This window comes from Diadema antillarum, unplaced genomic scaffold (genome assembly GCF_040938485.1).
Source record: "Diadema antillarum isolate AM-2024a unplaced genomic scaffold, OU_Dant_1.0 seq00001292_RagTag, whole genome shotgun sequence".
Taxonomy (NCBI): domain Eukaryota; kingdom Metazoa; phylum Echinodermata; class Echinoidea; order Diadematoida; family Diadematidae; genus Diadema; species Diadema antillarum.
Window position 1 is genome coordinate 301665 of NW_027272071.1, and position 144179 is coordinate 445843.

The following is a 144179-nucleotide window of genomic DNA, read 5'->3' on the forward strand; positions in this document are numbered from 1 at the left end:
TTTAAATGAAGGGACTGATGCATTACAGGGAGTTTGGGCTTATTGCCAGGGTTGGCTCAACTTTGAATGTATTTGCGAATTGATTCCTGTAACACTTTGGAAAATACTTACACAGCAGACTTTATTGCAAGAGGCCCAATTCAGAGAAGATTATTGAGCAGTTTACAGACTCTTTGTGGCCAACTTCCTCGTGTACGCCCAGGATTCATACTGTATAAACTTCCATGTGTGCATATTTACTGATAGGCAATTCTATTCTAGCAGGCCTGCTTTAGGCATTGTTTTCAAATGTACAGCCATGGGTGTAGCAAATGGAGACTGATTCAATCAAAGAACCACAACATCTGCTGAGTGGCTCCCTTTAAAGAAAGAGGAAAGTTTAATGAGACTACAGGAGAGTGCTATATTGTATAAATGTACCAAGATAACAATGCAACCTAAGCTATGTTGTGTGCAGCCTTATGATTTATCATTACCAGCATATCATACTGAGTCATTCTGGGTCTCACAAGATGTTGTACTTCATGGAAAATATCAGAGTTATAGTTTGCTAGCAGCATTAATATGAATATCATGAGGATTGTTACTCTCACGCAACAATCATGAGACTCATGCAATTCACCCACTTCTATCTGTCATTCTTACAAGGAACCCCAAAGATAGCAAGTAAATAAGAAACCACATACAGTGACACACAACAATAAATGTTTTCAATACCACTAATACTCTGAGCATTTGATATTCCCGAGCACCCACTGTATGTGTTGCAGCAGATTTCAGTCAGATGTTGAGATGATTTGGATGAAAATCATTTTAATGATCTTTGCTCAAAGGGTAACTTTCCAAGTCTTTAAATGTTATTTCTTGTTCACATATATGAATATTGAAATTATATTTCAAATTCATTTAAATTGTACTTACTCCATTTCATTGTATATGGCCATTATGACACATTACAGGCTATGTTTATGTTCTTCTCTCACTATAATGAAAAATGATGAATAAATCATGATATTTTTCCCATTCAACTCTAAAATTATGTGGTCAAAAAGTTAATGCAAAGAGACTTGGCAAATCTCTATCTCTATGGGAAGTGCTTCTAAGAGAAAAGTATATACATGCTTGGCACAGAGAATAAGGAGGGAAATCAAACATTTCCTGGGAATGAATTCTAAACTGTTCCCACCAACTCTATCATCACACACAAAACATGAACAGAAAGACCCTTGGGATATCATCATAGCTTGCCAGGAAAGAGTGATCAGATTTTTTTTTTTTTAAATCTCAAAACAGACAAAAATACTCAACATATCAGAGGGTAAGCTTGAAAAGAAGTTATAGGAGGAAAGAGAAAAAAAAACAAGAAAAAAAGAGAATTTTTAAACTGATATGTGCAGAAATTGTCATACATGTTTCTGTGCATACAGTGCAGAGAAGTAGGGAAGAAAGTGAAGGACTACAAGCACATTGTACAAAAACTAAGACACAGGCTAGAACAATGAGAAAAAGGCTAAATTGAAGAGAGAACAGCAAACAATAGGCAGAATTTGAGGAGTCTTAATAATCATATATCAGTTTTATATTTGCCAGATCAAGAGTATGCATGGAAGATGGGAATTTAAAGAGAAATGAATTTAAAAGATCACAGGAGATGAGATACTAGTAACGATGATCCTTCAGAAAAGAGAAGAAAAGGCTGGAATGTGTTAAGAGGATTTATCTGTTTCATATTTGTGTGTAATACCCAGCAGCCCATCACAACTTCCCTTTCACCTTGGCTGCTGAAATACCAAGGCAAACTTGTAAATCCTCCCCACATGCCTCAAATCTCATCTGCTAACATGTGATGTGATGATCCACTAGCTCTAGTCCCAATCCTTTTCTTATGTCTTTGCTGCATCCTGAGTTTTTCCTTTCATTCTTCAGTCTCACCCTCAGCATACAATGTAGTTGTCTAATCAGACTCTGATGATGATCACAAGACAGCTCTCTGTCAGAAGCAGGGGGTCTGGTATTCAAGGAAAAAAGCTTAATAGCTATATGCTGACTTAATGAGTAAATGAGCAAACACTAATATCTGGTAGAAAAATGGTGCGAGTCACTTCTTTCACATCAGAGAAAGTAGGCAATTCAACACACATTATACTGAGAGAAGTGAAGATAAATGACTTATAATACATGTAGCAACAATAATATTATATTTTTTGTTCCTTCAGAGTGAGCTATAGTTGATATTGTTGCAGAAAAAAAAAATCAGATTAATGCTCTGTAAATGCAACACATTATGAACTGCTAGCAGTCAATGTGGAAGAAAGATGAATATCATAGATATTAAATACATATTACTAAATCAGGAATATTAATGCTAGAGAATGTGACATGAGCAGGGAGAATGGGAGAACAGCAGTAACAAAAGACAAGAGAATGTCACACATGTTGCAGAACAGATATCTGTGTTTTAGAACAGATAGGCCTATATTATTCTACAACCAATATATGACATGAATTTAAGAAATGCCCAGATTAACTTTGAATGATAGGATAGTAACAATATCCAGGTTGTATCTAGTCTAGTCTTTATTTCATTCTATATTCACTCTATATGTGACCATGCATCACAAAACCAACAAAAACGCACACTCACTGATCTTGTGTGGCCTAGACTTGACTGAAACTTGTCAACCTATTCAATCTATAGTTTTTTTATAGTCTCTGAAAGAGCAATACTTCTATATTATTGTAAAATTTGGCATCATAAAGTGAATGGAAAAATGTATTTTTAGCAGGTTTTCTAGAGCACTTTTTTTTTTGAAGAATAGTGTGATTAAGTTTGTCTGAAAGTCCTCTTTTCATTTCTTAAAAAGTCTTTATACACTCTTCACTTTCAACTCTAATAATTTGTCAAAGGATGATACTACTGTTTTGAAAGTTTATATTAGTCATGGAGAAAAAAGTGTCAATAGACCATGATCAATTCCACCTTAATCTAATGATTCCTTCATTGATGTTGTTGATGTAAAGTTTTACATCGAGTTTTTGTCACATTCATCGCACGGAGCACAGCTCCCCAGAAGATTAAGCGCTTGAATAGACCCTTGCACTTCGAAAGCCCCTTTTCTTAGTTCCTGTACACACTTTTCCAACATGTGTGCTTTCTTTCTAATAGTTAGATAGGTTAGGAGAGTCCATTTGAATTGAGTTATGTATCATCTTAAAGCTTAAAGGGTGTGTACAGTTCTGGTTGAGGTGAGGATTTAGCTTTTAAAGCTTTGCAAGATATTCAGAAACCACTCTATGAGAAATGTCAAAGAGCTTGCAATTCTGAGGGGCATCAAAAGTTTATTTGATGAAAATCGGTTTGGAAATGGCTGAGATATCCAAAAACAAGGTGAAACAAAGAGATCCTAGTAAAAAGCGTGGCCTGTCGCCTTTTATTATTATCACTTTTTTGGATATCTCAGCCATTTAAAAACCAATTTTCATTAAATAAACGTTGAATCCTTCTTAAGATTACATGCTCTTTCATATTTCATAAGAGGTTTCTCATTATCTCACTTAGGAATTTTCAAAACATGAATCTCCACCTCAACCAGTACTGTACAGTCCCTTTAAAGTCTGCTCTTTCAGAATCTGCTCTTAACTAAAAATCCATGTTTGGCGACTTTGTTGGTTTTGTGATGCAGGCCGGGTCACATTATTATTATGTATTTACGAGTCTATAACATGGCTCAGATTTCCGTCATTTTTGTCTGAGTATTTCTTTACATATCAACATGCTAATATCATAAAAACCTTTCAGACAAGAATTTTATTTGTCTCTCTGTTCCCAAATATCAAGGAAATAATAGATGCAATTGCATTCAATATTAAGAGGAAACCACATATGATTATCTGCAACTGTTGTGTCGTGTATATAGGTACAAATATGTATGTAAACTGTGCAGTTATTACAAATTGGATTTTTAAGAACCAAACTTGAAAATTCTAAACACCTACTACATGATCCATTTTCATACTTTGATACATCTTTAACAATAACTATACCTTTTTTTGCAGTATATCAAATAGAAGGAAAAAAAAAACTTTGCAAGGAAAACTGATATTGCCTACTTCTTAGAGTGGCAAGTTAAGTAATATTGAGGGTAATTCATAGTTTTCGTGGCTAGTGACTCTCTTACAAGTTTTGGAAGGAGAGTGAAATGTTAGAATAAAGGTGAGATCAAAGTACAATTGAGAAGAAGGGAGGAGAGGAGGAGGAGGAGAGAGCATGATGGGAAGGGAGACACATGTGGTAGGCAGGTGGAGCTTTGTCTGAGCAGGGAGGATCAGGTATAGCTCTGGAGTCTCAACATAGGAGACCCTCTGGTGTCTTATTCCTGCATAAATAGGACAGGTGACACCACACAGACACAGACACACTATGACCTCATGTAAGGCACATGACCTGGTTGCCATGGTAGCTCAGATAACCTGACCCATGCCATAGTCTAGTTGCAAAGCAGTAGTTCATGCTGGAAGAGCTGCGTGCACTCAAAGAAAACATCGTTGAACAGACATGGTGCCAACAAGGGTGTGTAATGATATTTTACAGGTGAAGTTTAATCGGCATGGCAGATCCACACAAGAGTGACAAAAATAACAAAGAAAATGTTGCATTGAAATGATATATACACATGTAACATGTAACAAATATACATTAAAACTAAGATTGAAGTATCCCACTCTCCTATAGAGCTTTATCAAAATGTTAAGTAAAGTCAAGCTAAATGTTGTTCATTTCAACTTCACTTGATCAAGTAAAGAATCCCAAAATTGATGGAATGTCTTCCCAGTTGCACTTAGATGGAAAAAATAAGGAACCTTTCACTTTAATTCTGGAGTATGTAGGGTGTAAAAACCATTTTAATTTCTCAGCTAATAATTGATTGGTGATTTTATCCTTCTTGCGACTGCACTAAAAGACAGTCAGTCTGGAATACTTCAAGATGTCCTCTACAGGTCTGTCAGACAAATCTTACTTTAAGTAGGATAAATCAGGGCAGTCAGGGAGTACATATTTTTTGCTCGGAAATATATCATTTGAAAATGAATAAGAGGTAGATTGTGCGAGATAGTGAAGTGAGGAAGGGGGATGGGGAGAAATGTGTCCCCCCTCCCCCATAGTGTGAAGCTTTCTGTCTGTTGTTGTTGTTGTTTTTTATATGAAATTATGTGAATTTGTATCTCAATAGATAAGAGTAAAGTCACCCATGGCATGTCAAGGGGCTTTGATGGAATTTTCTGTATGTTGCTTCTTTAATCATATTATTCTGACAGTCCGAAGAACAAAGAGTACAGGAATTCTGGGGGGCATTTCATGAAGCATTTTGTCCGACAAAGTTGTCAGACAAATTTGCTCTCAGCCAATCAGATAATAGGATTTCAGTAGCTTGTAACAATTTGTCAGAAAAATATCAGACCAAAATGCTTCATGAAATTCCCCCCCCCCCCATTGTACAAGCTTCAATTGCTCACTGATCAGAAAAAGGAAAAAAGTGCAAATGTCATTTCCTTGTCCATCCAAATCTTTTTTTCCTCACTGCATTTTGAAATGAAATAATTTGATGGTATATTTTTTCCCCAACCACTCTATCCACCAGACAACTGAACACATATTATTATCTGAAGGGAGTTATTGATTTTTCTGCTTTCCTCATTCCTTTTTTATTGCACAGTAAGAACATAACAAAAGATGAAAGGAAGCACCAAAGACAGGAAAGGAAGCAACAAAGACAGTAAAAAGATGGAATACAGTGAGAGAGACACTAGAACTCATGATCAATAAAGTGAGATGTTTGAACCCTTTGTGTCACTATTAGAGTATTCATTAGATATTCTAGATTCCTTCAGGCATTAACTGAGCACTTTCACCCAGCCCAGACTGAATAGAAGTGATCACTGCTAATCCCTGGGTAAGCTTCCTGGTGAAGAAAAAGGAATGACATGTAACCCCTTGTTGCCAACTCTGGCTTTATGTTGGCATCAAATTATAGACAGCTTCTAATAAAGCCAGCCAACTCTACCTATAAGTCTGTGGAATTGTTAGAAATAAAAGATCTGGATCTCATTCTTCATGGTAAGCAGTAGACCAGGAATGATAGTTTCCTTTTACTCATCATTTGCAATTCAAATACAATGAAGGCCTTGCTTAAAGGGGAGAAAACTCACCATCATGTAATATTTCCTCGTATGATTTGGAAAATATTCCAGATTGTATGATATGCTGAAATTGCTTGAATGACACAGTTTGTACACGCTGGACAGGTTTTAAACCAAGGATCTCTTCTTTTAAAATCCAATAGACTTACTGAAACTGCTTCCATGTTTAATCAGTCACAACTATCAAAATTAATTTGCTTGTTTGCACACATAATCATTGATTTCTTAGTCTTAATTACTACTCTAATTCAAAGTTGCCTACTCTGAGGAAACACATTCATTACAACTATCATGTCCAAGAGTATGAGATGTAAGTGAAATAAAATAATAATAATGTTATCAAAACCAAATGACAATTTCTCAATTGTACATCAATATGAATATGAAAAATAGTTCTTAATTCTGACCACAATGTACAATGATTTGAATACGCAAATTGTTATAACAGGAATATGAACAATGTTAGAGAGAGAGAGAGAGAAACACCAAATAGATGACTTTATTTGTACCAGAAAAAAAAAAATACATGGCCTTTTGATCAAAAGAAGGGAATATATTGTTGAAAATATCAACACTGCATTAAAAATATGTTGCACAAAGCAAAACAGCACCGGAGCAATGTAGGCTAAAGAAAATGGTCATTAATGATGCAAAAAAAATAAAAAATAAAAAATTGTGACACTTTTTGGTTCAGAACATATTCTTGCTAAATAGAATGCACTCTATATGATGTGGCTTGGAAAGAAAAAGGATAATGGAATGAAATGCGATGCCAAAGGAATGAATCTCAAGATGCACTATCATAATTAGTAGTGACAAAGAGCGATATGGAGGTATTTATTCTAAAACAGCATGTCCCCCACCCCCCCCGCCTTTTTTTTTTTCTTTTTTGCTGAACTTTTGTAAACTTGTTCTGTGACAATACCTAAATGAATCTACCGCCTTTATAGTGTCACTCTCAAAGTATGGAAAACTGGCAAAGGATTGAATTTTCAAACTTGTTTATGTCTAAATATATGTTGGGTCCCTCTTGTGGGGGTCATATGGCCAAAGAAAAGCAAAGGGGAACTTACACACAAAAGGAACAGATGAACAAAACAATGGAACAGACACACAAAAGGGCTTTTTACACTTGTGTTTCTTAACCCCGGACTTTCTCTGACCCAGGACTATCGTTAGTCCCGTACCAATTTTTTCAGCTTTTTACACTCGCCAATTAGTCCCGTACTATCTCTTGTCCGGGGCTAAGGAGAAAACTGACCTTTTTACACTCGTATTTCTTAGCCCCGGACTTTCCAAACCACATGAATATTCATAATTACGCTGTGTACTGTACACGTACACGCACGCACCGGCAGCACTTGATTACCTCGTTTCTGATTGGTCAGTGAGGGTCGGACTTCGTCTCCGTCGCTTAGCCCAGGATTATTTTTTCGTTCTGTTTACACTCACTTGCTTGGCACCGCAATTGCGGTGCTAACCCCTGCTATTTTGCAGGGCCAGATAGTACCGTACTATCGGTGGGGCTAGCCCACTTTGGCAAAAACGAGTGTAAACAGAAAGTGGGCTAAGGATAGTCCCGTACCAACGGTGGGGCTAAGGCCCCCCCCCCCCCCCCCCCCCCTTAGCCCCACCGTTGGTCCGGGGCTAAGCAAAATTTTACAAGTGTAAAAAGCCCTATAGTTTGTTCAAACTTCCTTTCATCAGAGAGGTGAGACTACTCTCACCTCGATCCTGCTTTCATTTGATTTGCCTTCATCTCCCCATTCTTTCTGCCCCTTCTCTCCATCCCTCTCCCCTCCCTCTCTCCCGCTCTCCTTCCCTCTCATTTTCTTCTCTTTCTTTTGCTTTTTATTTCATGAAGTTTAACACACGAGAAGGCAATAAATCAGTTGTATATTTTTTTCTCACTCTGACCTACTGACACGCCACTGTGAAGTCAGTGGGTTTTCTTCTCTTTTACTTAAATATCTCACAAAAAAGGGATACCCTTTTCAATATTTCATGCATTTATCACTGATAGTTTATTTATCTGTTTTTCATTCTCGGGGCTGAAAGAAAGAAAAAAACCTGACCTACAAAGTGATGAGTTATTAGAAGGTTTTCAAACTACACAAACCAAAGGGAAGCCATGTGACTGCAGAGACCCAGAGGTGAGTTATGAACCCAAGAGCTGAGAACAAACAGGTTTTACATGACCAAGGGGAATTGATAGTGCCCTTAGGAGGCCTATGGAACTTCATAGCTTTATATCAGATTCTTTGAAGAAAAAAAAGCTGTGGTGAACATCCTGTAAATAACAACAAGAAAGACATGGAGCAACATCTTGATAATATAATGGTTGCAATGATTTTCAGGTTCATGAGTTGATATGGAAGATGTATACACAAAAGAGTGACAAGTTTAAAGAATGAAAGAGAGAGGCATTGTAGTTGAAAAGAAGCAAAAGATATACAAGTACAGGTAGAGGTGAAAGAGTCATATATATGTAATCATATTTGTATATGTACATTAGAATAAGATCTGACTTCATAAAGCATGCATTAATCATTGCATGTTGCAGGCTATTGTAAGAGCAAAAACAAGTTCATATATATTTTACAGTATCAATTCAATTGTTTCCAGAATACACAAATATTTGTATATGTTTCTCTGAGCTTTGCTCTCTGTCACATCCCGAAGTCAGTCTGTCAGGATTTCCACCTCAATCTTCCCACAGGGACTTCCTGCAGGCAATTGCAAATGGAAGGTCAGAGCAGGATGTGTTTTCCACTAAGCTGTCTTTATTTCTTGAGAGGGTGCTAGCAGCTTCCTGTGAATCTCCATCCCATCAGTCAAGCCCTTCAGCCACTGAGCTGTTTGTCTTCTGTTAGTAGCCTAGTCTTTTGTGATTAGCTCATCCCTTTGGCATTCTGGTCTTTTCTTACATGCAGGGTGTACTAGCTCTCCAACCTCACAGATTACTCAGCTAATAGGATATCCCTTTATAACCTCACAGATTTGACCACGGTGAAGAAGAAAAATGGTCTGCAGTTTGTAAGTTTCACCTTGGATTATAAACTTTTACTTGAGACTTCAGGAATTTTACCAATAAAATGACTCACATGAGTCAGTAAAAAACAAGCAAAAAAATAAGAGAGAAGAGAATAGGGCTTAAAAAACATAGCAAATAAAATCTGAAAGAACATATAAGTACAAACATAAAACCTGAATGAACATAAAGTGTAATAGTGTACTGAGTCCACCCCCCCCCCAAAAAAAAAAGAATGCCATATTACAGTGAAAGGCAGTGAACAACTGTGGTTTAAATCGGCCATCCCTGAAATAAATAACACACAACCACATTATGTTATCAGTATATCTTGTGAAGTTTGCTGTTGTGTAGGCTGTAATAGGGTATGAAGAAAATTTATGTATGTATGCAATTGTGAAATGTTGCTAACATTTGCAAGCAATTCTCAACAGTTGATATAGAATATGCAAATGAGTGAGCTGATGATGTCACCACCTCACAATTTTCCATTAACTGTGTAAAAAAAAAGGAACTGATAAAAAAGTAATTTTGATAAAGTGTAAAACATAATAAAATTCCTGGCTGAACAACTTCAAAATAGTTATTAGTTAAATATGTTTGGATTTGAGACTGTGGCATAAATGCATTTTAACAATAAAGAATGGGCATTTCAACATTTGTGTGCAAACTAAATATCACATTGTAAAGGGATGACATCACCAACTCACTCACTTACATATTCAAAAACAACTGTTTGAGTACTGTTTTGTGAAAACTGCTCAACTTTACAATTTCATAACTTCCTTAATATGATCTATTTTATTGCTGTGCTCATAAAAGTTTACTCTTTCAGTAGCAAATTAACTTTGATCCCATAACTGCATGGCCCAAAATTCCCCTTTAACCTGTGTTCTGAACCTTTTTCCTTCCTCACTTTATTCTGAAGATCTACCTTATGATGTACAGTCTGCAAACCATGGTGTGCAATAACTTTAATGATTTTTTTCAGAGGATGAATGATATATGTGTGTGACAGACTTGAGAAAGTGAAAAAATTCAAGTAAGTGAACATATCCATTTGTACCAACAGTTGTAGTAAATTGTAAGTGATGTGTATCATTTCAATAAGGACTACAGTCAACTCATACTCTTTATTAAATCATAGAGACAGTAACGGCAAACAGCATACCAGCATGTTTGGTCTGACATGTTACATGTACATCATATGAGCTTACAGATATGCTAGAGATCATGAGACTTTTTTACAGGCACATATCTACATGTGTATCATTTACTGTCATTCTGTAGTGATATTCTATTGATATATACTCTAGACAAGGAATGGAAACTAAAATGGCACACCCCGTTATAGACTGCTAATCAATCCAATCTCAGGTGGCTATAAATCAGTTCTAAATTTAGCTAAAATTCTCGTTAACAGGTTTCTATTCAATTTCCCTGAAGATACTGGGATAATTAATTGATGTCAAACTAAAAATGAGTGATGCGTAATGACTGGGAGGGAACAAGGAACCAGAGAGTTTACTGCTTCTGTAAGTTTAAACAAGTATGAATTAATTGCTAGAATGATGTGGGCAGTCACTTGTAGATGAACAGGAAGAATGCTGCTGCAGTCATGATTATGATTGATTGGTCAGTATTATACAACACCTATTTAGAATGTAGCTATCCGATTGGTCGATTGCCCATCACATGACATTTAGGGAAACGTTCTATTGCACGCTCTGGCTGTCTCAGCCGTGCAATTTTGGTTCGACCAAAATGTTCTATTGCACGCGCTCTGATATCACAATAAACAAACATGTGCTGCGCGCACTCAACAATTACAAGCACGCTTACAAGCGCATACTTTTGTCACTCATTTTTGTAAACAACTTCGTTTCGCATGTACGTACGTACGTACACATGTAGTGTTATACAGTGACTGCGACCGTGAGGCTACTCATTCGTCTTTCACAGAAAATGGTTGCCATTTTTGTGCTAAATTCAAGAATCTGTGAGTACCAAATCTGTTGACGTCCGATGTGTTGTATAAAACAAATAGTGTATGGTCTTTACTCGTGCAATGGAACCAGATTTCGCACTTGATGAAAGATGAGGCGCATTATTCAACTCGGCTTCGCCTCGTTGCATAGAGCGCCTCTATCTTTCACCTCGTGCGAAATCTTGTACCATTGCACTCGTGACCATTCACTATTTGTATACTAATTAATCCTGCAACTATTTCTATCTATCTATATATATATATATATATATATATATATATATATATATATATATACATATTGATATATATATTGATATATGTATCATTATGAATGACGCTTTGACACTTGTTTCCTTCAGAAATATCTTAAACTCTTCAGAACTCAATACTTTTCTGTAAATTTCACAAGTTCGTTTTGTAGTACCTCAGGTAATTTCGACTCTTAAAAAAGTAGTAAAATATCAATGGTTGAAGCCTCTGATGTGACATTATGGTGTATTTTAGGTACCCAGTGACATACTTTATTATACTATCAGTACCAATATTGGATATGTCATCTGATTACATGATTTCAAGATATTAGTGAAACTCTCATCATTTGTCAACCTTTCAGTATGCATTTAAATGTTCTGATATATTTTGTTTCTATGTAGAGCATCTTAAAGGACAAGTTCACCTTCATAGACATATTGGTTTTGTGAATGCAGCAATGTTAGTAGAACGGATCAGTGAGAGTTTGAGGTAAATCGGACAATCCGTTCAAAAGTTATGAATTTTTGAAGTTTCTGCTCAGTCAAGACTGAATGAGAAGACTACTATAGCTTGTAATGTCACATGTGTACAACGACATAAAGAAAGAAAAAAAAAATCAACATATTTTCACTTTTCTCGCATAACAAAAGAACACTCGACTTCTCTCTTTCAGAAGGCATGGGGAATAATGTTACCCTTTAAAGGGATCATATAGTTTTGGTTGAGACCTAATTTCAGGTTTCTAACATTTTTGGGTGAGATAATGAGAAACCTTTTATGAAATGTGAAAGAGCATGTAATTCCATGAGGAATTCAACGTTTGTTTGATGAATATTGGTTTTGAAATGGCTGAGATATCCAAAACAGAGTGATTCTAATAAGTGTGGGACCCACACTTTATCATGATCGCTTTGTTTTACTTTGTTTTTGGATGTTTCAGTCATTCCAAACCCGATTTTCATCAAATAAACTTTGAATTCCTCTTAAAATGGTATGCTCTGAACTATTTCATAAGTGTTTTCTTGGTATCTCACAAAAAGTTAAAAGTCCAATTCTCATATCCACCAATACTGTACTATCCCTTTAACATATGTCAGTAACAAGTCAAAGAAATGTGAACTTTACTTAAATAGTAAAGTTTTGTGAAATTCTCTTTTTATTTTGCTCATATCGTTGTACGCATGTGAGTGACATCATACACTGTGGTAGTCTTCTCATCAAGCAGTGACTGTGCAGATACTTTAAAAATTCATAACTTTTAAACGGACTGTCCGATTTTCCCCAAACTTGCACTGATGTGTTCTACTAGTATTGTTGCTTTCACTCAATCTACATGTCTATGAAGGTGGACTTGCCCTTTAAATTTCACTATGCCGCTGATGTTGATGATGATGAGAGTGATAGTGATAAAAGTAATAATAATACCAATGGTGATTAATCAAAATGATGTCAATAATAATGATAATCAAATAGCCTCCATTTTTCATGTTCTCTTTTGCTTGAAAATTCAATGCTCTAAAAAAAAAAAAAAAAAAAAATATGTTTATGAGTGTCTTCACCCTGCAGGACCTCCCTCTTACTTTGAACTCTCCAAGTTTACTAAAAAAAAAAAGAAAAACAAAAAAGGAAGAACAAGTGTCTGAAGAGTGGTCATTACTAGTAGTCACATTAATGATATCTAAGAAAGCTATTGGAATCTGTTTTAATCACTCTGTAGCTTTTCATTTTTAATCACTTCTGCAGTATTTTTGCAGCCCTGTGGATAACATAAACATATAGCACATGTTGACACCTGATATTGAGCCTTGAGTCATGTTGTCTTGATTAGGATTTTCCATCCATGGTGCAGAAGAAATATAATGTGCTATAGCAATTCTGCTAACAGATGTTGTTCGAATATTTAATGTCCTTACTTCTTTCCATAGAGGGCAAGGCACATTTTCTTAGTGAGCTGTGAATACAGTATTTCTTACATTTTTTCAGAGACATTCAGACTCTGTTGTAGATGGTCAATGACCTCCCCCAGTGGTGGACAGACTATTGTCCTACATCAAGGCTCTGATGGTCACCGCTAGATCACCAATTCATTCCCATCTTGTCAGGCAAGGTGACAAAGGATTAGCCTTTCACTACGAACCTCTCTTTTGTCATTTAGAATTCAAATCTTGCTGGACAGCTATGAATGCATGTACAAATAACATCCATTCTTGTGGTAACTATATTCTCAGATTATTGCATACAAGCAACAAGGATTTAAGAATTAGTCATGTAAGATACATGGATATAATAAAAAAGCATGTCTGATCCTCTGTAAGACAGACCAAACTTTGCATTCACCAACAAGAGTTAGATTTTGAAGTACCCTTTTCCTGTGCATTGTTCTGTGTCTCTGCACATTTGAAAACAAGTTGGAGATTAGTGTTTAATGAAGAAGAAAGGATTACCTGAATCACAGGATGTCTCTCAGCTGGGGATGACATCATCTTGTTTTTCCTCTTTCTTAATGAGGAGTGTTTTGATAAAAGTGAAAGTGCTTCGAAGTTGTTGTTTTTTTTTCTTTTGTATGTGTGTTTTTTAAGGAGAATTCAACAAGCCGGCCATAGATAACTCAGATTGATTCTTTATTAGTATTGGAAACTACAACCCAATATGTGTCTTTCTCTCATAAAAGTGTAGTGTCATCAGCATCTGACTAATACATCTGCCCCTGTTCGGACTAACTGGCTTTTGGTATCAGATTCTAATAAAACATGCTTGCAAGGCTCTATAAACTCTTATCATGTGTTTCTCACTCGTGCAACACACATGACACTGCAAAAGAACTGAAAATAATATGAAATATACAAATACATAAAACCCATAGAAATTATCATCTGGTTATTTCTGTAGTGTATATTCCAACACTCAGCTACTCTACTAAGTAGTTACCATCCCTATTTTCTCAATGTTTTCCTTATTCTTGGATATGTCTGTTACATTCGAATGCAATTGTATTCCCGTGCCTCTCAAAACAAACAAACAGACAGATTAACACTATCCATCCTGGGACTACAGTGAAATTTACCCTTTTAGCATCAATTTTCAACATCCAAGTTTTATTTCTCGTTGTTAGTGTTGTTTGTTTCGTTTTGCCATATATGTAACTTGATAAAAAAGGATTAATTCAAGGAAGTGCATCTTTCTCTTTTATGAATGTCATTTAAGGCTGCATATTTCATGACTTAGCAGGAGACTTAACTTAAAGATGTGGCTGTAGTACAAAGATTAAAGGCAAATAATTTGTAGACACAAAGGTATATGATATATCGTATGTTGTGTAGTATGAATGGTTGTTGGGCATACTTACAAGGATGAATACAGCTTGTTGAGGGAGACTTGAGAGCCCAGAGAACAATGTGTGGTCATGTGATGTATAGCTGTGTGGTCATGTGATGTATAGCCAGTAATGCATACATCCATCACAGTATGCACCTTGTCACTCTATCACACCTCTTCAGTCATGATGGATTTACAATCCTTTCTCCTGGGTTTATACGTTCTTTGATACATTATTAGGAATAGCCACAAAGGGAGGAAAGGAGTGAGGCTTTGATTAATCATATTAATCTTACTCCTTCCTGTCATTTGCATAACTGTGACTATCAGTATTTACAGTTCGCTTAGACTGGCAAGTAGACATACTTGACACAGAGTAAGGGATGGATTTATATCCTAACTTCTATTCATGCGAATCCTCTTCTTGTCTTCTCTGAGTTTATTCTCTGGATATTTTTTTTTTTTTGTCTTCTTGCTATTCTCTTCCTCAGTCTCTTTCCTTTCTTTTTTTGTTTATTGTAGTTTCTTTATTCTATTATTTTTGTCTTATCATAGTCTGTGGTCAATATTTTTCTTTTACAGTTGTAAGAATACCATTGTTTTTGTTTTAAAAAATTGATAAAAATCTCTCATTTCAATCAAATTAGACTCATTTATTTGCCTGTTTTGTAAATAGTGAACCTATATTGAATACAGGTTGTGGGTATTTTTTTCTCTTGAGTATTCTTGATCATTTGATTGGTTACCTCGCTTGCTTGAATGTTTCATGTCATTTATTGTTGATATCATAATTATACCTAGTAATGACTATATCCCTGCCATATGTGAGATGAAGAAAATAAGGACAATACCAAGGAATGATGTGATCATTGTTGAGACAGCAGGAGATAGAATCCATAGTAGTCAATATAGGGCCATTCACATGAACAGTGAAAAAAAAATAAAGTTAAAACTTAGCAGGCAACTGTCTTAAAAGACATTCAAAACAAAGACAGGAAAATCACACATCACTGTGACATTGTGTTATCATGATTCAAAGTATGAATGCAATCCACAGAAATGTATATTATTTTTGTTACATGACTGCCCCTAGGCCACTCTCAATAGGTAAAACTTGCCAGCTAGACTTCCTATTCTTATGTTATAGCTGTAATAGGCACAAAGTGCAAAGCCAAAAAGCCAAAAACAAGCATTTTATCAAAACACCTCCATTTTATGATGCAGTGTGCATGGAAATGTCAAACATTACAAATCTTAAGGTCATATTTCCCCCATCCCTGATCAGCATGAAAGCCAAAGATTGTTAGCTTTTCCACCCATTGGGAATGCTTGGAAAAGAAATCTTTCTGCAACACAGCTGGTGTTGAAACAGATCAATTATTTCTTACTTGTTATGTACCAAAGTGATTGTGGTAACTTCCTGATTTGTAGGAATTCTTTTCAGTGGTAAGTCTGATTGTTATGAGTGGCAGCTATCATAGCAAAGCACAGAGAGTACAGATAGGGTGGAAGTGAGAGATGCCTTGTATCTATTCATTCAAAACCAAGCACTGCAACAAGGAAGAAGCAAGGACGCATAGAAATAGGAAAATAGCTCATGGCGCCAAAAAAAAAAAGTTTTGTTTGTAGTTTTTTGTCACAGAGTATAGTAATAACCTTATGAATACAAGTGTGTTCTTTTAGTTATTGATTTAGGCTGATAAAAAAAATCACAAACCTACAGTTTGCTGTCTTCAAATGAATGAGAAAGATCCACAAATATCAAGAGGTTCAAAGGTCACATCTTTCCAGTGACCCCCATAATCAAGTCATAATTATGCTCATCCACATCAACCCTTTGAGGAGGAGTTGATTTTGCTATAACACACGTTTCCCATAGACACCTGACCGAGTATACTCAGAACTAGTCTTCAACAGGTTAAGCCTTTCCCGACTGAACAAAGTATTGAGCTTTAGCTTATCTAGTTGAGTTCAACAATCACCCTAGTGTACAGTACAAATCTATTTTGGTTACCTACATTTTTAGGGTTTACCCATGTGAATAGGCAACAGATGATATTTGAAACAGATTTTCTTTTTCTGTGTGATGTTGCGATACCTCTTAGTAGATATTGGCTCTTTATACAATACTGACTATAATATGTTTGATATTGTAATACTTTTTTTTTTTAATCAAGTGAAGAAATAAAACTTACGGAAACTGAAACTGAAAGACTGTAAAATCAGCCTTTATGCATTCATCTCTGAATCAACTAAAGTTGTAATAGTAGGCTGTACATATGATAATGTATACATGTTTCTAACTTTTCACACAAGACTGTTCTCATGATTAATGTGTTCTCATGAATATGGCCTATTTTGAGACTTTCAGTTTTGCAGACATATTGTAATACTGTTCATGTATTCAGTCTCATATCTTCAGCTGTCCATTCATGTAGCCTACATGATAAACAGCTGAAACATAGCACTTTTATGTTTTAAACACTTATCCATTCAACTGTGGCATATGTCATCGAATCCCTATGAAATCCCATTTCCTTTGCTCAATTTTCCACTAATATTGGGACATTGATACATTCAGTGATGCATACGTAAGAGTACACACTCCAATATCATGCCATATTTTTGTTATTAGATGTTTGTGAGTTTATGTAGCCTTTGTTCCAATTATGTATACTGCAGTATCAACTTCATTGTTTTTGGAAAGCAGCGTGAATTGTCAGTGCAACCTTTCTTTCAGATGTTCAAACGCTATATCATACTCAGAGTTTTATACATTGCAGACTCTTATATCTTGACATGCTTGTGTTTTCAGATACTCACACAATGAACAAGCGAATTCATATGTCCTCAACCAGAGATAACAAATAGACACCATATCCAGTGGCTTGCTAGCAATAGGGACAGAAATGAATATAAATCAAGGACAATCAAAGGCCTGATTCTAGCAGGTAAAAATCTGTTCCACTAATGGGTGTGCTATGATTCACTGCATGTGGGCACACTTCAACCACATCAGCCAATCAGAATAGCTGCTATCTTTGTTAGCAAACTACTGATATGTAAAGAAGCACTATTCTTTGAATTGTTTGTGACTGCAAGAGACTAAACATGCTAGTCTTGTCTACTTACCCAATGATTTGTATGGAGGAGAAATAAAATAATGCTGGTATTAACCAAATAAACCAAGGACTTCAGTTGTCCAGACACAGACTAGAACTTGTTTGTAATGAAAGCCTGTCTATTTATTGAGATGCTATGTGATTGTCATTGTACATTTCAGAAGAAACTCAGATTACATAAAACAAGCATACCTCCAGTCTTCTCTGTATCACTGAAATCAGAGACAGAGACAACCTTGCTGTGTGAACACCAGGCTAATGCTATGATGTAGCTATTCTATTATGCCTCTAAGATCCATGGAACAAGTTTTGAGTATAAAGCCACTGAAAGAGTGACATCTATCATTATGAGTTTGAAAAGTAGAGAAATGAAAAGAGTTACATGTGTAACACTATTTCAGAATCCTTTTAGAGTTAGCTTGATCCATGAAATGGGACTTCCAAGTGAACGAGTATGGGAGGAGAGACTACTATTGCCACGAGTACTGAGCTAGGTGCACGCACACGGCACGCTGACTGTCGTGTGAGGAGAACAAAAGACTTGTGGGAGTCGCCATGCCCCACACACCCTCACACTGTTCTCTTTATGACTGAAGTTGACTTTGGCACTCCCCAAACAATAAGCTTTTCAAAGCTTTCTTGTTTTTCTGGAATAGATCTGTACTGGACTGATCAGCCTATACCTTGTACTGACATACAAGCTACATGACCTCACTGTCATTTATTCTATTTCATACCCTTTTTACTTGTCGTAAAAGTGAATCATACCTAACACAATATATCACTTGGCATCACTTACATGCCATTTTGATGAACCTAGTACATGGTTACATATTTAAAATACCATCAGGGAATGGTGAAAACTGGCTGCATTTGACTGTTGACATTTGATATGATAGCAACCTTCCTTATGTAAGATCTTTCATTGTTTGATGCAAATGAGCATCTGAATTGCATTACAAGTTTTATCACCTCCCCTCCCTCACTAATTAGCAATTGGAAGAACCATTTCCTATTTCCTTCTGCTTTTTTGTGACTACTTTGAACATCTTACAGATATCATGCCATAATTAGCTTTCCTGAACTATTGATATACACTAGATTATATATGAGGTGAATGGAGTGAGCATTATTATGTTTCATTCAGTGATTTGTTCAGAATTTTCATTGAGAGAATAATGACCATAGAAGAGTTTGTACTCTTGATGTAATGCCACATATTTTTCTCTGAGATGTCAGTAAAGATGACCACTTCTGTATCATAACATACACCAGAACGGTTTTCAAAACGTCATAAACTCCCGACCTAGTTTCCTACATGTATTTATTGTTCTCTTGTTGTCAGCATAATACTGCTCATAACAGACGTTTCACAATATTTTTTTCCAACTGTCAGTGAGATGATTGTCCATTAGTTCTGTTTGGCAATATACGTTCAGTTATAATATTCATCTAACTTCAGTTATACACATTTTTATACTCAGTTGATTTCACAGACAAACATGGCCTGTTACTGTTGATAAGTCTAGTCCTTTATATTTCATCATCATTCCTTTTCCTAGATTTCAGCAAACTCATGGAATCAATTGTTTTCACCCCAGTGCATGTCAGTAAAAAGAAATGAAGTGGACCATGTCAGTTCAGATGTTTGTTGCGTTCCACGTGGATCGGCGATTCTGATTGTATCCTTCATTTTATGTATACACACCAGGAAGATGACAATATTTCAATATGGTGAACATTATTTGATGACTGCATACATTCTGTACAGTAATTTGCTAAGTCTATAGAATTATGGGTGGTGCTCATTATTCTGATGGTTTGGTAATCCGAAAATCAAATAAGGCTCATTATTCCTCTATGGTTTGTTATTCTCAATCACACAAATTCCCTATACCTCCATGTTTGTTATATAATCTGAGTATTGGTAGTGTTATTCTGAAGGTTCTTACATCAAAAAAGAAAAATAGAATAAGGTTTGTTATTCAAAAAGTTTGTTAATCTGAAAGTGAAGTTAGGTTTTTCATTCCTAAGGTTTGTTCATCCAAAAGTGAAATAAGATTTGTTTATTGGAAAATGGACAGAAGGTGAGTACAAACAAACCTTTGTTATTACGAACCCTATTTCATTTTTGGATCAACAAATCTTCAGAATCGCACACCTTATCTTAATTTTTATTCATAACCTTCAGAATAGAGAACATTTCGAAAAAGCAAACAATATTTCATCTTTATTTTTTATTTTTGGGATTAATGAACCTTTGGCAAAACAAATCTTTGGAATAACAAACTGTAACCAGAGATACACATTGGACAGATTGATACATTCACACTTCCAATTATTCTTCTTCTCTTCAGTACTTTTTTCTTGCCTTAATTGTCTTGTTTTTGAAACTATGTGCCAGACTGTGGGATATAAGGTCATATACTGTAATTACTGTTAGATAACAGTTCATCTTTTAAAACATACCATACATATTAGATACATAATTGATAGACACAATTCATTGATACATAATTTCTATGTGTATGCCCCTTTATGAAAGAGCACTAAGTTTATTGGCAGAAGAGAATAAAAGATGAAGCTCCACAAATTTGTTATTGAAACCAAACTATTCATTACAGATAACTCATGATCTAAAAAATAAGAAGTCATTTTCTAAACAGGATTCTACCTTGCTTTCAGAGGCATGATAAATGTGTCATTCACAGTTAAACTCGTTTATGAACACATCTTTTTATCATCTGGAAAGCCTCACATCATATGCCTCATTATTGTCAGCTTTTCCACATCAACTAGCCCTGATGAAAAGGGGATGAAAAGGGGAAACATCCATATGGCAAGAAAATGAAGCTGTCAATCAAAATTGATAGATTACCAAAAGGTATTCTATCTAGTACATCAGTCTTCAGTCATTTCTCACCTGTACAATCTCTCTCAGTAAGCATCTGATACAAAGACAACAACATTCGGATAAAGAAGAAGGAGAAGGGAATACCCTCTCCCCCAATTTCTAAAGGGGTGACTTAACAACAAAAATGCAATCAATACAAGGATGTGAATAATGTTAGCATTATATTTAGAGTTACATCACAGACTCTATAAACTTATATGGAATTCTCTTGTACCCTTGATTGGAAATTGCTCTCACTAAACAATCTTGAACAAAACAGTATCTGAACATCTCTCATGAAACATTAGGCAGTTCATTAAAAACTATTTTGCCGAGTATCAGTAGTTAGAATTCATTTATGATGCCCATCAGACAGTGATGTTTAGAAGTAGCCCATATACTACACACTGCATGCTTCTTGTCTCTTATCATACACCATGAAACAAATAATGATAGTCACATTTCATGCTGTGCCTTCGTTTGTGGGATATCAAGGGAGATATTAAGGACTCGCATACAGTATGAAATGATGCACTATCCTATCCACTCAAAAAGTCACATAAATAAGAACTCCTCTTGCATTGTAATTATCTTCAGTGTAAGCCTAGTTTAAAAATAACACATTCATTATTCCATGGTAGAGAGTGCAAGACTGGATGTGACTTTTTCCACAGGGGCATACAACACACAATACATGAAACTTGTTAAGTGCTAGAAAGCATTTTCCTTCCTCTCTAACCATTGACATCTCCATGTAATTTCCCATCATGGAGATGAAGGCTGATGTTCACTGGTAGGTGAGATTATTTTTAGCAGCTCACACTGAATTTCTGCCAAGTTATGCGATTTCTGCCAAGTTATGCGATATTGGTCACTCCATGAGAACACTGGCAACAGTTCTGTACAAGCATGGAGAAAGAACTGTTTGGGGGATTTTTTTTGTTTAATGTTTAGAATGATTTGTAACCTATATATGATGATATGGCTCTTTTTTTTTTTTTTTTGTCAAGCAAACATGATATCATAGATGGGGCATGATGGAAAAGGAATGCTATGTCCAAAGTATAATCCTATATACATAACTTTTCTAGTATGGATCAATAAATCTTTAAAAACACTTTTTATTTCCTAATCTTGAATGAAATGTGTGATTGCTGTAACCTATGATATAAAAAAAAAATGAAAGAGACCTCCATCCCAAGTAATCTCATGATGTTGATGGAGACCTCATTAGCACAATGAGATACTGTATTAGCATTTAGAAACAGCTTAGGAGAGAGAGAGAGAGAGAGAGAGAGAGGGAGAATATGAGAGCTGTGTATGTCAGTATGTGTGTGTGTAACATCTACCTAGTTTGTGTGTCTGCACATGTGCAATGTCTGTACCAGTGTCTACTTTGTACAGTGGACTCCTGTTATAATGAAGTGCTTGGGACGGTCGCTTTCTTTCGCTATATCGAAATTCGGTTAACCGTGTTTGTTATAACAGGAGTGCACTGTACATGCATACAAATGTGCAAGTTACCTTTTGTGTGTGTGTGTGTGTGTGCTTGTGCGTGTTTGTAATGTAAGACTCAATGAGTGTTTATGATGACTGTGTATTATACATTCTTGTTACTATGCTTGATTGATAGATTGATTTATGTTGCTGTTTATGCAGGGTGACTGAATAAAACACACACACACACGCACACACACACACACACACACACACAAAATCCCCTAAAACAGAATTTAAATGATGTCATGCAATATGGGAAAACAGTGAAGGAGAATATTTTGTTCACAACAAAAGACAAAAACCATAGAGATAATGTGATACTAAGAAGGAACTAATGTTACAAAAACATCAGTCACAGTGTTTTGTTTATCTGTGTATTGTGTAAACACTATCAAGGACTTGTAGTGCAATATCTTTTGGTGCCATAGATTGTTATTTGACATGATTTGTTTGTCTTTCTCTTATAACACTGTAAAACATAATGATATGTTAGCTGTGTGTTATTGACAGTTTCTTGCCGTGTGCGGGTGAAACAGGAAACACAGAATCTGATGTTGATCTGACTGATGGTAGACCAAATTATTTGACTGCATGCTAACTTGATATCAGATGACAATGATATGATACACTCAGCAAAAAACAAAAGCAAAAAAAAAAAAGACACCAGAGAGTGAACACTTTTTTCCAGTTTATATTTTTCATAGAAGATTTTCATGAAAATAATTGTGCAATATACCAATTTAAAGGTTATTTAATTGGCCATCAGCCTGGCAAGTTTATACGAAGGGGAACTTTATGCATGAGTGAACACATTCATTTTTGTCCTCCAAGGCACAAAAGTAAAAATTGCAGAAATTGACATAATGAAATTAATATGTAAATGCCCTTCAAGATAACAATGATAACAAAAGTTCAATTTAACGCAATGAGAGACATGAATGAAACAGCAGAAATATGTTTTCGTTCCCTTTTTCTCTTTATATTCTCAAATAAAGCATAGTGGGGAAACTGAAGGGGGAACATGGGAATTTTTTGTCAACTCAAAGTTTAAAGGACATAGGGAGTAAGCCACAAAGGTAATAAAATGGACGGAGTTTCTTTATTTCCTTTTTTAATCAAGGAGTTTAAGAATTCATGGGACAAGTTCAAAAACCAAATATTATTTCAGATTTTCTTAATTTGGAATAACTTTCAAATTTCTGCCATCTTTGTTACCATGATTGTTTCTTCTCTCTTTATTGACCTACTAGGTTGATAGCCAAATAAATTACCTTTAACACTGTATATAAAACATTAACATTAGCCAAATAATCTACGAGAAAGATGAAGTTGAAAAAGTGTTTACTTTCTGTTTTTGCTGAGTGTAGATTTATACCCAACATGAATATATGACTGTCTGAGTCCTTTCCACCCATATTATTGTTTTATCTTTTCAAATGTTGTGTTCTATAGCTGCTTTCACTCTGAATCCACATTGATTTTGGGGTTTGGCTTCCTTTAACAGACCAGGCAAAATAACACAGAATGAGGAGTGCTTTCGAACAGCATATGACTCTTTTGTCTTCTGCCTGGAAATATACGAGACAAACGCACGCAAATCCCAGCTTTGACCACTAGTGTTCCTGTGCATTAAACATGCTGTATTTTTGGTTAATAAAGATACATTGCACTGATGATATTTGTCATTTTTTTATCATGGAAAGAGACCTTTCCTACACACTCCACTCACATCTATTACTCTGACCAAGATGTCAATGGTGTTGTAAGCATCAGCCCTTCTTGTTTCTACCTGTACCAGTACGGTATTCTCATGTTTCATCATTATTTCATTTTATCAAAGGCTGATTTGAATGACACCAAAACATGTTAATGCAGTAACAAGTTGTTGTGACAGTAGGTGTGTATTAATGATTTATAAGGATGTATCTTTCCTGGAATATCCCCATATCCACTGAAAAAAAAGGTGAGGTCTGACTGTTCAAATAGTAGAGGACAGTGTGGATAGCACTCATGCTCAAGGTAAAGTGCATTGTTATAATATCATTGAATAGCCAATCTTCTCACCGAGTAGTAAGTGAGTTTGTTGCATGCAAACCCTAAAGTATGAGTCACAATAACTCATATTTCAAGGTGGGTGGTTTTCACACAATTGCTGGATATGCAAATATGGCTTCCTACTCATACTAAACTGATTAAATGACCATAGTTCTTTTCAGTTCTCTGCTTGACATATTTTTTTTTCTTTTTTAGTCCAAGTATAGTCATTATCAACTCTTGGGATACCCATATGAGATTGCCTTTGTTCATTCTCTAGCCTAGAGTACAAAGGAGAAGTTCCAATGAGCAATCATGTAGAAATGAAATGTAAAATGAGCAGCAGTGGTATCCAATCATATATGAAAGATGTGTCAGGAGGGGACAGTTTACATATGAAAATGAATCACTGGCTCAAATTTGCTGTGAGCTGTCTGCATGCTTGAATGCCTTTTTCTTGTTTCTGCTGTCCATCATTTTTATTCTTAACCCGTTAAGGACGGACTGAATTTGCTACAACACAGATTTCCCATAGACACTTGTCCGAGTATACTCGGGACTCATCCTCAACGGGTTAAACTTCTTTTCATATACAAATTGCAGTTAGCCTTTATTTAGCACAGACTCCATCCACAAGAGATTCACATTCTCGTATCCAAAAGAAATACAATAGGATTATCTCAGTATTAAGTGTTTTGATGAACCATTTCCACTTCTCATTCAATCTCAGGATTGACCTTTGTACTTTTCCTCACAGAAGACAATACTTTCTTATTCATTTATAGTTTTTACTATTTAATACCACTGGACATCTCTAGTAGAAATATTACACTTTTAAAAAGAAAAGGGTAAATCAGTGTTTTAAAAGGGGTGAGGAGTGACAGGGTTTTAAAAATGTTGTATTCACCCCTTTTCTTGCTGTATCTAGCATATCTAACTGTTGGATTCAGCTGGATAAAATGGTGAATACAACATTTTAAAAGTGCTGTCACTCCTCGCCCCTTTTAAATGTTGATATACCCTTTTCTTTTTAAAGGACAAGTTCACCTTCATTAACATAAGGATTGAAAGAATGCAGCAATATTAGTAGAACACATCAGTGAAAGTTTGATTAAAATTGGACAATCGATGCAAAAGTTATGAATTTTTAAAACTTTTGTGTTGGAACCGCTGGATGAGGAGACTACTAAGGCTCGTGATGTCATATGAGTACAACAGTATAAAGAAAATGTAAAGAAAATTCAACATATTTTCACTTTTTTCGCATAATGATAGAGCACCTGACTTGCCTCTTTCTAAAGGCAATGGCAATAATATTACCCATAACATATGTCAGTAATGAGTCAAGGGAATATGTACTTTTTTCAAAAGATGAAATTTTGTGAAATTCTCTTTATATTTTCCTTGTATTGTTGTACGCATGTGACATCATACACTGCAGTAGTCTTCTCATCCAGCGGTGACTGCACAAAAACTTCAAAAATTCATAACTTTTGAACGGATTGTCCGATTTTCCTCAAACTTTCAATGATGTGTTCTACTAATAATGCTACATTCTCTCAATCCTTATGTTAATGAAGGTGAACTTGTCCTTTAAGAATGTATAGTGGGCAGAAAATTACATTTTGGATACATATCAGTCACGATTGTGACCTTGATCTTTGAACTTTCATCCTTGTTATTTTAGGCAGCATATCGATCATTCATTTTTTTTTTTGTTCCTTTGGCTAGATGATACCAATACTGGACATTTCCAGCTGAAGGTATCACACATACACACACAAAACATGGGCCAGCATCAAACTACATTTCTTTGCTGTGCTGTTGAAATGCTTCCTTTTTTTTGGAAGTATTCTCATATCCATTGCCACTTGATCTAAGCATGGATGCTTCACATTCTAATCATACTATCTTTTCTTCTACATGAAATTACTGAGATACTCTATATTTTACATAATCCACAGAGCATCACCATAGTAGCACATAAAACAGAACATAACAAAAACACAGGCATGAGACCTTTGCAGGCAGGGGTGCAACGGGTCAGGTGATAGGCCTTTTGTTTGTTCTTTTTCTCCTCGTGTGGGGGGCCTGTATATTATAAGGCAGGGTAGCATGATATTAAAATTTCAGTCATATTGCTAGATCACAGAACATGCGATAATAGTGCAGTCAGCATCTTGATCATGTAACCAGTTAATCACAACTGTGAAATCTGGTCTAATGTCCCATACAATTAGACAATAATCATGCCTGACCCTAGGCAAGTTTTTATGTGCATAACAGGGGCCAAAAACATTCTAATCTTCATTTCAGCTATGATGCTATATTGAGTTATGCTTCATGGTAATATCAAGCATATCATCTGAGAAAAGTATATATCCATTTTAATTATAACAAACTATCAAAAGAAATAAAATAATTTCTAATTTCTGTGTTGTCTTTTTGTGGTACATGTTCTCTTTGTTTTCGTTCAAAATGACTCATGTTGTGGAAGAATGGAAATGAGGAGAAAATGTCCATATTTTGACACAACCACAACTAATTGTTACAACCATCAAGCAGGCTGGAGTTTATAACATCCACGTGATGACCGATCAAACATGAGACCCAAATGATCTCACAACCAGCATCTTACTTTGTCTGTATATCTCTCTTGACACAGTGCCATTTTCACTGCGTATGGATAGCATTCAAATCAAAACACATGTAAAAGGAGAAAGACCAATGAAGGATTTGTGAAGGTGAATTGTTATTGTGGCCTACTGTAAGCAGGGGGGAGGGGGGGGGGGGAGGGTTTGGTGCTTGGATGACCGTCTTTCCATCATTTCATGAAACTTCAGAGGCAACAACACAGGTTTGTTTATGTGGCTTTCAGAGCCTCTGTTAATGAAGCAATTATTGCCTGTGAAAGAATGCAGTGAATTGAGGTAAGAGGTGAGGAGTTGGTGAAGCTTTTGTTCTGATGGAACACCTGGAGAGGTGTTCAGGCTGACTGGTTAACCCCATACCTGCGCCTCCTTATTTAGCAGACACTGATTTGTTTGAGACTGAGCCAGGGGGAGTCAGGAGGGCTAACATTGCCCAGCATGGCTTCTCATTCTGTCATTGGGATACACCTGGCAGGGGTCAACTTTTCTCTCTTCTCATTTCAACTGTTTGACTCACAGACTGTGGGAAACAGCGAGCAAGTGCAATGGACTCAGGGTCTGCAAACATATCACTGAATATTAACAAGAACATTAGCTTGGAAAATCAGAATGTACAGCATTAAGAAAAAGGCACCAAAAAGTCTTGCAAAATATAGCAATTATGTTTTAGATCACTATTATCTAGAGCTGAGTTGGACAGTTTTCAACTAGGCATACACTGTGTCTGCATGATCATAGGTATTCTGCCTCACTGACATTATTTCTCCATTGTCCTTTGTGAAATTATCAGGCCTAAATATTGAAAATTAGGTTTCTTTTTGTTTACCCTCCTTGAGACACTTGATCAAATATTCATATAAAGTTACTGATTTTCTTTTTCCGTTTCGATGAAAAATATAACAATGAACAAAATGAATAATCTATCAACTTTTCATCTCCTTTACTTTGTTTGGATTTGTTTTAACAATATGGCTAGTGGTAGTAAACAAGATTATAGAGTATTTATGAGCAAATTCCCAGTACTATGGGAATGACAAGTGATAAGTGTGAAGGAGTAGAAAATGAGGATAAAGAGCATTACAGTACCTGAAGGGCACAACTGCAGATACCAAAAGACTTGAACCAGAAACTTAGCAATTCAGAGTATTTGGCTTTTTCCACTGAGCAATTCATCATGATCACACATTAATTCAAAAACTTTGTAATAATTGCATTTATCCATTGCAGACATTCGTCATAATATTAGACCATGATTTTAATTCATTCAAAATTAACAAGGTAGTCATTAAAAAAAAGGATATGTCTTGATTTGTAAGGCCATATCGCCATGATGAAATGCTATTCTAACCATTGTTTTGCATCAAAATTTTAAGTAACTGACTTGGGAAATAAGAGGATACTATGAAATGGTAGAAAACTTAAAATTAGTTTTATTCATTAGTTTTACTAAGTGAAGAAATTACACCATTGTGGCATCATTAAAGTGTTGTTCATTTAAAAACATCAACTTTTGAAAATGAGACTCTTGTGACAACAAAGTTTGGTTATGAGCCAGAGCCCTGTTGCATAAAAAGATACAAAAAGCAGTCAGATAATCAAACACAGTTCAGGTATCAGCCATTCAGAGTTGATTATTCAGAGACTTATGTTTGATGTTTGAGTTATGTTTGATGTTTTGACTCCAACTTTCAAGCAACAGGGCCCAGTCTAATGAACAGGCAAGCTCAAACTATGAACGGGAGACTAAGTAGAAGCAGGGCGATGAGACCGAGAGGAATGGCAGAGGCAAGGATTGTAAACAAAAATATGTTTGCAGAAATGGAAGTAGGCCTCATGGAACACAAAAATTCTCTATCACTACAAGTCGGCCATGTGGCACCAAACATCAGTGCTGTCTATGAAAATGGCAAAAAAAAAAATGTGATGTCATGTACTACTGAATACATACAATACACTATCAAAACCTACTACTTATACTTACCTGTCTCGTGAACTGAAGACCAGTCAGCCTGTTGAAACTGTACACACATGATGTATACCTACACAAGATAAAAGCTCTTTTATAATAACATATAGGTATTACTTTTGAAAATTTAAATGGATATGGATTACAGAGTTAATAATTTCAAAATGTGTACTGACTCCAACATCTCTCTTTGCACGTTTCACTCGCTCTCCTATTTTTTTTTCTTTTTCTTTTTTTTTTCTGTAAGATTTCTTTTGTATGATTTCCTTTTTTATGTGTGTGTTTTCTTCCATATTTGTTCACGTTGAGGATGGTAGATGTGTTGTTTGTGTTATGATTCTTGAATCGGTATATAACGTAAAGTGTATCAATACTATGTTTTTTCAGTTTATTGCCAGAACAACAATGCTGTCGTATGTTTATTTCCGCTCATTAGAGATATACCAACTCAATCTTGTGCGACATGAATAATCCATTCACTAGCATCGATCCTGATTTTCACTTGTTTAATACCCACAGTTCATTTAATTGTTTTACCTCTGATGAATTTAATGTGCATTGCAAATATATCTCAGAACTTAGTATGATTCATTTTAATGCCCGTAGTCTCCCGAAGAATTTTGAAGATATATCCATATTTTTGTCCTCACTGAAGCACTCTTTTAGTATAATTGCGATATCAGAAACATGGATATGCAAAGACCCTGTGATTCCATTTAATTTACCCGGTTATACTTTCATTCATTCAGATAGAGTTTTTGGTCGTGGAGGAGGTGTTGGTCTCTTTATAAAGAATGATATTTTTTTTCAAATTCGATCGGATATTTTGCTTTCAAGTGAAATTGATAAAGGTATTTGTGAGTATTTGTTTATTGATTTTGTACATGATAACTCCAAGTACACTGTTGGTGTCATTTATAGAAAACCGGACTCAAATGTTGACGATTTCATAGAATTTTATTCTGAAGCCCTCTGTACTGTAACGAAGGAACATAGAAATATATTTATAACAGGTGATTTTAACGTAGACCTCCTTAAGTATATAGAAAATCAAGATGCTTATAAGTTCTTAATTGCTAATTTTTCATTTGGGTTTGAACCTCTTATAAAGAGTGCAACTCGCGTTACTTTAAACAGTGCAACTCTTTTGGATAATTTTTTCACAAATGTTATGAATTGTCAATTATGTTTTGGTACATTTAGTAATGATATTACAGACCATTTACCTATATTTCTAATGTTGAATAAGATAAGGAAAAATAAAAACATTAATCAGAATTATTCCCGTAAAATAACAGATGAAGGAATTTGTTTATTGAATGAGAAACTGATTAGTGCAGATTGGTCAGCAGTATATGATACTTTCAATGCATCTGCAGCATATGATATATTCATTGCGAAATTGAATCTTTTATATGATGATATATTTCCCTTAATGAAAGTAAAAAAGAAAAAGATTCGCAAACCGTGGATAACTCCTTTTCATCTTCGGTGTATAAATAAGAAGCATAAATTGTATAAGAAATTTGTATGTGATAGATCTTTAACAAATGAAAAGAAATATAAAGATTATAGGAATAAAGTTAATAATATATTATGACACGCCAAGAAAAAATTTTATTGTAGTAAATTAAATGAAAATAGAAATAATGTGAATAAAACTTGGTCTGTTATAAATTCACTGCTTAATAAATCATCAAATGAAATGCCTACATTTTTTATAAAAAATGAAGAAAAAATAACAGGTTCTCAACTGATTGCAAACAATTTTAATTCATATTTCACAAATATTTGTAATGAAACATTATCATCTTTATCAAAACCTAGTTCTGATATGCATTTTAAAGATTATCTCCAAAGTGATTTTTTCCGTTCTTTATTTTTTAACCCTACCACAGAGAGTGAACTCTTGGAAATTTGTAATGCTTTAAAAACAAAGTATTCTTGTGGTTTTGATAATCTAAGTTGTAATATTTTGAAACAAATAATATTTTCCATTGTTAAACCTCTTGTTTATATATTTAATTTGTCTTTAAGTTCTGGTGATGTCCCAACAAAATTGAAAATTGCAAAAATTATTCCAATGTACAAGAAAGATGACCCGCATTTATTACAAAACTATAGACCTATATCAGTTCTCCCTGTCATATCAAAACTACTTGAAAAGTGTATATATAACCGTCTGAATTCTTTTCTAATAAAATTTGATATACTTTCTAATTGTCAATATGGCTTCAGACGAAATCATTCAACCACTCATGCTGTTATAGATTTACAAGATAAGATTATTTCTGCTCTAACCCTTAATAAATATGCTATTGGAATATTTATGGATTTGTCAAAAGCTTTTGATGTTGTTGATCATACTATTCTTTTATATAAGTTAGAACATTATGGGGTACGTGGGACACCTTTACTCTGGTTTAAAAATTATCTGTCTGATAGATTTCAATATACATCATTTAAGAATTGTTCCTCAAATTATTCATTAATAACCCGTGGTGTTCCGCAAGGTTCTATTTTAGGTCCTTTATTGTTTTTGATTTATATTAATGATATTGTTCAAAGTTCTACTATGTTCAAGTATGTGATGTATGCTGATGATACTACTTTGTTTTATACTCATCCAAGTTTGATTGATATTGAGATTAAAGTTAATCAGGAGTTGGATAAAGTTAGTAATTGGTTTAAAGTAAATAAATTAATTGTTAATTCTGTTAAGACAAATTATGTTATATTTCACCGTAATTTTTGTGATGATAAATATATTTTTGATGATGTGTTATATTCTATTGATTCTGTTCCTCTAAAGAAAGTTGATTCGGTAAATTTTCTTGGTGTTTATATTCAGAGTAATATGCATTGGGATGTACATATAACGAATGTAGCAAATAAGGTATCTAAATGTGTAGGTATATTATATAGATTGAAAAATATTCTTCCAGAGTTTGCACTTTTTTTGCTGTATAATACATTTATGCTTCCGTATCTTAATTATTGTGTATCTGTATGGGGCAAATATAATAAAACCAAGATAGAAGCTTTACATAAATTGCAGAAAAAAGCATTACGAATATGCTCTGGTAGTCATTATCTTGCTCATTCGGCTCCTCTTTTTCGTAAATTTAATACTTTGAATATATATGATTTGTATACTTATAATACCGCTGTTTTGGGATTTTATTATCTAAAAGATATGTTACCTCATAATATTTCATGTATGTTTTCAACTAATAATGAAATTCATAAATACAATACACGAAATTGCAATAGATTTCATATGTGGGTAGCAAAAACAAATCTGGTTTCAAACTCCGTACGTCACCAATTTCCGTTAATCTGGTATTCGATTCCTAGAGATATTTGTTCACGCAATAGCCTGTCCTCTTTTAAGAAATTTTTGAAAATATACCTTCTAGCAAATCACACATAGTCATAGTCAGTTTATCATATCATTTGTCTTATGTTTTTGTTTTGTTTTGTGTTGTTATGTTTTGTTGTATTTGTTGGTTTTCTGTCCATGTCTACACTTTGACTTTGTACCTTAAAAATCAATTATGTTGTGCATAATCGTAAGGGAACTTACTTCACAAGGCCTTTTTGGCTTTTCTCAAGTTCTCTTTTTTCATTTTCACTGTTATATGTAAATGATTGATTATCATTTTGTGTATTGTAAAATCCAATACTGTTGTATTGTTTTATCCGAAAATGAGATGAATAAACTACCATATCCGTGTCTGCATCTGAGACTAGTAGGAGTCTCCCCCCCCCCCCCCTCATGTGTTTTCCACTCTAGTGACCTCTCCGCCGAGCAGCACAAATAAAACGCACTGTTCACACACGCAGAGCACACACGCTCAGGGTACACACAGTTATCGGTTGCCCCCTGTGGGTGGAGAGTAGAGCAGAGACGCTACATTTTTTCAGGAGGGGATTTCAAACCTGAAACATTCTGTTTCTGAAATGAAGCAATACTCATCTACAGTATAATGAAAAATTTTCAATAAAAAATTTTGCTATTTACAATTACAGACTAACTGCTGGTCCATGAAAACTCCTTACTGAAAGGACGAGTAGATTCAGAGTGTTTCAGCAACTTGATATGTATCACCCCTCTATCAAAATGAACCAGCCCAGAACTTAATGGTTAAGAAACTGCTAGGTAGCAATGGGAAGAGAGGGGAGGGGAACGTAAGGCTTGGAATACAGAAGTGCTGTGGATACTGCTATGCATCGAAGGGCCTGGACAGGGTGAAATATTGTTCCAGATGATACTCAATGATTGCTGCCTGTAATTTCTGGTTTTGCAGATACTTCAGTGGACATCTGCATCATTACACTATGGATATCTATTGATCATTGAAGTCAGCTAACATCTGAAGGTAAGGAAACCAATGGCGGATTTGTTTCACTTTTCTATCATTTGTTGTTGGGCACGATAGTGAGAAGGCGATGAAGCCCTACCAGACTTACGGCTGCCGTGTTGGGTAGTAGCTCCCACCAGACGCTAGTCCCCCTATGTCAACAAACGCGCACATAGGTGTAAGAGCTCGCATTGGCCCCTCCCAGCTCGTACCAGGTTACTGGGATCCACGTCCCCCTGCCCCAGGCCAGGGTAAGTAGCTTGCTTGGGGCGAGAGATGGGTTTGAAGAGATGGTGTTATCTGGTTGAAATGGAAAACTGGTCTGGATTGTTTTAGCTCTGTAATATATGTAGGTCATGAATTGATAAGCAAGTAAGATTCAACAAATGACTATGTAATATAGTATCTGACACTCGAGCAGAGTCCAGTAGGAGTAGCATTATTTGAAAACTGAGATATGTACATGTATATTCTTGCATGGGCTGTGTGCATTGCAGCTGTGTGAAGTAATTAGCATCCATTAGAGAAAGTTGTGTTATCTATCACTCTGTTACATAATGATTTTACTTCTCATTACCACACCACTAACAAGCTGATTACAGTCACATTTTAAGATATGGAGAAAGGGAAGAATAGAGAGAAAGCTGGGACAAGGAAAATTCAGCGAGAAGATTTTTTCTTCTTCTCCATCAAGAGATACTGCAATTTAAATCTTAAAGATGCAAGTGAAATTAGCATTTGTAACCTTTCATATTGATCCCCACTGCTACTGGCTAGCCTATTTACTATGTGTTGATGTGTCTTTGGTTTTTTTTTTCATGTTAGCTTCTTAAATTGGTTAAAATGTAGACAGACGTCTGACAACATGTGGACAGAATGACTGATATCGACACCAGTATATATATAAGTGTTCTTCTTTTACTTCTTCCAACTTGGTACACAACGTTACCGATTCATTGTAATGTTACATTTCCATCTCTCTGTTGATCCTCAGACATCATAATCAATCTACAATATCAATCTACCTCTCCCCTTTTGATAGCCCGATCCTGTATTGATACTGTCAATGATGATTGTAAATGCCTTGTGTTAAATGTTTTTATTGTATTGCAATCCACTGTCAAAGCTACATAGATAGTATGTCCTCTGTCATATGACATATTTTTATAGTTGTCATAAGATCATAATCATGGGATGTTGCCATGGAAATTGTCATATTCCGAGTCATTATTTTGTGGATGGAACACTTGACTAAACTGAGTTATAATACAGTGATAATGATATGATTGATGTGCCGTAGTTTTGGCAGAGTAGTGGTTTTAATGGTGTCACTACTCGTGCTTAACTTTAAACAAGATGAAATGTACGTATTGTTTGGCAGAGCTCTACAAAACAGCCATCTTTCCATTAGCTAAACTAACTTCAATAAAATTCATACATGTATTTGAGTATTAATACCTTGCATTTAACGTGACCAACAGGGAGTGTTGGTTATTCATGCATTGAGGCGTATTTGTTTGTAACATCCTAACCAGAGCAGTTTATGAAATAATCATGAATCTCTGAATCGGAGACAGACACCTTGGCTGGTAGCAAACCATATTCAATACTACACTCATTCCTACTGAGCACTCTTAACGTTCCACATCCATTTCCCGTCAAGCCAAGTGAGGTAGGTCCAGAGGTAACCCCAGAGGACTACTGATGTCTGAGAGATAGCAATGAGGTGACTTCCCCTTGCCTTGCCTAACCACCTCATCCTTTTACTGGCTTCATAGTTTCTTTCTTCACAAGACAACACTCGTCAGTACTGTGTGAGTGTTTCTCCAGTGCCCTGTGTTGATACCTCCTGTGAAGTGTCTCTTCCCCTATGCTGTGGCAGGATGGTTTTTATAGTCTCCCTCTCTCTAGTTGTACAGCTCATCATACTTTCAGTGTAATTCTCAAAATATAATGTGCTTTGATAACTCTGATGTAAAGTATGAAGATGATAGACTGCAATGAATCACTGACATTGAGGGAGGTCTATAGGCTTTGCAGCAAATAGTATCTTATTCTTGACTCTTCACAACAAAACTGGTTCCTCTCAATTTCCTTCTGTGCAGATTTCAGGGCTCTACATAACCTTGTCTGGAATTCAGCAATTATATTTCAGTGTCTGTATTTCTCTTGACCCAAACCAAACATTTGGTAATGAGGGAACTAAAACATTTGTACCTGAATCAGTATTGGTGTGTTCATGTGTAGAGGGGCATAGTACAATATGAGTTAAAAAACATGCCATGATGTGTTTTCCCAAAGTTTTGAATTCCCTGAACAATAATTTTAAAATACCTCACCACCTTTTCTCAAGCAAACTGCCTTGTCTGTCTTCTGATTTACTTATGATGTTTACACTCGGGGAATAACCAGCTAATGAATATCACTAAACCATAATGAATTTCCTTGTGCCTCTAGGTATGAAATATTTAAGAAAACAAACTTTGTGTGGAACCATTCATGCAAATTAAACAATGAGGGCTTAGATCATGAATGACTGGAAGCCTTGCGTGTTAACTTAGAGAGCTTTTTTATTTTTAATGAGAAATGCAGACTACCTTAGAATTTAGGAATAAAGCAGCTTTTTGACCAAGAGGTGTAGACAAAGTAACAATCTATTCACATGATGTGAAGACTCCCTTGTGTGTGCAAATGAAAGGCTGACTGTTTTTGGTTTGAGATAGAAAGTGACAGGACATAGAGTGTCTTTCTCGTTACTCACAGCCATCGTATATGGCATCTACCTCTGCATAATTACTCATCGGCAACGAAGACCTAACTTTAGTGACGTATCGGCACGTCTAACTCATGATAATGCATTCTCCACACCCAGGCCTCATAAGAGCCACTGCACTTTGAGTTTAGCAGCAGAGGAACAACAGTCTACATGACTTCCAGTGAGTAGCAGGTTTGGTAGTTTAGAGAAGGTGTATCACTTTTAACATTTGAAGTCCTAGAAGTGGAAAAGAAAGGTAACCAATGCAGATCAATCTGAATAATTTTGTTGTTGCCAAATCTGAGCTGCCATCTCCACAAACTACCCCTTCTCAATGTTCAGATTTATAAAATGAAGTCAGAAGGTTGATGAGGAAAAATAAACTTACATCTGATAAATTGCTGGCTGTGTTATCTGACTAAGTAATGTCTTCATACCAAGACATGATCATTAAGTTTGTTTGGTTTGGATGGGAGGATGGAAGAGAGAGAGAGAGAGAGAGAGAGAGAGAGAGAGAGAGAGAAAGATAGAGAGATGGTCATTATTAGATTACTTCAATAACAAAATTCATCTCTACTGCTTATTAGAAGTACTGATGGACTCATAGCAAACCCACTGGTAACATTGTCTCCTCTGTTACCACTGATGTATGCAAATAAACACTGTGTCCAGGAAATGCCAAACATTTGTTTGTTTTTTTTCTCTTTCTCTCTTTTCTCTGCACAAAGTAAACAAGATGTATTTTCTGACTTATTGTTATTGGCTATGACTTTTATTTGCACTGATATCTTATTTGTTTGTGAAGCCCTGCTTTGCCTTGAGACTGTGTTAGAGGTTAGGATTGCTTCACATATTATATGGTGTGAAGGTTAATGTGGTATTTGTTTTGTTTATATCAAATGGAACAATACAGTTTTTATACAGCATACCTCTATTTGAAGGAAGTCTACATGATGTATGTTAAGCTGGTTAATTTTCTGTTTTAAATGCAGCATAGACAGACAGAGTATGGAAAATTCTCTGTAAAGTAATAATAAATGAAAAGACTTTAACAGGAACATCAAAATAATATACATGTATAGGCCCTTGGCCTACCACAATAGAACACAATGGGATATCTTCATCCATCTTGAACTTTGGCCCTTTGAAAGTTGACATACATGTTGTAGGCCCAATATGTAGTTACAGTAGCTTGTTTGAATGACATGCTGGAAGATCAAAATTATGTAATGTGCCTAGACAAATGTAAGCAACAAGTGAGTGTTGAGTGAACAAATAATGATAGGCTATGAGATGATCTTTCCTTCCTAGTAGATTTAAGGCAATTCAAGATCTGTTTATTGTTAGCCAATTCATTTATACCTCTGCATTTTTTTTTTTTTTTTGCTTCTCAACGAGTCAAATGTTTTGAGGAACTTAGAATCCAGTTTTTTTTTGTTTCTTTGAACTTGGAAATTGGCTACAACTTGGATCAGTGCAGATGTGCCTGTGACATCCCAGAATGCATGAAACTATTGAAGCATTTAGCCCTGTTCCCTACAGCTAATCCTTAGAAGTTTTCATTTGAAGTAGACAACCAAGATTTAAGGTTACCTGGATTATAGCAGCAATAAGATGCTGAATTGGCAGAGCTCCAAGCTCTAGTGACAACAAACCCAAAGTCTCTTTTTACCCTGTGCAGCCAGAAGACCATGAATTGGTTACCATAGAGATTTCTGGCCTCTAGGTCCCTTTGGGGCACTCATTAGGGTTGAGATGAGGGTATGATGTGACCCCTCCACCATAGCAGTAGTGAGGCTGAGAATGGGTTTGTTTGTGGGCCTCCTGCTGGTAAACCTCCTGCTGGTAAGTAGTGGAGGACCAATCAACGAGGGGGAGCTTTCTCCCCATTCACCTCCCTGATTCAACTGACCTTCTTGCTTCATAGAGTGGCCCAACATAGGCAGGACCAATGACTTTCACACAGCTTGTTCAAAGTGAGACCTAAAGGCACATCTTCAGTAGCTTATAGAGGATGATGACATGGGATTGATTTGAAAAAAAAAAATCAAATTGGTGTACAGTATTTTGTGTGAATGTATTTTGGTAATATAAATAACTCTCCCTATAGACTATGAACTTTTTTAAAAGGGGGAAGGAGAAGTCCGACTGAGTAACGTCCAAAGATTTTAGTTTTAAGCGTGTCAAACAAAATATTCTGAATCTAGCTTCATCACCCCATCAGTTTGTCAGACTTTGAAGCAGTTTTACTATAGGCCTACTCAATCTTGGGCAACAAAACGTACATGTGTAGAGAAGGCTAGTAACTCACAAATTTGTATTATGGTAGACAACAGTTGAGGCATTTCAGGAGCCAGATAGGCCTACTAGTAAGTGATCCAGCTATTCCCATACCATGAAATGCCCCAGTATGTTTTGGTAGCCCCCCTGCATCATGGGACTTGAAGCACCAGCTGACATATGACCCTCTAGGCTGAGGTCATGACCCCTGATCATTCCCTGGCCATCTGAGAGACTGGTCTGATTGATGTCTGGTTCAGGTTGAGGTCAAATGCAAACCACAAGCCCCTGATTGGAAGAACCATAACTTTTTTTTTCCTTCCCTCTTTCTCTCTCTGTCTAGTTTGAAAGAAAATGAGATTTTTTCTTCTTCTTCTTTTTGAGGGGGGGGGGGGGGTCGGTGGGATAGTCATTCTTGAGAAGGAGTACAGGATATTTCAATGTGGGACCCTGGATTGTAGGGGATCATAGACAAAAAATATTAGTTTGGCACACTGCTTTATCTTTTTTTCTTTCTTTTTTTGTCATTTTTTCTTTCTTTTTTCCCCCATTGCTGCCAAAGATTGCGAGTCAGACTTTGTTTTTAATCACACACTTGGCCAACTTGTCTGGGTTCTGCTTTGTGGTTTCACCAAATTGTCTGTTTTTTGCTCCAAAATGGCAAATTCTAACTTATTCTGCAATTTTAGCAGTTCAGTGATCCAGGTAGTGATTGTTTGATGAGCTTTGTGCCAAGTCGGAGTGTTCTACAACAATGTTCCTGCTTTCAATTGCTGTCCTATTGTGATGTTGGTTGCATGCTGAATACAATCAATGTGGGTTATATTCTTTGCCTCTTAAATCCATGGACCAATGAATCATATCAAGTAATTGTGCCAAGATAGAGTCTGCTTCATGCTGTATGCTCTTTCCCAATAGGTGCACTTTATGTGTGCACGCGAGAGGAGTACAAAGTGTGCCGGGTTGTTTGTTACCCGCGTCCTGGCTGGGGCCCAGGGTAGTTTGGCTTGGTTTATAGCTGAGAAATAGTAACATGGTTATTCTCTTCTGAACTGACGGCTTCTTCTCAACACCATATCTTGACTAACAAGTAACAAGTCAATCTATTAACAAGAGTATCACAGTAGGCATGTAACATGTAGAAGACTGACATCTAAAACAGGAAAATATAGTGGCAGAGAACTTGTGAGGAACAGCTTTGTCATCTGAGCGATTGGGGATGAATGATTGAAGGTGGGAAATTTACACAACTTGCCTATAAGAGATTTACATAATTAAACCATCAAATCAAGCTTGTCAAGAAGGTATAGGCCTAGTTGTTTGTGGTTTTAACAAATGGATTGAACAAAATTGCAGGATAAGATACACCACAGAATGGGTGAATGACTACGTTTTGTAACAATGAAGAAAGTACAAGGAGCTTTAAGGATTAAAGATCTGTCCAAGGGGATAAGGATTTGTCATTCGTAGAAATGCAATGAAACTTTTTGAGAATTAACACAAGAGTTTTTTTGTACATGCCATACAATCTATCTGTGAGAAAATGAGAAAAGCTGTTTTGTCATTCAATTACACTGACATGTTAATAATATTAACAAGTCATAGTGAGTAATACAACACGTGACAGGTTCTCCATAAGTTAGATTGTGTGTGCTACAACTTCACTGCTTTTCAGTAATTTTTGTAGAGTTACTTAGTTTAGGATATTAAGCGGATGCCTCCCCCTATACATTTCAGGCATTATCAATATTGTGTTGGAAATGTTACAGTAGTGGCAAATATTTCTATCATAATGATGCAGTCAAACAACCAAATGTTTGTATTTTTGTGTAGGCCTGTGTGTGTGTTGTGTAGGCCTGTGTGTGTGTTGAATTGGCAACAGTTTTTTGTCATTTGCCATGCTGACCACAGAGTTACAAATGCTATTCCCTGTTCAGCAGCCCTCAGTTTCATTTAACCCGTTGAGGGCGGTTTGATTTTCTCCAACACGCATATCCTATAGACGCTTGCTCGAGTATACTCAGGACTCGTCCTCAGTGGGTTAAGCATGGTTGCATTATCACATTTTCTGTTCAGTCATGGTGTAATGCTTCTCGACTCAGAAATGATGTATCAGAGCAATTTGCAATTTTCTAGCTGACTTAAGCTTTCGAGGAAATTTGTCTTCCTACATTGTAGTTTCTCAGCAAAAGAGAAGAATTGTGTGTGTGTGTTGTGAGGCGAGCAATGAATGTAAAATATCAAAATTTTGCTCACAATAAATCAAAATAAAGCTGAAAGTGACTGATTAAGTAATGTTATTTTTTTTCCACTTGTTTACTATATGCCAGCCAGTATTATTAGCAAGGGAATTGAACTAAGATAAGTAAGAAGAAAATCTAGCTGAAACCAAAAATCTCTCCAGATTCAATCTGTAATGAGTGCGTAGAGGATTCTCCTTTGTCAGTGGCTAAGAGTTTGTAAAACCATAGCTAAGGCATAGGAAGGTTCTATCCATGGGCTCAGAAAGAGCTTAAAGTGATAATAACCAGTGACCATAAAAGAAGTAGTTAATGGCTCCCTCCTCTATCTACTGAGTAATACCCTCAGCCCCCTTCCTCTCTACGGCACCCATTGAACTGGAGAATCTCCTTCCTTGTAAACAGCTAGACACAATAGGCCATTGTGGAGGTAATCTTTTCTGAAACTTCCTCCCTCCAAGAACTTCTTACCTGATTCATTTCAGTATTATCTGTGTGTATAGAAGGAGTGTGGGCAAGGTGCTCTGACTTGAGATCACAATCCCATGACAAAGCAAAGCCTGCTCTTTCTTCATAGTCAGTTTAAGGGCAATGTTATCAACACTGTGTGGACTGAACTTTAGATATCATTTCTCACATACACTTGAGTTCTGCATGAACTCTTCCTCATCGAGATGTATGAGCCAACAAGTCATTGTTCCAGAATGTGCTTCACTGCAACAGGTATGATTTCTAGGAAACTTTGTCTGAAGAAATTTAGAGTGACACCAGAATTAATTAATGACATCATTATCCTATGTATGACTTGTTAACACGTTTAAAATGCATCCCTTCTGAAGTGAAGTGAAAGAATGCTTCCTATGGGAAACATGACTTTTATATGTCCTTTTTTTTTTTTGGAAGGGGGGGGGGGTTACAGGAGAGTGCTTACAACTGTACATCACATTTCTGTATGAGATATTGAGTGAAACAAGTAGGGCCTACTGCATACGCTGTATATTTAGGGAGTTTGATTTTTCACGAATTGGAACTTCCTGACAATTTCATGAGTGGTCAAATTTGCATTTGTGGAGTTCAGTACTGAAGGGAGAAATGCATGCATGCATGTCACATTTATGTCGGGATCAGAGAATATTTTTGCATGTTTTTAAATTCATGAAAAGCACTCAACTTGTAAATTGGCGAAAATAAAAGCCTTGCAAAATATTCGGCATACAGAGTAGATGAAATTGAAATTTACATTTGTGCAGATTGTTCTTTTTCTTCCTCTTTTAGTTCTCTTTTTTCAATTCATCCTGCTTTACCAATTCTTCTTGCGCATACAGGTAGTTCTTCAAATGCCAAGAACCTTCTAATGAAGTGGTTTGTGTAATCGTTCTTAAAGTGCAGACTTGTTCTAGTATTTCTCTTCAAAAAAATCCTGCTTTTGTAAGCTCCTTCAGTGTGTACCTCTTTCCTACTGACACCCAGAAGAGGTTCCTATTGTGTTGGGATTGACTAGTTTGTATGTTAGGGTTAGCAGAGCTACAGTGTAGATGGCTAGTTAAGCTGCTTTTCAGAATCATGTAAAGCTGTAGAAGATATTAAGGCCATATAACCGCAACTGAGATTTGTACAACTTTGTGTATCATAGTAGAAAATGTCTTCCCCGAAGTGTTTTGTTTTGTCTTGTAACCGTCCAACATGACTCCATTATCAAACATAATACTGCAGCCAGAGAATATTGTGCTTTTTCCAACTCAACAGAGCTCCGCTAGTAAAGTACTACAGTTGAACCTCTATTATCCGGCCTCCCTTTTTCCGGATCTCTCTATTATACGGACGCAATCTCGCCGTGATTTTTTTTTTCTAAATAATTACGGGAGGAAAGGGGGATTCCCAACTCCTTGAGAACTCCTACACAAACACACATGAATTACATATTACTTCCAACATGATTAACATACATTACATCAAATTACCTTCCATATTGCTTACCTTCAGACATTTTAACATCCCCAAACATCCCCAAAAGTAACAATGAAAAGGTTGCAGTATACACATTACTACATGTGGTACTACAATGGGCTACATCAGTACATGTGTATGTATATGTACATGTATAAAGCATTGAGTCTCCCATATCCGGCCAAATCCCTTATCCGGATGAGCCCCGGTCCCGACTTGTCCGGATACGAGAGGTTCAACTGTAATATAGCCTTTCAAAATTTGGAAATGCACCTTTCACTCTGCTTCTTTTCAGATTTTTTCTTTGTCTGTGATATGTAGGACGACATTATTGAGAACAATCAAGGTATGAATTCAAAGTTTTAGTTTGTCATGGGAGGTATTTGTGATGTTATTAGTCATTATTTTATTATTCTTTATTTTATGCATTTTTTATTTAGTGGCAATATTTACCCCATGTATCTACTAGTATTATTTAGAGTGAATCTTCATAGGGAACCTAGTATGAGCACAATGTTGATTCATAGAATAGAGAAACCAAGTAATTCTAAAGTTACAGTGTTGAAGAATTGCTGAGTTAGCCTTACATGAGTTCATCATGTAAGTTTGAAATGAAGCAAACATGAGCGATTATGATGATCCATAGTGTGAGGAAGCTTGTATGAAGCTTGTTTGAAGCCAGTTAGGGGTGTACATAGTAAAACTAATTAGCCTGAATTCATAAAGGCAGTTAAAATGTAGTCCATGGATTATGGTTATGCACATTCGAGATTGCGTACACCAAACATGTGTAAAAAAAAAAAGAAATGAGTCGCAGAACACTGCCCCCCTGCACGGAGAAGCCTTTTTTTCTTCTTTTTTTCCTTTTGCTTGTCAGCTGATTAAACCCGGAAGTGGTCTACTTTTTTTCTAATTCTGAACCCTCCCATAAAAATCCTAGTTACTGGCCTGATACAGGAAGATGACATTAGGTGCTTGTTCATATTTGTTGTAAATCCAATATGGTTATACTCTGCGAATGTAAACCCATTGGCCAAAATTCACAAAGGTATAGGCTCTAGGCCCTATAGTTAAAAAATCAAAACTACTTCAATTTAGTCTGTGGACTAAAATAAGCACAAAATAGGCATGCTTTTCACAACTTACAGGCCAAGCAGTGCTAAACAGTGGAATACAGTCTTTACTTTGCACGTAGGCCTACATGTAAGGTGTAGATGTTGAACATTTCAGGTGATGCAGTTTTATATTTGTATTAACCAAATAAGTTTTATGCTAATGAATAAGAACAGGTGTTGGCAGATAATGATTCATGGATGTACAAGTAGTGTCTCTAGATTTGTCCCTTTAAGTCTGTGCAGAGAGAAAGGGAGATAGCAAGCCTCTCATCCTTGCTCAGCTGTGGATCTAATCATGCGGTCTGACGCTTGGAGGAGAGGTCTACAAATATGAGCGAGCTAGCTAGCTAGCTGCCTACGGATGGGAGTGAGCCCCTTGCTCCTGATGTCCTCCAGAAATTGCATCAATACAGGATGAGGGAGATGATGCACAGGGGACAGTGTGCCAATATTCATTCATTTTACCTTCTCCGTGTGGATAAGGAGGCCTTACGTAGCACTGCCCTCCACATCATAAGCTGGCAAGTGGCAATTACTAGGCACTGATCTTATGACTCTTTTCATCTCCTTTGAAGCCTGCCTGCACAGTGCAAACTATCAGTCCCCCATTCATTGGTTGCTTTTTGAAAGTCATTGGTTTTGGTAATGACTTCACACAAACCATGAGAGTGACTTTGACTAGTATCTGGGTGTGTGGTACTGGGTGTTGAGAGAGCCACATGAAACATGTCTTTACTGTGCTTCATTCTGATTTCATTACTTGAACTCACGCAAATAGTATTATACTTGATTTCACGAAGAAGAAAAAAATGTCTCAGATGGTGTCCATAGGCCTGGGGAAACATACTGTAATGACATCATAGTGAAGTTTTTGTAGAAAGATGAGTTGTGGAGTTGCATATTGTACATGACATTTGTACCAACTGTCTCTCACCAGTCTCATTTCTAGAATCATTTTAAAGAAAATGAAATATTTGTGTACTTCTATGTTTTGGCATTACTCATTATGAGGCATGATTTCCTCAAAGGGAATGGTGATTAGAGTGTTGTACCATGATGAGAAAAACTGGCTGGAAGGCTATGTTACATATTTCATGCAGAATTCCTTCAATGATCATTTGATAGCCTTGAAGTTGAGCTATGACCATGATATAATACCAGTGACAGGTCTAGAACAAATAACTGCCTCCCAGCCAGCCCATCTCATATCAGTCATATTTCATACCAGCGATTAGCTTGCCATCCAATCAGACAAGCACTGTGGGGGCCCAACTCCTATCTCAGTGAGTGTGTGTGTGTGTGTGTGTGTGTGTGTGTGTGTGTGCTCATGGGAGTCAAGTTTCAAGTCTTCTTTCCCTTTCTCTCCCCTCTCTCTCCATCTATCACTATCTAGCTACAATGTATCTCTCTCTCTCTCTCTCTCTCTCTCTCTCTTATTCTTGTTGATAATATGTATATTTCTGTGATGGTTCAATGATATCTCACAGAATTGTTGGAAACACATTTTGTCAGCATCAAGATGGGATAAATGTAGGCCCTATATAGGTCTTTTTAATTTGGGTGTGGGAAGGAATGATGCTTTTAACGCTGATTAACTACTTTAGTTTAAAAGAATAGCTTAGTTATACATCAGTTAACTACACAAAAATGAAAATTGCACTTAGTTACCTTGTTTCAATAGAATACAGAATATGCATCAAAGAGGGACCTAAATTTCTGTGGAGGTTAATAGTGATGTCTGTACATAATGTTCGTAGCATTCCCACAACAAGAGACGACAGAGAGAGTGAGAGGCCGTCAATACTTCTGAGAAAATATGATTTCTCACAGAGGAAGGAGAGGGTGCTTGTAGGTGAGGGAAAATTGCTCTTCTCTGCCAGATTGTTTTCATGGCAATCGTCTTTACAAAAATATCACTTGATTGGACAATTTGGAGGAGACTGTGGAGGGTAGGAGTCCTGACATGTTTATTAACAGTTGAATTGTGTGTTGAAGAACTTGAGTATGTTTCATTTTTTGCAGGCTATGTAATCTCCTATAGTCCTATGTTGTAGTTGATCTACTTTTGGGTGGATTTTGATCAGTGTATAGCCAGTGCTATCCTCATAGCTTTATTTAAAAAGAAAAAGACATTGCCATGTCACATGGGCAATGTCTTATTGATTGAGTAGAAGACTCTTTGTCACTTCTCTTACTTAAAACTAAAATTTCAAAGTTTGTCAGTTAATTGATAACATATTAGAAGTGTATTTTCTTGAGGCCTTGTCACTATGACTATTATGTTGCTGCATTGTATCATTAAATTAGTAGGGAGTATAAGTGATAAAAACATATTTTCAATATGATATAGAAAAAAAATGCTAGGGTGGAGCTGTGGTGACATGATGTCCGTAAAGTTATGAAGTATTTGACTTACAGAAATTTAAGTGAAATTTGTGACATATAGTACACATCTCAGGAGTAGAATTCCTCTAGCAATGTCACAGTAATATTAATTGCTGAAAGAAGTGCTTTCAAAACAAAAATGATTGAATACTGCTACACCACTGTGGATGTGTCTTTATTAGTTTTTTACTTCATGAAAATAAAAACAGTGCAAAATATACTGCATATAAAGATATGCAGTAGATGGATGGGTGTGGTTAAAGTGTTGCTGGTTTGTAGGATGTTTGCAGTCATCAACCAACCTCCTGAGGCTCCTGGAATCATTTATGGCCCCATTAAACCCCAAACTCTTCACATTCAAATGAGTTACTAACAAAGGACTAATCACTGCAAAGTGACCAGACGGCGAGGGAGATTGACAACTAAACTGAAGAAGAACGAACTATTGATTGGTAGCAGCAGCTTATTACATGCCTCAAGGGCTGCATTGATGTATACTCAAACTCTCCCTTTCTTTCTCCCTTCCCACCCCTCCCCCTCTCCCTCTCTCTCTTCCCTTCTGACACAACCCTTTGTTATCACTATCTGTCTTCAGAAGGGATGTCATTTTAATTAACGTCATATCCAGGGCTTGGTGTAATTAGTGTCTGGCAAACCTAGCAATTAATTAATTAATTGGCTGTTGCAACCTGTAGCATCAGGTGCATTTGGACATGTGCCACTAGTTAAATCTTGTATTATCTTGGGAGTCACCTGCTCTTTATGTCAATGTACTATGGTGATAGATTTTCCAATCTAACCAAATTATGATATGCATAGTAATTCATGCACCAGAATGCTCTCATGAGAATGACATGGTTCCTGTATTAAGTGTTAAGATGTAGGGCCTATACGTAAACCCTGAATATACATGAGAGCTTTAGTACATTTATTTTCTCTATAATCTTCTTGCAGATATATATATATATATATATATATATATATATATATATATATTCATTTATTTATTTATCCATAGCACAGATACTGTGTCATAATGGCTTAAATATACCAGATTAAAAAAAAAGTCCATCAATCAATTAGGGTAGTTTTCTCTTTTGACCAAGAAAATTCAGTCTTTACAAACTGCAAAACTAGAAATTGAACATATCATCTCTTTACTTTACTTGACACTGAGGAGATAATACAGAGCCAGCATGTTTGTATTAAACACATTTGTACAACAACATGTATATCCACTCATTAGGATATTTTACAAATAATTCTGTCTTATGATACTAATTACTCTCAATTGATAGGCAGGTGACAAAAATTGCTCTGTGAACAAAGTGACATCAAGTCCTAAAACATTGAAAACTTGCTCATTCTGTATCTTGATGTCTGATTTGTGCAGTAAACCTCAATTGCATGACATGCCAAACTCCTGCCATACCGGTACTCACTGGAAAAAAAAAATCCTGTGGATGAAGTAGTGAGACAAGATAACTGATAGATGTAAGTTGACTAGTCTGTCTAATTGATTGGTAAACTCATTGTCTGTGAAGCTTGGCACCCATTTCTACACTAAAAGACATTGAAAAGCACTCTGTTTTAATAAGGGTAAAAACAAAGATAAACTGAGCCAAATGATAGCTTGCAATGTTGGTCATGAGTTGGAATGCTCATATTGAGCTGATGAAAATCACTTCAGCACATAAACAGTCTGAGATTTGGTGTCTGAAAGAGCACTGTTTGAAGTCTGCAGAGTTCTTGAATGTATTTGTTAATAAATGCTAATTAGGCCTACACCAAGTGTAAAAAGTAGTGAGATAATGGAGTTTATTTGTGTTGCATCAGACCTAGTTCAGCCAAACTAGGGAAGCCAACACATTCTCAGCTTGTAATAGTCCAGTGTTCTGTCTGAACATAAGGCGTGTCTTCATCAGCCCGAAGTTTCAAAATAGCGCGCTATCTTGCGGTTACCAAACTAGTCCGATGTCAAAATAGCGCGCTATCTGTGTAGTGAAGACGCAGATAGCGCGCTATTTGATCGGGAAAATTTCCCCCAAAATCTTGGTCTAGTTCGTCAACTAGAGCGCTAATTCGTGAAATAGCGCGCTATCTTGGGTGCGTCTCCATCAGCCCGAAATTTTCTCGATCCCTCCACGCTTCTGGTTAGCCAGCTGGCAATGGAAAGCGCATGTACAAGCAGCTAGTGATTGTGTGTAGTACATTACATGCACGGTGTATTCAAGGATCACATGTGTGTACTATAGGCCTACTGTTGTTGTCATCTGAACCAGGGAGGTGATTTCTCTCACCTCCCTATTAAAACAGAGCCGTGCATGCTGGTTGTTCTTTTGTAAACTTCTTCTTCTGGTCCACTCTACCTTAGCTGAAGATTCTTGCAGATTGTGTGCATTTTGGATTTGTTTAAACATTTCAATTCGTTAATTTCATACACGTGTATAAGATGCCTCACTGGACAGAAGAAAGAGCAGCGTTATTAATATCCCTTTGGAGAGAATTTGCTGTACTGCTCACCTCCCTGGTTGTAGAATCGTACATACGGTGATATGGGAGATTTTGAGCGGGGAAATCCACTTTCGAACCGCGAGCCAGACAGAGTAATATTGCAAAGTGCGCATGCGTCAATTTTCGGACTAATTTCCCGAAGCAGGCTGTTCGAGCTGATGAAGACGCACATTCGCTGTATCGGGCTATTTTCTAAGACCGCAAAATGTCCCGCTAGTTTGAACTTCGGGCTGATGAAGACACGCCTATAATGTCAGGCCTGTTCACACACACCCATGACATAACATTTTTTGAGATTGATTTTTTTTTTCCAGTCTCATGAAAAAAAAACTGTTTGTAAATAAAGAATTTGTTAACCATTGTGATACGAATGTAATATCATTGTAAAAACAATGGCAAGCAAAGTTGATATTTACATGGTGATACAAAATGTGACAACTCATTTGTGTGAATGCTGCTATCATTATAGCTGTGACAAAAGTGTCAGTTTGAATCATACTGGCTGCTATCCCCTACCCCAGCCTGCTATCCCCTACCCCAGCCTGCTATCCCCTACCCCAGCCTGCTGATACTAGCCGCATTTACACTTACTAACATCACGATTTTTAAAATCGCGATATTTTGGTCCCACCGTTTACACTTGCGCAAAAGCATGCGAAGTTTGAGCTTCACGAAACATCACAATTTTTTGGTCGGTAGTGCGCATGCGTACTTTACCTCTTTTCAACATAACACGGTAGCTGAGTGGAAGCGCGCGCTATTCTGTTCGTTTTCACTGCTGAGCAGTATATTTTGATCACAGCTAGCTGGTTGGAACGTTGAGCCAGGGCTTTTTATCAGTACAATGCACACATAAATTTGTGTTTCTCGAGACTGTTTACTTACAGTAAAACTATAGCTTGCTACATGTATATTAGATCACATACGTAGTAGATGTGTAGTGTACTTCATCTAAGTATGGCAAATTTGATGACAGCAGCATTCAGGAGGATCGTTAAATTCCACCGATATGACGAAAGTGAGAAGTAGGACTTGGAAGTTAGGACTGGTATTTTATTAGGCGACAGCAAGAACTCACACTTGTTTACGTATTCCTGTATTCCACAAACAACGTATATCGAGAGCAGTATGGGCACTCCCACGATCAACGTATTTCTGGGAGAACATTATTTTGTCAAGTCGTCATGGGGTGATGATTCGTGGTTGGAGAACTTCAGGTTTGCTACTGGTAGTAGTCTTCACGTACTTGTTTCATCAGGGAGAGGGAGGTGAGAGACCACGAGCTGATCGAGGATCGGCCGTTTTGACCTGTACACTGCACCATGTACTGGTACTCTGGCCAATGACCGACGTACTCTCTACACGTACACGTTCCAAAGAGGGATCGGGAGCGCGCGTAAACTCGCGGTGCAATCTGACACCGAAAATCATGTGATGAAAAACGCGATATTTCTGCAGCTTGGGTTTACACTCGCTAACTTCGCCTCAAACTTCGCGATGTTTCAAAAAATTGCACTCCGGCTGGCGATTTTTCTGGCGATGTTTCGAGGGCGTTTGGGTGTAGTTGCTTAGCAACTTGCACCCAAATGTCGCAATTTTAGAAAATCGCGATTTTTCCAAGCAAGTGTAAATGGGCCTACTGTCAAGCCTCTTTCTGGGCTGGCCAGTTAGAGGTTAGGTCATATCAAACTCAGCTGTTTCAACACACTGTGATAGACACTCAACCAATGCATATTTTTGTGGTTGCTAGTATTCCCGGTAAGCCTTCGATAGAAATAAATTGTCGACTAAAGTTCTTTTTGCGTAGAAGTAGAAAAAAAAACCAAGAATGGTCAGTATATGTTCCTTTTGTGTATGTTTTGTAAATGTATGTCTGTTTATTTTGTCTGGTCTTTTTGTAGACATCTGAAGCTGACAGACTTTATCCACTTTTCTACTGAGTTCGAAGCTGTGGGTCAGGATGATCATCAGGATGGAGCTAAGGAGCTGGATTTCTTCATCTTCACTCATCTTCATCATTCATCTAGCTACCCTTACACAGGTGGATGGTGTCTGGAAAGATGCAGAACCAAAACTCATCTCCAAAGATGGCTTCTCAAGTGAGTTTTGTTTAACTTCACTGTCCAGTTAAATGTAGGACTATAAAGAAGATTGATTGTAGACACTGAAATGACTTGGTATTAGTCCAGATGCACAAGAAGGAAGACATACAACGTATGTGAAGAAATTTACCTGAGAGGTATAAAGAACATTGTAGGTATATTAGCCAACAGTATTTATCTGGTATGCAGAGAGAAAGCACAAAGTGGTACATGTGCCTTGGAGTCTGTCATTTACAGAGGTGACTGCGTAGCCATTGATAAGGCCAATGGCCAATACCTAAATTATAATCAGCTAATAAGAAATGTCAATGAGCCCCCTCTTATATAAAATTCAGCAGCAGCGCAGGACTAAAATTACTAAATTTGCACTGCAGTCTGTAAAAGAATACCTGTGTAAGGAGAGGAGATTTTAGATGAGTTTGCAGAAAAAATGAGATCCAGCAGCAAAGCAAACATGCACCTGTCTCTAGACTCCTGGCAGGGTAAATAGTACACCTGCCTTGCCCTCACGCACACACACACCTGGTACTATGTAGGAGGAAAATGAGGAGGAAATGAGTCGAGAGTGGAGTAGTGTGAAAGAGGAAATCATCAATTCATGGATAGCTGCAGATAGTCTCAAACATCTACAAAGTGCATTTTGGACTTAGGGTCAGTAGTTTAGATTTTATTGTTTAAATTTGAAGATTTTGATGTGTATTCCTAGGTCTGGCTTTCCCCCTTAGGATACAGGGACTTTTTTTTAATATGTAATCAGCATCCCTTTTGTAATCTTATGATCCGCTATACACAAGCAGCATGAAAAGGAAAGTATTTCAATCTACTTTTTAATTGTCTATAAATTGATTGGTAAGGATTTCAATAGCGTATTATGTCTATAGACAACAATTGGATTTGGTTTATGCTGCTTTTTTACCACAATTCTTGTCACTTTGACTCTTAATGGACAGCATGTAATGTACTGTTATGCAAGCAATCTTCATGAGAGTTAGATAGCTAGGTCTATTAACATTATTTAATTTTCATTTTATAGTATTTTGAACTTTTAAGTTTTCTTTTTAAGGTTTTTGCCCCATTGTAGTTGAATCATGCTGCATCAATGTAAACCTTCATTGCAACATGCTTTGAAACAAAAAGAAATGTGTCTGCCATGTGTAAACACTCTTTTATAGGCTTATGCCTGATACATTAGGGCATCAAACCTTTAGTTTTGAATAAGTACCAAAAATGTGTTTTTCTGAAGCCAGATAACTTTCTTAATTACTCTCTTAGGGCTCTATCACACGTGACTTTATCAGGTGAATGTCTGGACAGATCATACATACAGTAAAACATAAATGTTTATGTGCTAGAATCTGATTTATCAAGCAACTTTCTTGCAGGAGAAGCTTCATTTTTTTAAACAATGTATGCAACTTCTCAGCATAAAATCTGACTAGAGGAACTGTCTACATGGGTGCTGTTATACATGTTTTTTTTGTTTGTTTGTTTGTTTGTTTGTTTTTTATCCCAGTAAAGGATTGTAACGTAAGTCTAAGTTGACAGGAATGGCTTGCTGGGAGCCATCCTTACTGAATTAGTGAAATTTTGAAGTGTGTCACTTAAATTAAATGATACTTTGTAATAGGAATAGCAGCCCTGCACTTGCAAAGCTATCTGTCTCAATACTGAGGTCCATTTCCTTCTAGCTTAGATAATGATATCTCCTAATGTAGGGAAATAGCCTCCGAGGACTCATTGTGCTGCCTTTCTAGGCATAGATAGACCCATTACTGGACCTAACAATTCCTCTGTCCTCATTCCCAAAGGGCTCAGCAGCACCACAAATAGGAATCCCAAACAACTCAAATGAACCTTATTGTTGAGCCATTTGAATGGAAGGACTACAGCTAACTACTTTTGAACCTTTTTCTGTTCAAATGCACTTTATTCAGTGTCCCTCTATATTTAAATGCCAAACAGTCTGGCCTCGTGTTTTGTACCAACATGCCAAATCATGGAAGTATTAAAGCAACCTATTCTTATGAGCTACATAAGATTTTGTGTTTCTGAAAATATATTATGAGATAATATACTTTATTGTTAGTGTATTATTAATGAAAGGAACAAGCTGGGAAATAAATTCATCCTGCAAAATGGCAAAATGCTGCAAGAAGCATATATATGTACTTCAATAGCAAAATAGCTGCAAATGTACTTTTTTGATAGGATGAATACACTGTCTCAACTGTGTATCAAAGATTATCATAGCAGCAGTTCCATGAACAGTATTTCTTCCCTGAAAGTGAAATGTGTTCATGAAATAGATTAGGCCTAATTCTCTTGCATTCTGTTGTAGATTCCAATGCACCCGCTTTACCATGGTTTTCACTCATATAAAGGGCATTTGTATTTCAGAAATATAGGGCCTACTGTTTTTCAGTTTTACCAATTAGGGCCTACATATTTTGCGAGAAAAACCAGAAACTTTACAGAGTTTTGGCACATGTGGGAGAAAACTGGAATGCTCTGATTTGTAGATAAAATAGTGCATGTCAATTTGCTGCTGTAAGTGTGTGCAGTTGGGCAGGATTCCTATCTGAACAAAAGCCACAAGTAAAATTGGCAAGCTTGGGAGATTAGCATTTACACTGTCAAAACAGAATAAAGGTACAGGGTTTCAAGGGACTCCACTTTTAGAAAATGTTTTTTTTTCTTTCCAGTTCCTATATTTTCCTCACATATGAGTTTTTGTCTAGCAACATCTGACAGAAAAACTGGTATGTGCCAAAAACTCTTGTTTTTTAGTGGCAGTATAAATGCCCCTATAATAGTGGAAGTGAAGCAGCACCAGTCACTCTGTTCTCTGTGGCACCTGTTACACAGGGTTTGTTACCTGCTGAGTAGAGCTGTTTGTTTGTGGGCTAAGACCCTGCTGGTGTTTGAGGTCACCTCTTGTTTTTCTTCTTCTCATTATTTCAGGCTCCTCTCTGGCCCCTCCCCTCCCCCCCCCCCCCCCGCTCCCCCCCTCCCCTCTCCCCCCCCCCCCCCCCCCCCATATCTTCATCACCTCAAGCCATAGACTGACCTCAGACTCAGTCATAGGGTCTGTGGTTGTGACCTAAACCAGCTGGAATCTCTTTTCTGATTCTGATGTCAGTCTCTGCAGTGAAGAATGGTCCAGCACTCTAGCTCCAGTTCTTCATACACTATACATCATTCCCAGACCTGTACTTGACACATAATTACACCTAAGTAAATGATTATTTAAGAGAACTCTCAAAGATTATTGAGCTGCAAACATCATCTTAGAATTAACCATGAATGATGTCACAGGGATTCTGAATGTGATAAGCTGTTTAGTATCCAGGTACGTAGACCAGAATATAGGCCTGTATTTTTGTTTTTCATTCTGTTTGTTTCATTTCATTAGATTGATTTATAAACAACCCAAACAAGTCTGGGAATAGGGAAATTCTAGGTACCTGTAGGCCTACTTGTCAAGAGGCTTTCTTCCTTCTGCCATTTAAACACATAGGACAAGTCAGATGGTGACGAGTGAGGAGAAGCGTGAATTGAGTGAGTTGTACACATTAGGCCTACTTACTATGAGAAAATGTGAAGCAGTAAGAGTACAAGCTAAGAGCAATGCAGAGGGCTGGTCTGTGTAACTAGGGAGGTGAGAGATTGTCTCCCACATCCCTGGTGTGACAAAAGCTGTGACTGGCCCATGGGTGACAGTGACAGACACTTGTGAAAAAAGAGACTTGACTGAAGTGGCTGTGATTGTCTGCTTGATGCAAGATGGTGACTCCAAACACATCAAGATGAGACGAGAGCAGAAAACAAACAAGAGTGAGGAGGCACAGCAAGTGATAAGTATTGCTATAAATACAGAGAAGGCTAGGGACAGTGGAAAGACTGAGCTTTCTCTGCTAATATGAGTGTTTTCTTTGTTGAAGTGAAGGCATGAGTGAATATCACAACACACAGTTTACATGGAGATGCTTTATAGATAGGTCTACATGAAGAGTAGAATTTCTAGTATCAGAATAAAAGTGCAACTTCACCATAGCTTGAAAATGGTGTGTGGAACAAAGATAATTTGCAAGATACCGTAGAGTATCATATAAAATGTAATTCTGTCTCTGTCTTGTTCTACTTTTTTTCAGTACCACCAGTGCCTATTTTTTTTCAGCAAGAACTGAAGCAATAGTCTTTAGAAGGACAATTGCCATTAATGTAGGTAAACATCTCTCTCTCTCTCTCTTTCTCTCTCTCTCTCTGATAAGATTGTGAAGTGTTTTGTTTTGTGATATCTTTTCTTACTGCACAGAATATCAAAACAAAGCCCTCATCTATATTTGCACACAATAGTGAAGACAATACACAAGGCAGTTACTGATGCAACACTTGTTTACCTGAGTTTGCAAGGATGTAAAAAGGACACTCATTTTAGAGAGATATGTGATCAAGAGAATTCATGGAAACAAAAACAAAAGTTAACAAAGTAAGGTGCAACTTGTTGCTTTTATTAGGGAAAATAAGATAAGAATTTTGTCAAAGTGAAATGTCTTATTTTTGTTCAACTTAGAAAGAAGTGTATCAAAATGAAAGAACTATATTCCTGGCAAACATTATTATGGACCTATTGTTCTCTTTGCTGTCTCAGATTTGTGTGTGCTAACCAAGAAACTGAATAGACCAGTCCTGGTCTCAAGGTTCATGTTTATTCAAAGGCAATCGGTGTTAAACAAACACATTGGGTTCCTTTTCTGACATCAAACTGGCTCCATGGGGCAGACCCTCAGTGTGGTGTTCTTGTAATCTTTGATGTTCTGGAGGGAGGGGAGCACTGTTTTCTTGTCTCTCCTCAGAAAATATACTTTTTGTACAGTCAAACAAACACTATTTCATGATACAAACTGAGGATATAAATGCAAGGACTACTCATATTTGTTGTTCCGTGAAATGTACTTTAAACTTGTTAAAGGAGGGAAAATATTTGATTGTCATCAATAAGAAAATTGAATGTTCATATTTATGACAGAAAGGGCATACACCTCTGAAATTGTCATTTACTCCTGGAAAATAAACCCTCTTACTGATGCTTCATGTGAAGAGATGCAGTCTTCTGCCTTTTGGTTTTAGTTTAGTGTTTAGTAGTGTAGATCTAGCAGGCTTTACTTCAGTGTTAAATGCCAAGATATCTGGCTAAGGGTTGGAAAGCAATCATCCAAAGCTAGGTAAGTATTGATCTTGGTTACGCCTGAAGACCAGAATGATCGACCGATCAGCTCTTTAACCAAAGTGTGTTTGGCAAGGGCAGAGTGGGCCTTGAAGAGAAGAACGGAGACAATTGAGATGTGCTTAGTAGGAAGGAACCTGAGAAGTGGAAATAAAAACTTGGCAGGTTCTGTTGTCTCTTTGCAGCTTGGCAATCAATAATTGATTGGTAATAGAAAAAAGGAGGCCCATGGGTTGTGTAATGGTAGAATAAAGTGGGATAAAAGCTGTTCAGTGGTTTAATGATTCAACACCTCCTTCTCAGCCAAGCATGACATTTATTTTGGATGAAGTCAAGAACATCACGTTTAAGTACACAAGAAACTTATCAATCAATGCAAATAGGCAAAAGACCAAGTTCTTTGCAAATTTGAAAGGTCCAGAATATTTGACTTTACTAGAGTGCCCCTTCCAAATAGACCCTATAGAGTGGAATCCAACTAACAAGTCAAAAATTTTGAATAGAAGTATTGATGTATGTTCATCATTGTAGTGGAGGTCAGTAATAATCAGTCTAATCAGTTTTATCAGAGTTTGTTTTAGAAATCTGAAGCAGATGACAGTGTAGAATATCAAACTGCTTTCTAAAGCCTAATAGTCATGATCAGAACATGTACTGATTGAATCAGATTATAGATGAAATACTCTATTTACAAGTCATGAACTTTGAACTCCTGCAGCAGTACAAGACATATTGAATGTGTCTGTGACATCATTCCAATCACACACAGTGTTGTAGAGGGTGGAAGAAAGTATTCTCCCCCTCATACAATATATCAAGGAGGTGGTCATACTTGGAGGGAGGGAGAAAGAAATGAAAGTGAAAGAAGTTTGTTACGGTTTCTGTTCCTCTTTTTCGGTTCTCAAAGTGCACAAACTCTCAAGCTCACTGCTGACAGGCCAGCTACCAGTCATGACCATATTTGGTAAGGTGCCAGTCAAAGGTCATTCTGTGGCAGTTCAATTCAACTCAAGTTACCACTGTTTTTTGGGTAAAACTGTGTCACATAACTGGTTTCTGGAAAGAGAAAAGGGACGTTTTTCTCTTGTATGTTTCTGAGACAAAGCTCACATTTGACACCAAATCTTAGAAGTGATCAGACTTTCCAGAGGGGCTGACACATTCTGTGTTCATCGTCTGAATCATGTGAGTGATAAGACCATCTGTTCTATTCTGCTGGGTTTCTTGGATAGATGACTTGGCTTGGCAATAAAAGAGTTCTAGATATTAAAAAAAAAACAACCTTCTGGAAGCCTGTGAGGTTAAATGATGATGCTGTAATGCCAACACCCTCATGTATAGTCTGCTCTGATATGGCTGTGGAATCATTCTTGTAGTCCTCTATTTGATAGTACATAAACACTTCCAGAATCAGCACCACATTACTCATATTTTTAATGGGAAATGACAATGGTGCAAATGCACTTTTGATTGAATACTTCCTAAGAATTATGTCTGTGGTAGTTTTACCATTAAAATATTCTTCTATCACATGGAAATTTGATTTTACATGTTTGAACTGGTGACATAGGCCGACAACAACAACAACAACATTAGCTGTACCCTCTTTACAAGAATATATGATTAGCTGAAGCTGAAAAAACAGCACTGGAAAAGGAAGTTGGGAGAAAGGAACAGGCTTGAGATAATAACCAATGCAGGCAACAACACAGTTGTGACGCAATTTATGCTAAATCTAAGCCTGTTTATTGTGGGCAGGATCCACATTATAGCATCAGTGAGTTTTTGTAAGGCTGCTTTATTTTTCATTCAAAGCAAACTCCTACAAATCCTGTTTGTCACAAACAAGTCGTTGAATCCATGCCATCAATAGGAGTTTCTCTACTAGTCTTGATGGCTAGGCACTGCAAAATTCTGCAATGGAAAAGCGTGAACCACAAGTCTTATTTTTTCCAGTTGTGTAGTAATCCAACATTCTGTCTTCTACTAGAATCTCTTCCACTGACAGACACTGACAAGATTTTCAGCAGAGCATTACAGTGTACATATCACTTTTATTCCTTACCCAGCATGTAAAGAGCATGACATACTAAACGTAGCATTGCTCATAAGCTTTCTTAAAGCAGGTTACTGGTAGGCCTACTTGAAAGGAGAGGAGATTGGTGAGTGGCAAAATGAGCTTTCATTGCAAAACTTAATCACTGCCAGTGTCTCTCATTCACATGAATTCTCTGAGGCACTGTGTGGGTCGGCAGATTGCATTGTGTGTGCCATGAGTAACTCTAGAGGGCTGCCAGCAAGCAATACAAGTACGTCCCTAGCAACCACAACAGATTTCAAGAGACTTAAGGTTATTTTGACAGTTCTGGTAACCTATGGTCGCGAGAGAAGCCGCAGGCATGCTTAACTTCCTGGAACTGAAAGTGGAAGCAAACTCTGGGGTTAAGCTTGCACCTGTTGAAAGACTTGGAACAGAGAGACTGGAGCTATTATGATCAACCACATTATTCTTATGTGCTTATATTCTTATGTCTTCATATTTGTTTGTCTGCGTTTCTGCAAGATTTTTATCTCACAGATGTGTGGATGTTTGTTATGTATAGGCACAACTGATGCAACAATATCACAGGCATTATTAAGTAAAATAGATTGTGAATATGATATATTCTGCAGTGTTAAAACTATCCATTTCAATAACACACCTACTGTGCACTTTTATTAATTTTGTAGGCTGACATGTTATTACGGTACTGGTTTTATGAATATTTTTTTAGTTTCTAAGTTGTTTCTGCATGTAACAATCCTGTGATTAAATTAAATGTAGCACAATCCATGGAGTAGTTGTTAGAATTATAGTTATTTATACTTGCTACAGGCTTACTGTTCTGTGCATTGTAAGTAGCGTAGCTTGAAGCTTGTAATTACCTGATATGGTGTACTTCCATAACTGATTACAGGACACGATGTCACAAGGGAGGGGCTTGGAGCACTCAATTATCGCCAACGATTTGTCATAGATAACCTGCTTGTAAAAGCATCACAGATTTCTAATGATCTCTGATTAAATTAGAGGACAGCATGATGGATGATGTGCCTTCCCAGCTTCTCCTCAAGGCTTGCTTCCTAGGCACCAGACAACCTGGTGTTTGTCAATCCAAAATTAAGATACTGAGATAAATGTTTTGCCACACCTCTTTGCTGAAAAGCCCTTCAATGTATTAAAGGAGAGACTGAGAAGTACAAAGGTAATGTGTATCCCTGTAACATCATTTTGAGTTGCAGAGTCTTAATTCATCTGGTCATCCGAAATTCCAGTCTCTTTACCAAATGTGACCTGCCACAACAAAAGGATCGTAAAGTTGCTGCAGGCTGAGTCAAGAATATCGCGTTTGAAGTCAGATGATCAAAATCGGTCAAAACCATTGAATTTCTGGTTTTGGCATAATTTTGTAGTCTAATGTTTCTTCTATCATCTGCCGAAATTTCGAAGCTAAATGACCAAAGCCAAGGCAAGAAATTAGCTTTGTTCTTGGTCATGATTTTCCAACTTTTGATGGAACAGAAATGTGTCCAAAGATTTGGATTTAGCGTCGCAGTTAAGACTCCACCTCTGGTAATGAGGGAATGATCTTATTGGTCAGTGCGTGGCATCCTGCTTACTGATTGGTCATGCGTAGACCCCTGCCACTAAGCTTGAATGAACATTGCAGAGGTTGCTAGGAGCGTACCTTCTGTTGTCAAGAGGTGGAAACTGTCTTACCTCACCTTGATCATGATTAGGAAAACTTAAAAATCAGTTTTCTTGAAATGCTGATTCCTTAGACCATTCAACATAATCTCATAAAATCATTGATATTTCTGCAACCAAGTACTTTTATGAGTCATATCATAATTAAAGCAGAAGAGTGAGGGAATGATGTCATGTCACTTTTAGAAAATCAACCTCTCTGCGACGTTAAGATACTTTCGGATCCTTTTGTTGCACCAGGTCACAAATGTTTATTGGTAGTCTTAGAACAAAGGCATGCTTTCATCATTATTGTGCTGGCATGGAGTGCAAATCTAATAGAAAATTTTACATGAACAAGGCAGGGATAGACCACAAGTATTCATTTTGTAATGAAATTATTCCTATACTTAGCTTTATTAATTTTTTGTGATAAACAGTTTAAGCCCTATAATCATTCCATTTTAGGAAACTGCATTTGTAATCAAGTTTGTGTGTAGCCATGAACCTGGCACAGGCTGAAGCCTCCTGGGCTCAAGTCTGTCTGGTCTAGTTTGTCCTCCTATAGTCAGTGAGTCTAGGACAAGGCTTTGGGTCATAAATCTTATCATGTTCACTGCCTGCAGAAATGAGTAGGACTCAAGAACTCAGACTGTATTTGCTTCCCTTCTACAAAAACAATCAATGTCTCCCACACTCACCAATCAAATACCGCAGTATGGCTGAGGGGCATGATGAATGCCACAATGAACTGGTCTCGTCATATCTATTATATCAATGGGACTACTGGGACAAATGCAGATTTCATTTTTCATGTCATTCTGTATGTGGCATCTCATTTTTTGGAGAGCTATTTCCATTCTTGTTCGTGAAATTTGTGTTTGTCAGGAGATGTGAAGGAGGAAGTGAAAAACATCTAATGGCCTAATCTTTGAAGCTCAAGTAAATGATATAGATTTCTACGCTCAAAAGTATCATTTTGTTTCCTCCATGGAGCTTTGTGATGTCTTGACTTTGCCTGCATTTTTTTTTTATTTTTTAGATCAATTCTTGTCTGTCTGTCTGTTTTTTTTTTTTCCATGCATCTCACTGTGTGTGACCATGGTGTGACATGATCTGCATCCCAATGTGGCATCATATTACTCGAATATATCACCCACTTTATACCCATCCTTACTTGCAATCAGTCATATAATTTTGTAGTTTTGCGAACAGCTCAGTGCATATGGATCTGAAAGTAAAGAAACTCTTCAGAGAAATAACTGAATTTTCAAGTCAGAAAATCACCTAATTTGACATGTAGGTCACATGACTGTACTATCTGTCCTGTGACATTTTTTAAGCTAGTGATAACTACATCAACCTGCTTGTATTCATGTAATAGCCTACATTTTGAGATGAGTGGTGATGAGAGTGTTGATATGAATGTTATAAAATCTCACTATATCTCAATTGTAATCTCAGTTAAAACAGATGACATTCTCAATGACTGCAAACTCACAAGACATCCGGAAGCAAGCAATGTCACTATCAAAAGACCTACATGTACAAGTTTGTATAGCAGTCACTCCAGAGTGCACATAGGCTGCTGTGTTGTGGCATTTCAATATGTGCCATCATCAAAGCTAAAACAGAAACAGCAACAAATGACTGATGCTCTTTGGTATGAGGTGTTTCCCCACAAAGAGCTCATGTGTCAGTAAAGTAAATTTAACATCATGATGCATGGTAGGCCTAAATGTTGCTTGACTCACTTTTTTACGCACTTGGTTTTCTGAATTGTGGGAGAATTACTTAGCGAATAGGATTTATTGTGAAGAATAAGTAAAGTTCCAGTCAAAATATCTGGTAAACCATAATCCACACACAGACAGCATAACATGTTAATACTCATGTCTTACAAGCTTAAGCTGATAAAGAGTTTCAAGATTAATAGCAAAGCATTTTGCATCTTGTACTAGGGGTAGACTTCTACCAATTGTTACTATGAGTTCAATGCAGAAAACTGTCTGCTCTGGAGGCTAATCTGTAGTCAGAAGAAGCCATGCAATGTCACTGCTTGTCCCTTGGTTTTATTGTGGCCTACAGTAGGAGTCTGACCAGTCATGGAACGATGCCCTAGTAAATCTTGTCTGTCTCCATCCTCCATAGGTTCACTGTCCATGTTTTCTCTAAGGATATGATGTTTGTTCCCCACGTACTCACCAGTCACAAGGGTGATACAGTGAAAGACATTTTGAAAACACAGGGATTAATACCTGTCTAGTCAGAGGTGTGGTGTAATCTACAAGGCTTAATTGATACTTTTCATGGTGGCTAGTGTAATCCTCTCAAGTACTTTTGTCTAAGGTAATCATAGATGGAGCCACTTGTGTCATAATGAGGTTGGTGTGTGCAGACTTCTTGGCTGGTTCTTTTTACAATGTAACCGCACAGCTAGACTGACATGATAAGAGTTTTTTTTTTTTTTTGGGGGGGGGGGGGGTTGGGGGGAGGGGGATGATGGCTGATAGTCCACAAATTTGTGGACAAAAATGGTCTTTTGTGGAAATAAAGGACTATTTATCAGACCATCTCTCTTTAGTCAGGTGCTGAAGGTCTTTAGGTTGCCAGGACCTTTTGCTGTTTTCTCATATTTATTTGGTTATAAATTTCTCAAATCAAGTTATTGGCTTGACATATGGTGATCAATCAAGCAAACTATTGCTGTAAACATCAGGCTTGGAGTGGAGCAGCAAGGTGCTGTATTGTTTGTGACTGCAATTCCCACTCCCGACACTGATTGTATTTATCCCCAAGTAAGGACAGGTTTTGAGATTGTATCTCCCTCCCAGGGCCTTTGCTTTAGTCAAACATGTTCATAAATATGCCACATTGTATTCTGGCATAATCAAGTTAAAACCCATTTTATTTGGTTTGCATGATTTTTCATGCAAATGCTCCACTTTTTGGCTTCAAGGCAAGGCAAGAATGAATAAGCAGAAACCACTCGTTAGCTTCTGTTGAGACTGTGTGAATTGGTTACCCCCTTTGGTAGCCTCCTCACTTCCATAGAATAGTGTGTTAGTTCTAGTATTGAGAGGCACTCAGACAGAAACACAGCGAGGAGGTACAGAGGGCAGAGTAAACCCTCTATTGTCATTGCTTCTCTCTGTTTACGCCCCTATTCTTGGGCTCCGCTACCCCTCCGAGATTGAAAATTTGTGTAAAGACAGAAAAAAACACAATGATAGATGACTAGCCTGTAGGCAAGCCTAAACACTAATGGGGGAAAAAACCAAACAATAAGAAACACCAGGAACAAAAGTTTTTCCCTTCTCTGCTCTGCAAGGATCATTGTACCAGATTTCTTTTGTCACTACAGGTTCTGTAGTTTAGTTTGTTGACATAAGAACAGGTTTTATTTGGGAAACTCTGCACCAATGAAGTTTGAAACCTAAGTTGTTTGAATGGACGGATCATTCTTCGCTACATATGTGAAAGTGTAAAGCTGCCCTTCTCACCATGCAGATGAACTTTGCATTTTAAGCAACAAGATTGGTCTTGTACTTTGTGAGTGCAGATATATGTCAGTCAACAAGGTTTATGTGTCTCACAGTGTCTATTCCATCTAGGCTTCAGACATAGCCTAGCACATTGGCTATCTCTCCCTTGTCTGACCCTTCATTTACTGTGACATATCAACAAATGATCATTCAGAATCAAAGCTAATGAATCCATATGGAGGAGCGTTGAGTTTAAAGTAACCAAGCTTTCTTTACTGATGAAGAGATACTTACTCAATTTTATAGAACCATATTCAGGTTTGTCTGAATTCTGTCTTTGCTCATCACACATTTGCCAGAGATACACCAAAGATTCAAAAATAGTAATACTTCATAACAAGTTGAGAGTTTACTTTAGATGTTTCCTGCAGAGATATATATTCATAGTTCCTCTACAATGCTTAATCACCAATGTTAATTATTGATCCATTACTTGTGTTTGTGTATTGCTACAGTACAATTAACTTTTTTTCCATATGTGTCATGGCAGACTTTTTAAGATAAATGTTAGTATTGAGCATTCCATTGTGTTATCTTATCATCACATTTTAACTCACAACCACTTCATTACTCTCAAGATCAAGCTTGGCACAGAAGTATCAATATACAATGTCTTTAAAAACATCAGATGTTATTGTCAATATTCTAAAAATGTATATTTCTCAGAGCAGCCTTATGTTCTGTGAATTTGTTAAATTTCTTATAGAAAAAGAGATTCTATATGCCTGTAGACGTTTTATGTACATCATCACAACAATAGTATGACTGTAATCTTCTTGATAACATGATACTGTAGGCCTATACGCCAAATATTTTGGGAGGTTTTTATTTTTGCAAATTTCGCGAGTCAGGTGCTATTCGCAAATTGAAAAACACTAAAAAAGACATTGACTCAATATGACTGTGACATAATATGATCCCAATTTGAATGTGACCTGCACGTATAGGCCTACACTTCCCTGTTCAGTACTGTACGCAAGATGGCGAATCTAACCGCTCATGAAATTGTCAGAGAGTTCAGATTTGCTAAATATATGGCAATAAACAGACTACTATTACCCAGTATTCTCTGTCTCTCTCTGATTTTGCTGGGGATCAGCCCTTGTGATGCAGTATTCTCAAAGATATTATTCTAGTCAAATCCATTGTCAGTGCTCATGGACAGCTGCTCAATGATTTGCTATTTCTAGCACTCTGATTCCATGTGACATGAAATTTCTCAGAACTCTTGAGGCCAGGGAAGAGTTTGAAACCATCATATTCCTTGGACCAGATTGCGTGGTGGGGGAATATGATACAATTTGTAGATCTTTGATTTGTTTTTCCTTGTACACTTCCTCCTTCCTGTACAGAACTTGCTAAGAAAGTATGACTGGCAAACTTTGACTCTGATGGGAATTAATTGATTTTGTGATTGCTGGTAGATTGTTCTCAGCATCCTAAGAAAGCATACACCATGTCTTCATGTCAAGTTGCTGCGCTGTCAAGAACAAGGGGATTGCACAGGATTATGTGCTCTAGTGCCCCTAAATTGAACAGTTTTTCAATGCACCAACTCCATGTTTTTATAGCATAAGATTGAAAAAGTAGGACCAAACATTATTATTTTTATAATCTGGATGTTTACTAATAAAATGAGCCTCCCAACATGAACTTCTTGAGGGAAAGGCTGATGCAAACATACGGGGAGAACCAGAATCACATTGACTCTATCAAACTGTTTCTCAGTTTATGGTTTAGCCCCCTCAAGGAACAGGTGGAGGGGGTAAGATTTACCCCCTTAGTTCTCCATTATGACAGACTTCAAGGTTCCAAGGGCCTGCTTTGAAGGAAACATCAACACAGTCAGATTGTTTGCATCACAAATTATACCAAATTTGATGGCAAGGTTTTAAGAGAAGGTTTAAGTGCAGAATAGATAAAGAATATTTGGATGTTCAATTTATATGAGACTTGAGATTTCCATCAGGTTGTCTACTATAAAGAAAAAGAAATACTGTAAAACATGATATATTCGCGGCATGAATTTTTCGCGAATTGGAACCAACAGCCTTTTTCGTGGCATGAAATTTTCGCGAAGTGCCACTGGCGTTCAATGCATATAGTGTAAACAAGGACTTTCGCGTGCATTTTAATTTCGCGAATCTTGGCGCTCGCGAAATTCGCGAAATTAAAGTGCACGCGAAAATTCCTCGTTTTACAGTAAATCAATGTAGGAATTGTCAATATCATGAGACAATACTGTTCAGGATAGCATTTGCATCTTAGGAAAATAGCACCATTTCATTGCATACTGTAATTATACATATTAGGGAGAATCATAGTGAAGGAGACTATCTCCATAGCTTTATTTGGATGGGGCCCATCATACATGTACATTGCATTCACTTTAAATTTTATTACCACAGTTTTACAGTGCATGAATTCCCAAGGGAATTGCAATGGATTTTGGGGTGATGATTTTGCGTGCATTGAATGTGTGGATAGGTTTTGGGCTGTGTGCTTTAGCTGAAGTTGTCAGTTGTTGGTTTTTTTTTTTTTATCCCCTCAATTTATTGATATCAGATTTGCCTGAGGAAGGCAGAAATCAATGTTTAATATTGATTGAGAAGACTGACATTTTCTCATCTGGATCTAGAAAGCACGTAGTGTGCAATGCCTGGACTGTTGTTATTTTCTTGTACAGACAGTAGGCCTAAATGGACAGGGGAAAAAATGGGAAATTGATTTTTAACATAGTTAGTAGAATATGTCTGGGAAAGAGATATGGCCTGCGTGATTCACTCCTGTTATCTGTTTTCACCATCAAATGTCTTTCATAAGCTCCCCTTCATTTCTCTGAGCTTTAGAGCTTTTTCCTTCATTCTTCCTGGACCTAAAATGGAGTTCTCAATACAAAATATGCAGTACATACTAGTAACTGAGGTGTATGTCCAGAGGTGTCTATAGCATATAAATCACATTCCTGCATCTTGTTTTTATCTCCTCATGCTTACTAGTTCTTGTTTTTGTTGAGAAACATGTAGGTACTAATTCAATAGGTATTGCTAGATATATGTGTAGTCAATTTAGTACCAAGAGCTTTATTTTAGTATAAATGATTACTCTCTAAATTTGGTAGATGATGGTTGAACTATCCAGTACATGTAGGCCTAGGTTGTCACTGTGCCTTCGAGAAGCACAGACACACTATTAACTATGTTTTGTCTCTATTAATACACTGTCTGCTATATGCATGCAGGGGAAAATGTAAGATACCATGCTTCTGCCTCATATCACACACTGATTGTGATTTCTCAATCTACCATATTTTCTGATGTTTTATTTGAGTGTCAATATACCGGAAATACGATGCATTATTCATCCGGAATGAGCAGAGTGAGTGTCCAGCGGATGCAAAACTCCAGTCTGTATTGATTGTTACAGAGCTTTCTCCATCACACATGCATCCAACAATTGATCTGTTTTGGCAAGAAATCTATAAAGGTCTAAAAGGACTCTGGTCACTGAATGAAAGTACAGCCATAGAGCAGGCCTGAGAAGTCATTATCCACAATTCATGTTGAAGATGAGCTGAGAGGTGTGAGACTACCAGTCTTCATGGAGAGAGGGAAGAGTTAATACTGTGTGTTGTATACAGCAGGGTGTGGATTGCTAGACTTTCACTGCCAAGCAGTGGGAGGAGGCTGGATGGAGAGGGAAGGAGATTGATTAATGGTATCGTAGATGGCAAGGATGACTCACCCATACAGCCAATATGTGTACATTTGTACGCTAGGAGAGATAGGAAAATGAGGCTGAACACACGTAGTAGAAGCAGGTTTATGGCAGGATGAAGCTTTCACATTTGGTTGCATTCATTAGCAATCAGTATACACTCCACTACCTCCTCTCGTAAGCACCATTATCATAATCTCCTTCCAGAAGGGCATATTTATTTGCAGTCCACAGCACGCATATCATATTTATTTCATACAGTTATTGCTTTGTCAATGAACATTTTGTGGAAAGAGTAATTATTCTTGAATGGCTTATGCGTTTTCTCTCAATTTAGCACCCTGTGAATACAAATGACATAGTTGCCTTTCCGCAGTAGACTCAGGTTGAGTGAATGGAGCAGGAGAGGGGAGGGTATCATGAATATTTGATGAATGAAGCCAACTGAGTGCAGTGTATTGAAAAGGCAATGCAAACATTGAGTATTCATGAACAGACCACCAAAACATTGAGCATAGTCTTCCTACAGACTGCCCCTTTTTACGCATTATGTTCTAAAGATCATAGATTTTAGCATATTCCTTGATGGAATGTAATAGTATCATTGCTAACTTCTTGAAAACTTCTGTCTGAAAGTGGGGCAGAGTTTTATGTCTTGTGGAATTTAATATCCATACATTTCAACTCAGTTCAATTCAATATATATCACTAACAATAGGGAATATCAAACCCATTGTGAGCAATTACACAAAATTAACATATTTTCATTTTTTTTTAAATAAAAGACCAGCAAAATAAAGGCTATACAGTGTACAAAATGACATTAGATAGGGCCTACACATTAAAAAGAAAAGACTACGGAAGAAAGAACAGGAAGGGGATAAAAGAAAATGGTGAATGTAAGCTACATAGATGTAGATAAGCACATGGGTTGTTATGTATAGCTGACTGTAACTTTTACATTGAGACACATACCACGCACAATCATTTTTGAATGTACTGCAATGTATTCTGTTGTGCTGTGGTTGAGTGCATTCATTCCTCAAATTACTAATCATAGTCTGTCACTAAAATGTTTCCATCATTTTGCAAGCAGTATATTCCTGGTGTCAGTTTTGTATAACTGACAAAAAAAAATAATAGCTGATGATGTTAAACCATGAATGAAAGTGACCAAGATATCAAGGAGTAATTTTTCCCGTTTACTTTCAGATCTTCGATCATTTTCCGGCAGTCACCTTGGATCAATGACTCTTAGTAGGGACCAGAGGTTGCTCATGGTTGGTGCCCAGAATTTATTCTATATCATGGACCTTAATCAACCAATAGGAGCACAGCAGGTAAGCCACATGATGGGACTCTTTTGAAGACTTAAACAGGAATTCCAGACCAGTTAATAGTTAATATGATAAGTGAGAGTAAAATTGTATCAACACAACAGTGATGATTTGAGAAATATTTGATAAATATCAAAGAAATCATGAATTGTGAAGTATTACTATCAACATGCTGTCAATTTGTTGTTTCACATAGAAACCACCATTCTGCAAGTTGCAAATGTAAATCTAGTGGCTGGACATGATGTCATATTTAATAAAAACTGAGTTAATCTTGCCCAAATTTCATAAAAGCACAATATGTGTTGTATCATATGTCAAGAATTTTACCTGTGTTCCAAGTATGAAAAACTGGTGTTTATATAAGCATTGAACAGGTCTATGTGTGGATGAGACAGATATTTTGCAAACAGTCTCCCATCATGATTTCTGTCCTATAGGGAATTCAAAACTACACATGGTACTCAGATGACACCACTATTCAGAACTGCCTGATGAAAGGAATTGAAGAGTGGGAGTGTCAGAATTTCATTCAAGTCTTACAACCAAACGCTGCTGATTCCAACAAGCTCTTTGTATGTGGCACCAATGCACAAGACCCAAGATGCAGATACTTCTCAGTAAGTGATCACATGGTTCAGTGAAGTCACAATGTCACTGCCAAATATTGAAAGCAGTGGCAGTTGGTAGAATGTTAGAAATAGGCAAATATTATATCCCTGCAATCCATTGCTGGAAATAGCTTTCTTGCTCATAAATTGTCCATTTTGTCTGCATATGTGTGGCATGTGATAGTGACATGATATGAGCTAGTATTTATGGCTAGCCTGCATGCTGCCTGCAATATATGTGCAGCTTACTGCTGCGATCAAACTCCTGATGGGGTTTGATCCCAAGCTTGGCCAGGAATGCCTTTTCACCACTCTCTTCCTGCTCACAGCAGACAGCCTGCCCCCACAAAACGGGCTGCAGAGAGAAAGAGAGGTAGGGGGAGAAGGAGGACATATTATCCCATGTCAAATGTTGAGTCATGGATGGATCTCTGCTACATCATGCCTAATGGAAACAAGGTTTCACTTCTTTCCTAATGAGGAGTGTCAGAGAGAGTAGGTCTGTCTTCTCTAGACGAACTGGAGAAATCCAGCACAGACTCTAACTGTTGATTTCAATACATTCAGTCCTGTCTTTTATTTCTAATCAGCTTTGACTTTTCATAGATATTGTTACAATATTTTCTTCCTTCCTCTGCATGTAAAACATTGTCCATGGATAAATGGATGAGTAAAAAAAAATAGCTGTGTGTTGTGTCACAATGCTGTTTTGTATCAATGCTCAAGTTGATGAAATCAGTACCTCTTTTACCTTAAAAAAAAAACAACAAAGGTGAAGAAAGGAAAACGTGTTGACGTTACTGCATTTAGGCTGAGAATAATACTGTGAAGGTATTGCAAGCTTGTTAAACATGGTTCATAAGTGAAATACTGCATGCAACTATTTTGTTAATGAGTTTAGGGTGGAGTAGATTTTGTCCACTTGAAGTTAGAAATTTGTATTTATTAGAATACATGAATTTCACCATTACATTTACATCATAGTTTTTCATATTTTTGTATTGTAGTAGCAATGTATTTTTTCTTGTAAACAAAGTAATTGAGATGATAATGTTGTATAAAAGGATATTATTCCTGGGCATGGTGTCCAAAAATTATCTATTTCTCATGCTTTAGTTCTGTGTTTGTTTGTTTGTTTGTTTGTGTTTTTTTTTTGTAACTTAAAGTTATTTCAGAATATGTGACAGTAATGTAGCACTACTGATAATATGAGCCCTATTCGTTATCTAGCGCGTTCTATGGCCAGGTAATATGAGTGAGTGGGGTGCATGTTATTGCCCCTTTTAGTCACAGATATGAATCAGGCAGGCAGGGAGTAACTATCAGCTGAACTGGGTCTTGGCTGGAGATTACTCCACGCACTCTGAAGACATGTCTCCTCAGTTGCACGTGACAGCAAGATAAGCCTGACTTGGTGGAGGAATTTAGGATGTAGCCTCCCCAATCATGAAACATTTAAGGGAAATTCTTCACCCTGATGGCAGAAATCTAGACTGTCATACTCAGAATTACATTAAATGCAACATACGATACCCCTGATTAGAAATGATTTATGCATGCCGTATTCAGCAGAACATTTTTAACCCTGATGCCTCTGTAGTAAATACAAAATGGTAATAAAAATTTAGGAATGTAAAAAAAGAAGATAATTTATTTGCTGAAGGGAGCCCATAGATCATGTCAGAGAATTGATCACTACACTCCACTGAATCAGTATCTAGGCATCTCAAGTCAAAGAACCGTTGCTTGATTCCACGGCTCTGAAGTTAAATAGCTTTCAATGAATGATCTTAGTTTGGAACAATGATGATATTTTCATTGCTTCCTCCATGTCTGCAATAAGGAGTGAACTGATTTTGGCTGATCCTATAGATGTTCTGTCAGCGTCAGAATTACAAGCTGGTCAGGAAAGATGTGTAGACAGCTGGAATTTTCTTTTATCTCCCTATTGATCTGTGTCAAACTATAATGGCAAAAACATGCCCTCTGCTACACATCTTTCAATTCATGACTAATTGTGGAAGGATTCTTAATGCAAATAGAAAGGTTTTGAAAAGTCTGACGTGATACACATAACTCCTTCTGGATCCTACTTCATTTATTTTGGGTTATAGGATAACTAATGGTCCTTTAAACAGCACAGACCATGTGTATAAGCTACTGTCTGTGTAGGCATGTAAAGCAAGGCTTGGAATCCTCTTTCCTTGGGGAAAGGTTCTAGACTAACGATCTTCCTGTCTTCTAGTTTGCCAACTTGCAGTCTATGCCAAGAAATGCAATGGTGAGGAAAATGAACTTAGCACTAGTAGGTTTCCATGGCGACATGAGTTTGGGATTTTCCTCTTTGGTGGTGACGTCATCAGATTTACCCTGTTGATTGATTGGATGTGACTGATTGAGGAAACTGAATGATGCCAAAGTGTCATAGAGTCTCTATGTCAACCATCAGATCCAGGCACTTTCTATCATGTACGTAGGTTCCATGCCATAGACCGAAAGAAACAGAACTGGTCATTAATTTCCTCCTTTAATGGTTGCCATGGTTCAGTGAAGTAGTCTGTTCAAAGAAAATTGATGAATGTGTATTAATTCAACTTACATGTTTGCTCCTACATTTAGAATGCCAGCCTCACTCACTATGTGGAGTCATATGGAACCTTCATTTCACCATTTAACCCAAAGCAAGAAGGCACAGCTCTCTTTGCAGGTAAACAAAGCTTCAAAGTTCATCACCTTTGCCTTGAGTTTGTCCATCAGATTCTTATAATGGTGAACTGTTACGAAGGGAAGAAAGTATAAGAAAGTTAGGTACACATACAACACTTTGCATAATGTGCATTGTAAACTGATAAGCTCGTGCTAGTTATAATGTAAAATTTGTTAAAAGCTTTGCATATTTCTCACAATATAAGCAGACTATTTGGATGCATGGAAATAATGAAAAAATTTTATGTAAACTACATTTTGGGGCATTTTGTCGTATATGTTAGGGAGTAGTTCTTTGTCCTGTTTGTGAAATAAACTTAGTCAACAGGAATGAATGTAATGCAACACACATTTGGAGTATGGAATGTAGACAAGCTTATTGCATGCTACTACTATATTCATACAATGTATCATATATCATAGCAGTGCCTTCCAGTCAATGTGTGTATGTATGTGTAAACTGGACATGTATTGATATTCTATTTGCATTCATTAAACTATTCATTATTATTATTATTTTTTTTTGCACAGTAAATCAGTTAACCATGGTTTTAGATTTAAATCTTCTTTTGTAAAGATATGCCTACAAAACAACTGACATGCAACTCATCTCTTTTTACTTGCCAGATGGTAATCTGTATACAGGAGCAGCCCGGGATTATACTGTTCGAGATTCTGTCATATTTAGAAGTCAAGGACCCAGTACAGTTCTGACATCTAAAGCTATGGACTCCAAATGGCTAAAAAGTAATCAAAACATCTCCTAGACATACAATATTTGTGCAGTTAGTCATTATTACATTGTACATTGCTATGTGATAGGATTGTTGTACACATAATGCCCATTTGCTGTACACTGACAAGAAATGGAACCGCTCTTTGTTTCTCACATTTTACTTCTACTCTTTTCCAGGGTGTTATGGGTAATAACGCAGCAAATTGCTGCCAATTTCTGTGCACAGCTAATGGAGTGTGAAGGTGACAAAACCAAACATCCTGTTCATTCGGTTTGTCAGACATGCTCAGAATATACACAGACTTCCTACTTTGGCTCTGTCAAGCGGGAAAATAGAGTGGGAAGTGATAAAAGACTGTATGCCAAGTCTACTCTGCTAGCTTCAAGCGAAGGAGAGAATTTCTCCGTCACTCTCACATTCACATTCTTCCATTAATGAGAAACATCTCATTAAAATTATTGAAAATGTCATGCATATATGTGGTATTTATGTACAAGTTGTGCAGGTTTTTGTTTGTGTATTTGTTATTTTAATATAAGATAAGAACTTTCCCGACCAACTGGGTGGATAAATCAAAATGAGTTTATGTCATTTAAATGTGATTTTGTGCTTTATTGTGTTTCTGTGGTGCAAATTGATATCTGTTTAGCAATATAAGATTATAAGTTGTTCATTGTGTTGCACTGGTCCAGTAACTGGTCCAGTGACCAAACCTAATTCTTATGATTGGATTTGTAACATTGAGATTAAAAGATTAAACCAGATTAAAAGATTAAACCAGACAGTAGATTATGACCCCCATGTGAACTCTCCCCTTCTTTGTCCACAGTACCTGCCTTTATTAACTCCTTTGATGTCGGAGACTGGGTTATGTTTTTCTTCAGAGAGTTAGCTGTGGAGTACACTTCTGGAGATGTAAGATTCAAACTATTATGTAACATGCCATTGAATATCATACAAGGAATGGCACATGATTGTTGCTATAACAATTAATATCAATTCTACATTTGTGCCTTCACAGAAGTGCTTTTATCCAGGTCTTTAGTAAAGTGATTGTATTGTAGTCATATTCTGACTTCAAGCAGTCCACTCATTTAAGCATCTCATGAACACATGTGATATTTGCTGTAAGACTGAGGCTGCCATTGTCATGTTGGTTTTCTAAAGCTTATGTTATCACATATGGGAAGGGGTATTTCACACACGAGTCCAAGCAAGAGTGTAACACAAAGACCAACCTATACCACAAAACTGATATGATGCATTTTTTGAAATCCAGACTAAAGGGGAATATCAGAAAGGTTATTATCATAAATTAAATTTCTTCCCAAAATTGGGTAATTGATATTCCAGGCATATGAGGAAATATTTTGAAACATAATGCAGAGCAGGATGACAGATAGTGGATATGATACACTAAAGTACTTTGACATCCACACAACAGTAACTCAATTTATTAGTAGGGAATTCTGGGTGCTCGTGGTATGTGCAGATTCAGATTTCTATAAACAAGGATCCTTTTAGGTGTAATAAACAACAAACAGCCGTGGACAGAGTGTTATACCAAGGCTGCATCAGTAGCCATGCTATGGTCTAACTCTCATTCCAGCACTGAGTGAAGAGACAGAAGGTGCTCAGTGTATGAATCATATTCTTGTTAAAGTTGGTGTGAGTTGAGTATATAACCAAGAAACTCGCAGGCAAAATTTTTTTTTTAATGTGATAGTACATATATTTCAAAGACAGCAAATGTGGATTATTCATTACATGACTACAATTAGTCTAACAGAGATGACATATCTTTTTTATTACAACTTTGACAAAAACAATGAAGGTAATGATCTTTGGGATTGTGCACAAATAGGTGATGTGATAACAACCAGGAAATTTGTCTTTTTTTTTTTGCGCATTGTGTATTTGTGCAATGATTGTTCAGTTGCTAATTCTATTTAAATTGCGCAAAACAGAAGCACTATATGAAAGAAAATATTGGCTGTCAAGAAAATCTTGGGTTTTAAATGATCCACTTGTAATTCATGTCATTCTAACCCTTTAGGCTGTGTACTCCCGTGTGGGCAAGGTTTGTAAGAGTGATGAAGGAGGCAGTGGCTGGCTTTCTGCGGGAGAGTGGACAACCTTTCAGAAAATCCGCCTGAACTGTTCATTCCCAGGAGCTTTTCCATTCTACTTCAATTTTCTCCGTAAGTCTAAGTCTCTTCCCTTCACCTCAGCCAACATTGCTGAAAGCTGTCAAGTACCGGCTCTCTGCAATTCAGCTAGCCGACTTCCTGTTCCATCAATGTCTACCGCTAGCAAACTTGAGCAGCTGACCTTATCCTACATCAGATTTTCTCTAATTTATGATGTCATTCTCATGGAGGTAGTTAATATATCTTTGAAGCTCATAATTACAAACTTGTATGTCTGTACCTCTGATTACCAGAAAATCATCAGTGTAATGAAGCTAATTTCCCAAGCTATCTGTCATCACATTAGAGCACCTCGTATCACGGATTTCTGCCTGCTGAAGTCGTTATATGCATTGGCATGGCAGGGAATAACTGAGTTCATTCCAATTCCAGTCCTGCTAAATCCCTCGTGGTTTAATCAATCTTGTGCTCGCTCTCTGCAGTGCCTGAGAACCATGTAGAAGTCTGTTCTGCTCACATATGCTATCACATGTGTGTTGTGGCTTAGGAAGCGAGTAATGAGTTTCTCAGAGTTCCATCAATCATCATGCATTAACAAGTGCTCCTTAATAGTAGTAATGAAATCTTGACGATACAACTTTGATACTAGAATGATTGTATCCACATAGGTGATTTCACTTTTACACCATTGCATAAAAGAATGGATGTTGATCTTTTTAACTAGTTGAAGCTAAGGATTAATTGCATATTACTGTGTGTGTTTGTTTACAGAGGATACTTACATGATACCAGCAGAGAATGATACAATGTTCTATGCAGTCTTCACCACTGGCCCGTAAGTTCATATAAATCATGCAGGTTTATCTCTTGTATAGCGTTATTCTCTTCATGTATTTATCAAAGAAAAGCCTTTTTCAGACATCACAAGCACACAATATTGTTTAATACTCTCTTGCATAAAATATGGAGAATGCATTGAGATTAATATATTGTTATCAATTCTTGAAAGGAAAGAGTAATTTGGCAAATGACAGATCATTTTTGCTTGATGTATTGAGTGCATTCTACTTAATGGTGATATTTTTCTCTCCTAGTTTAGGAGAGTTTACATTTTAAGAGTATTACATTATAAACAGGCAAGGCAAGACAAGTTTCATTTTGTGATTTCTTCATCACAAACTAGAATCATGTTGGGTGTGATTGATGTTCATAAGATAAATTTCAAACTTATATGTTGGCTTGCTTCAGATACAAATGTGTGCATTGAAAATCAAGTAGTATACCACTATTTGGTTATCTAAAATCAAGTATGTCGTGTTTCTTCTTTCAGACATGAGATTCCAGGCTCAGCCGTTTGTGTTTTTAGTCTGAAAACAATCCAAACCATCATGAATGAAGGAGAGTTCAAAGAACAGCAGGGCGGGGCGTGGTACCCAGCCTCCCCTCCAGTGTCTGACACTGTTCCCAGACCAGGAAATGTAAGTTTATAGTATATTAAAGATAGCAGGCAAAAAGGAAGTCTACTCCCATCCTTATGATTGCTTGAAGAAAGTTAACACCAGTCTGATGTTTTACTCTTTTATTTCCTAATGGTTCCTCTTGCTATTTATACATTATGCCTGTTTTTTCCACATCCTCTGACCATAAACTGAACTTTTAGTCTGAACAGATTGCAGGCAGTTTGATACTTAGTGAAGGTGTTCACTTAGGCCACGTGGAAAATCTACTGAAAACCAAACTGAGGACATAATATGCAGTTCTAAGCATTTTGTATGTTACAGACAAAAACAGTTTCCAGGAACAGGAGTAGACAAACCCTGTATTTTTTTCCCCTTAGAATGCAAGATCCTTTATCAGATATTTCATTGCATAGAAAAGGAATTATCAAATTTAGTTTGGTAGATAAGATGTCAAGTGTTATTGGGGGTTGATAATTTTTTTAACATGGTTGTCCTGCTTTGTTAATATATCTCTTGGCAAGACATGACTTTTTACTTTGATGAAATATTTCTATAAAATAATGCATATTTTTGTGTGTGTGATAAGAATTGGAATCAACTTTGAGTAGCTCTAATATCTCTGAAAACTAAAAATGCTTGGACTCCAATGACAATTTGTGTATTCATGAAAATATGATATACATATATATTGCTAGAGTAGTTTCTGCTCAGCCCTAACTTGATATGTTAGTTGTGATAAATCAAATCTTCATCATATCTACTGCCTTATTGCTGCTGGTTTGTCTTACAGTGTGACTTGGACTCAAAAGCACTTCCTGTTACCAGCATACGATGGATAAGTGCTCATCCTCTGATGCATGAATCTGTGCCGAACCATAACAACCCACTGCCTATCTTTGACCTAACGAGGGCAGACTTCAGGCTGACACAGTTAGTGGTTCATAACCAGCGAGGGGTTGACAGAGACTACAAAGTTCTCTTCTTGGGCACAGGTAGGAGTGATAACAACCTGTGCATATAGACAATAGTTCACATATGTTTTACAAACTTTTAGTCCTATCATTGACTTCAAAAATGTTGTACTGTATGGTAGTAATCTAGGCCATCACAATTTGATTCCAGTAAGGTTGAACAGTTGAACTGCACATGACATTGTAATTGAAAAAAAAAAAAGCTCCTGCAAGCAGTACACATAATGTATGCAGACTGTATCTTATAATGAATTTTGTGAAGGGAGATAATGCAATATGTTTCCAGTGGAGGTATTAAGCTTTATACATGATTTGGTTCGGATCAGTGTATCTTAAATGTAAAAGTACCAACTTTCTAGCCTTGAAAGTTGATACATGTATCTTTTCCTTATACAGATGACAGCCGCATCCTAAAAGTTGTCCTGGTCCCAACAGAAGGGGGCAGTGTTCAGTCCAATCTTCTGGAGGAGATATCTGTACGCCCTCAGCAGGGTCCAGAGAAAGTGATTAATATGGAGATAGTCCCAAATCATGAAGGAAAAGAAGTTCTCATTGTTCACACTGTCAGCTCTATTGTAGAAGTCCCACTACAGAGATGTAGCAACTACACCAGCAGATGGTAAGTGATGATAAGGATCTTCATTGTCCTGAAGTCTGAGATTTTAGAATCATGTTGTTCTTTCTTATCAATAGTTAAATATTAATTTCTTGATTACTCATTTTGTAAGAAAATATCTGATTATAAGTGCTGTCATGTGAACCCCCATGGTAAGTGATACGGCTGAGTGCTCGCAAAGTGATTTTTTTTGTGTGTGTGTGTTTGTTAATTTTTTCTGTTGAAGTCACAGTTCAGCTATGTGTATGCTAGAGCAGAGAAAATAATTGTGACAGGCATGATATTCTGTAGATTTAAATCTGATATCAGATTTTTTTTTTTCTCAAGTCTATACACATTTTGCTTTTTTCATGTATCAAAATTACTTGAAAATTTTGATTTTCAATTTTTTTCAACAAACCTCAATATCATCCCTGTTGTGAAGAGACAAGTGTGTTTGATATTCAGTATGAGGAAGACGTGATTTGACAACAGACTCCAGTCCAAAATACAGGCATATCTTGTACGAATGTTTGTTGTTGTTGTTGTTGTTGTTGTTGTTGTTGTTGTTGTTGTTGTTGTTGTTGTTGTTGTTGTCATTGTTTTTAAGATTTGACCAACTTTCATCCTTCTTGACTTTCAGTGGCTGTGTACAGGATCCATACTGTGTGTGGAACAACTTCAGTAATGAATGTTATGACTTCACTGGAGATAACTCTTTGTAAGTACTCATTATGTGTCAATAGATTGCATACGTGTTGCCAAACTATGCATTTAAGATTTTAGTTCCATTGTTTTTGTGTTGTTGGGTTTTTTCTTTCACCACAATATGCACATTTCCTTGCTGATGTTGTTAAAGCTGTCTTGCAAAGATATGTAATGTATGGAAAAGATATTGGAAGCAATGAAATTCTTTCAAATAGCATGTGCATATTGCGTACATTTATTGTAGTAATCAAGATTCTGATTTACAGAGTCTGTGAAATGAAGCAGATTGTTTGTGGTCAGAATTTTGTTGGTCTTTTAAAAGGAAATACTGGAGGGCTTGTTAGAGTGTTCAAAACATTTCTGACAATTAACTTTGTAGTATATCAACAAATGAAAAACGGAGTAGTGTAACTGTGGTTATACCAGTTATTATGCCAATCTATTGAATGCTTGACAATGTCTTTATGTCATGTGAAGAATTGAAGAACATCTGTGTTTTTATCTTCTAGTGATGATCAAGATGTTTCTGCTATCCAGGAGTGTCCAGGTAAGTCAACTACAGTATGTCACTAGTAGTCTTTAGCTGTGAGAACATCAGGTTTATGTTGACTCAACTCTTTGTCATTCACTGGCCTGTGTTTCAGCAAGCTACAGTTTGTGTGGTGTTTATTTGTTTGTTTTGATTTTTCAAAAGAGCTTACATGTGATTCATTCTTGTTTGTCTGAATATCAAGTATGGAATGTTAGGTTAATGTGACCAGATTCTATTACAGAGGACATTTAATCAAGAATATAATGTGACGTAATGATTACTTCAGGGTTCATTGCACATTTGTTAATGAGTTGCTTCTTTTCACTTTCTCTCAACTGATGTCTGGTCTGCATTCTACATCATGTGATCTTGTGGTCATGTGATATGTCACATGACATTCTACCATCTTCTCCTGTCTGCTCCATGGCCATTCATCAGATGGTGAGTGCTACAATGTGTTCGCAAGGATTCTTTTTTTATCAACAAATTATGTTCAATGTCTGTTCTCAGTGAGAGAGAGGTTTTTTTTTCTGAATTATTGATATACATCTTTTTTTTCCCGAGATGTATTGGTGTCAATGTTCACCATAAGTCATTTTTCATGGAAATTCCATATTTCTATCTGAAGGAAATTATGCATTATATGTTTGTCTGCATTTTGCTTTAGTTTGATTACCACTACCTTCTTTGATACCAGAATGCCGATTGCATCACAATATATCAATGAATGTATGTTCTTGTTTTGTGATTTTAGAGATTTAAACAAGCTTAGACCATGTTCTGTAGTTTTCTGAGGCAGAATGTAGCATTCATTAATCTAACAGTGCAGTTGGAGACATTGGATTATGTTACCCTTTCCTCATTCATTATTGCTCTAAATCCTGCCTACCAAATCTCTTGGTTGTCATTTACAATCAGGTAATCCACAGCTAAATCTGTAATGCTATCAGCTCATAGCTTCAAATAAAAATGAAAAAAAAAAAAGTTGCCTAGAAAGTTAACATGTCTGCTCTTTGCACATGCATCAAAAACTGTCCACATCCTCACATGAATCTTTCACTGCTCATACTGACACATAAACTACACAGTGTATATATCATTCAGCATTGCATGGGTACACTTTTGACTGTCGGAGCATTGTGTGTATTTCCTTCTCAGCTGGCATGTTTTCAATGTTTTCTTTCACATGCCATGTAGCTGTATCCCACTCATATCTATAATGCAAGTTCTACTCTTATGATGCTCACTGATATTTTATTGACTAACCGACCATGAAAAGCAATCATTCTTAATCTTAATTCTGCATCCCTGATGCATGATCAAGGAAGATGCTGAAGGCCTTTATTGCAAAGACTGTCATCTACTTTACTGCCTGGGATAATTGCTTGGAAACTAAACATGAAACTTGCATGGCAAGTGAAAAGATTTATGTCATGTCATTTGTTTTATGATATTGATATGATTTATGTGGTGCAGATGGAATCATTAACCAACTAATTTGGTCAGAGGGGCTCAAACCATGTCATCTTACATTTTGTTTCTTCATGTTATTGTTGCTTTTTACGACATGCCATGCTTATTTGAGTTGATTTGTCTCACATGAAATATAGCACAGGCTGATGCTCAATCCTAGGAGGGTTTGCATCAGTTTGGAGCCAATGCATTTTATTTCACTGTTCAAGAATATGTCACATTTATGATTACTGATCTTGATGATTCAGAAAAAGCAATCATAGTTCATTTTCTGTATTTCATGCAATATGTTCTGTTGACTTATGGAATATCATGCAGTTTTAATTTTCATGCACCAGAGAAATAACTTGTGAGTTCAAATGATGAAGTTCTTGTCTATCTCAAGAACATTGTGCCTTGTAATTCATTTCTAACTGGCATAATAATAAATCTTGTATTGCTGTATCATTTCTGTGTTCTAACCATACTAACCTGACTTGCTTGTATTCCATGCTTGGAAGTGCTTTTCTCTGACTCAGCTAACCACCAGGTATGAGGAAGTTAATACATCATGTACTGACATACACAACATTTAAGGTTATTAAAAACTTTCTATGCAATATTTAGATTTAAATGCAACATGTTTAAGGGTACAGCCTACCTTTGAAGTAAGAATTCCCTCATCATTTTTTTTTTTTTACTTTATAAAGTTGTGCTTTTCATAATTAGAAGAGAAATATACCATGTGAGCAATGAAGGGCATGGCCTTATCTTGTTGCCCTGGAAGTTGAGTTTACCCAAAGCTAGGCTGTACTCTATGTTTGGCTGAAGTCCTTTCTTTCATTGTGCTCTATTAATCATATTTGCTTGGTATATGTATGAATTCATTTCAATATTTTTCTTTGCTTTTCAAGCTCTCAACAATGTTGATTCATTCTTTCTCTTTATGTCTGTTTCCAATCTCTTCTGTATACTCCGTACTCCTAGTTCTTCCTATTCAAATTCCAACTACTTCTGCTTTTCAAACATCTGAGTCTACATCTGAGCCAGGCTCCTCTCTTGACAGTCAAATAGAGTTGGGTTGTGAAGGTATCTCTACTTCCTCCATGTCAGTGTGTGGTGTTGCTACAGAAACCTACCAGTGATAGAATTAGTTTGGATTGGTATCATGATACGTGTTTATAGCACATGTGATTTACTACACTACTCTGTTCAGAGTGCACTCGTGTGACTAATAAATGACGCTCTCTGTAGTGAATAGGTCTCACTGAGTTTTCCACGTGGTGATGTATGATAACTTTCACACTGCATTATTCGTAATAATTCCCCAAAATTAAACAGATGTCAACTCCAAAATGGCAATTCACTGATGATATAAGATAATTGAGCAATCTTCCTTTCCCGAATTACAGCTAATTAGAGTTATTTATTACTGATTTATTCTAACTTCCCTGTGGTGTTCAAGTGTATTAGGCACTGACAGGCAGTGAATTTTGTCAGCTACTGTGAAAAGTTTGCAATCACAGGTACACTATGGAATAACAAAATTTTATAAACTCAAAGATGAGGGAGTAAATTATACAATTCTTACACTTGTATATTATGGCAATTCTTTTCCACAGGGATCTTATGATGACTTAAAGTGCAGGAATTTCTTAGCAGAATGAAAGCTGTTGGTACACTGTTGTACAGTTGACCAATTGAATGAAAGAAATTTATTGGAAGATTTATAAAAAGAGCGATGGAATGACTACTACCTGGTACACAAAAAATGAATTTACTTTTGTGTGCCTCTCAACCTGGAACCCTGTAACACTGCCATGATATGAATGAAATACTCACTCTCACCTCATAGCCTCTCACCTCATAGCCTCTCACCCTGTATACCTCATGTCTTCATTTGCTGCTTTTCATATTACTATTGATAACATTGAAGTCTTGTCAAAGACATGCTTCACTATCCATCTTCCCTTTTCCCTCTGCCTCTTAAAGTTATCAGAAGCCGTTTATTTTTATTTGTAGTGCTCATAATTTCATGTTAATGTTTGTACATTTAGTTTGTTATGTTATAGTGAGGTTACATGTGTGTTTATACACAGTAATTTGCACTTGGATTGTTATTTATATTTTAATTTGCACAAGTGTGTACATGTTTCTTTTGTTTGTTGTTTTGATTTGAGTTTTGATTTGCTGTGCCCCACTTTAATTTGCCCCTTACCTGACACCCTTCACTCCCTCATGTGCATGGTACAGAACCACCACCACCCACCACCCCTCCTCCTGAGTGTATCTGTGACACCTCGGCGCCTTCGGCAGGATCCTCTCTCAAATACACCACTACCATGGTTACCACATCACCATCTACTGCCCCGCCCACCACCACAACTGGTCAGTTGCTTCTCTCTGGTCTCTTAAAGTCCTTTGGTACCAAGAGTCTTGGAGGAATCACATTGTTTTATACTCATGAAATGAATGAATGTATGATAGTGACATGGTATGAATGTTGTGGTGCTGAGTTTAACTTGAGGACTGACACAGAGAATTATCTGGAAATTATTAACAACTTTGATTTTTCTGTAACCTGATGATCTGAAATATGGCACTACATCAGAGTTTCAGACACGATGTCTGTCATCTCTAATGAGAAAAGATAACACCATAGTGATGGAATCCACCTAGCTTTCCCTGAGGCCTTGATATTAGTATCACTTGTCAACTGTCAGTCTTTCCTGAGCAGAGTGCTTTGTAAACATTATTGTAAGCATTACAAAAACAAGTGTGCTTCTTGGGTTTTTTTTCTCTCTCCTAGGACAAAATATAGCTTGAGATTTCCTTCTCCCTCAAATAAAATTAGCCATCTGGTAGGGAAAAAAGTGTTGTTTGACAGTCCAAAGAAAAATCTTTTTGATATCAAGTCTTGCGATGTCATCTGTATCATTTTCTCTTTCTTTTTCCTTCCTGACTACATTGAATGACCAAATGTTTCAGGTCAAGATTGTAAGATGTCCATAGATATTATTCATAATTCAAGACTGCAACATTTAAGTGAGTTCTTTCACTTATTTGAATATGTCACTTTGATGTGGTTTCCCCAAGAGCATGTTGTGTGAGGTAATGACTCAGAGATCATAAATCTGATCTTGCTGTAACCCTGACTGTTTACTCAACCAATTAGCATATTAAGAAATTTGTAGATGTGGAGGCCCTTGTACAACTGTAGAAGAGATCAATATAAGTTGCTGTTTGCTTGTTGTTTTATTGTTTGTTAGTTTGTGTGTTTATGTGTCAGAAGTCACATTAAGTGCTGGCTCTTACTGTGTAGCAGAAACACTGACTAGAGGGAATTGTGCTCTTCATAGTATTTTTTGTGAAGTTATTCATTTTTTCTAGAATCATGTGTTGTCTGTTCTCTGCATTTTAGTGTGTGTTTGTGGTGTTCTCTTTGGCCTGTTTGATGTTGATGCCTGTGATTTGTTTTGTGTATGATATGGTCCATTTCAAATCATAATTAGGACTTGATGAATACAAATATTTTTTCCTTGTGTATGCAGAAAGTGTGACTGTCTTTATAGAATTTAAAGATTTAAAGTACAATGAATATGAGTGGCCTCCTTTTTTTCTTCAATATTTAAAGAAGATGACATAAAAAAGTCATTTCAATTAGGAGTAAATCAGCCAGTACACCCTTTGTTTCGAGAAAATGTATTAGAAGACTCTCTCATTATGGAACCTTTGGTGTCTTTTCTGTACATAATTATTATAGAGTTTAGAAACACAGTATCAGTGCTGTACATGCTAACCTTGGTCTAGTGGTGAAGCTAATTGAAGCCATTGCCATCATTTCTATCATGTTATTTTTTCTTATCTCATCATCTCATTTATATCTGAAGAAATTGCATTTGGTATCGTGCATGAGTGCATATTGAATGGTATCACACTATCTTGCTGCTGGTTAGTGCCTTCATACAATTTATTGTACACCTCCGTCAACTCACTGAAATGATGTTCGTTGTTACCGAGATTATTTCAATTTGTCATATGACGTTGAGGCGGAAAAAAGAAGGAAAATATGAAATATGATGACAGAAGATATGTAGGTGTTGTCATCTTACATTCGGACACCATATATAAACAATACATCTCCAGGCATTAACAAGTATATGTGCATTTGGTGATAGTGGCATGCTGATAGCATCTTGCTCTTTTGTTTCTGTTTTTTGGTTTGGTTTTTGTTTTTAGTTTGGCTGCATATTGTTTTATTTTTCTTTTGATAATTTGTGTTATGTAGCAGCTGTTTCCACAACAACAAACAGCATTGTCTCCACAACACTCCCTGAATGGACGACATCTCTTACCTCCTCACCAGTCCCTACAGGTACATCCCGCCCTATGTTCCCCTTTTCTTGTCTGGCTGGATCTGTTTGTGTGCCTCCTTTTTGTCTATTTCATTGGACCTATGTATACCAACATGTGTTGCATTTCAATCCCCTCCGTCTGTACCCATCTTCATACCTGCGTTGTATTCTTGTGATGGTCCGAAAAGGAGACGAAGGAATATGAACTTCTGACCTGTTTTCATTCAGAGTAAACTTCATATTAGGTAAAAAAATCCCCACAAAACAAACTATGGTATGATAATTTCTGTTTTAAAGCCCCCCCCCCCCCCCCATCCCACCATTCCCCATAAATAAAACAAAACAAAAGCATGCAAAGTAAAACATCAATACATAAACATCATCATATGAAGATATGAAGCTTGAAAGGTTGACCAACTTTTGGAGCAGTTTCCTAAATCAAACCCTTCCTCTTTTAGACTTTCTTAATGTTTGATCATTCCACAATGTCTTGTAGTAATCTATCCTTACGTAGAATCATATACTGTAAACGTCAATATTTTCGCGCGATTAATTTTTCGCGCTGAGCGGCTCGAAAACGTATTCGCGGGTTCTTAAATTCGCGCTCCGCAGCAGGTTACTTTACTGTAGTACACATTCACTGCTTTCATCCAAAGCCTCTGCTACATAGCTTGCTATGCCAGCGTACGACAAGCGACGTAGCGAGCGGCTCGACTGCGAGTACAAGCACTCAAATACGTAGTACAGCTGTGACTCTAGTACCGTAGTCATGGGGGACTGTAGCATCGATGCGTGCGGTGCACACATGCATGCTACAGTACACAGCAATCTAAGGTATCGTCTCTTCGCACAGTACTAGTAGCGTAAACATGCCTGTACATTGTACTACGTAGCAGTATCATCGATGAAGCGCACACAATTCATCCCGTTCAAAATGTGCGTAGAAAATTGTGAAGATATATTCGCGCGTTTTTGAATTCGCGCTAGCCGAGCGTAGCGCGAAATCCGCGAAAATTAATGTACCGCGAAAATTTCCACGTTTACAGTATTGTACACATTGTGGCAAATGACCATAGAATACCAAACTATAGACACACCTTGTTCCATAGCCAGTTCCAGTTATATTTCCCTCCCTCATCTTTTGTCTTTCCTTACCCTGTCGCCAACCCCCCACAGATAGTGTTGATGTTATTTATGTCATTGTTTGTTTTGTATCAGAGACCCCCCCCCCTCCATAGACTTTGTGCTTCTCATCCCTCCATTATAATATATGTTATTTCCCCTTCTCTCTGTGTATTCTAAACATGACATTATTATGCCTAGTACTAACTGTGTACCTACATGTACTACTAAAAGTCCTCATGAAGGTGCTACAAAAAAAAAAGGGAGACAGTATTATCCTAAGACTGAAATTTCCTCCTCATTTTTCGTTAGTAATTAGGCACAATTGATAGTCACTTGCAAAGTATAAATCATTTGAAAATCATAACAAGTGGAAATGTTGTAATCCCCACACCCAATCTAGATAGGGAGCTATTAAATTCAATGAAAGATGTGTAAAGTTAGTCAATTAGAATCTCCATCAAGTCCATCAAGTAAATATTTTGGATTGCGCATCCAAACCACTGTTGGTTTCATATTCTCATTAGCTTAGATTCAGTCAATATGTTCAGTGTTATGATTGCACAGACAAGATAAGCTGACACATAGGTATGATTTTTCCTGATTAGGAATAATCAAGTAATGTATCTTTGATAAAGGTTCTTGCATTAACCAGTTATGTCTTTTTGATAGAGTTCTTTTACTTTGGGTTAGGGAGAAATATCATTCTTTAAAGAGTACAGAAAAATGTGAGAATAGAGTTTAAATATTGCATTTCTGCCTTTGGTCATACTCTGAAGTTTAATCTTCTCTAGGTTCACTAGTAAGCAATGTTCCTGTTTAAAATATTGCTCTGTTTGTTTTCCCTTTCCCTCCCATTTCATGTGACTGAATTACTGTGAGATCCCAGTCAGTCTGCTTGTCCACCTTCCTATTCATAGTTCCACTTTAATGTGGTTGTTGTTGTTTTCATCTCTTGTTTTGCCCTTTCATGCTTGGCAAGGATAGAAATCCATATTTGGACTGAAGTAAGGTTTGGATTGATTGTCCATGTTGCAGTCTGTTTGACATTATTTGCTGTGACTTATTCCTTTAAAAATGCAGTCTATTCCATGTCTTTCATGGTGATCACCATTTAAGATTAACTACTTCATGAATATGATTGAATTTTTTTTTTTCTCTCTCTTGTTCCTTACAATTCTGTCAGTGAATGTGCTTTAAGTTTAATGTAAGAAGGAATATTTATCACTTCTTGGATTATACCCCCCTGTTTCCCTCCACATGCTTCAGGAGATGTACAGATGTATGATACAGTTATATCAAGCACAGGGTTGGGATTTGTGTTGCTTTTATGGAAGGTATTCCAATTTTTTCCACATGCTCTCAAGGATATTGCAAGTGAGGTTGGGTAACTTAGATATACGAGTGTTGATTTGTATATCAATTTGACTGATTTTAACATATCTTGAACCTTTTTCTTCCTGTACTACCTTCACATGCTCTGTCCATCGGTTGAAAAAAAAAAATGCCTTCATTTGAACATACAAACAATCATACACACACACACACACGCACATTCTTAAATTTTTGTACAAAAAAATATATATATCATGTGGCAAACAGCCAAGAACACAGATCTGATATCAGACATTAGAAACCAAGCAATCAAAGCAATAGAGTCGGTCTGTTTTACACTATGAGCTGATAGCATTCTGTTCTTTCTGTTGGACTGTAGGTCTATCAAAATGGTTGATTCATTGTTTTTCACTATAGTGGTATTCTCCAGAAATACACATTATCTGCACCAATGTTCAGTTTCCTCCAAATTCATTCTGGTTGTGTTCAAAAGATGGTTTAGGGTTGTCTGTCATGTTTTAGTCGAAGTGAACATGGCAGGTAGTGCTCCCTCTGTAGGTGAGGTTAGGTAGAAGGATGGTGTTGTGTCTGTCTTCAGGAATCACTGATGATTTGATTCAGTACTCTACTCTAGCCTCACATGTTGAATGACACCTTTTCTACCTACCAGGAGATGGTGATGTCCAAGGGAAGTCCACTGATGACAGTCCAAATGCCTCTGGCTTGGACAACAACTTATCAGAAGGCAAGCTTACCCCATCTTTGCCCCCTTCCACCACCTTTAGCAACAATATCGGCCCCCTTGGTAAGATCTCTCAGTTGGTTCTTCACCTCATTCCATGTAGCCATGACATCTCATGAGCTAACACCAGCCATCTTTTAGCTCTCCTGCCTGTAAGGTGCTGCTGCCCTCATTTATGTGTCCATAATCCTGTCTAGTGGTAAACATTAACCCACAGTCATTATTAACATTGCAGGGGAGATGGTATGCAAACCATTTCTTTTCTTATCAGCCCAAGGCTAGATTACTAAAACACAAAAATTTCAAATGTTTCTGCGAAAGCTAGAAATTTAGAAGCAGTCTTCAGCTTGTTTTCTGAGATGTGCTTTAGGGCATATTCACTTTTGCTTAAAAAAGGAAAGAAAGAAAGATGAATAATTAAAAGGCAATGTAATGGTCATTGTTTCACATCAGACATCAGATGAATTTACTCCCAGGTATAACCTTTCCAGTCATGTTGCAATCACATTTTATAGTCAAAATTTCAAACCTATGCATCCAAGGAATATATATATATATATATTCATGGGCCAACCAGGTAGAATCTGTTATAAGATGAAAAAGCCACAATCTTAGCAGTAAATAGAATTTAAAAAATAAATAAATACAGGAAAGTTTGCTTATGGTTTATGAAAAGCTTCATTGTGGAAAATTTGTCATGCATGCCATGCCTGCTTGTCTAAATGGTAAAAAAAAAATGCTTGTAAACTTGCAGAATAAGCTACTAAACTTCTGTCCTTCAACTATAATGCATTTAATGATTAACTTCCATGATATACTTAATGATTAATCCCTCCATCTCATGAAAATTATATATTGTATCCATGTGTCTGCTTGCCTATCTTCTTCTTTCATAACTATGAGTCTTTGTCAATGCCTGAAAATCTCAGAATGATGAAATTTGGCTGATTAAGGATCCAAAAATATATCATTTCTTTCACGGGGTCGTTGCCTGATCCTTCCTATACAAATATTATGTAAGAGTGAAGACAGACAAACGTAGGAAGAGGAATCCTTGTGCATCCTGAGTTTGTGTATGCTATGCGGAAGAGAGACTGTGATGATGGACTCGTTTTGACTTGGTCAACTCATTTACTTGGCCAATTTTATTCTAGTAAACTTCCAGTATATTCTTTCATGATATATTACAGTCTTCCTCATCCCTGTCAATTTATAACTTTCCCTTGTTCTCCTGTTCTGGAATGTTAATTATGCCCTAGTGATCTCTGATGTGGACATACTTGAGGTTGCCACGGCAACCCCCAATGAAGTAGATGGTATCCATGGTGATAGACATGTAGTCAGACCTGATGTTTTTGAGTGTGAGTAGCTGATATGGGATGTAGGACAGTATAGCATCTGGTGTAGATTTCTGTTAGTCTATGAATGCACTCTGTATGGTTTGTGCATGTGAAGTGTTTTTGTCAGCTGGGTAGCCTACATGTGTTGATCATAGCATGTCACACACAGTCCACATCTCATCAGCAAGCTATTTCTTGTCCCATATTTATTTTGTTCATCAACACAAAAGAGCATTTGATTTCTAAAAATCTGTAAAACTTTGCTTGATCATTTGTCCCTCTCTCTGTTGTGCTGGTATGATTTCTCTTGCACAGAAAAAAAAAGTTGTTCTGTTTCAGGAAGATTTATTTTGTTGAGGATGTGCTTGTTTGTGAAGGTAGTGTAGTTGGAGTGTTTAGGTAGTGCATGATGTCAAGTGATTCCACAGAGCATGTGATGGCTGGTGAGTGAGTTATCATGGAATGAGAGGAAGAGCTATGATGTGATTCATCCAACCAAGTTATGGTACATGGCAAGAGCTATGATGTGATTCATCCAACCAAGTTATGGTACATGACAAGAGCTATGATGTGATTCATCAAACCAAGTTATGGTACATGACACGATCACTGACAGAATCATTACAGCTTCTGCCATACTTGATTGATGACATCCTCTTAGCATCTGACATTCTCCTGTAACATTGACATATTACTTGGTAATTCTGAAATCTTTTTGTTGACAGGCAAAAGGAAAGTTTATCATCAATATCTCTTTTTTTGTCTCGTCTATATTTTCATTCCATCTGCTTCGTGCTTCTACTAGAGGGTGGATGTAGAGGTTTTGGTGACTTTGAATCTTTCTTCATCAACTCAATTCTAACATGTCAAAAAGTGAAGAATTTTAACAATGATTATGTTATAATGTTGATACCTTTGTTATGTACCTGTGTTATGTGCTTTATGTCTTCTCTAGTCATATAAATGAATGAAGTCTTTTGCAGGGGGAAAGAATAAGTCTCCGTAATATTTTGTCTTGATTAATCATGATTAACATAATTATGTTTAACATCAATTTTCAGAATGAAACAGGAAGTACTATGCACTATATAATACAAAAATGATGGTGGATAACAATATATATTTTTTTTCTCCTTCATTTTGCTGCTAACATTTTTTATATTGAATCATTCTATAGTGCCAAGAATATTTACCATCTGTTGAGTATATAAATGTTTGATGTGCATAGTGAGCAAATCAGGGCCTTAACTTGGCCTCTGATGATAAACTGAGTAAAAACCACCTGTCATGCATGACCACTCACATAGAAATATAGCTATGATGCTGCATGAAGACCTGCATGTGTCAAGATATGTTCAAATTATCACACATTTACTGAGGATTGACTGCTTAATCTACAAATGGAATAATGAAATTCTTCTTAAGCTACCTTTTAGGGAATGGAATGATGAAGCTATTATTCATCTACGTATGCAAGGAATGGAGAGGTTACATTCTATAAGGCAGTCTAAGCAGTCCAAGTTCTAAAATCACCTCCTTTTGCATGCTGTTACCCCACGTATTCCCTCTTACATTATAAGACAGTCCCATCCTGCCTGTGATTTCTTTGCATTTGGATGGTTCATTTAAATGCACAGCTTTTCAAAGATTCCAGCTAGCTGAAATCTAATCAGTTTGGTTTCACATTCTCCCAAGTGTTTTGATATTTTGTTATGACGCTGAATTAAGATATTTCTATATATAGAAATAAGATTGTGGGAATTAGTGACACACAAATTACTATCATACTTTCATGTCAATGCAGTATTGCTATTACATTAAAGAACAGATATTACTGTGGTGACATTTTTATACACAATTCATTGTACTTGAAGTGCACTGAAAGCATTTTGCCCACTAAAATGTCATAATCGAGCAAAGTTCCCCATTTTCTTATAAAGCCATTGTGATATTAAAGTGTGTCCTCAAGATGAACGAGGACAAGAGAGCTTTGTAGTGATATTGGTAGACTGCCCTTTCTGGAAATAGAACACTGATTTTATGAAGGGAATCTTGAGTCTTCACCTTAAACCTTGTGATGCCTTGTATCAGAATGTTGAAAATGCCTCTCAATATGCATATGATGCACAATGCATGCTAGTGCTATAGCAACACTACCCTTGTATGTTTAGCATTATGATATTGATGTAGTATTGTAAATACCTCATGTTAAAATTCCTGTGGCATTGACTTCAATGGATGTAAATATATTCATATTTGTGTCAGTATGTCTATATTTCTATATATACTGTTATGTACTTTCAAACATGGTTCGTTACTGGAATTTGAAGAAAGCATCGCAATCAATGAAAATAGAGAAATGTCGGTTTGTGTGCATGGGGTCAGTGGTACATGCAGTACAGTATCTTGATAGGAGTCCTGAGAGATGTTATGAAAAATATGTAGTGTGAACAAAACAGGTTCTCACTAATGTCTGTATGCATGTTGTATTTTAAACAGTAAATGCTACTAACAAATTCAGGGATTGTTCTTGCACAGTCCATTAAGTTCCATTTTTGTTCCCTAGTCAAGAAGTTACCAATATTTCCTCTCATTGCCCTGACTTTGTTATCCCCTCAGATCCTCAAAAGAATTACAGCCTGCTGGACCAAGGCAATGTGCTAGTCCTGGTCTTCCTGATTCTGGGCTGGATCCTCTTCACCTTCTGTGGATTGGTGGTCCTGTACCAGTGCTACAGTCGACATCATAAGGGTATCTATCAACCTACTGGTACAGATGAAAGCATCTTGAGTGCAAGTAAGGTTTCTCTGATCTTAGTAATCTCCCAGCATGCTGTGACTGACTGCTGTGTGTCTAAAAGACCCTGGCACAGCTCTCCCTCCTCCGATCCCAATTCAAGTCATGCTTGCTTCTGATTGGACCTCCCTAAGACTTCTCTTCACTGAAATCACAAAGTGATATTCCAAGTGGGATATTCAGTTTCTTCTTTCTGTCAAACTCTACGTGACTAAAATAAGTAGTGGACAGTTTTATGATTAAAATGTAAATTATTTAATTACTTGCACTCATAGACACTTCAAGTTTCTTGAATTCTGTAAGAATGGGACAGCCAAGGTAGATCTTGTTTTTTTTTTTAACACTTTTTGCAGTTAGGCTTTTTATTTCACTTTTTTATAAAGACTACGGAGTGGCAAGGGAATTAAAAGTTATAATTTGATAGATGTAGGGCCTATCTTATCCCAATTTGAAGACTATCAGGTTATAAACAAGATATGGTTATAATACACTAAATAGTACACTTTGTCCTTACCTCCTACAAGGTTTGTTAGAATATTTGTTTCATAGAGAATTAATCTGCAGGTAAATTGTCTTTGAATGTCCACTAGTCAGAGGAATAACAAGAAGAGCTCTTGCTATTTTTCAATAAAAGAAGAGTGATTTTAATAATTTCAGATTGGCTAATTTGAAAAGATGGTTAGGGACTGTGTTAAGTTAGAGGGCAAAATAAAAGTAACAAATCCCATGCTACTCATTGAGTATATTAAAGACTGCCAGTATAAAGGGTTTTAGTATCTTCAGGTGGAGGTCGCAATTAACCCAATTAAATTTCTGTTTTTCACGTGTCACATCAGCATGCATCAACAGTATTTTCACTCTATTTTTGCATCTTGTCACCTCCATTATGTTACTTGCTCTTTTTCCTGTTGTACATTTCACAAGTAAATGCCTTACTTTCATCCAGTTTGTATGCTATCATGTCTGTACAGCTCTTCAACGTATTAATGCTTCCATTTCTTGCATTGAGATATTTTGCCTTTCGCTGTATGATGTCATAGTCAGACAAGAAACAAAGTTGATTTCCAAGTTATTCTTACACGGTACTTTTTATCTTTATTGATATTCCACAAGCATTGTCAATTTGTGCTTCAGCAAGAATTTTTAAAAGTGAATTTGTTGATATGTTTCATTTTATGATATTATACAAAGACACCCAAAAGCTTGTGTAATATCAAGTAGTATACTTGGTCTCATCAAGAATCAACATGTGCAGTGAAATATTATAGGGGGGGGGGGAGGTGGAGGAAATGGAATATTTGTTTGAATTATAGTAATATTCCAGTCATACCTGCGCATACAATATTTGTTAAGTATAATTTAAATAAAAACAATTTATGCTGTCATTGTCTGCATGGGTAATGGGAGTTCTTTGTCAATATCAAAATGAGTCATCAGTTTGTCAACATGTGACAATATTCAGATGCGTTGTCTCAGCTATTTGTCAGTGTCTAAAAAGGTGAACAATGACATTTCATATTTCAATATACGGAGCCCTGGATCTCTCATCATATGACATCATTTCTTCTCTCCTTCTACTTTCCATGCACCCCATGCCTTCCATGCACTCAACATTTGCCAGCAATGCACTGTTTGCCTGATGTAGTAATCTAATGTGTAAGGCTTCTGCTGTATGACTTGTTTAGAATGTGATAAGTTTGCTTGAAAGCATAATGGCTGCCTGTGTGCTCAGAAAATGATGAGATTTTAAATCTACAGCAATCTAACTTAAAATACAGGACACTCAGATAGTCATTGTGAAAAGACACAAGATTCAGTTGTGCATGCTTTGTATTTTGTGATTGACATTATTTAATATTACAGATTTAGCATATCAACTCTATTCAACAAATGTTTAAACCAACTGATAATAGACTGTTTTATACAATGTTGCATGAGATAATGGTATCATGCAAGTCCTAGTGAAATTAGTTTGCTGGTAAATACTGATATGAGAGAGTGCTACAGATATAGAAATGACATGATGTATGAGGCATGCAAAAAAACAAAAAGCCAGACATCAATAATTGTGTGTTCATTGTTACGATAAAAGTGATCTTTTCATGTCTCTTTTTCCATTTCTCCTCCCTCATGATATATTCACTCTACTTCGCTAACCAATCTCTCATCATGTCTTGCGATGTGCCTAACACTAAACTGGTATGTGGTACACTAATACGTATTTTTGTCCTTATCAATTTACTGATATTGTTCATCACTTAACAGATTTTAAATCACTTCTGAATAACAGTGTGATCATTGTGGCTACAGTATAATAGCATTCTTTGTAAAGCATATCTGGTCTTGTTTTTCATAATGTAATGTGATATCTAAGAAAACACAAACAACTAAATAAGCAAGAAATTTCTGCAAAGGTATGATCAAAATTTCTGTCATTCCACTGCGTCCAAACTATGAAATCAGATGCTTTCAGTATTCATTTATCTTGCTCTTCATTGTGCAAACATTTGAGAATGTTTCAGTTGGAATTGACTTTCCTCTCTTTTTTTTTTCATTTTGCCTGGTATGGTACTTCAGGGTACATTATGTACATTGTACCCAATACTTCTCATTCAGCTAAATTCATTGATGTGCTGAAAACTTTTAGTGGAAATAATGTCTTGATACATAAACATGTTTGTAGATGCTAGTCAGTTTGTCTACTTAATTCATGTGTGGCATTGGTGAAGTCCATGATTTATGGCATCATCTTCATTATTAATGATGATGGTCTCTTCAAGCATGCAACATATTTCAACATTACTTTTCCTTGTTGCAGACACACTGTATTATACCTGTATGCATCCATTGCCATCTGTACATCATATCCATGCCTCTTTCATGGTGTTCAGGGCCTATCTAATTCTTGTTGGACAGTCTTTCATTATACATACCTACCTCTAATAATATTGACAGTATCAGGGCTTAAGGAAATCCCCAGAGAAGCAGTTTTCTTGAGATTGGGAGAAAATAAAGAGAAACAAAATGTTTCCTTCCAGACATTAGAGCAAAGATCAGAGAAACTTTTCCTTGAACTGTCTTGTCTCAAGTCTTGATGTGATATAACTGTGTTCTCTTCAAGAGAAGGGTACCAGGTGAAAAGTGAGTTTTGTCTTGTCCTGAAATGTTTGTCTTGTTCTTCTTCATTGTTTCTTGAATGTAGTAATCTTTGTATTTGTTGTGATATTGTGCAGGTTTCAGTGATTATAGGTGTTTCTTTCTTTTTGTTTGTGTTGTTGGTGTGTTTATAATGAGTTTGTCCTTTGTGTGTGTTCTGAAACTCCACACATTTTTCAGGGGCGATTTCAATTGACATTTATTATCAAAAGTTACTTAATGGAAATTGGCCAAAAGGGTAAAATGTTGCACAGTAACACACCCAGGCTTACATCACCAATGGCACATAGTGAATTGAGTAAATCACATACATGTAAGTGATTCAGTATTTTTAAAGGCCAGAAAATGAAAGCTGCATTATGAAGCATAATGTGAACTTTGAATACCACATTGTACTTGACAGAAATTTATAGGCAGTGGCATATGTATTGTGGAGTTAGATTTACTGTTGATATTTGTTTTTGTGTCATTTTTATTTTTGCATGACATTTTGATGTTTGATACTGCTGAGAAGGTTGTAGGGATTTGTAAGATTACATTAGGGAGAAAGAGAGAGAGAGAAAAAAAGATGTGCTTATTAAGTTTTTACGTTGTTTTTCCATCAGATCACAAGACCAAGGAGCAGAAAGAATCCTCCATCCTAAGCCCGAATGGAAAGGCACTGCACTGCGAGCCGCCTCCCAGTGGCATGCTAATGGAGGCCCCGTGGTCGCCCCCCTCCCGTACCTCCCACACACCGGCAGGGCGGGAGAGAGACTCTCTTGGACCAGTGAACGGCCACAGCCTACCTAGGCGTCCCATGCCTGTTCCAACTCCCACCGTCCCACTGGCCTATCGGTCTCCTCAATCATATGCACATACCGTAGGCTCCCTCCCCAGTCCAGCTCGCATCAATAAATACAAACACGGACTGAGCACTTTCAACAGTCTGGATAGGCACAGAACACCAGCCATTCACAATCTGTACGTAGAAAACCCACGCAGTCACGAACTCTACTCACCGTACAATGGACGAGTAATGACAGCTGAGGATAGGAGGCCCTCGGGGGCCTCAGACAGTGAGATGTATGATGATGATGTTTGGCAGCCTAGGATGGATGGAGAAGAGCTTGTCTGATCCAGCCAGGCTGTTGGAATGGATTCCCTGCCTACTGTAGGTTTGACTTGCAGCAAGAACTCAACCACTTGGATGATTCAGTTTAATGCTGCCAAATGTGTTTCCATGGCTACAGACTGATGACATCATATTCATCATGTTGACTAATGCCAACTGCATTCCTGGTTGTTAATCATCATAAACTGATCAACATGAACTTTGGATTCCTGGAGTGGAGATAGTCGGAGGATTACCTTGTGGCCAAGATGAAAACCTACGTCAGATTGATCATTTGCCTCCATTTTTATAACATTCCATGGTTGTTAGGAATGGCAGAATGCAGACCTAAAGGAAAACGAGCAGACACTTGAGGTAGACCTCCCACGGTTGTGTTCATCAGGCTCAGTGTCCATACAGGGACTGACTTTTTTGCGAACAAGGCAGTGATTGTGAACATTGAGATGCACATTCCTGCAGCTACTGTATGTTCCAGGTTTGACCAAAGACTATGACACCCTGGAGGAGGGTACATCATAAGGACTTCACCATGAGCAGACAGACTAGGGAGTTCACACACAGAGAGGAAGTCATCCCAAATATAAAGTATATGAAATGATTCCAAAAATATTGCAACTATTTTAGAAAGAAAGTGAGAATTATTTTTTATGTAGGCCATTAACAGCCAGGTCTAAGAAATCAGAAAGTAGAAGAGTGGCCACCATGCTAACTCATTGACAGCTAGTGTATAGGAGTGCTGTTTAACAAATATTTGTATATAAAGTTTTATCTGACACAGCATCACCACCAACTCTTCAGAAGATATTTATGCAAATGGATATTTATTGATTTTATTACGAAGGTTAACTGTGATTGAATTATGTGGAATGTGGTAGATGTGTATGTGGAGAGTGAATGAGAAGAGATTGCTAGATAATTTGGGATGTTTTATTTCATCAAAGGTAGCTTCATGATTATGCAACATCAGCTGTTTTCTCTTTTTCCTCACCTATGCAATGTTGGCTCGATTACAAACAGGGCACAATCTTGTGTTTATGTCTAGTGTTGCAGTAGTACCCTTGCTATTGACCAAAGGAATGACAGATTGGAATGTAGAGCTTTTTGTGTCAAAGTCTCTTGGGATCCAAGGTTTGGTGGCAAAATATATTTTCAACCCTGTCCAATGATGCACTTTCACAATAGATATACAATGCATTGTGATGCATGCCTCTAAAGTACAGAAAATTTGCAAGGCAAGACATTTAAACGCTTTAAGAGATAACCATAGACCTGGGGTCTGTTTCATGAAGTCGTCACTGAAGTTTTTACATAACTCTCAGAATGGCCAAAGTTGCTCATATGTAGCTATATGAGACTTTCAAAGAAAAGAAGTCTTTCTAAAGTTAAAGAGTACATTTCTTATGAGTGAAAAATCTCCTATACGACTCTCGTGAAACAGACTCCATAAGTGTCAGCATCAGCACCTAACGCAAGAGATTACTTACAGATGTTGATTACTGATTACATTGAACATGTATGTATATCTGTAGGCTTCTGTATTAGATCTAGTTTGTGATGACTTCCAAACCAATGTGAGAAAATACAGGTAACCACAAACAGCATTCAGCAGCTCGCTTTTACTCTCTAGAAACATTGCCACGATCACCACTATGTTTGAAAGAAGTATGGCAGCTGATGGCTGCATTCTATCAGCTACATGTACCGAAGGGGAAACAATGTGATGTAAGTGGAACATGACCTTTGCATATTGGGGTTTTAGATAGAAATGTCAGAAACTATTGTTACTTGTTTGTTAAAATCTGTAATCCCTGACACATAGTACACTACACGTAGCTAGCTACTCATGAATAATGTTGGATTTTGTTCACATAAAGCTACCTTCTTTTCATCATTCAAAAGCCAGCAAATTTTGTTTCAGGTTTCAAGACATAGGCCTATAGTATTCCTCAGTGAGCTTTGTATCAGTAAGAGTTGTTTTGTAGAGGCATGTGAGGATTAAATATGTTATACACATTTATGTTGTCATGCTTTTCTGGTATTCAGCTACCAAACATCTCTTTGACATAGCAGAGTAGCATACCTATTAAAGTTATAGTGTAGGCCACATAATGTGCATGTACCGGTAATTTTCTCAGTAACCAAGTTGAGACAGCGCCTATCATGAAATGATGTCGCATTTGTGGGTGATGGTCCTGTGCTACTTTTTAACATTTCTGAGAGTTTTAACAATGAGAACTAATTTTACTATGAAGTTTGAGTGTAGATTTACCAATTTTATAGCAAAGCTGGAACAAAGAGTATGTAAACAAGAGTTATGTGAAAATATGTACTTGTACAGATGTTGCAAAAATATTGCCCTCTATGTATTATGTTTTATGTGTCTGTTAACAGCGATCGATGTATTCTTGTAAAGTGATGAATTGTTAACATTCCAAATGTTTCAGTGATAGTAATAATTGCACAATTCCATTTGTTGTCATGGCGATTGAGTATTTGTGTGCCTTTATTTGAAGGCAAACTAGACTATTCTGGATTAAGTAGGCTAAATTCCGACATAAAAATGAATGATATGATCTGGAATCTTCCATCTAATATGAACAAAATGTTTGAATTTTAACCATTTTCTTTTTTGAGGGGGCTAACAGAGGCTATATACTGAGCACCTGCAATTGAAATTCATCCCCAAGCTGTGCATGATTTTTAAGATGTTAGATATTGACTGTTGTAATGAATTCACCAACATTTCATAGAGAAAACTGTGTTTGTATCTTTCCATGTCAGATATAATTTTTTCATAGCTTTGCAATGTTTTGTTTGAAATAATGTTTGTTCACTGCCATGCAATTTGCTCTTTGCAAACTGCAACATGCACAATCTTTTTTTAAGAACTTGGAAAGATATAGCATTATGCCGCTTTTCCTTCTTTTAACCTAAATATGCTGCTTGCAAAAATCCTTTTGTCACAAGCAAAAGGATAATACTGTGATCATAACCTGGCTGTATTATGGCATGCATCCTAAGCTATTTAAATCACTTTGCTTAACATACATATTTTCAAAAGATTAAGTGAGAATATATTTTATAACCTGCATGTAGTGTGTGTGTGTATACTGGGCTACTGATGTTTAGTTTTCACCAGTATTATGCCTTTTGTCTTTCACTTAATTTTGTTGTCATAGAAGCAACCCAGCTATATGCACTGTACCTAATCCCATCATTATCCACTTCCTTGGTGAATTATTTCTATTTCTGGGATCTCAGCTTGGATGATTTGTCCAATTTAAGATTAGCATTGTCTTCCACTGTCAAACTGGAGTGAAAGAAGTTAGTAAAGGATAACACAACATTCTGATGAAGCAATCCAGAACTTTGGATGTAATAAAATATCTGATTTCTGTGAGATTTGAAAATCATGATCAGGTTCAATTTCATTATAACTTTCAAATACTGTAGCAATGTGTTATTCAACATCAATCATGGTGAATTCCAAGCTAGAAATTTGAGATCATGGTTTCCACGCTAGAAATTTGAGTCATGGTTTATCTCAGCAGTAATGTGAATATGAAGTATGCAAGACAGAAATATCACTGTATTTTAATTATTTTCAGATATATGCAAGAGGTAACGTATTGAGCAGTGTTTTATGTTCAGTTGCACAGTTAGAATTCAGAACAAGCTGCAAATTTGTGTTCACAATCCCATAAACATTCTTTGCTTTTATATGTATAAGACTTGAATGTATGATCACCTCACCATGCCATACAGAGTACTAGTGTGATGTTTTCATGCTTATCATGGGCTTTTTTTAACTTTATGTTGCATATGTATTCATGTTTGCATGCAATTTATTTGAAGGTATTCATTTGTAGATATGAAATATTTGCTGAAAATTGAGTTTGCTTATAGTGTTTGGGAGTTATATGTATGTAGTACCAGAAAGCTGCCCCAAAAAGGGCATGTTTCATTACAATTTGCCAAATTCTGTAATTACAATGTAGCTTTTATCCCTAAGTTTGTGGCTAAAATTAAGCAAAATTACATGTAGGGTTGACTTGGGTAATTGTTATTTACTGAATTTTTAAAAGTTTTTTGTGTAAATAAGAATCCTGCTGTAACGAGAGAGAGAGAGAGAGGAGAGAGAGGGATGGATGGATGGAAGGTCGAGAGAGAGATAAAGAAATGATAATCTGAATTATTTTTATACGATACAAATTCTATTCTGCAAAGAAGAGAAATTTGTAGAAACAGTATTTTCTGTGGAATGAACTGTCTCATGATCAGCTCCAAACTTGAGAATGCCCAGCTGCATTATGCACTTCTTCTTCTCAACTGTCATGGTCATCAGAAAGAAGTAAAGCTTTAATCACTTTTCTATCTTTTCCAGAGAGCAGAGATGCCTCAGACAAAATCTGACGTGTATTAGATTGACAGTAAGCTTACCCATCTGTGAAAAGCAGACAAACTAATATTGCTCCTTGCTAAAATCTTGTCATAGTTGTCCAATGATGTAAGTAAGGAGGAGCATTATGCTGATACCGTAAACAAATTGCAACGCCATTGTTTTCTATGTTATTGCAATAAATGCAAATTAATGTGAAGTTTTTTTGTCACTTGTGTTCTTTTTCTCATAAGACTTTTCCTTCTCATGCCTTTGCCCCATTTTGGGGTGATCTGTCTGCCTGTAACTTTACTACAACACACATTTCCCATTGACCCCTGCCCCGAGTATACTCGTCCTCAACGAGTTAATTGTCAATACATGTATCTGGCCATAATGTATTAAAGCTAGGAAAGTTCAGTGGGAGTACAATTTCGTATGCTGGATGGAAGGGTTGGAAAATACAGGCTATATTTCTTTCATGTAAACTTTGGAAATGTTTACGCCAGGGTCAACAACGTTCAAGGTCAGTAAACTTTAGGGCCATACAGATTGCAACATGCAGAACATGTACACATACAAGGGAACCTGTTATACAATGTACAAGGATCTAAAAACTTATATCGGGACACATTTTGCAAAAAAAAGGAACATGTACCTTGATAAGCACACTAAAATATACATGTATAAAGATAAAGAGGGTTTCGTTACATGCGACCTCTTTATGATTAGATTTCTGTGTATAGTGATTGTATGAGAATGATGAGGCATTCCCTAGTTGGCCGCTGGCTCCAGTCTAACTCTAGCTCACTGTGTGTGTTGCTGTTAGTCATTGGTGGATATTAAAGTACAGTCAACCTTGCGTAAGTCAAATTTATTTGGACTATTAAGATATAGCTTCCACTTAGAGAAAACTCAGCTTATGAGGGATTAAAATCAAAAGATAGAAGAAAACTTGAAAACACCTTTTGGACTTGGGCAATTATTTGACTTATGCGAGGTCGACTTAGGCACGGTTGACTGTAGTGTGTATTCATGTGTGGGCATACTGTATGTGCGTGTTTAATTTGAAGTTGTGTGTGATGTTTTGGTGTAAATGTATGAATGCAAGCATTTTGATGTTAACGAGCATTCTCTTACCCAGTCTCCTCATAAATGTAGAGAACAGGATGGACTTCAGGAGACTGGTTTATTACTGGACTGGTTTAGTAGGATGTGACAGAGGATGCTTTAGACTTCACTCAGTGAGTTCCAGTGTCCAATCACAGGGAGCTGAATATTTACTGTCATTTTTCTTTTTCTTTCTTATACAAAGAAGTCTCATGCAACATTCCTCTCTCTAAACACTTATTATTTGAATATCAAGTAAAGATAAAAGAGAAGTGATTTGCTGATCAATATCTCAAGACTTAGTCTAGTTACCGTTGTCATTAACTCATCTCCAGAGGAGAGCAAGTTTTATTAATTTCAAAAGTTCAGTAATGAAATAAATTCAACATGATTTTTTAGGGCCTATAGGAGGACATCACTAGCAAGGAACAATGCCATATGTATTGCTTCAATATCCCGATCACAACTCAAAGGGAGTGATGCTAGATAACGTATTCTGACCATCAGTGACATTTTGGCTCACTCATTACAGCTTTCTCTGTCAACATAGAGGAACTTGGAGTGCTAATACATGTACAGATATTTTTCCAAGCAAGAATCAATCACTATTTAACCCAGTAATAATCAAGGGCAGGTATTTTGTGTAACCTTCAGTACAGTGAGTGAAATGTACATTGAGAAGAAAGAATTCCTTTATTCCCTGTTGATGACACCAGCCCATGGCAAGTATAATTTGTATCAATCTATGAAATCACACAAATAAACTAGACTGGATTTGATGAATTACTGCATTAATATAGAAATATGGACAATGGAACAAAAGGGAGAAGAGAGGAATGGACAAACTATAACATGGGGTGGGGTCAGTAGAGAGAGGAGTTGTAGAAATATGTAGGCTCTATACAGCTTTACCTTCTGTACAGTATTGCCCATCCAGCTTTTAGAAAGTAGTGTCTTTGGAGACATTTGGCTGCATTAACTTAATACAAGTACATACAATGAAAGTGAATTTGCCAGTTCTGTTTTCCAAACAGTGACAATTCAGGGGAAAACATTAATGAACCATATTGCCTGGCATATGGCTTACAATAGCATAATCTTTGTGAATGAAGAAAGTTCTATATACAGCACTGAGACCACTCATACATTTGACACCATTGATATCTGCTGACAATTAGGGATACAAAGAAATACAGTAAACACAAAGTTCCAGTATTTCCTTCATGTTTTAATTGGATATAAAACTTGCAGTGAATAACTCTTGTATTTACATGATAGCTTCTTTAATTTGGAATTAAATGGCATGTCTGTAAACTCTCTACACTGAATCAAACAGCATGACAGCATATTTATATTACAATGTATACCAGCAGAGCTAATGCTGTTGACAACAGTATTTTTACCTTTAACATTTCTGCTACATGAAAATAAAAGCTATGAACAAACATTTCATTTTCCATATACAGACACATACTGGAAAGTAATTGTCCTTGGAGTGCACATGAGTGTTTCTCAACACGTGAACGTAGAACAACACATGGTACAATGTACATTTGTAGAAGTCATCACCCTTTAATAAAGAGCTTTAGGCACCCTATTTTACAGGAGTGACCATTCCAGGAAGATGCGCCAACTTTACTGACATGACATACATGTATTTTCAGCTGTTTGTAGGTGATCGAAGGAGACCTCTTTCTATGGGTTCAGTTTGTAGGTGGGGATCTATATCACACACATGAATGTACAGGATGCAATATTTGGTACCCTATGGTATCAAATGAAAATTTGCCATTTTGTTGAATTATTCATTTTTTTTTTCAACATTGTACCCTGGGTTACCAAAAATGTGTAAAATATAATATTTTCAGTACTTTTTTTGAATAAAAATGTTTTCTTGCTTGTGATTATGCAACAATAAATGTATGCAAATAATAAGTAACTTTTTTTTCTCTTATGAATTTACATGCTCTGTTGTAATCTTCACTGTTTAAAAGTTGGCATGGTAGGAATATTGGCATTCGAATCGTTTTCACCACACCGATTTATGCTGGTGCTGATGATGAGAAAATAGTCGCCATTAAAGTATTTCACAACTGTATGATAATGGACACAAGATGGCGCTACACAATGTCATACCCCAGGTTTTAATGGTACCTCGGTGTACGGCAAGCCGAATCATACCAGGGCTCAAGAATTCTGACTTCTCTCAAGAGCTGCAGGGTACAATGTGGATCAATGCAACACATGATGCAAATGAACAATTTAGAGAACTGGCCATAAATGTGTAATGTGTGCTCACACAGGTCTAATGAATTTACAGTCTTTTCTATAAATGGACATGAAGTCAAGAGAAGCAGGGAGTGATTGGCTCAGATATTTAAAATCTATGGAATAAATTTTGCATCTGAACTACTAGATGATGGGGTTCTGCTCTGAACAGAGACAATCTGGGTTCACACTGAATTACGACAAATGTATAAAAACACATGAGCTTGAAAAGAAAACTAGCTAGCCATGATCATTGGTAAAGGACTGTGTGTCTTCTCACAATGGCATATCACACGTTCATGTCATCTGTGTGTAAACGAATAATCCAGGGTCTGACATAAAATGGTTATCTATACTAGTGATGATATCTCTTTCTTGTGAAAACTACCAGCAGACATGACATCTTCCCAGCTAGTCTAATTCCAGTCCCAGACAGTGATCAGCTCAGTGAATCCAGTTGTCCTTGGATAGTCTCCAACTGAAAGGGAAAAAAAAAACACAAAGAGAGATGGGGAAAAGAGTGAGAGATAGAGAGAGAGAGAGAGACAGACGGACAGAGAAAAAATACTGATATTTTCATGTCTACATATCCGATTGTACACTTTTCACTTTGTTTTTAACAATTCTAGTTGGTGCACCTTGAAGTGAAAAGCAGTTATATCCTATAATAGTTTGATTTCAGTAACAGGTAAAGAAACAATGACACAAGTGAACTAGGTTGTAAATGAAGTAATGAATCCCTCTGAAAACCCCTCTTGTGCTTTAACATTTCCACCACATTTTCTGCACGTAGCCCTGGCACCACCTCATCAAATGCTACGAAGTTCAAATTACTTGGTCAATGAAAAACTGAAATTATTCACATGATTTACTCCAATTTGTTTACAAAAATGCCTGCATCTAATTTTGCGACATCTTTACTAATAGTCACATTTCAAGCTTATAACAGCAAATTTATGTCATATTGGTATTCTACAACTGAGAAGATTATATAGAAATCTAGTTGTGAAAAAAAAGTGCTACACATCATTCAACTATGGATTATAATTGGTAGACCTAGAAATCAAGGTTTGGCAGAGTCTTGAAAAGTCTTGTGAGAATCTTGGTCAGGGCTTGATACATGATGAGACACACAGAGCTGGTATTTCAAAGAAAGCTACTTTATATGCCGAATATTTTGCTATTTTTTCATTTTTGGGAATTGCGTGAGTCAGGTGCTAATTCGCAAATTTAACTCGGTTTATGTGCCACGTTTGCACCTCCAACTCAGTCGACGGCGTGCCAACTTCGCATATTCTGCTCAAAAGCACAAAGCCGCCCAAACGGACCGATAAATTGCCAAATGCCACAGTACGAGCGTTGCTCGTAATTCCATTCCTGCCACAGGTAGCTTGATTTTATGTGGTGATTGGCTATCAAGTGGTGTTCCCTCATGGATTTGCGAGTAAATTCTAAGTTTCTGGCACTGTTTTGTCTGCAAAAGGAATGCCTCTACAATAATGTGGCTATATACTGGTCATTTGAAAGAAAAACGATCGTAGATTTGTCATACAATTTACATCAAAGCAAAGTTTGGCATTTTCTCGACAACTTTGCTCATTACATTTCCAGGGTAACAAAAATCTACTTTAACTTAGAGAGATTTGAAAAGCGGATTGTTTCTCCGAGGCATGGCTACACTGGTGTCTCAGAATAATGTGGCACACAGGGGGTTTACACCATGGCACACAGGGGGTTTACACCATGGCACACAGGGGGTGTACACCATGGCACACAGGGGGTTTACACCATGGCACACAGGGGGTTTACACCATGGCACACAGGGGGTTTACACCATGGCACACAGGGGGTTTACACCATGGCACATAAAGAGTTCAAGATGTGAAAACATTGACTCTGACCTCAACATGAATGAGACGTGTACGCACACATTTCTACATTCAGTACTGTACTCCACGATCACAAATTTATCCACTTGCAGAATCATTGAGAAGTCTTGTTTGACAAAAAAAATGACTTGCTAAATATATGGCATATGCAGTACATAGAGAATGGCATTGTAATGACGTGTGCGTGCTGTAACAAAAGCTGCAAAATGGGTGCTAGAGGCAGCATCTACAATATATGCAAATTTCGTGATCTTTATGTGGAAGAGTATATTGTAGGGGATAAAAATTGAAAAACATTGGTTATTTTTACTTTTTTAATTTTTTGCAAATGATTGACAAATTGCCTCATATCCATGTAAGCATTTTTTATGCAGGGTTTTTAACTTTTAGCCATAGCCATAATTTCTTGAAAAAGTAGAAAAGTTATCAAATTGGTCAATTTTCTTTTCCTCAGTGAAGATTTCCTTCTATTTATTACATGAAAATTACAAAAGAAAATCACATCAATGAAACTAGAGATCAGAAAATATTCTTGCTATAAATTTGATTTCAGAGGCAGAAGAACTTTAAATGGAATTAATCTCTGATAAATATTGTAGATATCCATATACAGCTGCACAGGCAGGCAAAGTCTTGTTCTAAAATTGATACAAACTATCCCAACTGGCATAAACCATAACCTCTGCTCAACATAGATAACATGATACTAATAAGCACAAGGCAATGGAACAAAAAAATGTTTTACATTACCTGGTTGTAAAAAGCGTAAAGTTCCTTGTGAGTGAATTCCATTCGTATTCTTTCCGTCTCCCCATGATCTGTCTTCACGCCAAGTTCCAGCATGGCATTGGGTGTTTTTAGCTTCGTTTGAGAAGACTGACACATCTGAAGGTTTAACCGCCAATTAACGTCAGCCAACTGCAGTAGGTTGGAATGACAAATATATAGATATGATATGATATATGATATGATAAGTTAATCACCTATCATAAACATAATCACCAAAAACATCATTATCACTATTGCCATAACTATCACTTTCACACCACAAATTACGTATTGTTACCATTGTTATAAATTTCAACAGAAAACAGCCCTCTTTAATATCACATGACAGATGTTATGGCTGGTTTATGCACACTGTAAAGCAAATTCAGGGTGCAATACATTGAGTCCTATACATCTCTCATACACATGACATATGTGTGCTGCGATTTGTACGAAAACTCTTCAACAGAGTTATCCAAATTTGTTGGGGAAAGGATAAAAGCAACACATGTAACAAATATCTAAGTGTAATGGATGAAACAAGTAATGTAGGCAGTTTTGATCATCTACCAGTATGAAATCTGTGAAATGCATTTTAATCAATACCATATTCCCCTCTGGCCTATCGTAGAGCTTATTGAACGGAGATGTGAGAACACCTGGCATGTCATACCAGGCAAACTGGCAAATCTCAGTTATCAAACACAAATGAAGCAAGGCCCTTATATTATAGTAAAAATTAGCATACACTTTTTCTCATACACCAACATGTAATACATACATACACAAAAACACAGGATCAAGCATGCACACGGACATACACCAGCACAAAACAGTACATTTTCTTGGTCAACTTGTCAGGATGATGAAAAATCAGCTTGCCTGAGACAGGTAATCATGACATCTACCACTACCAGGAATGTAGTTTTTTCTTTAGCCTATTGTCAAGGCACGCCGGTAGATGTGCCACTTTACAATGTGCTTGTGTTTCTCATAATGAGCTTCAAACAGAGTGCTGAGTGCCAGTCGTGTGATTTACCTGCTTCGGTGCCAATGTTCGCTTCCTCAACTTTTCCACCACATCTTTGCCTGTAGCTGTCCAGACTTTGGCAAACAGGGATGCCTGAAACATAGCCATGTGCAATTTGTGAGGCAAGATTAACGGTACCAACAAATATAAAATTTAATATGTAAAGGGTTCTCTTTTTTTAATGACATTCATTTTAACATTCATTGCATTTTAGATATTTACAAATATCTGATTTCCTGCTTGCAAATTTCCCTTACAATCTTGTTTGTTTCACCTTCTAGAATATGATACAGTTAACCTCCAATTTACTAGATACAACAGAGTAAACTCAATGTAAACAATATCAAAATGTGTCATCTTGCCAAATTTTATGGAAAAAAACAACAAAACAACAACCGCTCCTTAGCCTTCATATGTCATGCCATGTCTACTGTGCCACTATATTTACATCAGAAAAGTCTTTATATTCAGCCACACAGTTAAAAAGCTAAATCTACCTATTTAGCAATAGTGATCAATAAATCTTCAAATTATAATCAAGACACAAAATAAATAAAGACGTGTGTTTTTAAGTCTTGTGAAATAAAAGGGCGTCACTATAACTGTCCTGTCTGACAAACAAACCTTTTCTTCACTCAAGTGAATGCTTTGAAGCTGTTGACTAAGGACACCAGGTTTTGCCAGATGGTATGCAGCCTGTAAAGATTAATGACAAGGACATCATAAGGACAATGGATGGCTGCTCTATGACTATGAAATCTGGGAGAGATAAATTGCATTGTTATCAGACTCCCTAATTAAAAGGGATACTTTGATCAGGTATTGATGGCAAAGAAAATAACGCTGTATTTCCTTTATTTATTGTTCTGTAGCTCAGTGGTCACTGTTTGGTTCAGCCTGCAATTGTACTGTAAGTTTAGGGTTATATTCTGGTTGCAAACAACAATGCCTGGAGGTATCTGGCAATTACACGTACAATTACCTTTTATGGCTAACATGAGGCCAATATCAACATGATCTATTGTCATTCTCCTGGAGGCAAAAGGCATGCGTACATCCTTCTTGTTTAGATACAGTTTGCCACAGATTAGATTTACAGGAAAAAGTCATACAATTGTATCTTGGAAGAAATGGTAAGTTAAATTCAGTGCATGATGAGTATGATACAACGACACATTTCAGACTGCTACAATGTCAGTCATTTGGACAAGGTACTGACCTGTTCTAGAATGAAGGCTGTGGTCTCTAGGACCAACTCAAGTTCACTTCTTTCTAGATCAAGAGCTCCTTCAAGCTTCTCCTCTTCATCCTCTGTAAAAGAGTGCTCATCCTAAACAAGAGAAAAACAACCATTTCAGTCAATAAATTATGTACTGTAGAATGCAAGATTGTATAGATCAACTGCCACACCAACCAACCAATATTTCATAGTGTTCTAATTCTTTCTTTCTCATCTGTAAATCGGATGAAAAATTATGAAACCAATCTCTCTCCACCTTTTCCCTCTAGATAAATGGAAAGTATCACATATTCTGTGACTATGATATTTTGCAAACTGGGACTCCAAAGCCAAGTTGGTGATCTTTTAGATTAAAAAAAGAAAGTTCTACAAGAATGGAATAAGAAATATATTTCTTTAAGAACTAAAGCTAGTGATTTTTCATTTGGACAAGATATGTGCATTTGTACTAAGGCATACAATATTCTAGCCTTCTGCAAATTTTTCATGAATATCATTCACATTGCAAAATTTGCTTTAACAGGGAATAATACCCAAATATATTCATGTGGATTAAACTTATGCAGCAATGGTAGAACATATCAGTTTGAGGAGAAATCAAATCAATCCATTCAAAGCTTTCATTGGGAAAAAAAGAAGTTTGGTGCTATCAGCGCTCGATTGGAAGACTACATTGTACATTAAGTTCTCAATGTTACTACAGGATGATATAAAGAAAATGTACTGAGAATATCACAACATTTATTTTATTTCTAACTGAAAAACACACATTCTCTCAACTTATTAGTGCAAAATGCTACGGCCAAAATATTCTCCCTGCTTTCTGAAAAAGGTACTTAAAGTGAAAGCGCTTTCTAATATAATCTTCTTTACAGTATTGTCCTGCAGTGATGTTATGAATAGTCTCATCATCAGCAATAGTGGCACAAAAACTACAAAAATCAATTACCCGGTACTTTAGAATGGAATGTCCAATTTTCCTCAAAGTTCAATGATGTATGCTACTAGAATTGCTGCATTCACTCAATCCATTATATTTGAATATTTGACCTTAGATTTAAAATCATGACCAAAGAAAAATGATGTACAGCTAGATACACTATTTCAGTGGCATAGAAAAAGGAAAAATAACTAGATCACTTTCAACATGTGAATTGTAAACTTGTTGCAGAAAATGTCAGAAACTACATTGTGCATTGATATACTCATCAGCTTTTACCTCAAGCATTGGAAAAGGTTGATTTGAAGGGAAAAATAAGCATGTGACATCTTGTACACAATACATTTCTACTAGCCCGACCAGATGCTGTAAGTACCGACGTACCTACGTACAGCGACTGGGCTGTGTATAGTTACATTTCTACCAACGTACTTGTACATGTAGGTAGTCATCTCATGTCAGAAAACCAAAATTACCAAATTTGGAATTCAAACCAAGAATTAAAAAAAACAAAAACAAAATACAACTGTATTCAAATGTTGAGAACTTTTGGTTCTAAGGCTTATTGTTTAGTTCCAAAAATCTGATACATCTGAAACTATTAAATTCATATATCCCAAGACAATTTTTGCCTTTTGAAGCAAAGTCCCTGCAACTTACCCTAAGATGAAGTTTCTGAACAATCCTTTGAAGGAGCCTGGCAAACCTTGAAGAATCAATCTCATTGATTAGACTCACTGCTTTTTTTATCCTAGAAGGAAATTAGAGAAGATACAAACTTGCAAAACACTGGAGAAAATGGTGTCTTTTAATCCATTTGATTCAACTCCATAGTACAAAGAACACACTCTCTCTGGCAATAATACAAAGACTGCAACAACTCAGCATTCGATTCTACTGAGCTGAGGACTATCACAGAGTGGAATGCACTGCCATCAGAAGTCACGGACATTTAAACAAGGATAAAAACACACACAAAAAAAAAACCAACAAAAACAACAAAAAAACACAGCACCCAGGTTTGACCTCCTGTGCCAAAATTTGATCACGCACAAAAGCATACTGCGGAGGTTTTAAATTACTTGTAACTGGCTGTCAAATTGTGGAAGACATTGGCTGAATTATGGGCGGCTTGCAATCTTCTCAAAACAATAGATGGACTAGCCCTTCACTACATCAGTCTTCTTGGACCAAGGCAAAAGCAAAGCAACAAGCTTTTTAACTTCTCTCGATCTCCACGCCACTGCACTAAACTCATCATGCAGCGCAGCGCATGCGCAGCTCTGTCGTGTCGTCTGGTGGCCCATGCCATACTTGCCAACTCTACCGCATTTGGCGGTAGACTACCGCTTTAGAAAGATTTCATTAGCATTCAAGCTACAGTAGGAGTCTAGCGCTGCTCGCATAGCATGCCATGCATCAGACAGAAAGATCCGTCTGTCCGGAGGACTCTTTTGGTATTTTGCCATTAACGCTGTCCTCCGTAGACAGATGGAAGGTACCAGTACCCATTGCTGTGTGGATATTCTTAACCACTGTCTCTATGGAAAATTGGGTGAGGTACAGTGTAATGTGTCATGTCATGTCAAACTTGTTTGAATGTAAAAAAGCTGTCTGAAATTTGGTTTATCGTAACGTTTGATCTGTGCGCGATGCTCCACACAGGAGCCGGGATCATTGACTTCAGTCTGTATACGGAGGGGATCCGTGAAGCCAGACGCAGTCCCCGCGGAACATTCCCCGACGGACAGATACAGACCGATCTTTCGGTCAAGCCATGCATACATTGTATAACCAATAACAGACACCTCTATAGGGTTGTTGGACAGTAGTCAGAAGAAGACCCTACTGCATCTTTTATTCAAAACATTTTTAGTATTGTAACTAGTATTAATAATATCACCATGTGCATTGCCACTGCACTGCACTGCCACTACCAGCAGACTACGGCGGCACTGCACTACACTTAACACTTACTGCTTGCACTGCACACAGCACAAGCACACGGTGTGCACACCATCCTCTGGTCATACAGGATGTCGTGTAGGCCTACACATGTCATTGTAGCATGTAGCTAGACAATTCGGCAAATCATACTCATGTCTCTTGTTAAATTATAACTTAAAAAACAACAAAAGAAGTGAAGATAGCGTTGGGATTTTTTTTTCAATTGCTTTGTAGACAACGCCTACCTGTTAGTTTCCGTGAACATCAGTGCCATGATTTTATCCAAAGAACAGCAAGCTACTAGCATTTGGTCCTCCGCCCGTCCTCCGCTCCTGGAGCTATTGTCACATGACTTCACGGGTCACCTGATCTGATCGTGTTCATCACATCGCACCACCAAGTTTCCTAGTTACTCACGAAATTTGAGCAAAATCGGTTTGAGGCATCGTATCTAAAATCATGGATTTAAATGCGATGTCAAACGACCCATGCGAATGCTGACATGCGAGCGATTACTGGCGCGAGTGTCGCCAGGCGCGGCGGCGCGGCAATGCTTGAGTGCAGACGTGGCGACTGAGTACATGTACACAGTCGCCACGTCTGCACTCAAGCATTTGCCGCGCCGCCGCGCCTGGCGACACTCGCGCCAGTAATCGCTCGCATGTCAGCATTCGCATGGGTCGTTTGACATCGCATTTAAATCCATGATTTTAGATATGATGCCTCAAACCGATTTTGCTCAAATTTCGTGAGTAACTAGGAAACTTGTGAAGCTTTATGGACATAATCAAGCGAATTGCCGCAGTCCTTTCATTTTCGCGTTGCATTGCAAAAAAGCGTGGAGACTCCTTATAAGGGGTGCCCCGGGGGTTACTTATAAGGGGGACGGGGTTACTTACATAGGGCACATAGCTGCTCTGTTGGCAGTGTTGCGGAGGTGATAACAGGCTGGGACAATCTTCTTCACAGTGCACAAGCGAAGAAGCCCAGCTCGCTGAATAAAATACTCGTCCAGCCAGATGATCTACTCTACAAAGACAAAGTAAATCTTCTACAATGTAGGTATGAATCTCTTTCTGTCTCTGCTTCTGTTTCAGTCGGTTGCGTCGTCTCGCCGTCAGTAGTTTATAGACGTCTACTCAGAATAAAGGCATCCATAATTTACCATTAAAAGGCATTATAGTTATAAATGTGTGGCATTTTCAGCTTACATGAAATAGAAACCCAACATTAATAGACCAACTAGAATTGGCATAGAATTCTAGACTATGTCTAGTAGTGCTTTAAATCATTCTAAATGTGAGTTAGGAATAGAATCAGCCAATGTAAAAAAAAAAAATGAATAGATCCGTATAATCGATGTCATTGTTAAGTATCGTTCAATAGATCTACCGCAGTACCGGTATACAATTTTACAAAAAAAAAAAAAAAATGTGAACAATGAATAGGGGTGTAGTTATAGGCCTAATACTTAATAGAAATCTTAAAAATATTTCTAGACTAAACATCCAGATCTATTAAATTATGTCTAAATTACATGTGTAGCTACAGCATATGCGACTATGTTTTTTTTTTTTCACAAAAAATACTGAATAATATCTCCTTTTATTCGAGGCTTTATTGCATGATTTTATGGTTGGATGTTTTGTGATACAACAGACCTACACATATTTATGCATCAAATGTGATATCCTGAACATTTTTTAAATCACTGCTCCCAATGCAAAGGTAAACAGGACCTTTAACTGTTAACTGTTTAGATCAGTACAAGTACAAGTGTAACGTTACTCTACCATTAAACTGCGACTGGCTTCACAGATGCTCGTCAAAAAAAAAAAGACTCCTCCAGACAGACAGATCTTTCATGTCTACCAGTCTATACCACAGTATTAACTATACACAGCCCAGTCGCTGTAAGTACCGGTATTCGCACAGCGTACAAACAGCGTCTGGTCGGGCTACCACAGTATACTGTAATTACCTCCGCCAAGGGCACTGTCTATGAAGGGGTGTCGTATGTGCGTGCCGTTGCCGAAGGTGGACGTATTTTTACCTCGCTCCTCATTTGCAATTATTTGTGCCTGATATTTAATATTTTTTTTAACCCGAAGACCAAGGGAGGAGGTTATGACATGTTTTCATTTACCGTTGGTTTGTCGTGTTTGTTTGTTTGTTTGTTTGTTCGTCCATGTGCAAAATAAATCAAAAAGTTGTGCTCGGATTTGTATTAAACTTGTAGGGAAGATTGAGAATGACACAAGAAACAAATGATTAAATTTTTGTAGTGATCCGGAAATTTTTATCATGGATTTTATGAAAGATTTTTGATATTTTAGCAGGTAGGGTCAATGAACTTGGGAGTTCAAGCTTCACATTTTTTGAGGTTTTTATATGCGCACTAAAGTGCATGCTCTAGTTTCTGCAAAGGCAAGAAGCACCACACAGCTGAGGGTTTATGACATAACAAAAGCTTCTATATTGGGAAACTGGGCGATTTTTCAGCATGCATGTACGTATTATGGGTGGAAATCACTGATCTCTGTGGAAGAGTAAGTTAGATCATCGGTGGAAAATAAATGCTTGGCGGAGGTCTGTGCTCTCAGAGTGCTTTTCAAGTTTATAACTGTGTACAAGGAGCGCCCCAGGGTTACTCCACCATTAGCACCACCAACGCAACGTTATTGACCATTGTTGTGATCATAACAGGAAGGTCTCACCTCTCCCTGGATTATAATGGTTTACACAGGAGAGGTGTTTTCTTCTTCTTCTTCTTCTTCTTCTTCTTTTTCTTCCTCCTGCTCACTACCACAACTGGTACAGTCCTCGTTTTGTTTGGTGTATCATCCATGGCTGGCGGAGCGTTTTTCAAAAGAAGTGGGGGGGGGGGCACTTTCGGGTTTCATTAGCGAACAAACAAACAAACGAATAACTCACAAAAAAAGGCCCTCAGCTCATCTCTGCCCTTCCACTTCTGGGTTTCTTTAGCTGACAAGCAGAAAAACAAAACAAAAACAAAAGGGACTTCAGCGGAAAAACAGCCTTACCGCACTCACACTTCAAGATCTCTATCCATTTTTTTTTAGTACCACTTACGTACTTCTGGGTTAAAAAAGGTGGGGGGGGGCCCAAAGTGATGACACCTTATATGGGCAAGTCCAAGATAACGCGCGCGTTACGTATGGGACATTCAGAGTCATTTATGACTGAAAAATAGTGTTAATGGCCTTTGGTCATATTGAACTTTTTCATGATTGATGATCGATATCTAGGAGAAGTATAATCTTGTAAAAAATGGAGAAAAATGACCTTCACAATTATATTCTAGAAGAGAAAATATGTGCCGTTACGTATGGGACCAGAAAAATTTTGTTTTTTTTTAAACATAGTTTTCAACCTCAAAACTCTCTGAAAGTATTGCATTATAACTTATAACCCACTGTCATGAAAGTCACAACACTCAACTCAAGATTATTAGAGGTAAGTTTCATGTCATGAGGCAAAAAGCTCTAATTACAGGTTCTAATTAAAGACAGACATAAAGTGTTACGTATGGGACAGTTACATATGGGACACTTTGTCCCCCATTCGTTTAGTGTGTGGAGAACCATGTTTATGGGTATTTTGCATAATTATTGAAATAAAATCAGTTGAAACTACTCAAATACTGATCCAGATTGTCAAGGAAACAATATTTCCCAAATATTTACCATCATGATCATATTCAATCATATTCTTATATTTTTATGACCAACCTGAGTATGCATGCCCTTTGTCCCCCATACCTTTGGTGTGTTCAGAACCATGTTCATGGGTATTTTACAAAATAATTTTGTAAAATACCCATAAACAAATTTTTGCATAATTAGGTAGAATCAGTTGAAATTACTCAAATACTGATCCAGATTGTAAAGGAAACAATATTCCCCAAATATTTACCATCACAATCATATTTGATCATATTCTATTATGACCAACCTGAGTATGTAGGATGCCCTGTATTTTTATCAGGATAGTTACGGTACTACTAAAATATTGAATAGGAAAGTGGTCAATAGCACAATCAGGGTATGCAATTGTGTAACAGGGCAAAAATGAAAAAACTTGGTGAAAATGCTTTTTTTGTTGTTTGTTGTAGCTGAGTGTTCAAATTTTCATTTCATGTAAAGAAAGAGTCAAAATTTTGCATCAAACTGCGCATAAATTAGCATTTAAATTAGGGGTGTCGAATTACATTGAAATGACTAATATATTGGAAAAATTCATTAAAAAAAAGGAGAATGTTTTTTTCATCTGATATTGCTGTTAGATGTTCCTGATAAATATCCCTTTCATTCACCACCAGCACATAGCCATGACATATCACAAAATATGAATGAATTTCGTATTTTCACTTCTCGAAATGGATGATCAATTTTGTAGGCATTATTTTGAATTCAAATAAAACCACTTTTACATATTTTATCATATTTCACTTTTGCCAAAGAGTGAAGAGGCAAAACTTTCAGGAATAGGTAACAGACATATAGTGGCCATTATTACAGATTTTTTATGAAATTAGGGCTGGTACTTTGGAAGATATTACATTTTTCATCAAAAAATTATCTGTACAGTTTGACCTTGAATGTGCGCACAGTGTTTGGATCAATTCTCATATTTGTAAACACAGATAGAAGAATGAATGTGAGATTTATGATGACTTGAGTTGATATCCAAGCTGTGACACTCAAACAATGACATACATTGTATTAAGCCAGAATACTATGGTTTTGCTTATGATATCTTTAGAAATTGAACAAGCATTGAAATATGAACACTGAACACTTATCATATGACCTTCATGCAGTATAACATGGGCGTGTATCGCACTTTTTTATGCTCAGCAATTTGTAAAAATATAAAAAAATAAGTTCCTATTGCTCAAATTTGCTAAAATTTTCACACAATAGATTTCTACAAATGTACAATTCATGGTTAAAAAAACAAGGATATTCAATAAGGGGAAAAGATTCTTTAAAGTAGTCAAATTAGGATATACCTCACTGAAAATACTGAAAGACGGCTGCACTTATTTTACTCAGCATTTGAAAATGGCTCAAAACTCAAAACTGGCTGAACATTTATTGGCAAACAGCGCACCATATTGTAGTGTGTCTTCAGTACTTTCAGGAAAAGCAGAAAAATAAGCTGTTTCTCCATGTATAGCTGTACAGCATGGGTTAAAAGGTCACAATGTCACAAAAATAAGCCAGCATTACACTCCTACCAGGATGGGACTTCAGACCTTATAACTTTCTCCAGCTGAAAGAACCACTGTTTTTTATTGCATGCAAGCAACGCCAGGAAAAAATCCATTAATTTGATACCAAACACATAGGGGTAGACTTAAAATATGGACCTCAAATCTTGATTTTACGTAAGTTGTAAAACGCTTTTTTTGACGCATTACGTGGGTTTTGGGGGACTTTTTGGTAATTAATCTTTAATAATTAACAGTAAATGAGAAGAAATTAGCTATTGTCTTACCACATGTGATTACTGATGTCTTAGCATGCTGCATGTGAATTTTTAAGTCAGTTGGTGCATTCTTTTAGAAGTTACAATTTTTTAAAGTGAGAAAGTCATGATTGCATACCCTGATTGTGCTTATCACCAAGTGTTTACTTCCATTGATGAAGGGCAGCTTGCCATTCAGTTTCAATAAAAAACAACTTGACACAAGAAATATTAATTTTGATAAATATGCAATATCTGCTGCATGGAACCCCAGTAATTGAGTAGATATACAGTTGTATGATGTCTAGCAATCAGGTCATTGATTCGAGTCACACCTCAGTATGTATGTATACCCATGAACTTTGTTGTGGCTACTACTGAAAACTGAATGACAATTTGTCTATCACTTGCAATAAAAAAAGAAATGATACAAAAAACACTAATTTGAAGTAACATCTTCATTATCATCACATGCATGTGTTATACAATGCCGCTGCAACGTAGCTACATTTGTAGAGCTCTACATTGTGTGGTGAACAGTACCCAATATACTAGTAGTTGAACTGCAATTTTTCAATCTGCTTGTGTATTCGGTTTCAGTGCCCTTTAAATCAGAGGTCTCTACTTAAAGGGACTGTATAGTTCTTTTCTGGTTCAGATGGGAATTCTGATTTCAACTTTTACAAGATAATTAGCGCTTCTTTTATGAAATATTTAAATAGCATACAGTTCTAAGAGGAATTCAAAGTTAACATGACAAAAATCCATTTCAAAATGGCTGAAATATCCAGAAATGTGGTGTCCTAACAAAAGGTGGGTATCATTTTTTTTTTAGGACCACGTCATTTTAGTTTGTATTTGTTTTGTTTTTTTATATCTCTGTCATTTCAAATTGGATCTCCATCAAATAAACGTTTAATTCATCTAGTCTTAAAATTGTATGCTCTTTAATGATTCACATAATTGGTTTCCAATCATCTCGTAAAATGTTGAAAACTGAATCCCAGGGCTGCCAACTCTCACTCATTGAGAGTGAGACTCACTCATTTTGGTCCTTTCTCACGCTAAAACTTTATTTCATTTGCATGCATTTCTATTGATCTCACTCATCTTGACTCCTAAATTATAGCATTGGCCTATGGGAGTCTCACTCTCAACTAGTTTCCAATGTTGGCAGCCCTGGAATCCCCATTTCTACAAAACTATACTATCCCTTTAATGTTGGTTTTCATTTTGTATTTTGCCATCTCCCCCTCGCCCTTTCCGAAAATTGTTCAGTCAAGTACATGTATTGTTTCAAGTGTCTATAACTCCAAAATAGCTGCAAAGTTGGGATGCTTTCTTCAGGATGATTGCCCATTTGTGTACTGAGAGACCTTCTCAGTTAGCTACATGCATTCACATGCAATATGTACACGTATGAGGATGTCCCATACGTAAGGCATTTGTCCCATACGTAACATCATTTCATTGCCTAATAAAAAAATATTTCTTTTACTATTTTTTCTTCTTTCTATTGTTTCTAACTTCTCTAGACAATAAATTGGAATTTTCCAAAAGGGCATTCAAATAACCTTAGAAATTTCAGAAAAAACCTTAAAAAATGACCTCAATTTGTTACGTATGGGACATCCCATAATAGGACACGAGTTAATTTGCATAATCATTTGCATAATCCCTAAATTTTCATACCAAGTTAAACTATTTGATGAACTTCTTATGTCCAGATATCTCTAAAATATTATTTGCTTTCCTTTGAATAAATATGATAAGTGTCCCATACGTAATGCTGTGTTTCATATTTATGCAAATGAAGCCCTTGAAATTTACATAAATTTACATAATATCATTTTTTCCTCCATGGAAATCAAAACTTCAACTCATAAGCTTCAAAATGATACCAAACATGTCAATATTGAACAAAGATGAAATTTTGCCTTCTGAGGGGACCTTATCTTGCCCATAAACTTTCATAAATTTGGGTCAATTTTGCTTAATTTTTGTAAAGTTACTACACATTAGTTGCTTGAGTCAGAAAATAGGAACTACAGGGTGAAACAATTTGGGACATATTACATACAGTTGATTTATTTTTTTGTCATTTCATATTGCTTACTCCTTCAGCCCAGGCAAAGCACATTGATACATTGTGTACCAAAGCTGTTTGGCCAGATGCAACTGATGAGTGAGGATTCTGCAATCACATGACCAGCAATGGAGTCAGCCTGGATGAGAAGACTAGCATGTATATCAAGTGATCCAGAAGTACCAATGGGACGTGGTGTGGTGTCGGTGGCAGTCATGACTTTCATTCATATTTTGATTTGGAGTGAGAAGCAAGCCATTCCAACATTTATGCCTGCAGGTAAGGCTTAATATGCCATGCATTTGACTATTACTGGTCTATGATATAGGATACATAGAATATTATATCTTATTAAAGGCACTCAGTCGTGGCGAGTGGTTTGTGCGGCACGGAGACGAACGCAACACGCTGCCTCCCCCATTCTGTATCAAATGTAGTGACCCCGAATGAGAATAGCACTGGCTCAATGGGTCAGCGAACAAAACGCGTAGGCTACAAGAGCGCTCTCTGTGCTAATCTCCTAACCCAAAATGGCTGTCCGAGCGAGCCACGTGAGCTTCCGAATGGACGCACACACTCAGTGTGCATGCGCGTGAAGAGAGGCCAAAAGAGCCACGCGTCTTCTGGCCTCTCTCCTCCAATCACCGCAGCTCGCGGTGACAATATTTGTGTATGATGCGTACACACACATGCACACACACACACACACACACACACACACACACACACACACACACACACACGTCTTCTGGCCTCTCTCCTCCAATCACCGCAGCTCGCGGTGACAATGTTTGTGTATGATGCGTACACACACATGCACACACACACGTAATACGTGTCTCAGTGGCAGCATTGTCCCACACGTTTATGGATATAGCACCGAGTCTGGCATTGCGCAATTGCATGCACAAACTTCGGTCGTTCGGAGTTTACGTACCATTAGGGATGGCGATTGGCTGCCTTTAACCCGCTGAGGATGAGTCCTTAGTATACTCGTGCAAGTGTCTATGGGAAATGCGTGTTTAGTAGCAAAATCAGTCCATCCTCAGTGGGTTAAAAGGAAGAATTTTCCCAAGTCAGACAAAGCTAACAAACTAGTCAACAAATATGAATTGCTTTAATAATCCATGTCATCATTGCTGTGGGAATATACATTGTATGACATGAGTTGTGTAAAATGATGAACAATGTAACCATTTTTCTTTTCTCTTTTGTTCATGAATATACACCTGTAAAGTAATTTTATCCATATAAAGATTATACCTGAATGTACAGACGAAGTAAACAAAAATAACAGCCAGTCTATTTTCATATGTCACAGGGATATATATGGCATTTATTTTTAGTGTGATATACTCTTATTGTAATTGACATTAATAGTTTGTATAATATTAGTCTTGATTTTTTATATTTCATTTTTGGATTCTGTTATTGCCCTTGGGCTGCAGGGTTTATTGCACTGCATTTAGCCACTTAGGCCCGAATTCACGAAGGTGGTACAAATTAAACCATGGTTTAAACCATGGACAAAAACCATGGAGCGCCGAGTGTCGCACGGAATATTCCGTTACGAAATTAGTCTTTTCATCAATGAAATGATTATTTTGTAACGAAACGACAACATTTTAGACTAAATGACATTTCGTTAACGAAACGGTCATGTTGTCAACGAAATGACCAATTTCGTAACGAAATATTCTGTGCGACACTTGGCGCTCCATGGTTTTTGTCCGTGGTTTAAACCATGGTTTCATTTGTACCACCTTCGTGAATTCGGGCCAATAAGTCTCTTTGACAATAATTCTGCATTGGTTGTCTCTCATTAAACCAGCAAAAATATGGCAGAGAAACATGAACTACTATTTTGTAATACATGTATTGTGCAAAAAGACAAAAACAAACATGTGACTGTGCAGTTGATACCAACTCAAAATTTTGAATTGTGTCAATATCTTTGCTGTCCTAGAGGAAACTTTTTGTGTAAAAGTATAAGTAAATATTAAAACAAGTTGCCTTGCCAAATGGAAGTCTCATACACTCAAATGTCTGCACACATTTTGTAGGAAGTACACTGTAATGTTGCTCCAAATGGTATTCTATACGCAAGCCTACACAATATTGTATGCAGTTTTGTGCTGAGAAATAATGCATGCATTAACCTGTTGAAGCCTAGTCCCAAACACTCTGGCAGGTGTCTATGGGAAATGTGTGTTATAGCGAAATGAGTTCATCTTATAGGTTAAGTGATATGAAACTGGTGGCCCGGATGTAAATGATGCTACCAGTACATTGCCTGTTTATTTTGTTTTGTCAGTAGGACTGTACAATCCTTTACATCTCCAGACTGTTTGAGTCATAATGCCTGTATTCTCTTTCTTTGCTTCTTTGACTGCAGGTTTAAGATGTTTAAATCAATCATGTCCCACACATCAGAATGTGACAGTCAGCACCAATTATCACATGACAGAGTGTGTAGAGATGACTCTCATCCAGGTATGCTATTCTAAACATTGCATTCAAAACTATAAACAATCATAGGTCCAAAGATAGCATGTAACATATATTGTTATAAAAAAGACTTATGTATTGAAATCATGCAGTGACTTTAATAAAAGAAGAATATGTCCTTGTTGTTTTCACAAATCATAATCTCAGCTGATCATTTAAATTAGCAGAGGTGCTATTACATCATCACTTCACATGTCTCCCATTGTATTACATACACAAATCTTCAATATACAAAAGTAAAATGCATGGAATCAACAAAATAGGATACTGTCACATCAATTATTGCAGACTGGTAATAACTGGCAATTATGAAAAGAGGTTGTAGTTGTTATTACGTCAACATAAAGTATGATTTTGATATTTTGTGTGTGTGTGTGTGTGTGTGTGTCTGTGTGTGTGTGTATGTGCAAACCAAAAGGAGATTTTCATCAAAGACATTTCATTTTAATGTATAATGCTACATGCATGCTGGTTTATCCCTACTGTAGGAAGGAGTTCTCCTGGGTCCCTTACTGGGTCTTGCCCTTCTCTTTGTCCCACCATCAGCCCAGCTCCTGTCAGCAGCCACCTGTGGATCACACGTTTCTCTCATCATGACAGGGGGATTACTCTGGAGTGCTATGGTGCTTCTCACATCTTATTGCAGATCATTCTGGGAGCTGGCTCTCGCTAGACTAGGGGTCGGCATTGGTTTTGTAAGTCAGCAGATACAGTGGACTCCTGTTATTACAAAGTCCTTAGGACTGGCAAATTTCTTTCATCATATTGAAATTCCATTATAACCAAACAAATAAGCAATAAAAATAAACATAGAGCCAATAATTTTATGACTGGATTTTTGTTTCTTTGTAACTGGTATTTCGTTATAACCATGTTTGTTAAACATGGGGATGCACTGTACTACAGTTCACCATGACATTTTCCAGACCTGTTCCGACTGCACACTGTAAAGTTGCGTTATTAAAACAAGACAAGTGGATGTGAGGAATTTGAAACTTTGTAGGAGTTACGTTGTAGTTCTTTCTGTAAAAGTATTGTTGGACATCATGTTTGTCTTATTATTGTGCAAAGCATTTTAGATGCAGCTGACTACTGACAAGCTCACTTTGTAAAGCAGGAAATGCTCAAGTCTCAGCTGTGATGTAGGTAGCAAGCATGGTTTGTTAACCTACTTTTGTAGTGTAAACCAAATGCGACATTCTAAGGAACTTGTTTGCTATTGAAACATGAATCTAAATGTATGTTAGATATTAAAGTAATGCTCATTAAAGGGAGTTTTCACTATCATTCAAATAAACAGTGTCTAATTCAAGGAATCTTTCCCCCTGTTTATTTTTCTTCTCTCAGTCTGTATGTTTATCCTCATCAGCCAGCCTGCAGTCAGTACTCTTTACATCTTCAACTCATTCCCAGCAAGCAGCGAATGTCTTCCATCAAGCAGTGTTTGTAGGTAAGGCTCATGAAAAATGCTGCACAGGTCACAATGTTTGCAGAATTTTGTATCCTAGACAGGCAATGCTTAGATCTATGAATTCGTAGACAACTTTTTAATCTATGATTCTTACAATCATTGTCATAGATACCACTGCACCGTTGAATAAGAAAAAGACATCATATTTCATGACACATTTTTAAAGGCATAATTTACCATTTGCAGATGAGACAAAAACCCAGCATTGATGCTTTGATATAGTTCTAAAATGTGAGTCTGGAATAGAAACAATCACTGTAAAAATTTGAATCCATATTATGAATGTTAAGTATTGTTAAATACACAAAACGTGAACAATACTTATAATATAAATGTTTCCAGACGAAACTGTCTACAGTTATGGTTTATTAAGAAAAATACTGATATCTCCTAATACTTAACCCTAACTAGGCCGGGGGGGGGGGGGAGGGGGGCCTCCGAGGCCCCCCCCCTCAACGTTCCGCGCGATATATCGCTAACGCGAAAAGCTATCGCCGCGACGTTTCATGACTTTTTTCTTTCAAGTCTCCCGCATCTTTTGACACCAAATTTGCCATGCCCGGGCGCGCGGTTCCGAAGTTGTGCATAAATATGTACGTGCATGTCAGACCAAAAATTGCTCAAAAACGTGAATTTGTGTACAATTTCAATGCAAACTGTGCTAACAGGCAAATTTCATAAAAGCATGATTATTTGGGGGTTTTATTGATTAAAATCAATTAATAACATATTTTCTTGTTTGGAACAATGTCGCGGACAAGTTTCATCGAAAAACCAATGAAAAACATAAAGTCGAAAAAACAAAGATATACATAAAAAATTCAAAAAACAATAAAATACTTAAGAAATTTTTTCTGATGGCACAATTTTTTGTCCTTATATTTGCTCAAGACACTAAAAAGAATATTTTCACAAAAAATGTGCCCATTTTGAGCTTTATTTAGTGATTTATACCAAATTGTCTGATTTCATGCATCATGATGCATAAATTAGCATAATTTAGCATAAATGATAATTTTTTGAAAATTTAACTTTGTGGTACTTTAGATTACATCATAGGCAGTGTGTGTGCCAATTTTCGTCGTGATCGCGTGGTCGATGGCCGAGATCTGGAGGGGGGGCCTGGGAGGCCCCCCCGGCTCTATGATCTACCTAAATAGCCGGCCTAGTTAGGGTTAAGGCTTTACTGCCAAAATCTTATATGGCAGGATGTTTTGTGATACAATAGGCTCACACATATGTATCAAATGTTAAAAAAAAATGAATCACTGCTCCCAAAGGTAAACTGGACCTTTAAAACTAGGTTTAAGTAGAGACTGCTGATACGTATTTGACTGCAACAATCACCATGAACATTATTAGTAGTGAAATTATTTAATTATGTACACAAAAAAAAAATCAGTGTTTGCCATTTCCTTTATTCAATTTTGTGACAGGTTAAGAGTATATGAGAGTTCTCATTACAATTGGCTGATGATATCAAGACAAAATGTTTCTTTAAAGCTAAGAGTGACAAACACATACAAAGATATTATACAAGGTGTGGTTGTGAGTTGATCTCTATGGTTACTGATTGATTACAAGATTTACTGATTTTATTTGTTCTTATGATGAAAGGTGGTTTTGCTGGGTATCTACTGGGTCTGACATATCTCACCACCACCTGGAGACAAGTCATCTTCATTCTGGGCGTGGCAGGTTTTGGGGTCTTCCTAGCTGCATCATTGGTAGTCAGACAGCCCAACTCAGAACAAAGGGATTTCATCTTCAGAAGAAACACAGCTTGTGTAAGGCTTGTATTTGTCACTAAAGACAATCTGATGACAACTGTAAAGTGCAAGATGCTACAATATTTTAGGTCAGTACTAGGAAGGAAGTAAATAACCCATTGGCGATGAGCTGATTTTGGTGTGTTAATCCATTTAGGACGGGTCCCGTGTATACTCGGGCAGGTGTCTATGGGAAATTCGTATTGTAGCAATATCAAAGCATCCTCAACAGGTTAAACACACCTTTCCCATAGACATGTGCCTGAGTATACTCAAAACTAGTCTTCAGTGGGGTAATTGTTAACCCGTTGAGGACAGACTGATTTTGCTTCAACACACATTTCCATTAGATACCTGCCTGAGTATACTCGGGACTTGTCCTCAACGGAGTAAACTGATTAAGCTGTGTGTAAGGATATCACAACTCTAAGAGCATAAACTGAAACATTTTATATTCTTCATCATAGACATGATAATGTGCCATCTGCTTGTCATGATATGCTCTTCAATACTTTGTGAACTTTAATCCTCCCTTCTTTGCGTGTAGGAGACCCTACAAGAGCTGGTGGCATGCAAGCCGTATGTAGTGCTGTGTGTAGCAGTGATCTTGCGAAATATTGGTAGCTGTGCCTTAGATGCCTGGCTAGCAACCTTCTATGCACAAGTCTACCAAATACCTCCTAAAGAGTATGTTACCAGGCTTGGAGTGGTGGTTGTGGTTGGTGGATGTGGGGGCAGTCTGCTGGGCACTCTTCTTCTCTCAAGGTAAGTTAGCTCTTCTCTTATTACCTCCACCAGGGAGGTATCGTTTTTGCTGGCTAAGGTTTGTCTGTCTGCCTGTCTGTTTTCAACATAACTCAAAAAGTTATGAATGGATTTGAGTGAAACTTACAGGAAATGTTTATAATGACAAATATAATTATAACTACATCATGAATGTATCTAATCATTATCCATAATCATAATAAAGAAAAGGCATAAGTTGTAAAAAGTAGTTAATAGAAGTTCAAGTAGGCCTGCTAGTAGACTCTGCACTAAAACACACAGGGACTTGCAGTAGTAGCAAGAGTTTGTATGTTTTAACAAGCATTTGCACAACAGATGAGAGAAAAAATATGATACAGTAGTGTAGCCTATGGGAAATTAATACATTAGCATATGTGTTGCATTGAATATGCTCTGATACTGCACATGGAAAAAATTACCAAAATATGCGTTTATAATGTGCGGCTATAATGCCCCATAGGGATAATAATTGGCTATGTACACATGTACATTGTACAGTGCAGGGTACAGAGAGTAGACTTCTGACAATGCACAACCACGTTTTTTCCCATGTATCCACAATGGCATGGCTGCATGTACCCAGTTCAATATCCTTGTGCCTGGCGGTACTGTGTGTACACAGCTAATACTCAATGGTGCATGTTTGCAACTGTCTGGTCAAACATTTAAAGCCCACACATCTTGGGATAAAGATTAAAAAAAAACAAAAAAAAAACAAAAAAAAAAACAAAAAACCCGCTGTTAGTGTGATTTACAAATGTATTGTAGACCATAACATTACACCAGCTACATCAGCTCAGAAAGCAGAGTGCATTTCACACAGGATGTAGTTTAGCACCAAAATCTACACAATATAAAAAACATGTAAAATGTTTTCTTGAAATGTTTCTAGACTTGCTTGTCATCACAATCACAGAAGACAATGTCTGCAATTTTGATGATGGTGTGATGATTGAAATTCAGTATCTGACAATCTGAGTATCATAAATTAAAGGTCAGGATGCCAACTAGCAAACTGCTAGGGATGGCAGAAATTTGGACAAACTAAATTGAAGATTAGCCATTTAATACAGAAGCGTGTATGCATACAGGGTGTTGGCTTACTGGACCAGAGTAATGGAGTTAATGTAGTTTGAATCAATGTAAATGAAATTTTGAATGATGTTAGAAATGTATAAAGCTGTCATAAGTTCTTTACGTGTATTCTCTTCATTCTGAACTCTAATTTTTGGGCTGGATATGCTATGTAAGTCAATACCTCATGTTAATCTTTCAGATGTACCGGGAAGAACAGAGTTGCACCAGTATTCCTTGTGTCACTTGGTCAGCTGAGTGCAGCTTCCTTTGCACTACCAGCTCTTCTCTTGGGTTCTAAGACCAGCCCTGCTGTCTTTACTGGTCTGCTCTTTCTGGTCTACCTGTTTGCTGAAACCTGGTGGAATTGTGTCTTTGCTGTCTGTGAGGTGGGTTCTGATTTAACTCAGGGTGTTAGAGTCGGGGACAGGGCAATCCAAACAGCTCGTCAGGTTTAAATTGACTCCCTGGTAGTGATTTTGGCTCATGCACAACGGTATTTAAACTTGAATGCGATACACAATAGCAATATGACATGAGCTATGAGAAAGTTACTGAAAGCATTCCTACAAATATCTGTTTGTGCATTGAGTTGCCATAACTTGATATTAGTTTTAATGAGCCCTTTCTTCGTTTTTAATTTTGATACTGTGTAACTCAAATTTCTTCAAATTCTAAGAGGTGCATTAATGCTGAGAGGATGATATCAACTGTATTTTAACAGGTCGTACTGTGTTGATAATTATTGTCTTCTTAATTCATCCATTAATCTGATATTTAGTTGTATAGTTTCATGCTAGATGTAATATTGCATGAGATTTAAACTTTGATGGATACGTACAGCAGACACTAATATTAGCCCATATCACTGCTGTTTCTTCCACCTACAGGCCTGCTTCCACCAGCAGATGAGAGACCAAGCGGTGACCTTTTGTCTGAGGTCAGGACTTGTGTTTGGGAACATTGCTGGACCACTATTGGTAAGATGCATCAAATTGTGCATCAGTATGGGAGTGTAGATGATCCTATCTTTATGCAGAATTTTTTGCATAAAATATATCATTGCTATTCTTGTCAAATTGTCAGGAAATGATACAAAATGTAAAATAACTTGAAATCGTCGGTCATATATAAAGTGACAGGAAGGTCTCAAAGTACTTTAAGGTTAGCTTGTTCCCATGTCAGCAGTTTATAGAAGTGAATATGCAATGAGTAGATACACCCATTAAAACTCACCAAGGGGCCTTTTTAGGAGAAAAGGGGAAGGTTATTTATCGATGTTTGCCTGAGCCTGTTGCTTTATCAGACAAGAAGGCAAGGAAGGGACTCCATAAAACTTGCCAGGGTGCCGAGCAACTTTTGGTTTTGAACAACATGCAAGGGCAGGTTTGAGAATTCATCTTTTCACCTTCTTTGGAGATCTGTGTGAATTTTTAGATTTGAATTACTAAATTTTGGTTGGAAGCAAAAATCACTTTCAAGCAGTACAGCTCTGTGCAAAGAAAGCTTGTGCATACACATTACGGACTGATGAATCAAGCAGTTCACTCGGCCAAAATGACTACTTGAATTGTTAATAATTAACGAGGTTTTGTGGGTAAGAAATTCTCCTGGTCATGAGCTTATAGTCACACACACAAATCTTAATTTAAGGCCCACCCATTGATGCACTCCATGTTTGCCCTCCATCTCTTTACGCATGATTATTAGGGCTATGAACAGAAATGTCGTAATTTTCATCTATATTTTGGTAGTGTTTGGCTGTAATGTGCAAAAAAAATGTTTTATATCAAATTTATCTGTCAAGTGAATGTGATGTTGTATTGGTGTTTATCTCTCAAGTGAATATGATGTTGTATTGGTGTTTATCTCTCAAGTGAATGTGATGTTGTATTGGTGTTTATCTCTCAAGTGAATGTGATGTTGTATTGGTGTTTATCTCTCAAGTGAATGTGATGTTGTATTGGTGTTTATCTCTCAAGTGAATGTGATGTTGTATTGGTGTTTATCTCTCAAGTGAATATGATGTTGTATTGGTGTTTATCTCTCAAGTGAATGTGATATTGTATTGGTGTTTATCTCTCAAGTGAATGTGATGTTGTATTGGTGTTTATCTCTCAAGTGAATGTGATGTTGTATTGGTGTTTATCTCTCAAGTGAATGTGATGTTGTATTGGTGTTTATCTCTCAAGTGAATATGATGTTGTATTGGTGTTTATCTCTCAAGTGAATGTGATATTGTATTGGTGTTTATCTCTCAAGTGAATGTGATGTTGTATTGGTGTTTATCTCTCAAGTGAATGTGATATTGTATTGGTGTTTATCTGTCAAGTGACTGTGATATTGTATTGGTGTTTATCTGTCAAGTGACTGTGATATTGTATTGGTGTTTATCTCTCAAGTGAATGTGATGTTGTATTGGTGTTTGGCTTTGTTGCTAGGTTCCTGCATTGTCTCATCTCCATCCTGAGTGGCTGTACTGTGAGGGGGGCATCCAGACACCCCTACTCTATGTGACCACCACCTGTCTGGCTCTCTCAGCTCTCTTCTTCTTCCTTCTTGGCTTTCTTCTCATGAGACTGGATACAGGGCCTCGATTGGAGGAGACCATTTATCTCATGTATGAAACAAGTGACGTTGATGCCTTTTCTGAGAAATCATATTCTGAAAAGGATTCCTCATTTTAAGAACGTGTAAGTTGGCTGAACAAATGAAATGATTGAATTGTATCATGTGAAGTACCCACCGTGTAACGTACATTCCCTCAGTTCCTACAGTATGCAAAGTGTGTAAGTGATGACCCTGTTGTAATTGCAACTAGACAAGTCAATCCAATCATTGTAATGCATTACGGGAAATGGCTCACATGGTCTATTACATACTAACGGTATCTTCCAAAAGACTATGCGCATTTGCAGTCTTGAAATATCATGGTCCTATCTAAGTTTTATTGTTGAAATTAAGTATCACATATCAACAAAATAGTGCTTCCTGTCTTTTGATATTGAGGCAAAGTGGGAAAGATTGCCTGTGTGGATCTCCTGGTAGTCAAGCGGATGACCAGGATGAGGTTGACTATTAAAAGTAGGGCCACATAGCAAAACATTCTGATGCTGTTTAACATTCAGCTATTTGATAAGTTCTATAATGTCTATGTATCAATTGCAAGGCTTTCCCAGTTGTTTCAAAGGCTCCACCCTTCATACTGAGGATCTGCATAATTATATGACAGGCATGCCAGCCAAAGAGTAAGCACAGGAAATAGCAAAGAGAGCTTGTGACAGGAAGATAGAAAACTTACTTATCCCAGTCTAGAATTTGACTGTGCACAAGACTTTTACATCGTGTACAGGTACTGACATCTTTATATTCAATACATTGAGTATGAAATCTGTCATTCATGTGCTATCCCTAATTGTGCAATATTTATTTCAATTTGTGTCAGGCAGCCAGTAGAAAGAAATGATCTTAAATTTCACCTAACTTCTTACCACTACATGTATATATACACGGTAGGTACTTTCACTTTATTTGGGCAAGGGTCCCATACTTTTAACAGGTACTGTAAAAGTGGACATTTTAGTGATGCTGAAATTTTCTCACGTCTCGAGCAAACAAAAAGTGTCGCAAAAATAAAAGCATGCGAATATTTTTGCTTCCAATGAGTTCCAGTAGTTGATGTCTTGATTCCGCGGAATTAAAAGGACGCGAAACTCTTCTTTTCTCACCAAGCACAAAAAATTAGTCATGCGAAAATAGCTACTTTTACAGTATTTTGCCCTCTGTTTCCCTTGCCAAACTGTACATTTAGTTTCCCTGGGCAACCAGTCAAGTGGGTTTGTGGTCCCTTTATGACACTACTTCTCCAATAATTGTAAGTTCTCTTTATAGTGACTACATTGGGGTATAAGAACAACCGATCCATAGACATTTGATGCAACATATTTATATAGTGCAAGTAACCCCTTGGTGTATCACCATGTAATTTCTGTAACCCCCCTAATCCAGATTGTGTGCTTTTGTAATACCACCTGTGCATACATGATATGCAGTATCGTAATGTTTAAATATTTAGTGCTGGTCACCAATCATTTATGCATTTTGTGTTAATATCTTTTGGTCAAAATTGGCTTTATTAATTATTGTATATTAGTCACTGCAAGGTTAGACAAAGCTGAGAAAACCATCACCATCATCGTGGGTTTAGTTTCAAAACTACTACTTTACTACATTGAACAAATGTGTTATGTCAGGCCCTGCAGGTTAATAGGGACAGTAGGTTTGTAAATATGTGAAAGTATTTATTAGTACTTTTATGGTTTTAAATCATCTAATTTCTAATCAGTATTACAAGTATTTATTATATTCTTACTCCTGTGCTGTGTTCAGGGAGAAATGATTCATAGAGTGTATGGAATTAGAACACGAATACTAATACAGTACTACATTTATATGAAAGGTGGGAAAATGGATGTCATTTAGAAGGAATTTATTTGCAGTTACTAACACAGTATGCATTATAGCAATGAAAATTTAATGGAGTGGTCGTCATCAGGTGAAATCATGAATTGAAATGATTGAGAGTCACTCATAGAGTCATTAGAACTTAAAGTCACTCATGGAGTCTCCCATAGAGTCACTCTTAGAGTCACTCATAGAATCACTCTTAGAGTCACTCATAGGGTCACTCATGGAGTCACTCATAGAGACGCCCATAGAGTCACTCATGGAGTCACCCATAGAGTCACTCTTAGCGTCACCTAAAGAGTCGGTCATAGAGTCACTCATAGAATCACTCTTAGAGTCACTCATGAGTCAGTCAGAGTCTCTCAAAGAATCATTCTTAGAGTCACCCATAGAGTCACTCATAGAGTCAACCACCAATAGAGTCATTCATAGAGTCACTCATAGAGTCACCAGTAGAGTCACCCACAGAGTCACTCATAGAGTCAACCACCAATAGAGTCACTCATAGAGTCACTCATAGAGTCACCAGTAGAGTCACCCACAGAGTCATTCATAGAGTCACCCATAGAGTCACTCTACTTTCTCACTGTATTTTCTTGAAAATCTTGTGGAGTGAACTATTTCCACAATTATGAAACAGGTTAAATCAAATTTGATGGACATTATGGAATTGAGGTATAGATGTGGAGACACGATTTTTGTGTTTGCTAGACAAAGCATTGCCATGGTAACCACAATTTCACCAAAGGATTGTGAATCCAATGTTTTACCAAAACTGTGTGAATTACTTCCACAGCATTCAAGCATTTACAGCCACATTTAGTATGTATGATCTGTAGGTGTAGATATGCAAGACACCATTTGCCATGGTAACCATTTTTTTTTTTTTTTTTTGGTCAAACTGAAGCAATCACATAAGCTATTAAAGTCAAATTTGATGTGTATGAAGATCTATAGATGTACACCTGTTATTTACTGCAAAATGCCCTTTGTGTTTGTACCTGACAAACCCTGGTTCAATTCTTTTTCATTGGAATCTGAGCTGCTGGATCAGAGGTATTAATCACCTTCAACGATAGTTCTAGTTGTCTTGTATTTAAAGGGATTAAGTAAATAATCGGATGAAATCTATTAAACATATCATTCTACATATGTACTTGAACTTAAATAGAAACATTCCATTTTAGAATGTGTGGGAGGTTTCTATAGCAGAGCAAGTTTACACATCAAATGATAGTACAGTGCTTGTATTCTGCTAGTCAGTATGATAATGTGTACTAGTAATAATGTAAACGTTTAGTTTCAGAGTGTTCAGCATGTCATCGTCTTTCATAGTGTTCTCAATGCATTTTAGGTCAAATAGCTATTTGATTTGCACAAAAGAATAATGTTTTACATCTCATTCATTATGAACACTTAATTAACAAGAAATAATTAGCTTCAGTATAGTATTACTTGTCACATTGTTTTCCTCATTTATAGGTGAGTTTATGTGAACAGTCATTTATTTCATTGATAAGAGACACACAATTATATACCACCTTTGATCATGGGCATGATATATCACGGCACATGATTCTCACAAATAGTAATCCATGTTAAAGGCTACAGCCAAACAACAATAGACAAGTCATAAAGGAGGTTTAGTGCTTGAATACAATGCTCATCTCAAACACACTGAGTTTTTAAGAAAAAAAAAATTGTCAGATTTGCTCAGAAAATTCAGCATTTCCTTTTAGAGAAAGATTTACCCGGTATATAAGGTGTAGATCAGATCATGACTTGAGCAGTGGTCCAGTGTCACTAGACATAAATGTGGGGCCGCCAAATTTCCCAAAAGGTTATCTTTTGGTGGCTCGATTTGGCAGCTGAAATTCAAAATAACATTTCTATATTTGCTTTTATTTTAGGTCACTGCATTTCATTTTAGGGCCACTAAAATGTCAAATTCATTGATTTTAGTTGCCCCAACAGGCAACCAAAGAAAAATGTGAGTGTCAAGCCCTGTTAAAAGATTATATTGGAAGGAGGTAATGATTTATGCAAGCAATGAGGTAACTGAAGTGTGTATAGGGCAAACATTGTGTGATGTTTCCCTCAACCATATAGGTGTCTGCTGCTATCACAAAATGATCAGTCAGTCAGTTGTTTGACATCTATTAGATCATAATATATCAAGACCAGATTGTATTGCATGTTCCTCTCATGCCCTGGCACTGTGAGCTTTTGAGCATGCAGCAGTAGTACATATTGTAATGAAAAAGAACTTCACAAATTAATATCATTCATGACATATCATGAGTTAACATTCGCCTTTGTGTACAAGTGCTACATATTATGCCTATCCGGTTCTTCCACGATGGTTGTACATGTTACAAATCTAATATCTCTATCATGATTAAAATTCTAATTGCTACGTATGTCTGATAATGAAATCTGTGCAATGCCTATTATTGATTGGTTTTCTCTGAGTTAGCACTGTAGAGTGTGAAGAGATGTATGATTACCTTGGCGTAATTAATATGTGAATAATATGTGCCCAAAGCTGCAAGAAATGACAATGGACACTGTTCAGCAAAAAGACAAATGTTTTTGTTTTGTTTTTATGCCTCCACCATGAAGTGGTGCCGGAGGCATTATGTTTTCGGGTTGTCCGTCCGTCCGTCCTTCCGTCCGTCTGTAATGAATTTTGTGGACAGGGTAACTATCAAAACCTTTTGAGGTATCCTAATGAAACTTGGCATGTATGTGTACATTGTATTAGGGGGTGAAGTTGTGCCTATCAACTTTTGGGTGCACATGCTCAAGGTCAAAGGTCAAAAGGTCAAGGTCAAATACATAAAATTTCACTATTTCCACCGTATCTATGCAATGCCTAAAGATATTTTCTTGAAACTTAGTGTTTACATGTATTACCCAATTAAGATTCTCTGGTGAAAGTTTGGGTCATGAGGTCAAAGGTCAAAAGGTCAAGTAAAAATATCAAAACTTCACCTTTTTTCTCTGTACCTTGGAAATAGTTCAAGACATCTTCATGGAACATAGTATATATACATGTACTGACTGGCAGCGATTATCTAGAGAATTTAGGGTTCATGGGGTCAAAGGTCAGGGGTCAAAGGTCAAGGGCAACACTTCAAATTTTACTATTTCCGTCATGTTTATGCAATGCCAGCAGGATTTTTTTTTTTTTATTTACACGTGGTGTATGCATGTATAACCTAATAGAGATTCTCTGGAAAGTTTTGTTGTTGTTGTTGTTGTTTTTGCCTTAAAGGCCAAAAGGTCAAAGATCAAGTGAAAGTGCTGAACTAAGTTTTTCCTCCATATCTCGGAAGTGGCTCAAGTTATCTTGAAACGTACTACATATTTATGCATGTTCTGCCTGACAGTGATTATCTTATGAATTTTAGGGTCAAAGGCCAGATGAAAATGGTAACAATTTACTATTCAATACAGAAATTGCACTTTTTCTCCATACCTTGAAAATTACTCAATACATATACGTATGAATGGGTCAAAGTCAAGTTAAAGTCCGGAAATCCCAAATACATGCTCTCCTATTCATCCAATTAAACCTAGGTCAAGGAAGGTGAACATTCAACACATTTGTGAAAAACTTGGCCTTTTAATATTTTGCCAATTTTGTGAAAATGTAATCACACATTGTCCACATGTACTATCTAGACCTGTAAGGAGAATCATGCATTATGGCGGAGGCATACCAGTAGCCATAGCGACATTTCTAGTTTTGTTTTGTTTTGTGTTTTTCCTCATTTTGGGGGGCGGGGGTGGTTATGTTTATCTGTCCCCATAGTGTGTGATAACATAGCCAGTGTCGTGCTATCGGGAAGGGATTGGGAAATGCTGTGTGCATGGTGATGACATACAAGATGACGGGATATTTGTCGTGCCACAGTATACCCACTCTTCGTACTCAATGTGATCGATGTTAGCAAATATCACTGCTCAAATAGAAATCCAGTGCGTGTGCCGCCCTATACCTCATTGTTAAAAGCGATGCAACTCCAAATCGTGCAACACACTGAAATGACTCCTTTCACCATGAATTATTCTATCAACACAGGGAAAATTTTCCACACAAAACAAAATTAACAGCTACAACAGCAGCAGCAGCAGCAGCAGCAACAACAACAACAACAACAACAACAACAACAGCAACAACAACAACAACAACAACAACAACAACAACAACAACAACAACACAGCAGCCAAGAAATAATCACGACTTGCTTCAGCATTCTATTGTTACTGGTAACACGTAGTCACAATATAAAATGGTGTGTACAGACCAAGGCATCATTTACATTGTATTCCACATAGTGACACAAGTGGTATCGTTTTCTCTTGAAATGCAGGTGTCAGCTTGAAATAACCTCCTAGTATCGGAAATCAATATTACCGTTTTAACGGTCTGAGAAAACATTTCGGCAAGGGAAAATACAAGTGTGTACCATTTGGTCTCTTTCTTTTTTCTGTCTGCTAATACGAATATTGGCATAACCTCGTGATTTTTCTAATTACTTTACCATTTCTTAAACAATCAATTTTATATGTCATGCTATGCTTACATTTCTCCGTTTTAGTCAATAATATTTGATCTGCAATTAATTTCAGAGCAGCGCGTGTGCACGTTTCATCTTTAATCCATTACTGTGTCACGACATGGATCTAAGAGGAAACACGCAGAGAAGATATTCTAATGAATTGCAATCGATAGCTGTAGATGACATGTCTTTGACATTTTCCATAATAGTTCTAAATGATATACAAACAATATAAACATTATAAAAGATTATAACAGAAATAACAACTCATATTAATTTTGCATGTACTGACAGAGATAGTACAATCAAGTATCAAAATATGGAAGAAAAACGTTAATAAAACATTATAGCTCGTAAGGTCGGTTACCCATTGTGGTAGAGGTATGGGAAGTGTTTATGATAATAACTACAGTGTATACCACATTATAACCTCATATTGAAAACATAATTCTGCATACACCGAAATAAACGACAGTTACTTCATGTGAGAGTGCTTGAGCTGTCTATCACGAGTTATGTCTTATGGAATAATTTACCTCAGAAATTGAGACAAATCACTGATATAAATAGATTCAAGTCTGCCTTGAAAACGCATTTGTTTACAGTGTAAGCAAAATGAAGCTCGGTACCATCACTGTAATTGGAATTATATGTTCTTGTTACAATCTTTTCATTTTTTGAGTGCATAGGGACATTATCACTATGTGTTATGCGCTATATAAGCACTGTCAATTATTATTATTATTCATGGAAGGTTTCACTATATCATGAAATACAGCTGTACTGAATAATAAGAACTATATACTATGACATGCTGACACGCATATCAACTGAAGAGAGAGAAAGAGAGCAAAAGAATGACAGGTATCCGTGTTTGCTTATTGTATTAAAGGGAAACTATCATATTCATTTTTATTATTCTTCAAACTTTGAAGAAATTAACTTTTGTATAGTTATCAATCAAAGAAGCAGAATGGACAGATACGTGTATAGTGGATGTAGATAAGATAATAAAAGAAGCTAATCTATACCACATCTTGTGAAAAAAATATATCATATTTTTAGACTTTACAGGATGTAGGTTTAAATCACCCACATGATAGAAGGGTTGCTACTAAATATTGGTTTACCTTTGATATAAGATTAAATTCAGTTATGAAATTGTCACGACGTGATGTATGGGAGCTGGAAACTACACCGACTATGATTTTTTTTTCAAGCAGCTAACATGCACTATGTCAACAAAAGTTTCTCCCATAAAAGGATTCATTCTACTAAAATCATTAAATAAAACAGTTTAATGGAATTAAAATTGAATATAGAGGGCAACACCTTCCCCTCAGTCTCTATTCTTTTCTGACATTAACAACTAAATTGCAATGATCCGGTAATAAAAAAAAAAAAGAAAACAGCCTGCAGAGTCTCATCAAATTACGTCTCAAAGGTAAACCTTAGATCGGTTAGTATCGGTAGTCCAGAGAAATAAACTGAAGTGAACGAAATTTCTTTAGAAACTACGAATATTCAAATGAACACAATTCGTATTTAATAAATCGTTACGTATACCTTTGCATTTATCAAAAGGAAAATGAGTTGGGGGTGAAATGATTTACCAATTATTAGACGAAATATTTGCACCTTATGTCAAAGATAAGCACATCTCAAGAACCATGAAGTCATCTGTCGCCTATAAAATGAGTATTTTACGACATCATCCGATAAAATAAGATAAAGAAAGGGAGAGAGAGGGTATTTGCACAAAAAGGTTTGCCACCCCAGGGAGACTAGCTTGCACCCAGCAACACCCTTGATACCATACTGAAGTACAGTAGGCCTATATAGCAAATAGACAACCTCACGTCATACGACCACGCCCACAGTTTCCCTACGACCGACCTACAATAGTGGCACGTCCAATCAAGCAAGAGATACACTAGACTGTTGAACCTTAAAAACATGTACATGATAATGATCATTTGCATACATGACAACTCCATTCCACGCCACGCCACATCACACTATTTTTATAAGCAGCTATCGTTGCTCACCGTTTGATAGTGATTGGATGTCAAAGTCGTAAGGAATAGGCATTTCTGGTTTTGTGTGTCCGCGTTCTCTCACTCAATCCCATTTTGTAGTTCACCTGCTTGACGAGACGATCTAAGGGTGTGGCTGGCTAAAGGAGTGTGAATACTCGAAGAACACGAGTCTAGATTTCTGTCTTATCATCCAGTTTCTTTTCTCACTAGAAACCATGGTTATCACGTGTTTCTTTCTCATTTGTCTGGCCTCGTTCTCACAAGCGTACGTGATTGAGACGACACCTTATTGTTCCATGAAGCAATATACGGTAACTCAGGGTAAGCACTAACATCTTCATTTCATTACATTTCATTTCGTTTATTTCATATTTTACAAACAATGACATTGTACAAACGTATAGGAAGAGAAAAGAACAAATGATACATACATATTCTCCATACGTTGAAATATTATACAAGTACAAAGAAATTGAATTGAGGAAGAAATGAATAAACATAATGTTATTTACTGCATGATGTTGAAAATCGAAAATGGCGGGGAATGTTCCGTATGGCTCCAAAGCATTTCTGTATTTGAATTAAAAATAAATCAGTGGCGGCTTGCTGTATTGTGGGCGTTGTGGCAGTACACATGCATGGGCCAAAACTACTGGAAGGAATTGTAGATTTTAGTTTAGCTATATGTGAGTTCCATGCTTCTTTTTAATGGTGGAAAGCCACACGTAAATTTAAGACATGCTGGAGGTATGCACAAGGGGAGAGGTGGTACGATGAAGTCAAATATTACAGAATTCATTTATTAGAAGCTTTATGTATAAAATTTTTCTTTGATGCTTTAATCAAAGTGTCGTTCTTTTCTTCTTTTTTTCTTCAGCCAGAGCACTTCAGGTGATTTCTTGCCTTTATACATAGTGCAATGAATATTTAAAACACATATGACAGACATATACAGACAGGAACATCAACGTTCAAGTCCCAAAACTGTATCAGGGAATCATTCGGATTTCAGAAAATACGACGTATGCAAGTGACAATTATATCTGCTGTAAATAGTGAAAAAGAACCAGCCTTGTTCTATGTCTTTACATATCGTGGAAGTTTCACACAGACATAGACATAATTCCTTCAAATATCATTACTGCTCTTTTAGATTTTTCGTTGTTTCTGAAAAACAAAATGTGATCAATGTATTAGTTGAGATGTGTCAGTGTCGCTAAAAGTCTTCGACTGATTATACTTCTGTTTAGATGTCCATTGCGTAACTCTATGTAACTCGCGAAACACGTACATAAGAAAGACGTTCAGACGGCTATCCTATCCTCGAGGATATAGCTATCGTCCAGGATAAGCTCTGGCCTCCGAACTATATACGACGCGTGTTCACATGATGAAGCTTATCCTCGAAGGCAGCTAACCTCAAGGATAGGCTCACTACCCCTCCCTCCCCCCCCCCCCCGTAGTTATGTCCAAACGATCCTATAACTACGAGTGGAGACCTCCAACCCCCAACCCCCGTTAATATCGAGAGCATTACCCTGAGCAATTATACATGGCATATATCTCGTGGATATCTTTGAGTTAACTTCAATTTTAACAGCTATCAGCGAGTGTGTCTACACTGTGTGCTTAACTACGAGCTTAATCCTTGAAGATATTCTCGAGGTTAAGGATCACCGTCTGAGTGTAACTATTATTTCGTCACTCGATTGTTTTGTCCATGGTACTATCCTTACCACTCTCATCATAGTCGGCATCCAGTCCAACTCAGGAAGCGTGGTCGTGAGAGGAAGACATCGTGCGCTCTCAGCTCTTGATTACGTCAACGAGCGATACTACACCAACTATACCCTTTCTGTACTCGACTCCACGGGAAAGACTTTGACTATCGGATACGAGCTCATTGTAGATGTGCCAAATGTGAGACCAATAGTACTCCGTAGTTTTAAAGGCATAATCTGCCATTTTTTGCTTAAAAATAGTTCTAAAATGTGAGTTTCATAGGGATAGAACAAACACTGCAAAAATTTCAATCCGTATAATCGATGAATTGTATTGTTAAATACACAAAATGTGAACGTAGTTATAATCAAAATGTTTCCAGACTTAACCGTCTGCAGTTATGGTTTAAAGAGAAAAATAATGATACAGGTGTATCTCGTAAATAGGCTTTGTTGCAAAAAAAAAACAACAACAAAAAACCCCAAACTGTCATATGGTAGAATGGTAGGATGTTTTGTGACGCAACAAACCTACACATATGCATCAAAATAATGTGATATCTTGAAATTCTTTTAAATCACTGTCCCCCAGGGTGAAAAGAACCTTTAAGATTCTCTGGAGTGAAGGAACGTGTGTTCTTCATGTCTGTGCTATTAGTGTGTGTGTCAATCATTTTGCAGTCACCTCGACTGGTTTAAGATACCACCTGTCACATTCGATACACTCTTTTTCAAATCGTCATTTGATGTCACTGATAATGCGATACTTTAAAGTACGTTGCTTGATTGTGGAAAAGCAGATTAATGTGCTTCATCTCTCTCTCTCTCTCTCTCTCTCCCTCCTTCTCTCTCTCTGTTTCTTATTGCATAATGTTTTATCGGATATATAGTTTGCGCGATGTGTAAGCAAGCAAAATCATCACCAATCGAATGTAATCCTACTAAAAATCTTCACTGAAGTTTAATTGTATCATCGAATTCAGCAATGAACATGACAGTACGTACACTTATATTTACGTAATTATGTATTACTTATGAGTACTTTTGTATATAGTTTCATGTGAAATTTCTTTCATTTCATCGTGATCGTTTCTTTTGACAAGTGGAAAAATGAAACAAACTGAAACTGAATGAGAACATTCTTCTTTTTTTCTTCCACATCAGGGAGCGAATTATGTGATCCAGAACGGAGAATGCAGAAAGTACCGTCTGCCGGAACAACTTCAAAGCAGCTTCACTCCATGCCTCAATGGTAGGACATCTCGCTACCTCTCCTCCACCCCTCCCCTTTTCTCTCTTACATTACATAATATTAGTAAGATTTATTTCGATTGCACCTAGTGGAAGAACGCGTCGACTCTGCAGAAAGTGCAATCAGGCTATGATGAAATGTAAAATCTAAGCAGAACACTGAGTATACAGGGAAGAACTAGATAGGCACTGTGTGTGTGTCTGTATGTGTGTTTTCCTAGACTGCTTTGGTATATCACCTCTTGAAGTCTGTGTTAAGTAGTGGAAGGGTTATACATGCTGATCATTCATACATGCTGTTCATTTCGGCCAATTAGTGTTTGTACCGTTACATTCTTATGTTAGGACCTATTGTGAGCATTGTTGAGTTTTTTATTTCATATGTATTTTAAAACAAGTACTGTTTATAGTATGAGTTGTATAATCAGCATCAATATCAAAGATAAAAAGAATGATCCAATGGTAGGCCTATATAGATCAAGTTAGCATAAACACGCTTTGCTGGTATATTTGTGCTGTCGTTTGTTTTTCATGTTCCAGTCATTCGCGTCCTACATCGTTGCTGTACTATGGAACACTCTTTTTCATCATCATAAACAATGATTTACTTTTTGTTGTTGTTGGTACAATGGCAAAGTGTGCATTGTTCTTTTGTCGCTGTAATATCACTCGTACATAAATTGTGTTTTTGTATTTCATTCGATGAATACTTTGTCCTTTCAGCTTGTTTAAAGTTGAATTGATGAAGGTATTACCTTGTATAATGTATTTCCTTCTGTTGATGGCAAACACAAACAACAATTGAATTGAATTGAATCTATACATGCTCAACATTTCGACATCTTCCTTTGACTTCAAAGTGAACATCTCTTCTCAGAGATTTCTTCCCGGTCATGGGAGATCTTTACACAGGCAAAAACGGCCTTTAAGCTTCCAAAGAAGATAACTTGTCTTTCGAAATGCCCGGTAAATTTGTGATGATACAGACATCTCTAGCATCATGACTCGACTGAGTTAGATGAATATTTAGACTTCCTTTTTTCATAAAAAAGAAACATGAATGTATATCATTCCGTAGAAAAGTGAAGAAAAAACTAGCCTAACTATAACAAAACTTATGTAATTTTTAAACAGTATTCCTTGATAAAAAAATTTCGTTTCTAGAATGCGATCTAATTTCAACAGTGTTTTGATACAATTTTTACATCTGAACAAATGCCAGAAGGTACTTCTATAAACCAGTAAGGAATGTCATTGCCCTATCTATCATCGATGCGATTATGTCTTGCCGAAGGAATACTCATCACTTCAACTTTTCCAACATTGAAGAGAAGTCAGCGAATTCGATTCCCCGTGATTTACATCGCAAAATCCCTTTTGAACAACATACCGGCTTCATTAGCTTTTTTGAATGGAGATATTCTTGCGAGACACCTTCAATCCAGCGTGAGAAAAGTATTTAAAAGTATTAATCTAGGGATTATCCTCTTAATTTTAAGTGAGTTTTGTAAGAATACCTGTATTAATCGTTTTATTTCTAGCCAAGGAGGTACTAGGCGAGCTCGCCCAGTACCTCCTTAGTATAGCACCCATACAACACAAGGATGCCAATCAAACAAACAGGTATTCATATCTCATTCGTGTTGTACTTTAAAGGTGTGATGATCCCTGAAAGTACGTCCTATAATCTGGGTGGATTCAAAGGTTCTCCGAATGCGATCAAAGAGGAGACTTTTAGAATGAACCTTGATGTGACCGACGGAGAAAACGAAGGAATGACTGGTCAGCTATGGCTGTCGTATGCCAAAAACCCCGACGATCCTGAGACTTACCTCTTACTCAAAGAAGAGATGTTGGGATCTCTCCAACTTTCAGAATCATCAGAGCTCAGTGAGTCTTTTTTCCCTGCATGTATCTCATCACTTCGAATTCTTTGGATGTTTTTTTCTTTAGATGAGCACATGTTTTCATCATTATTACTATCAACATTCTTCCCTATCTCACTATAGTACGACGCGTTGCAATAACATTACAGGCTTTGTCATAAACTGCTTGGACTACAGTTATTGTTGCCCATCTCCCAAACAATCTACATGCTGGGAAAAATCCCCGTGACATGATAGCACGGCGGAACGCGTGTAGTGCTCAGCGATGATGCAGGTGATAATAATAGAAACAATAAGAATAACAATGATAATGATAAAAAGAGAATGATTGTTATTATTATAATAATCATGATTATGATGATGGTAATAATATTTTTTATATCAAGCAGTAAAGATATCCGAAGATACTTTACAATCATTTTAATGATTTTGACTCTCAATCATACGTGATCTCAATGTCTATAGCTCTGTTTTTATCATACAGTTTCATTCAGTTCTGAATACGTGGACTATGAGATAGGGGTTGATGAGAAAAGATTCAACATTCCCCAGGACTGCCCTGAAGAGTTCGATGAGGTAAGTTGTATATTCATTCATGCAATTTCATTTTAATCGAGAAATACTAAATGATGTCAGATTTAGTGTATCACCTGAAAGGTACGTGGATATCCATTTGATAGAGTGACTTGTGCGATTCATTGGAACTTCAGCTCGCTACAAACACACACACACACACACGCACACATACGATAGAATAAGGGTTTTCTGGGACTTGCAATGGACAGGGCTTTTTTGTGAGTCATTATGATCTACAATAAAAATTTACATGATTTCGAATAGAGCAGCCATTATCATATGAAGCAAATGATGATAAAGATTATATTCCAAGTACTTCCCTCAATTTCCACTAAAAGTGATAACACAGGTATGCAGAGTCGTGCGCACATGAACGGGTTTGAAATCATGATTATCAATCAATCTGTCGATGCGCCTGTGTGCTGCCTGTGTGCGTTTGTTTATTATTATTATTATAGAAGTTGTTAATTGTTGATACATGATATATTATTTTTCTTTCAACTCTAGGGCAATTTCAATGGCCACAACAGATACCGCCGTTCTCTCTCGACCAAGTCATTCCAGGCAGCTCGCTACGCCGCTCTCAAGCTACTTACACCATAATCCTCGTGACACTTTCTTCTCTCGTCTGTCTTACCGCAACACAATAACATCCTTTTGACCATTTAAAGTTAAAAGATACACACGCAACCATTTTACCATCTGTCATAGTGTTACTTTGTCATTTATCATTATTTAAAACCCCCTACACTGATATCTCGTCCACGAATAACCAAATAAGAACAGAAGAAAATCGTTGACAGAAATCTGCAGTATGAAGGTATT

General features: G+C 36.9%; 3 protein-coding genes across 3 annotated transcripts in view; 2 read left to right on the plus strand and 1 right to left on the minus strand.

Annotated features, from left to right (window-relative positions):
• Positions 1 to 33145: 33145 nt before the first annotated feature.
• On the plus strand, positions 33146 to 96240 carry LOC139707992 (semaphorin-1A-like). The gene is made up of 21 exons (XM_071619983.1): positions 33146 to 33334; positions 50454 to 50651; positions 68083 to 68210; positions 68648 to 68827; positions 71438 to 71525; positions 72152 to 72271; positions 73091 to 73176; positions 74318 to 74462; positions 75183 to 75246; positions 75742 to 75889; positions 76662 to 76863; positions 77239 to 77461; positions 78081 to 78158; positions 78655 to 78692; positions 79116 to 79118; positions 82383 to 82517; positions 84421 to 84504; positions 87612 to 87746; positions 88943 to 89044; positions 91643 to 91819; positions 95581 to 96240. Exons 2-21 carry the CDS (start codon positions 50513 to 50515, stop codon positions 96090 to 96092), a joined length of 2787 nt encoding a protein of 928 aa, XP_071476084.1. The 5' UTR covers positions 33146 to 33334; positions 50454 to 50512; the 3' UTR covers positions 96093 to 96240.
• A 7757-nt stretch (positions 96241 to 103997) lies between these two features.
• Positions 103998 to 111956, minus strand: LOC139707984 (COMM domain-containing protein 10-like). Its single transcript, XM_071619976.1, has 7 exons — positions 111905 to 111956; positions 110373 to 110463; positions 108752 to 108862; positions 108157 to 108228; positions 107542 to 107625; positions 106485 to 106652; positions 103998 to 104323 (listed from the first exon to the last, which is right to left on the minus strand). Exons 1-7 carry the CDS (start codon positions 111931 to 111933, stop codon positions 104285 to 104287), a joined length of 594 nt encoding a protein of 197 aa, XP_071476077.1. The 5' UTR covers positions 111934 to 111956; the 3' UTR covers positions 103998 to 104284.
• A 25995-nt stretch (positions 111957 to 137951) lies between these two features.
• The window catches only part of LOC139707985 (uncharacterized), a 6726-nt gene continuing 498 nt past the window's right edge, over positions 137952 to 144179 (plus strand). Inside the window, exons 1-6 of the mRNA XM_071619977.1 lie at positions 137952 to 138241; positions 139671 to 139840; positions 140806 to 140893; positions 142549 to 142782; positions 143263 to 143354; positions 143862 to 144179. The exon at positions 143862 to 144179 is cut by the window's right edge and continues 498 nt beyond it. Coding sequence (XP_071476078.1) covers positions 138136 to 138241; positions 139671 to 139840; positions 140806 to 140893; positions 142549 to 142782; positions 143263 to 143354; positions 143862 to 143957 — 786 coding nt within the window. The 5' untranslated portion in view covers positions 137952 to 138135 and the 3' untranslated portion in view covers positions 143958 to 144179. The remainder of the gene's footprint in view (positions 138242 to 139670; positions 139841 to 140805; positions 140894 to 142548; positions 142783 to 143262; positions 143355 to 143861) is intronic.

Coding starts and splice junctions, on each gene's coding strand:
- LOC139707992 (XM_071619983.1), top strand. CDS start 50,513: ATGATCATCAGGATGGAGCTAAGGAGCTGGATTTCTTCATCTTCACTC. Junction 68,828..71,437: donor CAAGATGCAGATACTTCTCA/GTAAGTGATCAC, acceptor TCCTACATTTAG/AATGCCAGCCTCACTCACTA. Junction 75,890..76,661: donor CTGTTCCCAGACCAGGAAAT/GTAAGTTTATAG, acceptor TTTGTCTTACAG/TGTGACTTGGACTCAAAAGC.
- LOC139707984 (XM_071619976.1), bottom strand. CDS start 111,933: ATGGCACTGATGTTCACGGAAACTAACAG. Junction 108,229..108,751: donor CAGCCTTCATTCTAGAACAG/GTCAGTACCTTG, acceptor TAATCTTTACAG/GCTGCATACCATCTGGCAAA. Junction 104,324..106,484: donor TTTACGCTTTTTACAACCAG/GTAATGTAAAAC, acceptor TTTCCCTTTCAG/TTGGAGACTATCCAAGGACA.